The following is a 144,179-nucleotide window of genomic DNA, read 5'->3' on the forward strand; positions in this document are numbered from 1 at the left end:
ATCAACTGGAAGTGAGTTGGATCTTCTTTATGTTGAAGATTTCCACTTCCATCAGAATACATCCTCATACAGCATTGTTGTTGAAGTGTACAGTGATCTTCTGGTTCTGCTCATTTCACTCAGCATCAGTTGATTTAAGTCTCTCCAGGCCTCTCTATATTCCTCCTGCTGGTCATTTCTTACCGAGCAATAATATTCCATAACCTTCATATACCACAATTTACCCAACCATTCTCCAACTGATGGACATCCATTCATCCTCCAGTTTCTAGCTACAACAAAAAGAGCTGCCACAAACATTTTGGCACATATATGTCTCTTTCCGCTCTTTAGTATTTCTTTGGGATATAATCCCAGTAGTAGCGCTGCTGGGTCAAAGGGTATGCACAGTTTGATAACTTTTTGGGCATAATTCCAGATTGCTCTCCAGAATGGCTGGATTCTTTCACAACTCCACCAGCAATGTATTAGTGTCCCAGTTTCCCCACATCCCCTCCAACATTTGTCATTATTTGTTCCTGTCATCTTAGCCAATCTGACAGGTGTGTAGTGGTATCTCAGAGTGGTCTTAATTTGCATTTCTCTGATCAGTAGTGATTTGGAACACTCTTTCATGTGAGTGGATATAGTTTCAATTTCTTCCTCTGAGAATTGTCTGTTCATATCCTTTGACCATTTATCAATTGGAGAATGGTTCGGTTTCTTATAAATTTGGGTCAGTTCTCTATATATTTTGGAAATGAGACCTTTGTCAGAACCTTTGTTTTTAAAAATATTTTCCCAATTTGTTACTTCCCTTCTAATCTTGTTTGCATTAGTATTATTTGTACAGAAACTTTTTAGTTTGATGTAATCAAAATCTTCTATTTTGTGATCAATAATGATCTCTAGTTCTCCTCTGGTCATAAATTCCTTCCTCCTCCACAAGTCTGAGAGGTAGATTATCCTCTGTTCCTCTAATCTATTTATTATCTCCCTCTTTATGCCTAAATCATGGACCCATTTTGATCTTATCTTGGTATATGGTGTTAAGTGTGGATCCATATCTAATTTCTGCCATACTAATTTCCAGTTTTCCCAACAGTTTCTTCCGAATAATGAATTGTTATCCCTAATGTTGGAATCTTTGGGTTTGTCAAAGATTAGATTGCTATAGATGTACCCTTTTTTGTCCTTTGTATCTAATCTGTTCCACTGATCTACCGGTCTATTTCTTAGCCAATACCAAATGGTTTTGGTGACTGCTGCTATATAATATAGCTTTAGATCAGGTACACTTAGACCACCTTCCTCTGAGTTTTTTTTCATTAGTTCCCTTGCAATTCTTGACCTTTTATTCTTCCATATGAATTTTGTTGTTATTTTTTCTAGGTCATTAAAATAGTTTCTTGGGAGTCTGATTGGTATAGCACTAAATAAATAGATTAGTTTGGGGAGTATTGTCATCTTTATTATATTCGCTCGGCCTATCCAAGAGCACTGAATGTCTTTCCAATTATTTAAATCTGATTTTATTTTTGTGGCAAGTGTTTTGTAATTTTTCTCATATAATTCCTGACTTTTCTTTGGTAGATGGATTCCCAAATATTTTATACTCTCAACATTTGTTTGGAATGGAATTTCTCTTTGTATCTCTTGCTGTTGCATTTTGTTAGTGATATATAAAAATGCCGAGGATTTATGTGGATTTATTTTGTATCCTGCCACTTTGCTGAAATTTTGAATTATTTCTAGTAGTTTTTTAGCAGAGTCTTTGGGGTTCTCTAAGTATACCATCATGTCATCTGCAAAAAGTGATAGTTTGATTTCCTCATTTCCTACTCTAATTCCTTGAATCTCTTTCTCGGCTCTTATTGCCGAGGCTAGCGTTTCTAGTACTATATTGAATAGTAATGGTGATAGTGGGCAACCTTGTTTCACTCCTGATCTTACTGGGAAAGGTTGCAGTTTATTTCTATTGCATATTATGCTTACTGACGGTCTTAAATATATACTCCTGATTATTCTAAGGAATAATCCATTTATTCCTATACTCTCAAGAGTTTTTAGTAGGAATGGATGTTGGATTTTGTCAAATGCTTTTTCTGCATCTATTGAGATGATCATATGGTTCTTATTAATTTGATTATTAATATGGTCAATTATATTAATAGTTTTCCTAATATTAAGCCAGCCCTGCATTCCTGGAATAAATCCTACTTGATCATAGTGTATTATCTTGGAGATGATTTTCTGAAGTCTTTTTGCTAATATCTTATTTAAGATTTTAGCATCAATATTCATTAAGGAGATTGGTCTATAATTTTCTTTCTCAGTTTTCGATCTACCAGGTTTAGGTATCAGTACCATGTCTGTGTCATAAAAGGAGTTTGGTAGGACTCCTTCATCCCCTATTTTTTCAAATAATTTATATAACATTGGGGCTAATTGTTCTTTAAATGTTTGGTAGAATTCACATGTGAATCCATCTGGCCCTGGGGATTTTTTCCTGGGGAGTTGATTAATAGCTTGTTCTATTTCTTTTTCTGAAATGGGACTATTTAAGCAATTTATCTCCTCCTCTGTTAATCTAGGGAGCCTATATTTTTGGAGAAAGTCATCCATTTCACTTAAGTTATCAAATTTATTGGCATAAAGTTGGGCAAAGTAACTCCTTATTATTTCTCTAATTTCCTCTTCATTGGTGGAAAGATCCCCCTTTTCATTTGTAAGACTATCAATTTGATTTTCCTCTTTCTTTTTTTTGATCAAATTTACCAAAGGTTTATCTATTTTATTGGCTTTTTCATAAAACCAACTCTTGGTTTTATTTATTAATTCAATAGTTTTTTTACTTTCAATTTTATTGATTTCTCCTTTTAATTTTTGTATTTCGAGTTTAATTTTTGGTTGGGGGTTTATAATTTGGTCTTTTTCTAGACTTTTAAGTTGTAAGCCCAATTCGTTAATCTTCTCTTTCTCAATTTTCTTCAAATAAGCCTCTAAAGATATAAAATTTCCCCTTATTACTGCTTTAGCTGCATCCCAAAGATTTTGATATGATGTCTCATCATTATCATTATCTTGGGTGAAATTGTTGATTGTTTCTATAATTTGCTCTTTCACCCAGTCATTCTTTAAGATGAGATTATTCAGTTTCCAATTACTTTTTGGTCTATTTACCCCTAACTTTTTACTGAATGTAGCTTTTATTGCATTGTGATCTGAGAAGAAGGCATTTATTATTTCTGCCTTCCTACATTTAATTTTGAGATCTTTATGTCCTAATTCAAGTGTTTTTTTTTTAATAGGAATGGGTGTTGGATTTTATCATATGCTTTTTCTGCATCTATTGAGATGATCATATGGTTTTTGTTAATTTGGTTATTGATATAGTTAATTATGCTAATAGTTTTCCTAATATTGAACCAGCCCTGCAGTCCTGGTATAAATCCTACTTGGTTATGTTGTATGATCCTGGGGATATGATAAAGATGTGTTATACATAAAAGACTCTTACCAGTTAAAACCCAATGAAATAATTAAACAGGCTCTATATTATATGTTACTCAGTTTTATCTAGGAATATCAACAATGATGCCTTATGAGTAATCTTTATAAAATGCTCAGTTTCCCCAACATGGAGTCCCCTGTTTCCCTTGAGGGTTGAGGGTAGCCTTCTTTGACTGTTGAATGTGAATCTTTACTCCTCATTACATAGCCAATCCCTGCCGCCAAGGACCTTACAACCTTACATTCTTTTGGGGGAAGTTAATCTGAGGAGAGGAAGGGGCAAAGTCCTGAGAATTCCTGTTCAAATTTAAAACATATACTCTTTGCTGTCTTTGTGAGTTTCAATTTTCTAATTTAAGTTTCTTTTTTTTTCTAGTTTAATTTTTATAACTCTGTGGAAGCCAAATAAATCCCCATCCATTTCTTACAATTGGATGTTTATGTTTTTAAAACTGTTGAGACTGAGCTGTTCATTCTCTTTCCATTTTCTCTCTTATCAACTTTGTACATGAGGTAAAAATTCTAGTTTATTCACAATGAAGAAGCCATTGAAGTAAATTGGGAGAACTTAATTTTAGACTATTAGAAAGTAATAGAATGGGTAAGCATAATTTTAGATTATTAGAATAATGGAATTGTGGTTGAAGAGATGTCTTTGAGTCTTCGCATCTGATTTCTTCAAATCACATGGGAGGTGTTTATCACAAGTCATAAAGGTTGTCATTAATTATGTGGAATAGCCTACAATCTGAACCAAATATGAATAAGGAAAGTAGAATCACAGATGATTAAGGAGTGTGTTTCAGAGTTGGAGGATTTTTTAAGGTTTCAGGGGACAAGAGGAGCAAGGACAGGGCCTGAGTAGGAAGAAGAGCCAGGGAGGAACTGAGGAAGAGTTAGGGAGGAGCCAGGAGGCACCAAGAAGGAGCCAGATATAGTGTACCTGACTTACCTGGCTCTAGACTTGTTTAAAGATATGCTAATCATATGTTTTGCTAATCAAAACAGTGTCAGAATTTGGCCTATCTCTGTGTAACAATAAGACTGGATGTGTAGAGTAAGGTTCTGACTATGGAGGCTCAATAAACTGATAAAAGTTTGGATTCCACATTATCATGAACTGAATCCATTAGAGCAGAAGGATATTCCTTTTTTTGCTCTTACTTTCTTTTTTCCTGGCTCAGAGAAATGGGTCTTGAAGTATTTGTTTATTTTCTGTGCTGTTTGTCCTCCTCAGGTTCAGATCTTCAATTTGATCCCCTAAGGATTTAGGAATTTGAATTATGTTGAACATGGAGCCAGGATTGCAGGTGAGATGGCGAAGCAGCCAGTTTGACATGGAAGCTCTGAAAAGCCAGGTGCCTAGGACTTGAACTCAGTGAAAATGGGATTGGACTCAGAACTAGGATTGTGCTAGATAGAAACTGAGGCAAGTTATGAACCAAAACATCCATTTCCCCTCCCCAGAAACTTAGGTGTTACAAAAAGAGAGAGGATTTATGCCTCCCATGTATTGGGGAATTAAGTTTATAGATAAATTTGTATGGTTACATTGTGTCATGATCAACTAGGACAAATTTAGCTTCACTCAGACATATAGTTATCAAAGACAGTTCTTAAAGACTTGTGATTGAAAATACTATTCACATCCAAAGAAAGAACTATGGAGTCTGAATGAAAATTGAAGTATACTGTTTTCATTAATTTTTTTTCTTATGTTTTTTGCCTTTTGTTCTGATTCTTCTTTCACAACTTTATTCTGCCACCTTGGCTCCCAGAAGTCTATATCTCTTTAAAGATTTTTTAAATGTTATGGATGTAAATAAGACAAGATGCCTATCATCTTACCTGTTTGCTTTGAGCAGTATACTCTGGGAACTTCACCAAGTTGCTTTTTTGGTCTTTCATTTGTGATTTTTGACCTAACCTTCAGATCAAACTAAGGACTGAAGAAATTTGATAGCTTAAGTGGAGAGAGGAACTTGAAAAGTACGGTCACTCAAAGAAATAAAATCATCCTTGCAGCAGTGATGAATCAATGTCACCCCTACAAAATCACAGATCCTATTGAATTCACCCCAAGGCTCTAAAAGAACACAGAACATTATCTCAAGGCTATCCCAGACAAATAGGAAAAAATGAAGGTAAGAATCATCATTATTTCAAGAACCCTAATTGATGGAGGGTTTAGAGGTTCTGAGATGGCATTCTCATGCAGAAAAAAAGTTGTAAATGATAAAGTATTATAACCAGTTGAAGGAATTTAAGAGTTCATAAAATGGAAATGGAACACATGTGGATGATAGCAAAACATGAAGAGTATTTTTGATGGGTTCTTTCTTGGATCATGGTGTTGTTGAGAAAAGCTGTCATCCACAGTTGATCATCACACAATGTTGCTAATACTTTGTATGTTTTTTTTTTGTTTGTTTGTTTGTTTGGTCCATTCATTTACTTTGCACCAGTCTGTACAAGTCTTTCCAAAAAAGCAAAATGATAAATGCTGGAGAAGGTTTAGGAAAATTGGGACACCAATTCCAAACTCTTATGATAGCACCACCATTGAATGACCTTATCTCCTTTGAGATTTTTTTTAATCAATATTTATTGCCCAATCAATATTCTGGTGGCTACTATCTACCGACCTCCAGGATATTTTCCTTATATCCTCAAGAACCTTAGTGTTTGGTTAACAGTTTTATTCTCTCCACCCCACCCAGCTCTTGCCACTATATTTAGGAACTTCACCATACATATTGAAACTCTGATATATTCTAACTTCCTGATTCCTTAATTTACCCATTTATACAAACTCAACCACATAGTTTGGAATCATTAAGGGTCATTCTGATTCCTCTTTTCTTGCCACCAGTATAGTCATGGCATCATATACCTGCAACTCCTATTGAAAGTCTAACTGGTAAAACCCTCAATTAAGTACCAAATTAGACATTCTGAAAATTAAAGGAGAGATTAATAAAAATGTAATAAAATCAATGAACTGATAAATAAAACTAGGAATTGGTTTTATTTTATTTTTTTATTGTAAAGATTAATTTTATTTTATTTTATTATTTTTTTATTTTTTTATACATTTTTCCAAATTATCCCCTCCCTCCTTCCACTCCCTCCCCCCGATGGCAGGTAATCCCATACATTTTACATGTGTTACAATATAACCTACATACAATATATGAGTATAAATACCATTTTCTTGTTGCACATTAATTATTAGCTTCCGAAGGTATAAGTAACCTGGGTAGATAGACAGTAGTGCTAACAATTTACATTCGCTTCCCAGTGTTCCTTCTCTGGGTGTAGTTATTTCTGTCTATCATTGATCAACTGGAAGTGAGTTGGATCTTCTTTATGTTGAAGATTTTCACTTCCATCAGAATACATCCTCATACAGTATTGTTGTTGAAGTGTACATCTTCTTGTTCTGCTCATTTCACTCAGTATCAGTTGATGTAAGTCTCTCCAAGCCTCTCTCTATTCCTCCTGATGGTCATTTCTTACAGAGCAATAATAATCCATAACCTTCATATACCATAATTTACCCAACCATTCTCCAATTGATGGACATCCATTCAACTTCCAGTTTCTAGCTACAACAAAAAGAGCTGCCACAAACATTTTGGCACATACAGGTCCCTTTCCGCTCTTTAGTATTTCTTTGGGATATAAGCCCAATAACAGCAATGCTGGGTCAAAGGGTATGCACAGTTTGACAACTTTTTGGGCATAGTTCCAAATTGCTTTCCAGAATGGCTGGATTCTTTCACAACTCCACCAGCAATAGATCAGTGTCCCAGTTTTCCCACATCCCCTCCAACATTCATCATTATTTGTTCCTATCATCTTAGCCAATCTGACAGGTGTGTAGTGGTATCTCAGAGTTGTCTTAATTTGCATTTCTCTGATCAGTAGTGATTTAGAACACTCTTTCATATGAGTGGAAATAGTTTCAATTTCATCATCTGAGAACTGTCTGTTCATATCCCTTGACCATTTATCAATTGGAAAATGGTTTGGTTTCCTATAAATCAGGGTCAGTTCTCTATATATTTTGGAAATGAGACCTTTGTAAGAACCTTTCCTTTTAAAAATATTTTCCCAATTTGTTACTTCCCTTCTAATCTTGTTTGCATTAGTATTGTTTGTACAGAAACTTTTTAGTTTGATGTAATCAAAATCTTCTATTTTGTAATCAATAATGATCTCTAATTCTCCTCTGGTCATAAATTCCTTCCTCCTCCACAGGTCTGAGAAGTAGACTATTCTCTGTTCCTCTAATCTATTTATGATCTCATTCTTTATGCCTAAATCATGGACCCATTTTGATCTTATCTTGGTATATGGTGTTAAGTGTGGGTCCATATCTAATTTCTGCCATACTAATTTCCAGTTTTCCCAACAGTTTCTTCCGAATAATGAATTGTTATCCCTAATGTTGGTATCTTTGGGTTTGTCAAAGATTAGGTTGCTATAGATGTACCCTTTTTTGTCCTTTGTATCTAATCTGTTCCACTGATCTACCGGTCTATTTCTTAGCCAATACCAAATGGTTTTGGTGACTGCTGCTATATAATATAGCTTTAGATCAGGTACACTTAGACCACCTTCCTCTGACTTTTTTTTCATTAGTTCCCTTGCAATTCTCGACCTTTTATTCTTCCATATGAATTTTGTTGTTATTTTTTCTAGGTCATTAAAATAGTTTCTTGGGAGTCTGATTGGTATAGCACTAAATAAATAGATTAGTTTGGGGAGTATTGTCATCTTTATTATATTCGCTCATCTATAATAGTTGACTCAGGTCAGCTAGGTTCATTTGTTTTCAGTTTACCTGAAAAATATTTGTAGGTTTCAGTGAATTACAAAATCAATATACATCAATTGATTCAGATTTCAAGTGCAGAAAAAGTTTAAGTGTTAAGGAATCATTTGCAGAGGTTTCCCTCGGTTTAATTTATATCATATCTAGTGAATTACATTTCAGCTATGAAATCATTATTTGAGAGGAACAGAGATGCTTTTGATGTCTTGAAGAGTGTTCTGACAAGGGAAAACAGATCTGGAAGGGTTTTGAGTACATGTCATATTAGGGTCTTTTGAAAGACCTGGAGATGTTTATTTTGGGAGAAGAGGATTTAGGGAAACAGACAATGGTCAATTATTTGAAAAATATATCATGTAGGAGAGATTTAAATTTAAATTTTATTCTATCTATCATTATCTATCTATCTTAACTATCTATCTATCTATCTATCATCTATCTTTTCCAGATTGCTTTTTCACAGCAAGTGTAGAAATTACAAAGAAGCAACTTTAGATTTGATATAAAGAGGGAAAAGAGACAATTGCAATGATTAGAGCTGCCCCAAAGTGGGGCAGGAGGTAGAATTTCTTCCTATACAATGTCATAAAACATAGATGGTTAATTATTTATTTGGTATAATGGTGAGTTGTATTCAGACATATGTTGGACTGGATGATTTCTTAGTTTCTTTGTAAATCTGGAATTTTGTGATTTACTGACCTCAATTCAATTCCTTCATCTGGCACTTGATAACTGTGTGACCGAGGCCAACTCCATTTATCTCCGTGAGTTTTAGTTTCTTCACTTGTACATTAAAACAGTGATATTTGCAGTACTTCTTTCATAGGAATGTAGTAAGTACATTGATTTATAAATATTAAAGTATTTCAGAAATATTTTATAATAATAATCCTGAGTTACTCCACATATACATATCTGTTTCAGATACTGAACAAGTCTCTTAAATTGCAAAAGAAGTGCTAATCTGAAGTGGCTGAGAGTATTTTCTTACTAGCAGCATGCTGTATCACAGGTTCAGTCACTGTACTTAAATTCAGTCAATCAAGAAACATTTAATATGTTTCAGAAAGGTTTATATAAAATGGCTAATTTCATGTTTTAAGTGAGAGAGAGATTTTAAGCAGAGGTGAGCTCCAGGTGTCTAGAGAACTGACTAAGGTAGATCAATTAATTTCCAGATGGTAACACTATAGAATGATAGTTGTGAGGGATCTCAGAAGTCAAATCTAGTCTAGCCCAATCATTTTATAAATGAGGAAACTGAGAGTTCAAGGAAGGTATCTTGTTCAAAGTCACATAGGTAGTAGGAGATAGGAATCAGAATCAAGAGTCCTTTTTATTCCAGACCCTTTGATCTTTCTATTATAATACATCATCTCAAATAGTGATTGCTCAGCGAAACATTAATATATACTCTATGTTGCATTATTTCCTATACTGGTGTCACTTAGCACAATATTCTGTACATTGTAAACGTTAAAAACTTTCGTTGGGTGAACAAATGATTTTAAATATTAGAAAAAGATGGTTTCAGATGAGAACTTGACTCTATTTTCTCATTGATTATTTTGTTAAATCAAATTGGTATGGGATAGGCAGACTATTGAGTTAGTCTATCAGAACTCACATTCCTGTAGTAGCACTTCAGGTATATCGCTAACTGGGTTTCAAATTGAAAAAACTAGAATGTATTTCAGAAGTGGAATCACATTTTTCAATGATCATAGATTATTGCTTGATACAAACATCTTTGGTATCAATATTCTCTCAGTGATGTTATATGGCTGCAAATCACAGAATTTTACAACTTCAGAAGAAGTGAAGTTTCACATGAATGATTTAAAAGGCAAGGGTCATATTACATGCAATAACATAGCAAAAATGGTTTTTATTACTGGAAAAGACGTCTGTTTGGATAGCAGTGAGGGTGAAAGATAATAAGTGGACAATCCAAATATCACATTAATGTCCATAAAATATGAAAAGATCAAAGGAATAAACTTCTTCCACTTTGGATAGCTGTTTTTCAGGAGGTTTATAGAAGGCCATGATCAAGATCTGTACAAGACAAATGTGGATTTCCAACTCTATCATTGACAGAACAACCCACATTAATGAAATAATAAATGTATGAAAAATAATGTTACTTTAAGATGTTCTTCTGACACTAAAACAAGTAAAATTCCCTGTTTCCTGAAAAAAAAAAACCCTACATATTTAACTATTATTAGGCAAAGATTGTTTTATTTTTGTCTTTAGATCTGTAGGAGTGAACACAGTGTTAATTTGACAGATTAATAGAAAATGCTTCATAAAATTACACTATTATCTTTTGCAGCATTTAGATATTTTGCTTCTCTTTTTTGTGGCCTGAATGAAAGCTTTATTCAGTGCCTGGCCACTTCAAAACAAAACAAAACAAAACAAAACTACTTCACATCCAAATTTTGGAGTTCTCAAGGATAAATAACTGATCAGTTAGTTTTTTCACTGTTTGTGGTACCTGTTCCTTTTTAGGACATGGACATACATATCAGGCAGTTCCTTAAGAGCAATTTCTCTTTGTAATACTTTGAGAGTTATTTAACTGACATTCTGATAGTTTCCATGTATTGAGAAACAACTATTTTCTTCTTTTGCACTAAAAAAAGGCTTCATTTATAGCTCTTGCACAGAGCTGAATTTTCTGAACAGTCAAAAGGTAATTTTGCAAATACTAAAGGTTCTCTATAACATTACAATTTTAATTTGTTACTCTCAAGTGGCCTTTTTATTGCACTTGCAATCATGCTAATATGAACATTTTCCCCTCACAACATTCTTGGATATTAGAAAATCTGTATATTAAATTAGCCTAAATAGCCAATCTTTAAAAATTTAATAGACATAAGGCAAATACAGCACTCTGCACCCTTAATCAGATAGTGCTGTGAAATTTACACATATTTTTTCAACTTACATTTTTTTTATTATGTCATATTATTAGCCAGCCACCCTTCCCTTGGTTTTGCAAAGCCATTTTACCAGAAAGAACTATTAACTGTTCACAGTTAATGTCAGGAGAAACCAAAAATTAACTGAGACTACTCCATAAGTAATTATTATAATGCATGCTTCAACCTTTTCCTGTAAAAGTAAAGTTCAAGGAAGCAATATCAGATGTCTTAAATCTTTGAAAATGTCCAATTAACAAGTTCTGATATTTCTTTCTTCAAAAATTATTTCAGATTTGTCTTTATCCATTCTATTCTTCCTATTTCCACCCTTCCTCATACAATCATCAACTCATTTCTGGGTTATTGAAATATATTCTTACCCAGTTCCTTGTGTCTAATCTTGCTCTAACCTTCATCCCACAAGTCATTCTGCTCTTCATTACCACAATCCTTACCTATTATATCAGTCCTTTGCTTGAAAAGTCATTTTTGTCTCCCCAGTTAGACTGTGTAGAGAGAAGGCATTTCTTATATTTCTTTTGCTATGGCTTAAAACAGTTATAATATTCAGAACATAGTAAGTGCTCAATTATTAGGTGACAATTGATTACCCAATAGGATATTGAGAATGTCCACACAGGGAGACAATCCTAATACAGTCTCCCAGCCAAATATAACCCCTTTTATAGAGAACTGTGGCATTTGTTGTTTTCAACAACAATTGCTTAATGGTGATCTTTTGGTATTTTAGCTACTGTCGCCTTCTCCCAAACCTACAGTGGATTCTTTGTTTAAGGTTGATAACTGTAGGATAAATGAATACCTAGAAACTGTTTAGGCATCTGACATTTTGTGTTATAACATATTTTCAAGAATCTCATAGTCAAGTGCAAACAATGAGGATGTTGGTATGGATATTATGAAAGAGTGGGAAAGAGGAAAAGGAAAAAGGAATAATTTATTAAGATATATTTAGGAGTCTGACCATAGGAAGTCTGAAAAGCTGTTCTAATAGATTCACTAGGAAGCACTACTAATACAGATCCAAATACTAATACAGCATTTTCAATGGTCAATTAAAAATTAGTCCTGGCAAAATAATTGTACATTTTTTTTTCAAGGAATAATGGAAAAAATAAGATTCCTTTGATTTGTAGTGATAAAGGATTTCTCTTCTCTTGATTTTGAAGACTTTGAACAAGATATTAATTTCTCATTTTCACTTTCTTCTCAGTCAAATGAAAGGTTGGACACAATGGCTAAATTAAAAAAAAAATTAGAACAAAGATAAGGAGTATGGAGCCAGAGGACTGGGTTCAATTTTGGCTTCTCATAGTAATTTCCTGTGTCATAATGTGTAGATTACTTCACTTCTTTGGGCCTTAGTTCTCTGACTGGTAAAATGAGAGCACTGGAATAGATGACTTTTAAGATTTTTTCAGTTCTAAACTTATTATCCTGTAAGAAAATGATTTTTAGATTTCTTCCAGCACTAAGTCCTATGATGCTAAGTGGAAGATAGTATTTTAAGAAACAATAATGTGTAATTCTCATGCTTGTCCTGCAGTTCAGTTTTGGATATCAAAGGCAGTTTTATTATATGTTATTATATATACAGTGTTTATTCATTCAGGTGTCCTGCTCAGTTTTCTAAATTTTCTGAACTTTTTTTTTTTTTAAACATCAGTGTTCAATAGTAGATATACATTAAATGGAATTTTTTTTAAAAGAATAATACATTCATGTTGTTTTTGCATTCTTTTCATGCTTCAGTGTGGGTAATAACCAAAGATACCAGGGACATGGAGGTAACAGAAATTTATATATCAAAATTTATGTAGCTAAAAAAATTCTGGTTAAACAGGCCACATGGTCATCTAATGCAGAAATTACATTAATGAAAGACAAAAAAGGAAGGGATTCAAGCAGATGTTTCAATATATAGCGACTGTATGACCTTAAACATAGTCACTCTAATTCCTGTATCTTCAGTTTCCTCAACTGAAAAATAAAGAGGTTAGGCTCACAGATTACTAGAATTTTTTGCACCTTTCAATATTTTTGTCATGGATTAATTTCAGAGTGAAAGACCTTATAGGGTAAAAATATGAAGATATTGGTTTAGGTTTGTGTTGGTTTTTGTTTCTAACCCTGAGTGTTGTTATATCCCATAGTAAACGAAAATAATTTTCCAGTCTCTCCTACAGTCTCACTCTGGGAGCAAATTAAATTGAAGTAAAACCTCTTCTCAGGGTAGTATGAGGAGCAGTGATCCTTCCCAACAAATTCCTGTAGTTAGTGGATTTCAGAAAAGGCAAGAGTGACTCACATATAAAGGAAAACTGTTTTTGATGCATCTTTTCCTTCTCAGAAGAAAACATTGAAATAAGCTCTCAAGTCTAATAGCTATGCCTTTTTGCCCTAAAGTTGCCTCCTTTCCTTTCAAAATCCATCAATGTGAAGGAAGAGCAAGCTATCCTTTTGAAAAGAGAGGTTATATTAAGTAAATGTCATGCATGACTAACAAAATTCTCTCATTCAGGAGAAAATTCTGATTTAAATTTCAAATCAGTAGTGATCTATATCCAAAACACTTTTTAAATGAGAAAGAAAAATCAACTCTCCATTGCCATGGAGGTAATTTGTGATATAAAATGGACAATGGAGCTAATCTTTCATATGACCTTGATTACCATTTAAAAAAATTTGTACCAAGGCCTTAAAAAAGAAAAAAAAATGGACTGCACATAAGTAATGTTTACTTCATTTTGATAATATTGAAGCAAAATTTTTTCAATTAAATTATTTTCATTATATTACATCTATAAAAGCATCATGTGAAACATGACCAAGACAATGAGTTGTTTTCTGTAGAATAAAGATTAAAGGGTATGCAACATGATAACAAAGGAGTCTAAACTAATTTCACTTCAATTTAAGTATTCTCTCTTTCTGTAGATGACGTGTGCAAGGACATGACTACATGACTTGCTGGTTTCTCTTCTCAGCATCCATTTTTATCTCTAACTCTAGCCAAGATATTTGCATAATGCAACTCCTCTGAGAAAAAATGCTTAGTTGGTTTTGTGAGTTTACTGGGTAGTCCTTCCTTAGAGCAAAGTGGATCATGACCAAATGATGTCTTCCCTTTCTGTGACATTTTTGTTACTGTCCTTTTATCTTAATATGCTAGAAGTCCTCTTCTAATTGCTTCAACTTTCATAGAAACACTAGAATGATCATTTTTAAAAATGGCTATTTTTATACATGACTAGTCTATCCTTTTTCCATTTCTATATATTTATAAAGGTATTTAAATAATTAATAGAAAAAGAAAAATGGCATATGCACGTCAAAACATAAAAGAGGATTAAAAATATAAAGAAATATATTTCCATTTTAAGAAAGCCTATATAATAAGTGCTATACATTGTGATCTGAGTTGTCCATCTTTGCTTTCTTTTAGGTTTTTTATTCTATGCTACAATTAAGCATGGATATACACATACATGCATAGATATCTTTAATTACATACACATAGAGTATCTATTATATATGGATGTATGTGTATATATATATATATAAAATGCATATTTATACATATTCACACTTTCTTTGCTTCCTTGTAGGTTTTCTTTCTTTCTTTCTTTTTTTTTTTTTTTGCTGTGTATTTTTTGCTTTATTCTTATTTCTCCTTTGTTCTTCTCCCTCCAAAGACTATAATTAAGGCAGATATATTTACACACACACATTAACATATACACTTACATATACAATACATAGGCATAAACATCTATTATTATATAGTTATATACATGCATTCATATATATTTACATAAAGTCATACTATGTTTGTTCTTTTTCTCCGAAGGTATATAACCTTTTCCTTCTTAAGTCTAAATCTTTCCAAGTTTTTCTGGATATACCAACTCAACATTTCCTATATCACAGAAATATTCCAACTTTATACTGTCTAGTTATTTTATCTACTCTAAACAAAATTGATTACTATGAATGACATATAATGTAGTTTCTCTGTTTTTGTCTTTTGATTAAATCTATTTTAGCCTTAACTTTGTCTGAAATAATGATTTTGTCCTACTCTTTTTTATTTATTCCTAATCTTTATTATTATGTTTGCGTGTATCTCTTGTTTCCTATTTATCCTGACTCCTCTACTTTACTTCTACTCATTACTTTGCCTTCTTAATACTTAATTTTCCTATCCCCCATGAATCCTTCCCTCTCACCCTTATCCCATTACTGTTTATTTACATACCTTTCTATATCCCCCTTTATCTTATTCCCTCATTGTCTTATTTCTTGATAAATTTAGAAGACATTCATTATTCTTTAAATGTATATGTTGTTCTTTTTTCCTGATCTGATGTGAGTAAAGTTCCCTCTAAAAATCCTTCCTTTGGAGAAGGAAATGGCCAATCTCTAGCTGTATGACCCTGGATGGGTCATTTTACCCTGTCTCAGTTTCTTCATCTGTAAAATGAGCTGGAGAAGGAAATGGCCAACCACTGGTTGTATGACCTTGGGCAGGTCATTTTATTCTGTTTGCCTCTGTTTTCTCAACTGTAAAAAGAACTGGAGAAAGAAATGGTCAACCACTCCAGTATCTCCATCAAGAAAATCTTGCTTGGGGTCAATTCCAATAGACTTGTGATAGAGAGAGCCATCTGCAACCAGAGAGAGCACTGTGGGGATTGAGTGTGGATCACAAAATAATGTTCTCACCTTTTTTGTTGTTGCTTGCTCGCTTTTTGTTTTCTTTTTCATTTTTTTTTCTTTTGATCTGATTTTTCTTATGCAGCACAGTAATTGGGGAAATATGTGTAGAAGAATTGTACATGTTTGACATATATTGGATTATTTGTCATCTAGGGGAGGGGTAGGGAAAGAGATGAAGAAAAATTTGGAACACAAGGTTTTGCGAGGGTGAATGTTGAAATCTATGTATATATTTTGAAAATAAAAAGCTAAAAAAAGTCCTTCCTTTATCCTTTCACCACCAATCCTTCCAAATATGTATGTTTTGAGTTACATTCCTAATGAAAATACAGTTCCAGAACTTCAGCCTTCTTCACTCATGTAATTACTCTGTGTTCCCTACATGATTTTGCTTTTAAGAATCACATCATACTCATCTCTATTCCAATCTTAATTTTGGATTATTCAATTACAAATGATAATCTTAGACTTATGGTTTACATTTCTACATATATCACATAAATTGTCCTTTTTAAACAAAATCTTGCAAGTCTGGCAATTCACTGAATATCTATTGTTTTTAAATTCAGGATTATGCCTAACTTTGCTAGATATACTATTTTTGGCCACAACTCCACTTCTATTGCTCTTCAATACCTAGTGTTCCAAGACCTGAGATCTTTTAATGTACCTGCTGCTAGGTCTTGTGTGATTTTAATTGTGACTCCACATACTTGAATGTGTTAGTTTTTTCTTGTTGCTCATAATATTTTCTTCCTGACCTGGGGGTTTCAGAATTTGGCTATAATGTTTCTTTAGGTTTTACTCTTAATATCTCTTTCAGGTGGTGATAAGTGGATTTTTTTTTTCTATTTCTACTTTTCCCCTTTTGTTCTAACACTTTAGGACAATTTTCTTTAATTATTTCCTGTATTATTGTATGAAGATTCTTTTCTTCTTAAATTGTAGCTTTCAGGTAATCCTATTATTCTAATCTTTTCTTTTCCTATTTTATTCTTTGGATAATTTTTTTTTTATGAGATTTGTCATACTCTCTTCCATTTTTAAATTTTTTACATTATATTATTTCTTGGTCACATGACTTTGCTGACTTCCCTTTGCCCAATTCTAGTTCTTAGGGAGTCATTTTCTTCCTTAAGATTCTAGATCTCTTTTTCTAGTTGATTTTATTTTCATAATCTTATTTTTTTCTTGAGTTGTTCTTATTTTTTAAATTTCCCAATCTTTCATTTGATTTTTAAACTCTTTTCTGAGTTCTATGAATTCGCTGAGCTAGATGACCATTTTATATTACTTTCTGAGATAGGAAGGGCTTATTTTATTTTAGAATCCTCCTTGGAAGATAAATCCCAGTCTTCTCTATTCCTATACTAGCTTACCAAGGTTAAGTTCTTTATCCTTTGCCTACTCATTTTTTTTAAGTTGTAGCAGCTTCTTAGTGTAATCAGCCCTAGTCTGTGGTGTGAGGGATAGTGCTTCTGACTTCAGGTTCTCTTTCAGTTCTCCCCTCTTCTCTGGAGCTGAAACTAAGTGTTTTATTCTCTGTAAGTACTCCAGATTCTTCCCCCCACTACTTCTGCACTCACCAGCTGTATGCTGTTTTTTTTTTTTTTCTTGTTCAGGGTAACATCTGGATAGTATAGCAGGAACTAGTGTTCTTTATCAGCTAGGGTCCCCCCAATCTTCCCCAATTCTGATATCAGATTCTCTACACTGTCCGGGAAGTGAAAATTTTTATAGCTAGAGCTGGTGCTACCTCCCAAGTTCCAGGGTTCACAGTTTGTTGTTTCAGTGGAATTGTTTACAGGTCACATAGGCCAAACCTCTGTCCTGGTATCTATCTTTGGATATTTTCTGATTGTCATTGTTCTGCCCCAACTTTTCTTTTTGTTTTCTGTTTTTTTTTTTTGTTTTTTTGTTTTGTTTTGTTTTGTTTTTTTTTTTTTTGTTTTGTTTTTACTGCTCTAAAATCACTATGGAGTGTTATTTTCTCTTGTTTGTGGAGGAGATCTGGAGAGCTTGGAATTTTCAGATCTACTCTGCCATTTTCCTAGAATACTAGAATCCTTAAATGGTTTCTAAAAAGCTGCTTCTTAAGCATTTGTTGGCTACAAACTACTTACTTAGACTATATGCATTTTTTAATGATGTGATTTGACACGTGGAAAAGAACTTAACCTTAGAATCAGAAGGCAACATCAGGAAAGGTACATGGAATTAAGAAAAAAACATCAAGCCTGCAGTCCCAGATCCTGGGAAGGTTGAGAGTGGTTGATTGCTTGAGTTTGAGAGATTTGAACTGCAGTAGGACTAAAGCAGGTCATATATCTGCCCTAAGTCTGACACTAATATGGTGAACTCCCAGGCTATCCTTGCTATCCCTCCTGGTTGTCAAAGAAATTGGTTAAGGATGGGAACAGAATGGGTAAAAGCTTTCATTCTGATCAGCAGTGGGATTAATGCTTGAAAGAGGACAATGAACTTCCAGCCTGGGCAACACAAACAGACCCCAATTCAAAACTAAAATAAAATAGCACAAATTAGAAGCATATTTGGGCTTGATGTCAGAAAAATCTTGCTAACAATACAACTAATTCAAAATGTATTTGACTGCCTCAGGAGAGACTGGATTGTCTCTCATTAGGGGACTTCAGGAAGTGGCTGGATGAACACATAAAATCCATTATATTAAGTAATCTTTTTGAGGTATACTTTATCAAGATGACCCTTTTGATGTAAAATTTTTTTGAATTTGTTTTTCAAGCAATTATGAAATCTTTGTGCTTTTCCCTACAAGAAAATCAGAATAAGAAATGCCTTCCTTTAAAGGTCTTATGGTTCTTTTGATTCATTCTGGAATTTCTCATTGTTATTCAATCATTTCTTTGTCCATGGAATTAATTTTTTCCTTATGTAATTTTGGGTCAGTTTCCATCATGGAATAATTCTCATTCATTATCCACTGGTTTCTATTTTACTTATTTTTACTTTTAGTTCAAATAAACTTTTATTAAACAGATTATTATTTATTAAGCACTTATTAATAATATAATCATTATTATATCATTAAAAGCACTTATTAAACAGGTTGCTATGCTAAGTGCTGAGAATGCAAATGAGAAAAAGAGACATCCCTGCCCTCAAGAAGCTTACAATCTAATGTAGAAGTTGTTGTTGTTCAATCATTCAATCATGTCTGATTCTTTCTGATTCCATGACCCATAGACATACCAGTCCCTTCTATCCTCTACTTCTCCGAAAATCTGTCCAATCTCATGTTACTGCCAGCATCTGTCCATTTCATTTCCTGCCATCCCTTTCTCCTCCTGCCTTCAATCTTTCCCAGCATCAGGGTCCATTCTAATGAATCCTATCTTCTCATTATGTAAAGTGTTTAAGTTTTAGCTTCAGTATTTTTCTTTCCAATGACACAAAACAGAAAAGGAAGTTGTAAATGATATGAAGGATGACTCAGTATAGGGACATGTTGTTCCATAGTGTGATAGTCAAGCAGAACTTCTGATCTCATTGTTTTCCAGTTTGCAGGTTTCTTAAAGTTTTCACCATTAGAAGTCTTGTCTTCTTGCCTTTCCCTTGTATCCTTAATATTGTATTACTTTTTTGCTTCCTCATTCCTCAACTCCTCTCCAAAGTTTTCCAAAATTGGCCATCGTTAGATTTCTCATGTTGGAGACTGTGATTGCCTGATCAGTGATCTCCTGAAAGAGACTACTAGACACAACTGAGTTTCCAGTCTCCTTTCCCTTAGGCAGTATATATTTTTTCCTACCCAGAAGCTTTGGGCTTCATGAGTTTTCTACCATTTTCTCCCAACCTCTCCTCTTAAACTTCCTCATCATCCTTCTTTTTCTCCTTTTCTTTTTGTGTCAGGGCAGAATAATTATGTGCCACCATTTAAGGTATAAGGATGGTTTAGATGGTGTCATTATTATGGAAGCAATTAGCAATTTATGGAACCAATTTAGATGGTGTCCTTATTATGCAGCAATCACTGCGTAAGATTCAGAAGCACAAATCCATGAGATTGATTATACTTTCCACTGTTGGTGCTGAGTGGACTTGCTATGGGGATAACTGAATGTGAGCTTGAAATATTTAAGTTCTACTTTATTTGATGAAGATTTCTTTGTACATCTTTTTATCTTAGTTTATGGAACATTAATTAATTCATTTATTGAATAAGATTTTTTATTGAATTGTAGAAGAAAATGGCAAACCACTACAGAATCTTTATCAAGAAAACCCCATGGACAGTATGATCCATGAGGTCACACAGAGTCAGACATGACTGAATGACTGAACAATAGTATTTTTGTGAATACCTTCTTTTTAAATTTTTATAATTATAACATTTTTTGACAGTACATATGCATAGGTATTTTTTTTACAACATTATCCCTTGTATTCCCTTCTGTTCTGGATTTTCCCCTTCTTCCCTCCACTCCCTCCCCTAGATGGCAGGCATTCCCATACATATTAAATATCTTATATCCTAAGTACAATATATATATATATGTGAAGAACTGAATTTTGTTGTTGTTGTTGTTGCAAAGGAAGAATTGTATTTAGAAGGTAAAAATAATCTGGTAAGGAAAACAAACAAAAAAAAACCAATGCTCACAGTTTACACTCATTTCCCAGTGTTCCTTTTCTGAATGTAGCTGATTCTGTCCATCATTGATCAATTAGAATTGGATTAGCTCTTCTCTATGTTGAAGATAGCCACTTCCATCAGAATACATCCTCATACAGTATTGTTGTTGAAGTGTATGATGATCCCCTAGTTCTGCTCATTTCACTCAGCATCAGTTGATGTAAGTCTCTCCAAGCCTCTCTGTATTCCTCCTGTTGGTCATTTCTTACAGAAGAATAATATTCCATAACATTCATATACTATAATTTACCCAACCATTCTCCAATTGATGGACATCCATTAATTTTTCAGTTTCTGGACACTACAAAAAGGGCTGCCACAAACATTTTGGCACATACAGGTCCCTTTCCCTTCTTTAGTATTTCCTTGGGATATAAGCCCCGTAGTAGCACTGCTGGGTCAAAGGGTATGCACATTTTGATAACTTTTTGGGCATAATTCCAGATTGCTCTACAGAATGGTTGGATTCTTTCACAACTCCACCAACAATGCATCAGTGTCCCAGTTTTCCCACAGCCCCTCCAACATTCATCGTTATTTTTTCCTGTCATCTTAGTCAATCTGACAGGTGTGTAGTGGTATCTCAGAGTTGTCTTAATTTGCATTTCTCTGGTCAATAGTGATTTGGAACACTTTCATATGAGTGGAAATAGTTTTAATTTCATCATTTGAAAATTGTCTATTCATATCCTTTAACCATTTATCAATTGGAGAATGGCTTGATTTCTTATAAATTAGAGTCAATTCTCTGTATATTTTGGAGATGAGGCCTTTATCAGAACCTTTAACTGTAAAAATGTTTTCCCAATTTGTTACTTCCCTTCTAATCTTGTTTGCATTAGTTTTGTTTGTGCAGAAACTTTTTAATTTGGTATAATCAAAATTCTCTATTTTGTGATCAATAATGGTCTCTAGTTCTCCTTTGGGCACAAATTATTTTCTCTTCCACAAGTCTGAGAGGTAAACTATCCTATGTTCCTCTAATTTATTTATGATTTCGTTCTTTATGCCTAAATCTTGGACCCATTTTGATCTTATCTTAATATGTGGTGTTAAATGTGGGTCCATGCCTAGTTTCTTCCATACTAATTTCCAGTTTTCCCAGCAGTTTTTGTCAAATAATGAATTCTTATCCCAAAAGTTGGATCTTTGGGTTTGTCAAACACTAGATAGCTAGATTGCTATTTTTATTCACTATCTTGCCCTGAGAACTTAACCTATTCCACTGATCAAGTAGTCTATTTCTTAGCCAATACCAAATGATTTTGGTGAATGTTGCTTTATAATATAATTCTAGATCAGGTACAGCTAGACCACCTTCATTTAATTTTTTTTTTATTACTTCCCTTGAAATTCTCGACCTTTTGTTGTTCCATATGAATTCTGTCATTATTTTTTTCTATGTCATTAAAATAGTTTCTTGGGAGTCTGGTATAGCACTAAATAAATAAATTAGTTTAGGGAGTATTGTCATCTTAATTATATTTGCTTGGCCTATCCAAGAGCACTCAATGTCTTTCCAATTATTTAAATCTGACTTTATTTTGTGGCAAGTGTTTTGTAATTTTGCTCATATAATTCCTGACTCTCCTTTGGTCGATATACTCCCAAATATTTTATACTATCGACCATTATTTTGCATGGATTTTCTCTTTGTATCTCTTGCTGTTGGATTGTGTTGGTAATGTATAAAAATGCTGAGGATTTATGTGTATTTATTTTGTATCCTTCAACTTTGCTAAAGTTCTGAATTATTTCTAATAGCTTTTTAGCAGAGTCTTTGGGGTTCTCTAAGTATACCATCATGTCATCTGCAAAGTGATAGTTTGATTTCCTCATTTCCTACTCTAATTCCTTGAATCTCTTTCTCGGCTCTTATAGCTGAGGCTAGAGTTTCTAGTACTATATTGAATAGTAACGGTGATAGTGGGCAACCTTGTGTGAATACCTTCTTTGTGCAATATATATGGTTATAACTTATTAGGACTTGCCAAGCCTTGTACTCCAATTGCACATTTATTAAGAACCAAGGTTTACTTTCATACCTTGGCAAAGCACATAAGTAGAACTTTAGCGGACCTTTGGCTTAAAATCATATAGAAACACACACACACACACACACACACACACACACACACACACACACACACACACAAACACAATTGTTAACCAGCACTGTAATAGGATATAAAGGGCTAATTTGGAATTGTAGAGTACTACATATTCTAAGGACTAACATCTTGCATGGATCAATGGATGTGGGTTTTGTGGAAAGAAAACCTATGACTTGCAATTTAAATTCCAAGTTAGTGAAACTTTTTATTTTCTTTTTTTCCTCATCTACAGCTAACATTGGGGGAAAGATTAATTGGCTTTTAGAGAAAATAAATCTTTAAGGAGTAAGAAAGCTTCTGATTCTGAAACATTTCCCACAGAAATTATAATATAAAGAAAATACATAATTACCACACTGGATTTGTAACTGATCATTTCCTAATCTTAGGAGACTTTATGTTGTATCACAGGACAGAGACTTCCTAATTAATAAATCTCCCATTGACCTCTGGAGTCCAACATTTTTTTTGATTGGTCTTGCCCAACATCTGAGTTAAAGGAAGATAAAATATGGGTGAATAATGGGGCTAATTATCAATACTTACTGAGTAGAATGAATAACCTGTTCATAAGTTCAGGTAAATTTATACGCCAATAAAACTTATGAAATATTCTAAATTTTCTTATTTATATTTAGTTGTATGTCCCAAGGATTTGTGCTTGGCCCTGTGCAGCCTGACATTTTCACTAATTACTTTGATAATGACAGCTAAGCAGACTGAATTAAGTATGAGAAATTTAGTGTCCTGTGGTAGTAGATAGTAATCCTACTCTCTCTGATTAAGCAGACCACAGCTGGATCATTATTTTCAGTTGTAGGCACCATATTTCAGGAATTATATTAAAAATAACATTGAAAACAGAGAGTGTCCAGAGCCACCAAAGGATGGCAGGATTTTATATGAGGATTTATGTATATGAGGGTTTAAACTTTTTTGTTTGGCCCAAAGGACAGAACTATGACTAAAATGAGCTGAATTAGCAAAGAGGCTAATTTACAATTTAGTAAATACATCTGTTTTACTAAGGACATACTAAGAATACATAATTATACATATAAATGGGTGAAAGGTAACCTTCAGAGCACCTCCCAGATTCTTCATTTAAGGGAGAGGCTCTGGACATCATTTCCCCTCAAGCTATAAGACTTCATTAAGTTCCCCCTCCCCCATACTCAGGTGCTCCCTCTTCCTTTCCCTCTCCCTTTCCCTTCCTATCTCTTCTCTCCCCATTCTTTTCAGTTCCTTTTCCTGTCTTGTTTTCCTTTATTAGAGCTTCTTGAGGCTTGGAACAATCTTTTATCCTTTTTTGTCTCCCCAGAAAGATTCCTGGCATATAGTAAGCATTTAAAAATGGTTACAGGCTGATTGAAGCTTTTATATATTATAATTAAAGAAAGAATCAAGGCCAAATTTTAAATGAAAGAACAATTAGCACATGAAAATGGGAAGTGTCCAGAGTCACCAAATGGATGAAAGCCTTTAAATAATACTTAAATAATTGTTATTAACTCTCCTGTGAAGACTAATCATTTAGGTTCAAATTTTGATTAAATTATATGCAGATGAATATATTGACTGAATAGAGCCACTTCTGTAAAAATTGATATTTACTAGAATGTTGGATAGTTACAACAAAGAGCCCTTTAAATTATATTGATGATACCTGACATTATGATTCTAGTAAATAGAAAAGTGTGCCCAGAATCAGCATGACCTGGATTTGAGTCTCATTTCGACCATATACATGCCATGTGTCTCTTGATCACTTGCTTTTCTGCCCTAAGCAACACTAAGTCCAAGTTTCAGAGCATATGGCTATGATCTGTGTCCTTGGTTGATAGAGCAAATTCTTCATCTAGAGCTTCCCATATGTAGATTAAATCACAGATGGGACTTGATGTAGATTACTTTCCTGATACTTTGATATTAGAACAATTTGAAACATTCATAAGCCATACAGTTAGCAAATGATTGGCTTAGCCATAGCAGGATAGCCAGTAAGAATAGATACTGAAGACACCCTGAGTTGGTTTAGCCAAGAAGATTCTTGCTTGAGTCAGCCCTCTAGCCAAGTATTAGAGTCCTCACAGAACCCATTATGGCTATTTTGAATTCATGTGATGAGTAAGTGATATCAACCTTCTGAGCCCTTGGTCTCTTGGACTAAATGAACCTTAAGGGGTGTGTCAGTATAAATTTATTTCCCCCAATTTCATATAAAACAATTTTGTACAATTGTTTTCAAAACTTTGAGTTCTAGATTCTCTCTTTCCTCCTCCCTATTACTAAGGTATATTGCAAAAGAAAACATAGATACTCCCCCAAAAAACCCTCAATAAAAATAAAGTTAAATAAAAGAGTATGCTTCAATCTATGTTTAGGCATAATAAGTTCTTACTTTGGATATAGATAATATTTTCACCATGAATCCTTCAGAGTAGTCTTGGATCATTGTATTGCTGAGAACAGCAAAGTCATCCACAGTTGATCATTCCAGAACATTGTTATTACTTTGTACACAGTATATTTCATTTTGCTTGAATTCATAGAAGACTTTCCAGGTTTTTCTGGGAGTATCTTGTTCATCATTTATGCAGTACTTCTTTTTTTTTAAATAATTATTTTTTATTAAAGCTTTTTTTTTTATTTTTCAAAACATATCCATAGACATTAACCCTTGCAAAACCTTATGTTACAGTTTTCCCCCTTTCTCCCACCCTCCTCCCCTAGATAGCAAGTAGACCAGTATATGTTAAACATGGTAGAAATATGTTAAATCTAACATATGCATACATATTTATACAATTATCTTGTTGTACAAGAAAAATTAGATCAAACTAGAAAAGAAAATGATGAAGAAAATAAAATGCAAGCAAACAACAACAAAAAGAGTGAAAATGCTATGTTGTGAACCACAGTCAATTCCCACAGTCCTCTCTCTGGGTGTAGATGGACCATTTAATCACAAGATCATTGGAACTGGTTGGAATTATCACATTGTTGAAGACAGTCACATCTATTAGAATTGATCATCATATAATCTTGCTGTTGTTGTACAATGATCTCTTGGTTCTGCTCACTTCACTCAGCATCAGTTCATGTAAATCTCTCTAGGCCTTTCTGAAATCATCCTGCTGATCATTTCTTATAGAACAATAATATTTCATAGCATTCATATACTATAACTTATTCAACCATTCTCCAACTTATGGGGATCCACTCAGTTTGAAGTACTTCTGAAAGTGTACAAAGGAACTATATCTATGTCTATAGACATAGATGTGCGTATGCATATGGATGTGTATATATTTATAAAATCATATTTGACATATTTCAATATGCTATTAGATTTGATAATAGAAATGTAAACAAATTTCCAGTGAATTGGGTATTCTGTTCACTCTTATCCCACTTTAGTTCTTTGCCTCAAAGAAAAGAAGGGTGTGTGTGTGTGTGTGTGTGTGTGCGTGTGTGTGTGTGTATTCCAAGTCTCATTGGTGTGGGATTCTCTCCTCAATGAAGATCAATGCCTGTGGCATCAGGAGTGGGACAGAGATGGCATCTACTTTTGCGGTTGAGAGTCTCTTCAGGATCTCTCAAGTCTCTCAAATCAATTTGGTTGCTTGTCTTTCAGCTTCAAGGGAAATGATTAGGGTCAACCTCACTTCTGGTTATTGAAAGAACCATCATGTTACTGTACCAAATTTGCTATATAAGAGAGATCAGGGAACTTCCTTTTCCCTTCAAGGACTCTCTCTCTCTCTCTCTCTCTCTCTCTCTCTCTCTCTCTCTCTCTCTCTCTCTCTCTCTCTCTCTCTCTCTCTCTCTGTCTATTTGTCTTTCTCTGTTTCTGTCTTTCCATCTGCATGTGGGAGACAACTTTGCTAATATTCATAAATGTGTCTGCATGTGGGAGACAACTTTGCTAATATTCATAAATGTGTCTATGTATGAATATGTACACATGTATACATGCCAGGTCAAAATATTTTCTTTTATGTAATTCAACCAAATTAAATTTATATTTTTTTCCTAGAGAAGTAAGTAAATGTGTATCTTTTATGACTTATAAATCTTTGTGAGATAGCTCATTATAATGGTTTTCATCAAGGATAAAAGTAGAATAGAGAATAAAAGAAAATGGTTTCAAGGCCCCTCATAGGGATAGGCAAGGCAGAAATTTAACAGTGTGCAATGAAAATCTTCAATATTAAAAAGCATATAATTGTCATTCTGGTGGTCACTGCTGTTAATCAAGGATGGTGATAAAAATATAATTTTGTATCTTGGAATTTTGTTACAAGTGAGATTGGATAAAGTCCTCAGCTGAGAGTTAGGAAACTGGATTTGATTCCTGGATTTATATGACATTCAGTAAATATTTAATCTTCTTGTCCTTCAGTTACACTATCTGGAAAATGAGGACTAGTAGTATCTTGCTAGAAAGTTGTGAGAATATGAATCAGTTAATGTCTTTCAAAGTCTGAGGCTCTTTAGAAAAAGGTATTATAGAAATGCAAGGAAGTATTATTTAGCACAAATTGTTTTAAAAGGATGGAAAACCAAACAAAGTGCTCTAACATTCTACTTGATTATATTATAGAGGTGCCAGTGTTACCATAAGTGCTCTTCTTACTCTGCTTAGGAATCTAAATTCTGTACAAGAATCAGAAACAAATAAGAAGAAAAGCAGTTTATGGTTTTCAGGAAGCAATTTCATGATATTCGGGTATGTGACTTTAAAATGAAATAGGGCTTTAGCGTTTTCACTATACTTTGCAGAAGAAGAATTAAAGTCATTAGATAAGTCTAGGATACATGACATCATTATAGACTTTGCAATCTATTCTGAAGCAAGATCTTTACAATGCTTTTTCATAATTTTTCTATTTCATTTTTATACTCATTTGTATTAGCTTAGACTCTTAGGTAATGATATATAGAATCTACCAACTATGCCCACTCCCTACTACATACATACATAAATGGCTTTTTACTTGGGGTTGTCAGGAGAGGACATTTTTTGAATTTCAATAAATGGTCATTATCCAGGTGCTGATAGGAGTCAAAAGAACAAATAAGAGATTGTTTCTCTTTTTTTTTTTTCCTGAGGCTGGGGTTAAGTGACTTGCCCAGAGTCACACAGCTAGGAAGAATTAAGTGTCTGAGACCAGATTTGAACTCGGATCCTCCCGAATTCAAAGTTGGTGCTCTACCCACTGCACCACCTAGCTGCCCCCAGAGATTGTTTCTATCCTCAAAGACCTGGGGGATGAAGTATGTACTACTGAAATTTGCATGTATAATTATGCAGAAATAAGATGGAAGGAATTTCAGAAATTAACTCATTCATATATTTAATACAACTGTTATGTGTCCCTGCCTTATCCCTCTCTTGTCTCTTCTTCAAATTAGTCACATGTTATAGTAGATAGAGTGCTGGGCTCAGAGTTAGGAGGGTCTAAAATCAAATCTAGCCTCAATCACTAGTTGTGTGTGGTCATTCCATCTGTTTGTTTCAGTTTCCTTATTTACAAAATGGGGATAATCTTAGCATCTACTTCCTTCAAGAATATTGTGAAGACCAAAAGAAATAATAGTTGTAAAGTACTTAGCATAGTGCCTGTCACATGGCAAACATTATATGAATATTTGCAATTATTATGACAATTTAAAATTATTTCCTTGTTTTGTATGCTCTCCCTTGAATATATTCCGCCTTTTTAAATATCCTTTACAAAATAATTGCTTTTTAGAACATATCAGATATGATTTGATCAGAACTGATTGATACTATATCTATCCTTGATTTGTATATACTATATTCCTTTAAGGCAGCCTAAAATCATAATAATAGTGTCTTTGGGCTGTCCCATAGCTTTTCCTACATATGCAGACATAAAATGTATATCTATGTATTTCATAATCTATACACACATATACATACTTAATATGCATACTTATATATGTATTTCTGCACACAGAAACATATACAGATACAAACATAGACACATGCATACACACATACACACACACACACAAGCTCTCAGATGAAAAAAATGTTTCCCCACTGAGAAGGGAAGAAAAACAAAACCCTTATTAAAAATATAAAGATACTACCAATGCAAATTTGTGCATTAGTCCTGTTTCTTTAATTTTTTATTATAGCTTTTTATATATAAAATATATGCATGGGTAATTTTTCAACATTGACCCTTGCAAAAACTTCTATTTCAACTTTTCTGTTTCAACTCCTTCCCTCTACCCCCTCCCCTAGATGGCTAGTTCCATACATGTTAAATACTATATACACACACACAAACACACATATTTATACAGTTATCTTGCTGCACAAGAAAGATTGGATTTAGAAAGAAGGTAAAAATAACCTGAAAAGAAAAAACAAAAAGGCAAGCAAACAATAACAGAAAGAGTGGAAATTCTATGTTTTGGTCCATACTCATTTCTCAGTGTTCTTTCTCTGGGTGTAGATGGTTCTGTTCATTACAGATCAATTGGAACTGATTTGGATCCTCTCATGATTGAAGAGAGCCATGTCCATCAGAACTGATCATCATATAATTTGTTGCTAAAATGTATATTGACTTCCTGGTTCTGCTCATTTCTCTTAGCATCAGTTCATGTAAGTCTCACCAAGACTTACAAGAAGTATTTATCCTGCTAATAATTTCTTACAAAACAATAATATTCCATAACATTCATATATCACAATATATTATGCCATTATCCAATTGGTGGGCATCCATTCAATTTCCAGTTTCTAGTCACTACAAAAGGACTGCCACAAACATTCTTGCACATAGAGGTCCCTTTCCCTCCTTTAAGATCTTTGTGGGATATAAGCCCAGTAATAACATTTCTGGATCAAAGGGTGCACAGTTTGATAAATTTTTGAATATAGTTCCAAATTGCTTTCCAGAATGGTTGGATCTGTTCATAGTTCCACCATCAATGCATAAGTGTCCCAGTTTTCCCCACATCCCCTCCCACATTCTTCATTATCTTTTCCTGTCATTTTAGCCAATCTGACAGGTATGTAGTGGTATCTCAGAGTTGTCTTAATTTGCATTTCTCTGATCAATAATGATTTGGTACACCTTTTCATAAGACTAGAAATAGTTTTAATTTCATCATCTGAAAATTTTCTGTTCATATTCTTTGATCATTCATCAATTGGAGAATGGCTTGATTTCTTATAAATTAGATTCAATTCTCTATATATTTTGGAAATGAGACCTTTATCAGAACCTTTAGCTGTAAAAATGTTTTCTCAATTTATTGCTTCCCTTTTAATCTTGTCCACATTAATTTTGTTTGTACAAAAGCTTTTTAACTTGATATAATCAAAATTTTCTATTTTGTGATCAATATTGATCTCTAGTTCTCCTTTGGTCACAAATTCCTTCCTCCTCCACAAATCTGAGAGGTAGACCATCCTCTGTTCCTCTAATTTATTTATGATCTCCTTCTTTATGCCTATATCATGAACCCATTTTGATCTTATCTTGGTGTACGGTGTTAAGTGTGGGTCAATGCCTAGTTTCTGCCATACTAATTTCCAATTTTCCCATCAGTTTTTGTCAAATAATGAATTTTCATCACAAAAGCTGAGATCTTTGAGTTTGTTAAACATTAGATTGCTATAGTTATTGACAATTTCATCTTGTAAACCTAATCTGTTCCACTGATCAACTAGTCTGTTTCTTAGCCAATACAAAATGGTTTTGGTGACCATTGCTTTGTTTTAGATCAGGTACAGCTAAGCCACCTTCATTTAATTTTTTTTTTTTTTAATTTTACATTAGTGCCCTTGAAATTCTTGACCTTTTAGTTTTCCAGATGAATTTTGTTGTTATTTTTTCTAGGTCATTGAAATAGTTTTTTGGGGGGAGTTTGATTGTTAAAGTACTAAATAAATAAATTAGTTTAGGTAGTATTGTCATCTTTATTATATTCACTGGATCTATCCAAGAGCACTTGATATTTTTCCAGTTGTTTGGATCTGATTTTATTTGTATGGAAAGTGTTTTGTGGTTTTGCTATTATAGTTCCTGGCTTTCCTTTGGCAGATAGATTCACAAATATTTTATATTATTGACAGTTATTTTAAATGGAATTTTTCTTTGTATCTCTTGCTGTTGGATTTTGTTTGTGATATATAAAAATGCTGATTTATGTGGATTTATTTTGTATCCTGCAACTTTGCTAAAGTTGTGAATTATTTCTAATAGCTTTTTAGTAGAATCTCTGAGGTTCTCTAAGTATACCATCATATCATCAGCAAAAAGTGATAGTTTGGTTTCCTCATTACCTACTCTAATTCCTTTAATCTCTTTCCAATCTCTTATTGCCGAGGCTAGCGTTTCTAATACAATATTGAATAGTAATGGTGATAGTGGGCAACCTTGTTTCACTCCTGGCAGTGAGGTATTTCCAAGCTGCCTCTACAGACAACAGGAAGTGGCAGTGAAGGGGCAGTGAGACAGCACCCATCGGGTGCATTGGGATTAGCAGTTGTGCTGAAATCAGTGGCAGCAGAAAGGCAGTATCTGTGCTGGGAACAGCGAATGAAACTGTCCTTGGATCACACTAAGTCACTCTGGGTGCTGGGTGGCTCTGGCCAGTTCCCAAGACACTGTAGCTTTTTGTGTGATAGTCATTCTACCCCCTGTGTTTATAGCTTTTCTGCTGATCTACTGGCTTGCTGCCAGAGCAGAGTAGCTCACACTGTGGTAGAGTTCTCACCACAGATTTTCTGCCAGTTGAGATCACACTCTGCCCCCCTCCAGTCTGCTCAGTGTGAGCGATTTCCCATGCTCTCACTGTCTATCTGCCTGAATCTGCGCCAGGCCTAGCCCCATTCTGTCCTCACATGTAAGTAAAACAAACCTTTTCTGGCGAATTTTGAGATTATCTTCATTTGGTAATGGGTTGTGCTCCCAATGTTCTTGGGTTTAATTTCATTAAAATAGCTTGAGGGTAAAGGAGAGTTTAGGAAGACATGGGAGTCCTTTCTATCATCTTGGCTCTGCCCCCCTGCATTAGTCATGTTAAAAAAAAATCCAAAAGCCCCCTCCCTCCCAAAACAAACAAACAAACAAAAAAAACAAAACAAACAAACAAAAAAACAAAGCCAGGGCTTCATTCTGAGTCCATCATCTCTCAATTAGGAAGTAGACAACATGCTAACATTTAAAAAAAATTATGTAATCAAAATTGCACATTTGACTTCAATTATGCCTATCTGTTATTTGCCAATGATGTCTTCCTCTAACCATAGACCTGACAGGTGATTTCTTCATTACTCCTTATTTACCTCTTCATTCAACTTACAAATATTTATTAAGTACCTACTATGTATTAGATATTGTTTTAATTGCTATGAATAGAAAAAAAATGATAAAATATAGTCCTCCTTTTCTAGACGTTTAAATAATAATTGGAGACATAAATGCTAACTAAGCACAAAAAAACTATACAAACTATTTTTTGGAAATAATCAACAGAGAGAAGACAGTAGAATTAGTCAGAATTGGGACAGGCTTCCTGAAAAGTAGGATTTAAGCAGAGCATGCAGAAAGTCAGGAAATTTAAAAGGTAGAGATAAAAAGAGAGAATATTTCAGGCATAGCAGGGGTACACAGCCAATGAAAATGTCATGTACCGAGAGATAGAATGATTTGTTCCAGGAACAGCAAAGGAGGACAGTGTTAACTGGATTACAAAGTGTATGTATTTGCCAGTGGCAGTATTGCTGGAATGGAGGACTTGTAGCATATAAGGAGAAGAGAATTTTGAAATGGAGAAATTTAAGAAGAACTTTGAAATATGTAGAAGGTAAAATCATAGGCCTTGCAAATTACTGGACATTGAGGTGAGGGGGGGATGCTGTGTGAGATAATGTGATGTCACAGATGAGGGCTAGATTGTAAGGTTGGATAGCTGATAGAATGGTGATACCTCCATGGTAATAAATAAGTCAAGAATAGGGGAAAATTTAGGGGGAAGCACAATTAATTTAGTTTAAGACATGTTCAGTTTGGAATTGAAAACGTGAGACTGAAGGTAAGAAAATCCTAAGAGAGCAAATAGTGTATGGGAACCTTCAGAGAATTGTATATTAAGTAGGAGAAAGAAGCTGGCTATGTTAAAGATGGTAGAGAGGTCAAGAAGAATGAAGATTAAGAAAAGGACATTATATTTGGCTACTAAGATGTTGTTAGTAAATTTGAAGAGATCATTTTTATAGAATCATGAAATAAGAAGCCATACTATAGAGAAGTAAGAAGAGAGTGACAGGAAAGGAAGAGGAGATACCAATTGTACATAACCTCCTCAGGAAGATTAGCTTCAAAAGGAAGGAGAGATATGGAACAATAGCTAGAGATGGATCAAGTAAGGTTTTTGTTTTTTGTTTGTTTGTTTGTTTGTTTTTTAGAAGATGAGGGAGACTTGTTCATATTTGGAGACAGCTGAAATCTAGCTAGGAGACAGGAAGAGTTTGAAAATAAGTGAGAGAGTAGGGATGATACAGAATATAGGATGGGATCACTTGTGTATATTGAAGGATTTACCATTGCAAGAATAAGAACCACCTCATTTCATGAGACAGGTGAAGTGTCATAAGTTGTTTTGAAATGAAGGGGAGAGAAGAGAGAACTTTCAGTGAATGGCCTCAATTTTTAAACAAAATCTGAGACAACTTTCTCAGCTAAGAGGTTAAGAGGACAGGGAGAATTGTGAAGTTTGAAAAGCAATGAAAAAGTTGGGAAAAAGTTACAGTAGTGAATTGGCTAGTGAGTTAATTAGGAAGGGGCAAAAGCATGGCCTTGTCACAGGGAGGTCTCAATTGAGACTATGTAGTTTAATTTCATAGTAGACCAATCAACACAATTTTGTAATGTTCTCTAACTTTTATTGAACAGAATATATGTAGGAGTTAAGGTACAAAATGGTGGGATTGATCCTAATCTGAGGCTTGACAAGGTTATGATATTAGTGATATAATAACGAGGAGATGGGCGTACTTCAGTGAATCACCAAGGGGTCAAGATTAGGAAGAAAGGAGAATATAATCAATGCAGAAGTAATAGCCAGAGAAAGAGCTGAGGAGTCAAAAAATTCTAAGAAGGATTTGAAGTTGCAGGGCAGAGAAAGAGGTAGAATGACAGCAAATTTTGTCCACTTAAGGAAATTTCTGACTTCATGAATATAGTTGCAGCATATTTGTGTATGATGGAAAGATCAAAATAGGACTCTGTGTGTGTGTGTGTGTGTGTGTGTGTGTGTGTGTGTGTGTGTGTGTATGTGTGTTTACACTTGTGCTGGCATAGCTGAGCTAGGGTTGAAAAAGTAGGTAAAGTGGAAGTAGTAAATAAATTGAGAAAATGTCAGACTAGAGTATTTAAGGGAGTATCAATATATATGTTAAAGTCCTCTAGTATAAATATAAATATTGAGGAAGATAGAAAGAATATTAGCTTGGAACTGAAATCATTGAAAAAGGAAGGAAAGTATCATTAATATTAGTAGAGAGAAGCTATCAGAATTTTGATTGGATGATATCGATTGAGTAAACTTTGAAGAGAAGTTATTAAGTAATGGGACCAGAGGGAGAATGTAGAAATGGCAACAAGGAACAAGGAATAGTATATAACTCTTCTATCTGACCAGTGAACCCAGGGGCATGTGTGAAATATGTAGCCAGTGCTTGCAAGGGAGGTTGTGATCATGGTGAATTGACTCAGAATCAGAGGATGGAAGGAATTGGAAAGTTAAAAAAAAAAAAAAAAGATGAAAGCAATTTTGTTGCCTATTGAGGAAGCATTCTAGAGAGCACAGGTTGATAGCTTTTGGGTAGAACATTGAGATAAGGTTGGATTGAGGAAAATGAGAATAAGGGATCAGGCAATGGGCGTTGGGATAGATTACAGATTTTGAATGGTTGTTGGGGGGGGAGGTTCATAAACCTTAAGATGGAAAGGGTACAACTCGGGGAGTTGTTAAACTTTGAGGAATGAATTAGATTTTGGCTTCAGGTAGAGACCTCTGCAAGGCAGGGAGGTGGGTGGGGTGGTATTAGCCAAAGGGATGTTGTTAGTCTTTTCACCAAGATGGAAGATTCTGTTTCTCTCTTTCATCCTCCTTTTCCCTTCTGTCTTTCTCTCCTCCCCTGCCTTATGTCTCTCTCTGTCTCTATTTCAATCTCTATTTTTCTTTAAAGAGTCTGGTGCTTGATTAAATAAGCCTCTCCTCTTCCTGAGGTAGGTTGGAGACCTGAACTTGTAGTCTAATATAATTATCAGATCTTTATAGAGGGGGAGGTGTCAGGGGGAGTGAGTTTGTTCTTATTCCTATTACTCTGTCATCTCTGCTCTATACCACCATCTCAATCCAATGATTCCTCTTCTTCTCCTTTATAATGATTTTGGCAAGGCAATTGGGGTTAAATGATTTGCTCAGGGTCACACAGCTAGTAAGTGTCATGGCTGGATTTGAATTTAGGTCCTCCTGACTTCAGAACTGATGCTCTGTCCATTGGGGCATTATTTAGCTGCTCCTGTTTAATGATTCTTAAAACACTTCTCTTTGACATGTATTACGGATCAGCCATTTTATTTTATTTACATCCTATAACTTACATTTTCTTCTACACTTATTTTTATCTTTTGATTCTGTTCTAAATTTTCTTGCCATCTCATAGTATTAATAATATCTATTAGATTTCTTTTAGTTTTTAGTGAATCGGTTTCTTAGGTAAGATTTTCTCCTTAGTCTTCTAAGCTATTTATTCTCCTTCCAATACTTTGCTCATTAACTTTTATTTCATTTGTTAAAACTCTTGCTTCATTTCTTGAGAGTATTGAGGCAGTACTTATGGAAAATTATTTTTCCCTTGAGTCATTGCTTGCTGTTATTGCAGAGTTACTCTTTTTTGGGAGGAATCTCTAGATCTGCAGTAATTTTTCATACATGTTGGTATTTTCCTTGCCTTATTCATTTCTTTATATTTACTTCCTGAATTAAGACTTTGTGTCAGGTTAGGTTTCATTCTGCCAAAGTTCTACTCTACCACCTCAGTGTGAGTAAAAACGATCCTTGATTCATGAAAAGTAAGTCATGGAAGGAGAACTCTAACAAATGCTACAACTCGATAGCATTTGTTAGCATTAATCATCAAAAGCTTATAAATCAGGCCCTGTGTTAGATGTTGGAATACAAAGATAAAAATGAAATAGTCCCTAACTTCAAGGAGTTTAATTTTTATTGGAGACAAAACTAGAGAAACTTCGAATTCAAACCTGGTACTATACCATGTAACCTTGCTAACCTGGGACAAGTTGGCCTCATGGAAATGGATTTTTCCAAAACTCTAATTCTCAAAACATACTGCCTTAACTAAGTGCTATTGTTTTGTGTCAGTGGAGTGATTACCAACAACCCTCCCCCAAATTATTAAACCTTGCTATACTGAAGAAAAAGTTGCATGGGTCCATTAGAATAAAGGTTCCATAGACATTGAAACTTACCCCAAAGCAAACTGCCTTCCTGTCAGGTAAAACTAAATTGGGTTTTTCCACACATGCTCATTTTTCATCTGAATAAATGATAGTTTGAATTGTGTCAGAGTTCAGGATGCTGGATTTTTTTCAGATATCTTGTTTTGGATGTACTAAAGTAAAGCCCATCTGTCTAAGTCTCAGGTGCCATATATTATTTATTTAGAGCTCCCCAAAGGTTGGTGTACATTTCAGGCTCTTCAGTGGCGCAGAGTATAGGGATTTGCTGAGCTGATTATATGTGAGTCTTCCCCTGAGGAAATATTTGCTTTTCCCTGTTTAGAGCAAAAAGACCCTGCAGCACAATTTGTTTCCACCAAGGGAATAATTTGTTTATTTCATGACTATGCTTATTTGGGAACATTCCTTTTGCTAGGATTTGTGCTGGAAAGTTAGCACATGATATATTACAAGCATGAGTAAGCTAACGAACAGAGACAGCCCAACAAATAAGTAAACTTTTAAAGAGACTAGCCACTGTTCAGATTCAGTACTCTAAAATACCACAACTGACTAACAGAGGAAGCTTTGACAAACTCCTTGAAGCAGTGGATTCTGAAGTAGCATAAAAAACCCCAGAAAGACTGTGATGATTCTAAATAGAAAAAAGAAAACTCTGGAGGTCATCAAAGCAAATATTAGAGTCCATTCTGCGCTTACTATACTTTCCTAATAAATGTTTGAAGGATACTAATTATTCTATCTAGAGAAGAAAAATCATTCTTTAGCGTATAGAAGAGACATTTCTTAAATTACAATCGGGCCACCACTTTTAATTATCAAAGATCAATCAATAATTGATAATAGAAATAAAAATAATCATTAATTAAATACCAAATATGTGTCCGAGATGTATTAAGTGGTAATTGTTGGTGATACAAAATCAAAAGTATAATAATTCCTGTCCTCAAGGAGCTTATATTCTATAGTGAGAATACATGCACACATATATACATATATTGTGGGAAGGCACTAATAGCTAGCAGAATTGTAGAAGTGCCTCATGAAGATGATTGCATTCTGAGTGTTAAAAGAAACAAGGAATTTTAAGAGACAAAAATGAGGAAGAACACCATTCCAGGTGTGAAAAAGAGCTAGTAAATTATAGAGAAAGAAGTGATGGAGGATCAGATTGTACAAACCCACTACTACTGCTAGAAGATTATGTGGGTGCAGAAGAATAATGCCAAAGAAGAATGGAAAGGAAGAGTTAAAAACAAGAGTTGAAGAACTTTAAATGCTGAACAGAATAGCTTATATTTGTTGCTGGAAATAGACAACCATAGAAATGGACACATTAATGAGAATGCCATGATCAGAACTGCTTTAGAAAAATCACTTTGAAGGCTGTGTGAAGGATGGATTAGAGATGGGATGAGGAAGAAAGATGGATTACAGTAGGAAGAAGGTGCAAATAAGGAGACTAATGAGAGGCTAATATAATAGTATTCTATTAGTGACTTGTGATAAGGATCCAAATTAGGGCAGATTGCAAAAGGATGATGTAGAATTGTTTTAATACATACAAACCAAATTCACAGGCAAAATAACAAATTAAACAAAAAAATCTGAGTTCACACTATGCTTCACATTACTTATTAAAATATGCATTTATTTATATATTTTAAAATATATGTATACATGTTAAACATATTTAAGCAATTTTCTTAGCTTTGAATACTCACAAAACTATTCTGTAGATACTAAAACATTTTGCAAAATTGAGCAGAGTAGGAACATCGATATAGAGGATATATTTTGTTTCTCTAAGTAACCCAGAAAAGAGTTTGAATATTCATCAGTATTGTGACTAAACCTAAAATTGATGCTTCTAAGTTTCATTTGTTTTCTCTCCTAATAACCAAACTCTGATGGAGGTGCTAATGAGCAAAAAGAATGAGTTAGATAACTAGAAAAGAAGCAGAAGAGAAAAATGCTTATTTCTGTATCCATCTTGGGGGATTTAGAGTTAATTATAGCAATCCAATCCAAGTTCAGTTTCATGCTTTCATACACATGAATAGGAAGCCCAGTATAGACTCTCTCAAAGGCCACTTTGAAAAGTGGCAAGCTTGATATAACTGGAAATAGAAGGGAGTATCTGATAACTTTATTAGGCCCTATAACTGAATAACTAGTGGCTCCTCCTTCTTAGGAACAGTTGAATTTGTCAAGATCCTGGGGCCATTCTGACTGAAAAGGATTTGGATGATAATTTTGGGGGGGCGCAAAATATACATTTTAAAATATGGTCAGAATATTTTCTTGTAATGCCTATAAACACTCCAGACAATCAGATAATTCTGGCTCAGTTCATATGCACCAATAGCAGAATGGAATTAAATTCACCATTTTTCTTTTTTTGTTAAATACATCCTAGCTTCCATTAGAATCAATTAATAAATATTGATTAAACACTATTTTCTTTGTTCCAAGTACTGTAGTCCTAGGTTCTAGTGATGTAGGTACAAAAGTGAGAAAATATCTGTCTTCAAGCAACTTAGATTTTAATAGAAGGGATTAATCAATATGGAGAAAGGTGGTCACAGATTGGAGTTTTGACCCATGACTAAGCTTTTTAAAATTTTTGTATGTGTGTGTGTGTGTGTGTGTGTGTGTGTGTGTGTGTGTGTGTGTGTGGTGTGTCATGGGGCATGGAACAGACTGGTGAAGACTCTGAATCTCTTCTCAGAATGAGATTTTTTTTCTTGCTTCTTGCTTTTTAATTACTTCTGTTTTACCTACAAGGTTAAGCCTGAACTCCTTAGCTTTACATTTGAGATCTTTTACAATGTGATCCTATTGTAATTTTACCGTCTTATCATCCACTAGTCCCTACCTCAGTCAGTTTCTTCTACTTACTATTCCATTTTATCTTAAATAAGTATTCCTGTTTTTATTTCGAATAAGTGTTTACTCACACTATTCTTTTTCTTTCTTTTTTAAAATTTTATATACTTTTTCTTTTTTTGTTTAGGATTTTCTGACTTTTTTTTTTTGTATTTTTTATTATAGCTATTTATCAACAGAACATATGCATAGGCATTTTTTCAACATTGACCCTTGACTTTTCTTCCAACTTTTCCCTTCCTTCCCTCCACCCCCTTCCCTAGATGGCAGGCAGTCTCATACATGTGAAACTTGTTAAAATATATCTTAAATACAATATATGTGTACATATTTATATAGTTCTCTTGTTGCACAAGAAAAATTGAATTTAGTAAGGGAAAAATAACTTGGGAAGGAAAACAAAAATGCAAGTAGTCCAAATTCATTTCCCAGTGTTCTTTCTCTAGGTGTAGCTGGTTCTGTTCATCACTGATCAATTGGAAATCCATCAGAATTGATCCTCATATAGTATTGTTGCTGAAGTGTCTAATGATCTGGTTCTGCTCATTTCACTTAACATCAGTTCATGTAAGTCTCTCCAAGCCTCTCTGTATTCATCCTGTTGGTCATTTCTTACAGAACAATAATTGCATGACATTCATATATCACAATTTGCCTAGCCATTCTCCAATTGATGGGCATCCATTCAATTTCCAGTTTCTAGACACTATGAAAAGGGCTGCCACAAACATTTTTGCACATGTGAGTCCCTTTACCTTCTTTAATATCTCTTTGGGATATAAACCCAGTAGTAACACTGGGATCAAAGGCTATGCACAGTTTGATAACTTTTTGAGCATAGTTCCAAATTGCTCTCCAGAATGGTTGGATCCATTCACAACAATAGATTTTCTTTGCCTCTCTGTGAGATGTAGTACCTACACTTTTCCCTTTTTTCTAGTACCATTTCCTTTTCATCTCTAGAACCTTTTTTATTTTATAACAGTAAACCCCAATTATACATGTATTCTTTATGTATACTCATAACAGAAGTATAGTTCTCAAGATTTCTTTTTACCTTTTTATGTTTCTCTTGAGTCCTATATTTGGAGGTCAAACTTTTTGTTTAGTTCTGGTTTTTTCATCAGAAATAGATAGACTTCACCTATTTCATTGAATGTCCATCTTCTTCCATGGAAAAAATGTTCATTTTGGCTGGGTAAGTAATTCTTTGTAGCATACCAAGTTCTTTAGCATTTCAGAATATCAGGTCCCTGGCTCTTCAATTCTTTAGTGTGGATGCTGCTAGATCCTGAGTAATCCTTATTGTGGCTCCTCTGTATTTGAACTGTTTTTTTTTTTTTTCTAGCTGCTTATAGTATTTTTTGTTTTGTCTGATAGTTCTGGAACTTAGCCATAATATTTCTTGGAGTTTTGATTTTGAGTAGGTGATTGATGAATTCTTCCAATCTATTTTATCCTCTATATTCTTTATCCTTTATCCTTCTATAAGATCTGGGTAGTTCTCTTTGATGATTTCCTGAAAAGTATTGTCTAGGCTCTTTTTATTTTTTCATCATGATTTTCAGGAAGTCCAATAATCCTCAGATTATCTCTCCTAGATCTATTTTCCAGGTCTGTTGTTTTTCCAAATAGGTATTTAACATTTTTTCTATTTTTTCATACTTTTTTTGTTTTGCTTGACTGATTTTTGGTGTCTCCTTGAGTCGTTCATTTTCATTTATTCAATTCTGATTTTCAATGAATTATTTTCTTCATTTACTTTTTTATTTCTTTTATTTTTCCAATTCCATTTTAAAATGAGTTGTTTTGTTCTATGATTTTTTTCCCATTTATCCAATTTTATTTTTAAAGAGAGCTATTTTCTTTTTCCAATTCACTAATTCTGTTTTTCAGGGAGTTGATTTTTTGTTCACTCTATCTTTAAATGAGTGGGGTGACTTATCCAGTTCCTCTTGCAAAGCTTCCCTTTTCTTTCCCCATTTTTATTCTAGCTCTCCTGTAAGAGGCTTTTAAATTTCTTCTATGAGAGTCTTGTGTGGTGGGGAGCAGATCATATCCCCCTTTTGGGTTTCATCTAGAGACAATCTTCTTTTAGTCTCCTTAAGGTTTGATGTATGCCCTCTATCAGTATAGAAATTATCTATAGTTAGAACTGCTTTACTTTTGACAAAAAAACAAAAATAACAACAACAACAACAACAAAAAGAATGGCAGTCTGCTTTTAGGGCAGTGTGATGTCACCAAGCTTCCTCTACAGACAACAGGAAGTAGCAGTGAAGCAGCAGTGAGATAGCAGCTGCTGAGCACTATGATCTCCTTGAGATTGTGTTGAGGCACTCCTGGTTCTGGATGGGTGTGGCCAGGTCCAGAGAGATTCTATTGTTTTCGGGTTTTAGTCTTTACTCCCTGTGTTTATAGCTTCTCTGCTGATGTACTGGCTTGCTGCCAGGGCAAAGTAGCTCATACTGTAAGTTCTCCCCGAAAATTTTCCTTGGGCTGAGACCACACCCAGCCTCCCTCTGGTCTATTCAGCATGGCTGCCTTTCGTGCTCTCATTACCAACTTGCCTGATGCTGCATCTGGCCTAACCATCCTGGCCTATGAGCAAAAATGGACCTTTTCTGGCGAATTTTGAGAATATCTTCTGTTGGTAATATGTTGTATTCCCAATATTTGTGGGTTTTGAAAGTCAAGCACAAATTCTGAGGCCGTTTCATAAAAGAAGTAGTCTGAGGGTAAGGAAGAGCTTAGATAGATGCTTGTGTCCTCCCCACCATCTTGGCTCCACCCATCACATTGATATTTTTAAATGCATAAAATTACATGGCATTATGAAAGAAGCTAATTGTACTTGCATACTATTATCAAAATGTTAAAAATTAAACATGGTCATAGCTACAAAATTATGGCTCCTTGGTGGACAGTCATTGGTTCTAAAGAGCATAATTTGTCACATTAATTTCAGTAACAGTTGTGGTATTGATTTGTTTATTGTTCTGAGAGTTTCCAGATTTTGTGTGTATGTGGATTGGAGTGAAGTTCCTAACTGATGATAAGGACAAATGGCAGGATGGCAAATAGGGGAGCTCCTTAGTGTCCTGTGCATGATTAAATAGGGCATGAAACATGGTCTCCTTGAAGGCAAGGATATCCTTGCAGCCTTAATTCTTTGGACAATTCTTTAACATATTGGGTATTTATTAATTATTTGTTCAATTGAATTGAATTGAATTACTCTATACAAGGTACTAGATGTAGCTATTCAGCATTTCCTTTCCTCCATTGCATTAGAAGGACTATTGGTAATAATCCTTGGCTTCTCCTCAGATATGGCTTTAAATGATTAGACTCATACAGCATTATGTTCACATTTGCAATCTCTAAGTGATGATTTTTCCCCCTTGATCTACTAATGCTTTGTCATTTTAATGTCTCACTATTTGCTGTCTTATGCTGATCTCTGAATATTTCAAGTATGTGACTCGTCTTCCTAACCAGACATTAGATTCCTTGAAGATAAGAGCTGTGACTAATTGGATTCTTTTTTTTTTTTTTTTTTTTGTCTGCACAGTACTATAGTTAGCATCATAGGAGACAGAAAGCAGTGCCAGATTATTCAATAAACACACTAAGAAAGTGGCAATTCAATTCAACTTGATTCAATTAATTCAGAAAATATTTCATCAAGTGCCTACTATATCTGAAGTATATCTGGGAATATATAAAAATTACTATGCAAGCCTCAGCTTCAATACAGATATGGGTTATAAAACATACAAAGATAATTAAAATATTTTATAATCAAAGTAATTACTTTAGAGAGGTACAAGATTACTTTCAGCATTCTGAAGGAGGTCCCCATTCTAAAGGTAGCTTCCCTAGGAGCTGCCAAAACATGTTAGAGGCAAAGAGCTGAGATTGGAGACATACTCTCCCCAACTAGAATTTATCTTGTTCCAGAAGTAGAGTTCTGTCTTCAATTCATTACATTACAATGGAATACACTCTCAGTTTGAACTGCAGAGGAAAGATATCTAACCCCTGAGGGTGATAGGAAGAATATACACAACCCATAATACTAAGAAGATCAAATACCAGGGAGAAATTAATAGAATTGTGCACATAGGTATGTCTTATTTCCCCATCTGACATGAGACAAGCCTGGAACTGATAAATATTAAAATATAAATTTAAAATGGCAAAGAAATTTTATTCAAATAATAAAATAAATCTATTTCCCTATTTAAATGTTAAAAATAATATTTCCCCACTGTACTAGCATTTTGAAAAGACAGTATGAGCCATGAGGGAAGCCTTTGTATTTTCACTGCTTAGGGCTCCTGAGGGTCCTGTTTGAAACCTGGTTCAAAATCACCTTTCAGTAAATACTTCATGATTAGTTAGTTTATTGGAATGTGTCACGATGACAAGAGAAGTAAGCTTGTTGAACTCTATAAACTCAAAAGCTTTTTTCTGCTATTATTTCATGGAAGCTTCTGCCTTTTTGAATTATATTTGACTTTGTCAAGGTTTTGTTGTTAATGATGTTGTTGTCATTTTGCTATGGCCACTGATTCCCAAGTTTCCATCTAACTTATAAAATTACCAAGGAGAAAATAAAGAGAATTCCTCTGAAGTGTTCCACTATGACACATGCACTATCCTCAAAGCATTATTGACTTTAACATTTTAGAAGGTCTTTTTAAAATATTTATTTGGTCTTTAAGGATTTTTCTTTGTTAACAAGGAAAATGCAGAAAATAATTCACAGTTCTGAGAGTCCTGTGAAAGAAGAAAATGCACCAGAATAATTATCACAATGAACTCACACTTCACCTTCTCAATATATTGAAGTGATTAATTAAATTTCAACATGCTAATGAAGGATACCAGTGCATTATCTCCATTTTGCAAAATAAGAAAATGCAAAGGTGAGTGACTTGTTCAAGGTCACATAACCAGTCACTGTCCAGAAATTCAAAGTCTCATCATCCCAAAAAATATTGAGATAATTTTTTAAAAAGAGAATTTCTTTTACTAAGAAAAAAATAAACAAAAGACACTCATATCATATTGTTAGATTTATAGTTATCACTTATACAAATTGAAAATAGAAGAAACACATGATTTTAATAAATGATAAAGATAGAAAGGAGGGAAATAAACATTAAGTGAATGTTCTGCACTATGCACTGGGATTAATGCTTTAGAATTATCTCATTTGATTCTCACAACTATCCTGGGCTTTAGGTGCTATTATTATCCCCATTTTACAGAGTGAGACTTCAACTCTGTTGAGTAACCTGTGTAACTTAACAAAATTTGAACGCAGATCTTTTTTAATCCAATGTCATTTAGTTGTCTTTAATATTAACTAGAATTTATATAGCGATTTAAAGCTTTTAAGGTATCTTCTTAATGCTATCTCATTTTATTTTCACAATGATAGATGCTCTTATTATCCTTATTTTACATATCAGAAAATTGAGGTAGATAGAAGTTCATACAACTAGTACATGTCTAAGATTGTATTAAACTCAGGTATTCTTGATTTCATGTCCAACATTTCATCCACTAGCTATGTAAAAATTCAATATCTTTCTTTTCTTCTTTTTTGAGATACTTAGCCATCTCTAATTGCAATGCTCATGATAACCATTTGAAAAAAGATCAGCTTAAGAATAATTGTAAATTTTTTTTTTTGCCACCATCCATTGGAAAGGATGAGGAGGTAGAAAATTTTTAGAGAGAATCTGAAAAGACCCTTCAAATGGAATTAAATTGTGTGGATGTCTGTCAGTAGGAGAATTGTTGAATAAACTATGATATATGAATTTAATGAAATATTACTGTTCTTTAAGAAATGATGAGCAGACTGATTTCAGAAAAACCTGGAAAGACTTGCATGAACTGATGCTAAGTTTCTGAGCAGAATCAAGAGAAATATTGTAGACAGCAAGAAAATTATGCATTTATCAACTGTGATGGACTTGATTCTTTTCAACAGTGAGATGATTCAAAGAAATTTTAATAAACTTGTGATGGAAAGTGCCATCCACATCCAGAGACTGAATATGCACCAAAGCATAGTATTTTCACTTTTTTGTTGTTTTTTTTGTTGTTTGTTTGTTTGTTTTTTTCTTTCTCTTTTAAAAAAAAATTCTCTTTTGATCTGATTTTTTTCACAGCAGGATGAATATGAAGATATGTTCAGAAGAATTGCACATGTTTAACCTATATCAGATTGCTTGTTGTCTTGGGGAGGGAGGAGGAAAGGGAGAAAAATTTGGGGCACAAGACTTGCAAAGGTTGAATGTTGAAAACTATTGTCACATGCATTGGAAAAATAAAATACTATTTTAAAAACCTAGCTATTTAGTTCTATAGAAGAATAAGATTCAAGAAAAATATGTGGATAACCATAATAATTAACATTTATATGGTACTTAGTATATACCAGGAACTGTATTCAGCACTTTACCATTATTATTTCATTTGATCCTCACAATCCTAAAGAGGACTTGCTAGTTTTATATTCATTTTACAGTTGAGGAAACTGAAGCAAGCAGCAGTTAAATAACTTACCTAGAGTTACAGAGCTATTCAGTGTCTGAAGCCATATTTAAACTCAAACCTTCCTGATTCTGGTCCCAATGCTCTATCCACTGAGCCATCAACCATCTTTATCTTTGAGTACTTTCATGTTTCAAAAGTCTTCTCATGCAAAAGAGGAATTAGACTTGGCCTGCTTGATTATAGAATATAGAAGTAGGAGCAATGTGTGAATATAGCAAAAAGACACATTTAGTTTTAAAAAAAATCAAAGCTTTTCTAAAGGGAGACATTGCATTGGGAGGTGGTGGGTTTTTATCATTGTGTGATTCTTTACTAAACAGTGGTTATAGTATCAATTAATTTATAAATTTTATGCAGGAAGATGGTGGAAAATTTTGACCAATTTTGTTTAATAGAACAGAAAGAAGTAAAGGAAAAATGAATTTGCAGAAAACTTGTCATAAGACTCACATAATGTAAATTGTCTCAAGTGCATTTTAGGTTGAAACTAGAAAAGGATATTGAACACTCAGAAATGGAAAATATCTGTCAGATTTTTATATTGTTTTCCAATATCAATGACACTGGAACCACCTCACTTAGATGACAACATCACAGTGCTTGATATATAATATGAAGAAATAGAAATGTCCTATAAGAAAATGAATGTGTGAATAAGACTAAATCCATATGGAACAATTCTATACCAAAGGGGAAAGTTTCAAGGACATTTGAATTATTTGAAAGAAGGGGTTAGGAAATACTGGAAGCTTGCATAAAAAACTCTTGGAATTTATTATTAGGAAAAAATTAATAATCACAAAACTCATACAAATACTTTTCCAAATATAAAATTAAAGAAATGAGAACAATACAAATGCATGAATAGAACTTTTGATTAACATGTGAGAAGGAATACAGGCTTTTCCAATCTATATTATCATTAAAACTATCTTTCAAAACTGAAAGATAGAGAATTAAGAAAATCATTGTGAACATTATTTATTGATTAAAAAAAAATATATATATATATACATATATATTTAGTACTTGATTCAACAGAGCAAAATCCTATTTTAAATGCGTCCTTTCCCAAAGTGGGTCTCACATGTATCAGTCAAAATCATACAAAATTAATTCAAAGACACAATAGTGATAACTTTGATGAAGAACTTTGTGAGTAATAAATTCATCTCAAACAAGGCATAAATGAGATTTGTTTGCTATCTTTATGGAGTAAAAAATATTAGAGGACGAAGTTATAGATGGCGTGGTCCTTCAGATATACTTATTAATGTTGATATTATGCTGAATCCACCAAACTAAAGAACTCTGTGACTTCTTTGTCTGCAACTCTAATTTATTTAGCCTGCCTATTTAAGAAAAAACCATGTGGATAAAGAGCAAGAGAATCAACTAGATTGATTTTGGAAATTGTCTGGATTTGCTTACAACATTCCCAAGCTATTCCCTTGAACACAAGCCCATTGAGTGGACCCTTTGAGGAGGATTTATATAGATATAGACAGCTTTTTTTTTATGTAGATATAGACACAGTACAAGAAAACAGGAATAGATTGAAATGTAGGTCAATGAAAATGCTACTCATATCAATAAATCATAAATTAATGAAACTATCAAAAGATATTTCCATATATATTTAACAAATCTTCATTGCCTTTTAATTTATTAAACTTACAAAGAGCTGAGTTTAAGATAAGAACTATTATTTTTTCCCTTATTTTTACACACACACACACACACACACACACACACACACACACATATATATATATATATATATATATTTTTTTTTTTTGATGAGGCAATTGGGGTTAACTAACTCGCACAGAGTCATACACCTATGAATGTCTGAGGCCAGATTTAAACTCAGGTCCTTCTGATTTAAGGACTGGTGCTCTATCCATTGGGCCATCTAGCTACTCCCTCTTCTTTTTTTATGCTTCTCTCTCCAGTATTTCAGATAAATGCCTCATTTCTAAAATATATAGAGAATTGACTCACATTTATAAGAACATAAGCCATTCCCCAATTGATAAGTGGTAAAAAATGAACAGATAATTTTCATATGAAGAAATTAAAGCTATTTCTAATCATATAAAATGTTCTAAATCAGTATTTTTCAGAGAAATGCAAATTAAGACAACTCTAAGGTACTATTTCATTCCTCTCAAATTGGCTAAGATGACAGGTAAAGATAAATGATAAATGTTGGAGAGGATGTGGGAAAACTGGGACACTAATGAATTCTTGATGGAGTTGTGAAATGATCCATCCATTTTGCAGAGCAATTTGGAACTTTACCCAAAGGACTATAAAATTGTATATATCCTTTGATCCAGCAGTGTCTGTACTGGGTCTGTATCTTAAAGAAATCATAAAAGAGGGGAAAGGACCCATATGTACAAAAATGTTTATAGCAGCCCTTTTTGTAGTGGCAAAGTATTAGAAACTGAGTGGATGCCTATCAGTTAGGGACTGGCTGAATAAGTTAATCCATGTATAAATGTAATGGAATATTATTGCTCTATAAGACATAATGAACAGGCTGATTTCAGAAAAGCCTGAAAAGACTTACATAAACTAATGCTGAGTGAAATGAGCATAATCGGAACATTGTCCACAGTAACAAGATTATGTAATGATCAACTATGGTGGACTTGGCTCTTTCCAACAATGAAAGGCAATACCATTTGCCTCCAGAGAGAGAAGTATAGAGAATGAATATGGATCAAAGAATAATAGTATTTTCATTTTTTTGTTGTTTTCTTGTTTCTTTTGTTTTCTTTCTTGTGTTTTCCCTCTTTTGATCTGATTTTTCTTGCATAGCATGAGGGATATGTAAATATGTCTAGAAGAATTGTCCATGTTTAACTTATTATCAGATTGCTTGCTGTCCTGAGGAGGGAGGAGAAAAGAGAGGTGAAAAATTTGGGACATAAAGTTTTGTAAAGGTGAATGTTAAAAACCATCTTTTCATGTATTTGGAAAAAATACAATTTTAAAATGCTTCCTTTGAGTTTAAGAGTTCTAGGAAAATAACATTTGGTAAATTTGATTTTTTTAAAAAATAATTAGTCTATGGAGACAAACTATCATGGACTCATCAGGAAAGTTATTGATGTATGCTACAACTCAAAGGAGGAGGACAAATTTAGAACTAGAAGGCATGAGTTGGACTTGGTGGCAACTGGAATCTTGTGATTTTTTGTGAGTAAATTAGTTTATTAGGTTTTTCAACACAAAAATATGTTTTTTCCCTATTTTCCAAAATGAATTTTGATCAAAGCTTATAACTCAAATTTTGAAACATTTCTTGGCTTTTTCCCATCAAGCATTTCTATTGTTAGTTAACATAATTATACAGAACATTAAGAATGGATTAGGATATTCTCCAAAAGGTCCACGTTTCTTTGGTTGTAGACAAATGCATGATTATGAAGCTTTTGAAATATGTACCATACTTTAGCAGCCATCTCTTAGAAAAACATATAATTACAAGTATTTTTATTTTACAATATGCTCCTGGCTGAGACCTTTTTTTAGTATTTCAAGTAAAAAATAGGTCACTAAAATATTTAGGAAATTAATTCTTTGAAATGTAGAACATGTATCATAAAAACCAGGGAGAATTTTTTGTTTAATTTCATGGGTATAGACATGTGAGAGCTGAAAGTATATTTATTCTGTATTTCAGATTTTTCCAAAGATAAAATTTATGAAATTTGTTTAAAATTTTTTGCTATAAAGAAATTCTCTTTTTATTTATATTTTATTGTTTTTAAAATAGTTTAATCTAAAAATCTTAAGTAAATTCCCCCCAATTTTTTTTCCTGAGGCAATTGGGGTTAAATGACTTGACCAGTGTCACACAGCTAGGAAATGTTAAGTGTCTAAGGACAGATTTGGACTCAGATCCTCTTGACTTCAGGGCTGGTGCTGTATCCACTGCACCACCTAGCTCCCCCCAATTTTTTTTAAGACAAACAGCCTCCTATCTTGATTTTCAGCAACCTATATTTAAGGGATGAATTAATAACTATATCAAATATAAAGATTGGAGTCCAGTAAAATGATGGCCAATTCAAACCTTCTTGGGAAATTATTATCCCATGGATGTAAGTGGCAAGTGGGTAGGGGCCTGTGGTATAACTGGCATGCTTATAAGGGGAAAAGGAGAAATATATTCATTCCAGTTAAGGCACATCCTAACCACAACCAAGAAAAACTATCTGTTATGGCAGCAGAACTTTTCTGAAGTCTTGCTTGGGTATCTTAAGAATTTTGCTCATAGAGTTTAATACTATATATATATGCATATATATGTATACATATATATATGTATATATGTGTGTGAGTGTGTGTGTATATATATATATATATAATATCACATATATATGCCATATCTTATTAATGTATCATAATATGTGATAATTATTGCATTATATATAGTAGCACTATTATAGTGCTACAGCCAATCACACCATCATTATCTGAAACCTCTTGGTCAGTGCAATCTTCTAACAATTTTCTAAGTAATCTGTATAATGATATAGAAGTAAAGTATTTCAAACATTCTTGACTTGAATGCCATATACAATGATGTATGCCCAAAGACATGTTGGTACTGTGCAATGACTTGAATGAAAACAATTATGAAATGTGTATAAAACTGGGAGAAAATAAGATAATTGACACACTGGATAAGAGAATCAAGATTTAAGATGATATTAATAGGGTAAACCAATGGGCTAGATCTAATTGAATTGAAATTAATAAGAATAACTATATTTTTACACCAGGTTCAAAAATTCACTTTAGACTGTAAATTGGGGATGATGTCATTGAGTTGTAATTCAGGTAAAAAGAAGATCTGGAGCATTTTAAGATCAAAATTAGTCACTAGTGTGTTATGGTAGTCACAAAAGCTAATTCAAACCACTGCCTCATTATAGTTATATTAACTTACTCTAGTGACTCTCAAAGTGACCAATAATAGTGAGGAATATCTAATATATAAAAAGTTCATAAGATAATTATTTTGGTAGTGGATATTTTACCAGGTCTTCATAATCTCTCTACTTCAATCCATCTTTCATATATCTATCAAAGTGATTCCTGGGATGTAGGGTATGTTCAGGGAACACTAATACCTCTGGAATGAAGGCTGCCAAGTCTTTTTCAGTTCTGTTTTATATCTCTAAATGCTTACATGAATAAAACATTATTAATTAAATTAAAAGAATCTTGACCACTAAAAGCTACTATGGGTGAAAGGAAAGATTAAGACACTAATTCAGAAGAGGCCAAGATGCCTACATGCAAAACCTCAAAGGTTGATTTGAATTGGTATCAAGCCTCACAAAAAATCTTCTTACAAGTGTGCAAAAAAGAATTTTAATAGTCAAATAAGAAAGATAGGAGAAAATAGAAAAGAGAATGAGAAGAAAGGAGAGGTGATAGAAGGCAAGCAGATTAAGGGAGGCACTGGTCAGAAACAAAACACTGATGAGAGGGATACAATGAAAAGAGAGAAAAAAGTACAAAAAAAAGGAAAAAAATGGATAGAGGGGAATGCACAATTAGTAATTTATAAGCATGAATTAAATGGAAATGGGTAGCAGAATGAATTAAAAACAGAATTCTAAAATATGTTGCTTATAAGTAACATATGAAGCAGAAAGAAACACACAGAATAATGGTAAATGGCTGGAGTAGAATATATCATGTTTCAGCTGACATTAAAAAGCAGGGACAGTAATCTTGATTTCAGACAAAACAAAAGCAAAAAAGAATCTAATTAAAAGGAAGGAAGGAAGCCACATTTTGTTAAAAGGTACCATAGTTAATGAAGTATTATCAATATTAAACATATTTAACAAGTCACATAGCATCAAAATTCTTAGAGAACTGGTTAAGTGAGTTTCAGGAAAAAATAGATAGCAAGACTGTACTGGGGGGACTTCAACCTTCCCCTCTTGGAATTAGATAGATCTAATCACAAAATAAACAAGAATTTAAGGAGGTGTACAGAATTTTAGAAAAGTTAGATATGAAAAACCTTTGGAGATAACTGATGGGAATAGAATGGGGTGTACCTTTTTCTCAGAAGGACATAGTACTTAGACAAAAAAAAAAATTGACCATGTATTAAGACATAAAACCTCACAGTCAAATACAGAAAGGCAGAAGTATTAAATGCATTCTTTTCAGATAATTATGTAATAAAAATTACATGCAGTTAGGGGCCACAGAGAGATGAACTAATGAATTGCAAATTAAACAATATAATCCTTGATAATGAGTAGGCCAAACAACAAATAAGAAGCAATTATTTCATCCAAGAGAATAACAATAATGAGTCAACATACTAAAATTTATGGGATGAAGCCAAAGAAGTTCTTAGGAAAAATTTTATATCTCTAAATGCTTGCAGGAATAAAATAGAGGATGAGAGATCAATGAATTGTTAATGCAACTAAAAAAAAATCTAGAGAAAGAACATTGAAAATCCCCAATTAAATTCCAAATTAGAAATTCTAAAAATCAAATGAGAGATTAATAAAATTGAAAGTAAGAAAATTAAACACTCATTTTATGAAAAAATCCAATAGAATAGGTTAATTTGATTAGGTTTAGTTAATTTGATTAAAATAAAGAAAATCAAATTACCAATATCAAAAATGAAAATGATGAATTCACCACCAAAAAAAAAATTAAAACAATAATTAGGAGCTACCAATTGTGTACCAAAAAAATCTGACAATCTAAGTAAAATGAATAGATATTTACAAAAATATAAAGATTAAAAGTGAAAATAAAATACTTACCTCCATTTTACAAAAAGAGAAAATGAGGAAACCATTAATGAACAACACAAAAATAAATTATCCAGATTCAGATGGATTTACAAGTGAATCATACCAAATATTTAAAGAACAATTTATTCTAATACTATATACACTATCTGAAAAAAATAAGTGGAGTCCTGCCAACTATTTTTATTACATAAATATGATGCTGATACCTAAATGAGGAAGGGCCAAAGCAGAGAAAGAAAGTTATAGACCAATCTCCCTAATGAATATTGATGTAAAATTTTAAATAAAATAATATCAAAGATGACACAACAACTTATCACCAGGATAATACATTATGATCAGGTGGGATTTATACCAGAAATGGAGGACTGGTTCAATATTAGAAGAATCATAAGTATAATAAACCATTTTTATAACAAAATTTCAGTAATTACATGATTATCTCAATAGATGCAGAAAAAGCCTTTAATAAAATACAGCACCAGTTCCTAATAAAAACATTAGATAGCATAGAAAAAAATCAAGTTTTTCTTAAAATGAGAAGCAATATCTATCTAAAACCATCAGCAAGCATTATATGGGATGAACTAGATTTTCTCTATAACATCATAGGTAAGGCAAAGATATCCATTATCATCACTATTATCCAACAGAGTACTAGAAATGTTAACAGTAATAAGACAAGGAAAAGAAATTGAAGGAATTAGAGTCAGCAATGAAGAATAGGCGTTTTGAACTCTTCTGAATTAAAGTTTGATCTTCCCTGTCACCCATATTAGCTTTCAGGGGTCAAGATTCTTTTTGTTTCTTGCTCCTGGATTACAGGCAGCACTGTCCCAAGCTTTTTTTATATTTGGGAACACATATGCCTGCCTCTTGCTGATGATATTATTATATACTAAATTATGAAATAATTAACAGTTACAGGATGTAAAATAAACCCATACAAATCATCAACATTTCTATATTTTACTAACAAAGCTCAGAAGCAAAAGATAGAGAAATTCCATTTAAAATAACTGTAGACAAAATAATTTATTTGGGAGCCTATCTGCTGAGACAAACACAGGAACTATATAAACACAGTTACAAAACATTTTCATACAAATAAAATCAGATTAAACAACTTGAATAAATATCAATTGCTCATGGGTAAGCTAAGGTAATATAATAAAATGATAATTCTACTTAAATTAACTTACTTATTCAGTGTTATACCAGTCAAAATACCAAAAGTATTTTATAGAGTTAGGAAAAAATAATAACAAAATTCAGGACAAAAGGTCAAGAACATCAAGGGAAATAATAAAAATGCAAATCGGCTATTTTGGCTATCAAATTGACTAATTTGGCTAAATTTTGGAGAGAATGTGGGAAAATTGGAACTCTAATACATTATTGGTGTAGTTATGAATTGGTTCAACTATTTTGAAGAGCAATCTGGAACAATGCTCAAAGGATTTTAAAACTATGTAAACCCTTTAATTCAGCAATACCATTACTAGGTTTGTAAACCAAAGAAATCATTTAAAAGAGAGAAAAGGACTCACAAAATGTTTATAGCAGTTCTTTTGGGGCTGATAAGGAATTGGAAATTAAGGGGATAACCATTAATTAGGAAATGTTTGATGAACAAAATGTGGTATATGAATGTAACTTAATACTATTCTGTAAGAAATGTTTTGTGTTTTGTAGGTGGATTTCAGAAAAACCTGGAAAGACTGGTATGAACTGATGATGAGTGATGTGAGCAGAACATTGTACACAGGAGAACATTGTATACAGTAATAGAAACATTGTGCAATGATCAACTTTAATAGACTTTTCTCTTCTCAGCAATACAATGATCTAAACAATTCCAATAGACTCATGATGGAAAATACTATCCATACCTACAGAAATAACTATTAAGTCTGAAAGCAGATTAAAGCATACTATTTTCACATTTTTAAAAATTTCTTATGGTTATGCCTTTTGTGCTTCTTTCATATGACTAATGTGGAAATATATTTAATATGCGGGTACATGTATAACTGATATCAGATGTTCTTGCTGTCCTGGGGAAGAGGTAAGGGAAGAACAAAGAAAAAGTAAATATTGAAAATTATATTCAAATGTAATTTGGAAAAAAAATATTGTTAAGTGCAGGAAAAAAAAAAGAACTTTAAAATTGATTGAATGGCATGGGAGATACTGGTATGAGATCTCTCTGTCTGGCATACCATCCTCAGAGAAGGTGCTGTGCTATATGAACAAAACAGCACTCAAGAAACTCAAATGAAATGTGAGTTGCACAAAATTAGAGAATCTATCCCAAATATTCATATGGTTTATTTGTGCCTGATTTGGTACAGCACTTTCCCAGTTAATTTGCACTTCTCCCTTAAACATGATATTCCCTTATAAAATTCCCCCTATTTTTTTCCTATATAGCACATCTTTACATTTAATTTTATTTAAATAAAGCTTATTCTGCAGTAAGGCTTAGTACATTCAGTGAGTTTTAGCTGGAGGTAAAAACTCAACAGTCAAGTTATGAACATATTTGAAAGTGCAGGCTTAAAATAAAGAGTTGAAAAGCCTTTAATTAGATCAGCATTAATGGATACTCCTGCAATACTAAGGTTCTATCTGCTGGATAATTCTTGAGAGCCTTGCTGACTACACATCTGATTCAGTAAATGAAACTTGAACTTGCCCTGAAGAATCCCTTCAGATATTAAAAATTATTTAGCTTTTTCTGTCTTTCTGATTTTGATATAATTTTCCTAGAATGACAAGAATATCCTAGATATAATAAAATGTGTGAAAATAGTTTGCTTGCAAGTGAATTTTTTTCTGTGTATTAATTCATTCCATTTCTTCTGTGATATCACCATCATGCCTAACTAGATTTTATGAGCAGGTTCACTGGAGTGAGAATCAAGCCAATGAATCGTTTAATATGAACTAATGAAAACCAGATATAAAAGGTTTTAGTAACTGTTTGGAGCTTTATTGTCAAGCCAATACAAATTTTGAGCTCTACTTAGTAAAGCTAAGGGCTTCAATGCAGGAACTGAAATCACTTTGTGATAATTGCTTTAATTAAATAGTCATACAAACAACTCCATCCTAAGCAAGACAGCTGAAACCAAAAGAGGGCAATGTTTCTATAAGGCTTTCAAAAGGCTAATTCAAATTTTAATGTTGATAGTTCCAAATCAATGAACTAACAGGGCTCACATCTTATTAAAATTCACTACACTCAAAGATGCATCCTAGAAAAAAAGCCCTAATCATTTGCATCACCACCCCAGTTTCCACATCCTTTGATGAGGATGGTAGTAGTTGGAGGAGGGAGAATTATTCTCTATTGTTTACAGGATTTTATACCCAAAAGAGAATGAAGACGAAAAGATGTCAATGTAAAAAATATTTATAGAAGCTCTTTTTATAATGAAAAAGGACTGGAAACTGCAGGTGATTACTTATCAATTTGGAGAATGGATAAACACAATGCTTCTCTTCTTTCCTTTTTTTGTATCTTCTCCAGTTTTCCTTTTTTCCCTTTTTTCTTTCCTTTTCCCTCCCTTCCTTCCTTCATTCTTTCCTTCCTTCCTTCCTTCTTTCCATCCTTCCTTTCCTCCTTCCTCCCTCACTCCCTTTCTTCCCTTCCTTCCTTCCTCCTTCACTTGTTCTTTGCTTCCTTCCTTCCTTCCTACATTCCTTTCTCCCTTCCTTTCTTCCTTCCTTTCTCCCTCCCTCCTTTATTCCCTCCCTCTTTGCTTTGCTTTCTTCCTTTCTTCCTCTTCACCTCCCTCCTTTCTTCTTTTCTCCCTTACTCCCTCTCCCCTCCCCAATCCCTTCCTGTCTCCCTCCCTTTCCTTCCTTCCTCCATCCCTTCTTCCTTCCTTTCTTCATCCCTCCCTTCCATCCTCCCTTCCTTCATTCTTTCCTTTCTTCCTTCATTTCTTTCTCCCTTCCTCCTTTTCCCTTTTTTCTCCCTCCCTTGTTCCCTCTCGCTCTCTCCCTTCCTTTCTTCTTTTCTTTGTAGGAAAAAGGCAAATTGTATATGAATGGTGAATAAAAGAGAGAGAATAATCATTTATTTAGTGTTTACAGTGTTCCAGTGCTTAAATTCTTTTCAACATTATCACATTCTATCTTTATAAAGACCATTGGAGGTAGCTACTAGTTTTATACTTATTTTACAATTGAGGAAACTGGGCAATTACAGGCAAGGAGGGAACTTTTTTTTTAAAGCAATTTAATCCATTTTCTTTTGTCCTAAATGTCCTTCATAAAAACTGCTGAGAAAAAACAAATAAAAAGATCAAAAATACTTTTCCCCCAGTCCCATCAAAAAATAAAAATATAAAAAGACTGCCAATATTTAAAGGAAAATGGATTTTTATGTGGGCCATAGCATTATAACCTTAAATTAATTTATAGACAAAACAGTTATCTCTTACACCTATCACCTGTCTCTTCAAAAAAGTTTACATGAAATGACCATCCAGTGAAACTAATACATTTCTACCTTGAATTGTCATCAAAATTGCTTATCCAAATAAACCTCTGGATGATATGATATGTTATCCTGGAATATCCTCAGAAATTTCTGCAAAAAATCAATAACAACAGAATAAATTCTCCAAGTTTTTTTCAAGTAGCAGGAGCAAAGAAAATAGGGTCGAGGGGTGGAGCCAAGAAGGTGGAGAAGACACATACTTCATTCTAAGCTCCTATTCTACCCTCACTATTAATTACCAAATTCAGCCTCAGAAATAGTGCTTGACTGGTAAAATCCACGAATACTGGGAGTACAACAAATTACCAACTCAAGATTATCTGGAAAATCACCAGAACAGGTTTGTCCTGATCAGTGGGAAGAGGCCAGTGCAGGGAGGGAGATAGAACACAGAGGCTAGCACACTGAGCAGACTGGGAAGGGGCAGTATCCCCAGGTGGAGATTTTTTTTTTTTTTTGCAGGGACGATGCTAGCACAGGTTGGCTGTTCTGTTTTGGTTGCAAAACTGTAGATCAGTAGAGAAGTTACAAAAAGGCCAAAGGTAGAGTGTACTCCAAAAAACTCCCAAATCTAACTGGATCTGGCTACTCCCACCCAGAACCTGAAGTGAGTGATCAGCACAGACCACAGCACAGCCATGCAGCCACATTCTGCAGATTTTGGTTTTTGCCCAAGAAAGTCATACTTCTGATCACCAGAGGGGCTGACACAAATCTGCACAGAAGGAGGGGCCTGCCCAGGGCAACAGAACTTCAGCAGCAGCTGCACTTCCCAGTACACTTCCAGTGAGGAGCTCTTTGCAAAGCACTTCCACAGCTCCAAAGCTCTTAGTAGCCCGTTTGCAGGATAGCTACTGCCCATATATGTATCCCTGCTCTGCTGAGGAAGCTGGTAACCCCTTTGCACTGAAGGCAAACCCTAAGGGCTTTTTAAAAAATGAGTAAGAAAGCCAAGCAAAAGCTAACCATTGAGAGCTTCTATACAGGAAAGAAAGCAGGTTTTCAACCCTGAGGAGACTAATAGCAGACAGTCTCCAGACAAAACCGAAAGGGTATGTAACCTGGCCACCAGCACACAAGGCTCTCCTAGAAGAAATTATAAAATATGTTAAAAGAGAGCTAGAAGAAAAATGGGGAAAGGAAAGAGAAGCTATGCAAGAGAGTACAGAAAAGACATATAACTCACTTAAAGAAAAATTTGATAAAGTGAAAAAAGAAAACAACTTCCTGAAATTTGAACTCCTAGGGAAACAAAATTTGTGAATTGGAAAAGATAAAGAACTCCCAGGAAAGTAGGATTTGTGAATTAGAAAATGAAAATAATTCAGTAAAAAAAATAGTGAAATGGAAAAAGATTCCATAGAGCAAAACAACTCATTTAAAAGTTAATTGGGCAAATATAAAAATAATTTTAAAAAGCTAATGAAGAAAATTAACTCACTAAAAATCAGAACTGAACAAATAGAAATAAATGATTCATTGAGACATCAAGAATCAGTCAAGCAAAACCAAAAAAAAAAAAAAAAAAAAAAAAAGAAAGAAAGAAAGAAAGAAAGAAAAAAAGAAAAAAATAGAAAAAAAAAAGTCAAATATCTACTTGGAAAAAAACAACAGACCTGGAAAATAGATATAGGAAAGATAATCTGAGAATTGTTGAACTTTCTGAAAATTATGATGAAAAAAAAGAGCTTAGATACTATTTTACAGGGAATCATCAAAGAGAATTGCCCAGATGTATAGAATCAGAAAGTAAAATAGGCATTGAAAGAAGTCATTGAGCACCTTCTGAAAGAGACCCTAAAATAAAAACTCCAAGGAATATTGTGGCTAAATTCCAGAAATATCAGACTAAAGAAAAAATATTACAAGCATCCAGAAAAAAAAAATTTTTTTCAAATACCTAGGAGGCACAATAAGGATCACTCAGGATCTAGCTGCTTCCACATTAAAGGATCAAAGAGCTTGTAATCTGATATTCCAAAAGGCAAAAGAACTTGGAATGCAGCCAGGAAAAAATTACCCAGCTAAGCTGAGCATTTTCTTCCAGGGAAAAAGATGGACATTCAACGAAACCTGTGAATTCCAATTGCTTCTAATGAAAAAAAACAGAGCTAAACAATAAATTTAACCTCCAACTATAGGACCCCAAGAGAAGCAGAAAAAGGTAAAAAGAACTCTTGAGAACTGTATTTATGTTATGGGCTTACATAAAGAATGCATGCATAATTTGATTTTACTGATATAATATAAAAAAGGAAAGTAGAAATGGAAAGGAGATAGTATCAGAAAAAAGGAAAAGGGAAGATAATAAGAGGGAAATTACATCCCACAAAGAGGCAAAGGAAACCAATCAGATCTGAGGGAATTTAGAGAGAGGGAGGAACATTGTGTGAATCTTAATCTCATCAGATTTGGCTTAAAGAGAAAATAATTGACATATTTGGTTTACAAAAAAACTTGTCTTACCTCATTTAAAAGGGGGAGAGGAAAAGGGAAAAGGAAAAGATTAATAATGGAAACGTATAAGAAAGAGAAAGGCAATCAAAGGGGGTGGGAGGGAATCTAAAGAGGGAGAGCTGCATGAGGCAAGTGTGCCCAAATATTTAATACTGGGGAGAGGAGGAACGGGGGAAAGAAAAAGAAAAGTCAAATCTGGGTATAATAAGATGGCAGGAAATACAGAATTAGTAATTTTCACCAAAATGTGAATGGGATGAACTCTCCCATAAAGCAGAGGTGTGTAGCAGACTGGATCAAAAGCCAAAACCCTACAATATGTTGTTTACATGAAACACATTTAAATCAGGGAGATGCATACAGAGTAAAGGTAAAAGGCTCAAGCAGAATCAATAATGCTTCAGGTGAAGTTTAAAAAAAAACAGGGGTAGTCATCCTTATTTCAGATCAAGCAAAAGAAAAAATGATCTAATTAAAAGAAATAAGGAAGGAAACTATATCTTGCGAAAGGATAGCATAGACAATGAAGAAATATCAATATGAAACATATATTCACCAAGTGGTATAGCATCTAACATCCTAAAGGAGACATTAAGAGAGTTGCAAGAAGAAATAGACAGCAAAACTATAATATTGGGAGATCTCAACCTTGCACTTTCAGAATTAGACAAATAAAACCAAAAAACAAATAAGAAAGAATTTAAAGAGGTAAATAGAATATTAGAAAACTCAGGTATGGTAGATCTTTGGAGAAAACTGAATAGAGACAGAAAGGAGTATACTTTCTTCTCAGCAGTTCATGGAACCTATACAAAAATTGACCATATATTAGGACATAACGATCTCAAAATTAAATGCAGGAAGGCAGAAATAGTAAATGTATTCTTTTCAGATCATAATGCAATAAAACTACATTCAACAAAAAGCTAGGGGCAAATAGACCAAAAAGTAACTGGAAATTAAATAATCTCATCGTAAAGAATGACTGAATGAAACAGCACATCATAGACATAATTAATACTTTCAAATCAAGAAAATGATAACAATGAGACATAATACCAAAATTTGTGGGATGTAGCCAAAGTGGTAATAAGGGGAATTTTTATATCTTTAGAAGCGTACTTGAATAAAATAAAGAAAGAAAAGATCAATAAATTGGCTTGCAATTTAAAAAGCTAGAAAAAGACCAAATAAAAAAAAATCAAATACTAAACTTGAAATTCTAAAATTAAAAGAATAACAGAGGAGGAAGTAAATTGCTTAAATAGTCCCATTTTAGAAAAAGCAATAGAACAAGCTATTATTTAACTCCCTAAGAAAAAATCCACAGGACCAGTTGGATTTACATGTGAATTCTACCAAATATTTAAAAAACAACTAACTCCAATGCAATATAAAATATTTTAAAAATTGTGAATGAAGGACTCCTACCAATTTTTTTTTTATGACACAGACATGGTACTGATACCTAAACCAGGTAGGTTGACAACAGAGAAAGAAAATTATAGACCAATCTTCCTAATGGATATTGATGCTAAAATCTTAAATAAAATATCAGCAAAAAAGACTACAGAAAATCATCCCCAGGATAATACACCATGATCAAGTAAGATTTATATCAGGAATGCAGTGTTGGTTCAATATTAGGAAAACTGTTAGCATAATTGACTATATAAATAACCAAATTAACAAAAAACATATGATCATCCCAATAGATGCAGAAAAAGTATTTGATAAAATCCAACATCCATTCCTATTAAAAACACTTGAAAGTATAGGAATAAATGGACTTTTCCTTAAAATAATCAGTAGCATCTATTTAAAACTATCAGTAAGCATCATATGTAATGGGATTAAATTGGAACCATTCCCAATAAGATCAGGAGTGAAACAAGGTTGCCCACTATCACCATTACTATTACATATTGTATTATAAATTTTAGTTTTGTCAATAAGAGTTGAGAAAGATATTAAAGGAATTAGAGTAGGTAATGAGGAAACCAAATTATCACTCTTTGCTGATGATATGATGATATACTTAGAGAATCCCAGAAATTCTACTAATAAACTATTAGAAATAATCCACAACTTTAGCAAAGTTGCAGGATACAAAATAAACCCACATAAGTCATCAGCATTCTTATATACCACTAACAAAATCCAACAGTGAGTTACAAAGATAAATTACATTTAAAGTAACTCCTAATAGTATAAAAATATTGGGAATCTATCTGCCAAGGGAAAGTCAGGAAATATATGAGCAAAATTACAAAACATTTTCCACACAAATAAAGTCAGATATAACCAAATGGAAAAATATTAAGTACTCTTGGATAGAGTGAGCAAATATAATAAAGATGACAATATTACCTAAACTAATCTATTTATTTAGTGCTATATCAATTAGACCCCCAAAAAACTATTTTAATGACCTAGAAAAAATAACAAGATTAATTTGGAAGAAAAAAATGTCAAAACTTTTAAGGGAAATGATGAAAAAATATCAAATGAAGGTGGCCTAGCTGTATCAGATCTAAAAGTATATTATAAAGCAATGGTCAAAATCATTTTGGTTAATGAGTATAGCTGGTTCAGTTCATTACTGCTCTATTGGAACTGATTGGATTTGGTTCATCTCATTGTTGGAGAGGGCCACATCCATCAGAATTGATCATCATACAGTATTATTATTGAAGTGTATAATAATCTCCTGGTCCTGCTCATTTCACTTCAGCATCAGTTCATGTAAGTCTCTCCAGGCCTTTCTGAAATCATCCTGTTGGTCATTTCTTACAGAACAATAATATTCCATAATATTGATATACGATGATTTATTCAGCCAATCTCCAATTGATGGGCATCCACGTAGTTTCCAGTTTCTGGCCATCACAAAGAAGGCTGCCACAGTTTCTGTCATATTAATTTCCAATTTTCCCAGCAATTTTTGTCAAACATTGAGTTCTTATACCAAAGGCTGGAGTCCTTGGGTTTGTCAAACACTAGGTTGTTAGAATTAATTATTTTGTCCTTTGGACCTAACCTATTCCACTGATCAACTAGTCTTTTTTAGCCAATACCAAATGGTTTTGGTAACTGCTGCTTTATAATATAATTTTAGATCTGGTACAGCTAGGCCACCTTCATTTGATTTTTTTTTTTCATTAATTCTCTTGAAATTCTTGACCATTTGTTTTTCCATATGAACTTTGTTGTTATTTTTTCTAGGTCATTAAAATAGTTTTTTTGGGAGGCTGATTGGTATAGCGGTAAATAAATAGATTAGTTTAGGTAGTATTGTCATCCTGATTATATTTGCTCTCCCTATCCAAGAGCATTTAATATTTTTCCAATTGGTCAGATCAGACTTAATTTGTGTGGAAAGTGTTTTGTAGTTTGGCTCATATAGTTTCTGATTTTCCTTTGGCAGATAGATTCCTAAATATTTTATACTATCAGTAGTTACTTTAATTGGAATTTCTCTCTATAACTCTAACTGTTGGACTTTGTTGGTGACATATAAGAATGCTGATGATTTATGTGGATTTATTTTGTATCCTACAACTTTGTTAATGATGTGGATTATTTCTAATAGCTTTTTAGTTAAATCTTTGGGGTTCTTTATGTATACCATCATATCATCCACAAAGAGTGATAATTTGGATTCCTCATTACCTACTCTAATTCCTTTAATCTCTTTCTCCACTCTTATTGACAAAGCTAGCATTTCTAATAAAATATTAATTAGTAATGGTGATAATGGACAACCTTGTTTTACCCCTGATCTTAATGGGAATGGTTGCAATCTTTCTTCCATTACATATGATGCTTATTGATGGTTTTAAATAGAAGCTACTGATTATCTTAAGGAAAAGTCCATTTATTCCAATACTCTCAAATGTTTTTAATAGGAATGGATGTTGGATTTTATCAAATAGTTTTTCTGCATCTATTAAGATGATATGATTTTTGTTAATTTGATTATTAATATGGCCAATTATACTGATAGTTTTCCTAATATTGAACCAGCCCTGCATTCCTGGTATAAATCCTACTTGATTATGATGTATTATCCTGGGGATATCTTATTTAAGATTTTAGCATCAATATTCATTAGGGAGATTGGTCTATAGTTTTCTTTCTCCATTTTCAACCTACCTGGTTTAGGTATCAGTACCATGTCTGTGTCATAAAAGGAGTTTGGTAGGACTCCTTCATTCCCTATTTTTTCAAATAGTTTATATAACATGGGAGCTAATTTTTCTTTGAATGTTTGGTAGAATTCACCTGTGAATCCATCTGGTTCTGGAGATTTTTTCTTAGGGAGTTTTTTTTTTTCTTTTTTTTCTGAAATGGGACTATTTAAGCAATTTACTTCCTCCTCTGTTAATCTGGAAGGCCTATATTTTTGGAGGTAGTCCTCCATTTCACTTAGGTTATCAAATTTATTGGCATAAAGTTGGGCAAAGTAACTCCTTATTATTTCTCTAATTTCCTCCTAATTGGTGGACAGTTTCCCCTTTTCATTTTTAAGACTAACAATTTGATTTTCCTCTCTCCTTTTTCTAATCAGATTTATCAAAGGTTATCTATTTTATTGATTTTTCATAAGATCAACTCTTAGTTTTATTTATTAGTTCAATAGTATTTTTACTTTCAATATTATTAATTTCTCCTTTTAATTTTAGAATTTCAAGTTTTGTATTTGATTGGGGGTTTTTAAGTTGTTTTTTACTAGCTTTTTAAGTTGCAGGCCCAATTCATTGATCTTCTCTTTATTTTCTTCAAGTAAGCCTCCAAAGATATAAAATTCCCACTTATCGCCACTTTAGCTTCATTCCACAGATTTTGGTATGATGTCTCATCATTGTCATTATCTTGGGTGAAATTATTAATTGTTTCTGTAATTTGCTGTTTCACCCAGTCATTCTTTAAGATGATATTATTCAGTTTCCAATTACTTTTTGGTCTATTTACCCCTAACTTCTAATTGAATGTTGCTTTTATTGCATTGTGATCTGAGAAGAAGGCATTTATTATTTCTGCCTTCCTGCATTTAATTTTGAGATCTTTTTTTTAAATTTTAATTTAATTTTATAATTATAACTTTTTTTGATAGTACATATGCATGGGTAATTTTTTACAACATTATCCCTTGCACTTACTTCTATTCAGATTTTTTTCCCTTCCTCCCCCAACCCCCTCCCCCAGATGGCAAGCAGTCTTATATATGTTAAATATATTACAGTATATTCTAGATACAATATATGTGTGTAGAACCGAATTTTTTGTTGCACAGGAAGAATTGGATTCAGAAGGTAAAAATAACAGTTTACATTCATTTCCCAGTGTTCCTTTTCTGGATGTAGCTGGTTCTGTCCATCATTAATCAATTGGAATTGGATTAGCTCTTCTCTATGTTGAAGATATCCACTTCCATCAGCATACATCCTCGTACAGTATTATTGTTGAAGTGTATAATGATCTTCTGGTTCTGCTCATTTCACTTAGCATCAGTTGATGTAAGTCTCTCCAAGCTTCTCTGTATTTTTCCTGTTGGTCATTTCTTACAGAACAATAATATTCCGTAACATTCATATACCATAATTTACCCATCCATTCTCCAATTGATAGAGATGCATTCATCTTCCAGCTTCTAGCCACTATGAAAAGGGCTGCCACAAAAATTTTGGCACATACAGGTCCCTTTCCCTTCTTTAGTAGTTCCTTGGGGTATAAGCCCAGTAGTAGCATGGCTGGGTCAAAGGGTATGCACATTTTGATAACTTTTTGGGCATAATTCCAGATTGCTCTCTAGAATGGTTGGATTCTTTCACAACTCCACCAACAATGCATCAGTGTCCCAGTTTTCCCACAGCCCCTCCAACATTCATCGTTAATTGTTCCTCTCATCTTAGCCAATCTGACAGGTGTGTAATGATACCTCAGAGTTGTCTTAATTTGCATTTCTCTGATCAATAGTGATTTGGAACACTCTTTCATATGAGTGGAAATGGTTTTAATTTCATCATCTGAAAATTGTCTGTTCATATCCTTTGACCATTTATCAATTGGAGAATGGCTTGATTTCTTATAAATTAAAGTCAATTCTCTGTATATTTTGGAGATGAGGCCTTTATCAGAACCTTTACCTGTAAAAATGTTTTCCCAATTTGTTACTTCCCTTCTAATCTTGTTTGCATTAGTTTTGTTTGTGCAGAAACTTTTTAATTTGGTGTAATCAAAATGTTCTATTTTGTGATCAATAATGGTCTCTAGTTCTCCCGTGGACACAAACTCCTTACTTTCCACAAGTCTGAGAGGTAAACCATCCCATGTTCCTCCAATTTATTTATGATTTCGTTCTTTATGCCTAAATCTTGGACCCATATTGATCTAAAGATTTGATCTAAGATTTTTTTAATCTTAGTATGTGGTGTTAAATGTGGGTCCATGCCTAGTTTCTGCCATACTAATTTCCAGTTTTCCCAGTAGTTTTTGTCAAATAATGAATTCTTATCCCAAAATTTGGGATCTTTGGGTTTGTCAAAGATTAGATTGCTATTTTTATTCACTATCTTGCCCTGTGAACCTAACCTATGCTACTGATCAACTAGTCTATTTCTTAGACATTACCAAATGGATTTGGTGACTGTTGCTTTATAATATAGCTTTAAATCAGGTACACTTAGACCACCTTCCTCTGACTTTTTTTTCATTAGTTCCTTTGCAATTCTCGACCTTTTATTCTTCCATATGAATTTTGTTGTTATTTTTTCTAGGTCATTAAAATAGTTTCTTGGGAGTCTGATTGGTATAGCACTAAATAAATAGATTAGTTTGGGGAATATTGTCATCTTTATTATATTCGCTCGGCCTATCCAAGAACACTGAATGTCTTTCCAATTATTTAAATCTGACTTTATTTTTGTGGCAAGTGTTTTATAATTTTGCTCATATAATTCCTGACTCTCCTTTGGTCGATATATTCCCAAATATTTTATACTATCGACTGTTATTTTGAATGGAATTTCTCTTTGTATCTCTTGCTGTTGGATTGTGTTGGTAATGTATAAAAATCCTGAGGATTTATGTGGATTTATTTTGTATCCCGCGACTTTGCTAAAATTCTGAATTATTTCTACTAGCTTTATAGCAGAGTCTTTGGGGTTCTCTAAGTATACCATCATGTCATCTGCAAAAAGTGACAATTTGATTTCTTCATTTCCTACTCTAATTCCTTGAATCTCTTTCTCGGCTCTTATTGCCGAGGCTAGAGTTTCTAGTACTATATTGAATAGTAATGGTGATAGTGGGCAACCTTGTTTCACTCCTGATCTTACAGGGAAAGGTTCTAGTTTATCACCATTACATATGATGTTTACTGAAGGTTTTAAATATATGCTCCTTATTATTTTAAGGAATAGTCCATTTATTCCTATACTCTCAAGCATTTTTAGTAGGAATGGATGTTGGATTTTATCAAATGCTTTTTCTGCATCTATTGAGATGATCATATGGTTTTTATTAATTTGATTATTAATATGGTCAATTATACTAATAGTTTTCCTAATATTAAACCAGTCCTGCATTCCTGATATAAATCCCACTTGGTCATAATGTATTATCCTGGGGATGATTTTCTGAAGTCTATTTGCTAATATCTTATTTAAGATTTTAGCATCAATATTCATTAAGGAAATTGGTCTATAGTTTTCTTTCTCAGTTTTCGATCTACCTGGTTTAGGTATCAGTACCATGTCTGTGTCATAGAAGGAATTTGGTAGGACTCCTTCAATCCCTATTTTTTCAAATAGTTTACATTAGGGCTAATTGTTCTTTAAATGTTTGGTAGAATTCACCTGTAAATCCATCTAGTCCTGGGGACTTTTTCTTAGGAAGTTGGTTAATAGCTTGGTCTATTTCTTTTTCTGAGATGGGACTATTTAGACTACTTACTTCTTCCTCTGTTAATCTGGGCAAGCTATATTTTTGAAGGTATTCTTCCATTTCATTTAAGTTATCGAATTTATCGGCATAAAGTTGAGCAAAGTAGCTCCTAACTATTGTTCTAATTTCCTCTTCATTAGTGGTGAGTTCACCCTTTTCATTTTCAAGACTATCAATTTGCTTTTTCTCTTTCCTTTTTTTAATCAGGTTTACAAAGGGTTTGTCTATTTTGTTGGTTTTTTCATAAAACCAACTCTTAGTTTTATTAATTAATTCAATAGTTTTTTTACTTTCAATTTTATTAATCTCACCTTTTATTTTTTGAATTTCAAGTTTTGTGTTTGTCTGGGGGTTTTTAATTTGTTCCTTTTCTAGCAATTTTAGTTGTAAGCCCAATTCGCTGGCCCTCTCTTTCTCTATTTTATGCAAGTAGGCCTGTAGAGATATAAAACTTCCCCTTATTACTGCTTTGGCTGTATCTCACACATTTTGGTATGATGTCTCATTATTGTCATTTTCTTGGGTGAAGTTATTAATTATGTCTATGATTTGCTCTTTTACCCAATCATTCTTTAGTATAAGATTACTTAGTTTCCAATTATTTTTTGGTCTATTTTCCCCTGGCTTTTTATTAAATGTAATTTTGATTGCATTATGGTCTGAAAAGGATGCATTTACTATTTCTGCCTTACTGCATTTGATTTTGAGGTTTTTATGCCCTAGTATATGATCAATTTTTGTGTAGATTCTATAAACTGCTGAGAAGAAAGTATATTCCTTTCTGTCTCCATTTAGCTTTCGCCAAAGATCTATCATATCAAACTTTTCTAGTATTCTATTTACCTCTTTGACTTCTTTCTTATTTATTTTGTGGTTTGATTTATCTAATTCTGAGAGTGCAAGGTTGAGATCTCCCACTATTATAGTTTTGCTATCTATTTCCTCTTGCAGCTCTCTTAATTTCTCTTTTAAAAATTTAGATGCTGCACCACTTGGTGCATATATGTTTAATATTGATACTGCTTCATTATTGATGCTGCCCTTTAGCAGGATATAATGCCCTTCCTTATCTCTTTTAATTAGATCAATTTTTGTTTTTGCTTGATCTGAGATGAGGATGGCTACTCCTTCTTTTTTGGTTTTGCTTGAAGCATAATAGATTCTGCTCCACCCTTTTACTTTTAGTTTGAATGTCTCACCCTGTTTCAGGTGTGTTTCCTGTAAACAACATATAGTAGGATTCTGACTTTTAATCCAGTCTGCTAACTGCTTCCTCTTTAAGAGGCAGTTTGCCCCATTCACATTTATGGTTAGAAGGACTAATTCTATATTGCTTGCCATCCTATTAATCCCTGCTTATGCTTTTCCCCTTTCCTTCCCTTTTACCCCCCTATCTAGTATTAAACTGGTGAACACCACTTGCTTTTCACAGCCCTCCCTTTTTAGGATCCCTCCCCCACCTTAAAGATCCTCCCCTTATTTTATCCCTTTTCCTCGAAATTTCTGTATTCCCTTCCCCTTAGCTTACTCCTTCCCTTTCACTTTTCAATGAAGTGGAAGAAGTTTCACCATAAATCGAATATGTCTATTGATACACGCTATGTTCATCTCCCTCCTTTCTTTCTCTCAGATATAATAGGTTACCTTTGCCTCTTCATGAGATGTAGTACCACCACTTTACACTTTTTTATGATATAATCTCCTTTCCACCTCTAGTTTCTAAGACAAATTGTACATATGTTCTTTACATATTTTTTTGACAGAAGTATAGTTCTCAAGATTTCTTTTTACCTTTTTAGAAATCTCTTGAGTTCTGTATTTGAAGAGCAAACCTTTTATGTAGGTCTGGTTTTTTCATCAAAAATAGATGGAATTCATTTATTTCGTTAAATGTCCATCTTCTTCCCTGGAAAACAATGCTCATTCTTGCTGGGTAAGTTATTCTTGGCTGCATACCAAGTTCCTTAGCCTTTCGGAATATCATGTTCCAGGCCCTGCGTTCTTTTAATGTGGACACTGCTAGATCCTGGGTTATCCTTATTGTGGATCCTCCATATCTGAATTGCTTTTTTCTAGCAGCTTCCAATATCTTTTCCTTTGTCTGATGGTTCTTGAACTTGGCCACTATATTTCTTGGCGTTTTGATTTTAGGGTCCCTTTCAGTAGGTGATCGATGAATTTTTTCAATGTCTATTTTACCCTCTGTTTCCAGAATGTCTGGGCAGTTCTCTTAGATAATTTCCTCGAAAATGGTGTCCAAGCTCTTTTTTTCCTCCCATTTTTCAGGGAGTCTGATTATTCTCAAATTGTCTCTCCTGGACCTGTTTTCCAGGTCTGTTGTCTTTCTGGTAAGGTATTTGACATTCTTTTCAATTGTTTCATTTCTCTGGTTTTGCTTGACTACCTCTTGGTTTCTCCTTGAGTCATTCATTTCTACTTGTTCCAGTCTAATTTTCAATGATGTATTTTCTTCACTCACTTTTTTTTATATCTCTTTGTAATTGTCCAATTGAGTTTTTATCTTCTATGGAATTTTTTCCATTTTATCCATTTTATTTTTTAGAGAGCTGATTTCTTTTTCCAGCTCACTAATCCTGTTTTCCTTGGAGTTGTTTACCTTTTCTAGCTCACTAATCTTGTTTCTCAATGATTTGATTTCTTTATCCACTCTGTCTTTGAATGCATGGGATGACTTCTCCAGGCTCTCTTGCCAAGCTTCCCTTTCCTTTTCCCATTTCTCTTCCAGCTCTCTTGTGAGAGCCTTTTTGATTTCCTCTATGAGGTTCTTTTGTATTGAGGAGCAGCTTATATCCCTCCCAGGGGATACATCTGGGGACAGTCTGTTCCTAGTCTCCTCAGCATTTGAAGTCTGCTCCCTCTCCACACAGAAGCTGTCAATGGTTAGAGCCCTTTTGAATTTTTTGTTCATTTTGTCAGAGTAGGAATCAAAGAAAACAAACTGACAAGAGAAACAATTGGTATGTTTTGAGGGGGATGGGGCTGGATGGTATTAATGGGCTTCTTCTACAGACTGGGGGTAGGGCAGCAGAGAGCCACTAACAGAACAGCAATGACTGTACTGAGTCTGCGCTCTGAGGCTCAAGAACGCACCGAGTCAGTCCAGATGGGGGTTGGGGGTGGCCGGGCTCTGAGAGACGCTGGCTTTCTGGGGTTTTAATCTTCACCTCTGGTGTTTACACCCTCTCCTGCTGCTCCTGGCTTGCTGCCAAGACAGAGCATCCACACTGGGGCAAAAGCCTTTTCGCAGAATTGGCAGAGATCGTACCCCCCCTTCCCCCCCCCCCCCCCCCCCCCCCGTCTGAGTTGTGTGAGCTGCCTGTCTCGCTCTAGCTTGCCTGCCCTCAGTCTGCGCCCAGTCTGATTGACCCTCCCCGGAGCAAACACAGACCTATTCTGGCGACTTTCAAGGATGTCTTCTCTTGGTGATAATTTGTGGATTTCTTTCTGGGTCGAGCATTAAGTTAGAGGCTTGTCATGAAGTAAGTTCTGAGCGAAAATGAGGAGCTCAAGCAGCTGTCTGCCTCCACGCCGCCATCTTGGCCGGAAGTCAGGTTTTGCAATTGTTGTGCTGAAAAATTACCCATGCATATATCTTTTAAATTAAAAGCTGTAATAAAAAAAATAAAAAAAAAAAAAAAAAAAAAAAAAAAAAAAGAGAGAGAGAGAGCGAGAGAGAGAAAATAGGGTTATTCTCTTCGACTTTGACAGTTTTGTATAACCAATTCCATGCATGTCATTTTTTTTCTCCTTTTAATTCCACCTGGTTGCTCTTCTAATTTTCATTTCATTCTAAGAATTCAAAGCTACATTACTTTTAAAGGAAAATTACTTTTCAGTCTGCTTTCATTTTTTCTGGACACATTGATAATTGTTGTCTTTCTTAAACACATCCTTTGGACTTTCTTCAATGGCACTATAGCTGAGGTTATTCAGTAGAGGTATTCAAATCTCCTCCTGATCTCTTTCTTTAACTTTTATTTTTCTCTGCAGAAAAAAATTTTTTTGATAAAATCCAACATCCATTCCTACTAAAATACTTGAGAGTATAGGAATAAATGGACTATTCCTTAAAATAATAAGGAGCATATATTTAAAACCATCAGCAATGGGGACAAACTGGAACCTTTCCCAGTAAGATCAGGAGTGAAACAAGGTTGCCCACTATCACCATTACTATTCAATATAGTACTAGAAACGCTAGCCTCGGCAATAAGAACCGAGAAAGAGATTCAAGGAATTAGAGTAGGTAATGGGGAAATTAAAGTATCACTCTTTGCAGATGATATGATGATATACTTAGAGAACCCCAAAGACTCTGCTAAAAAGTTATGAGAAATAATTCAGAACTGTAGCAAAGTTGCAGGATACAAAATAAATCCACATAAATCCTCAGCATTTTTATACATTACCAACACAATCCAACAGCAAGAAAAACAAAGAGAAATTCCATTCAAAATAACTGTCGATAGTATAAAATATTTGGGAATCTATCTACCAAAGGAAAGTCAGGAATTATATGAGCGAAATTATAAAACACTTGCCACAAAAATAAAGTCAGATTTAAATAACTGGAAAGACATTAAGTGCTCTTGGATAGGGAAAGTAAATATAATCAAGATGACAATACTCCCTAAACTAATCTATTTATTTAGTGCTATACCAATCAGACTCCCAAGAAACTATTTTAATGACCTAGAAAAAATAAACACAAAAAATCATATGGAAGAATAAAAGGTTGAGAATTTCAAGGGAATAATGAAAAAAAATCAAATGAAGGTGGCCTAGCTTTACCTGATCTAGAACTATATTATAAAGCAGCAGTCACCAAAACCATTTGGTATTGGCTAAGAAACAGACTAGTTTATCAGTGGAATAGGTTAAGTTCACAGGACAAGATAATGAATAAAAATAGCAATCTAGTGTTTGAGAAACCCAAAGATCCCAACTTTTGGGATAAGAATTCATTATTTCACAAAAACTGCTGGGGAAACTGGAAATTAGTATGGCACAAACGAGGCATGGACCCACACTTAACACCACATACTAAGATAAGATCAAAATGGGTCCATGATTTAAGCATAAAGAACGAGATCATAAATAAGTTAGAGGAACAGAGGATAGTCTACCTCTCAGACTTGTGGAGGAGGAAGGAATTTGTGACCAAAGGAGAACTAGAGATCATTATTGATCACAAAATAGAAAATTTTGATTACATCAAATTAAGAAGCTTTTGTACAAACAAAACTAATGTAAACAAAATTAGAAGGGAAGTAACAAATTGGGAAAATATTTTTACAGTTAAAGGTTCTGATAAAGGTCTCATTTCTAAAATATATAGAGAACTGACCCTAATTTATAAGAAATCAAACCATTCTCCAATTGATAAATGGTCAAAGGATATGAACAGAAAATTCTCAGATGAAGAAATTGAAATTATATCCACTCATATGAAAGAGTGTTCCAAATCACTACTGAGAGAAATGCAAATTAAGACAACTCTGAGATACCACTACACACCTGTCAGATTGTCTAAGATGACAGGAACAAATAATGATGAATGTTGGAGGGGATGTGGGAAAACTGGGACACTGATGCATTGTTGGTGGAGTTCTAAAAGAATCCAATCATTCTGGAGAGCAATCTGGAATTATGCCCAAAAAGTTATCAAACTGTGCATACCCTTTGACCCAGCAGTGCTACTACTGGGCTTATATCCCAAGGAAATACTAAAGAAGGCAGAGGGACCTGTATGTGCCAAAATGTTTGTGGCAGCCCTTTTTGTAGTGGCTAGAAACTGGAAAATGAATGAATGCCCATCAATTGGAGAATGGTTGGGTAAATTATAGTATATGAATGTCATGGAATATTATTGTTCTGTAAGAAATGACCAACAGGATGAATACAGAGAGACTTGGAAAGACTTATATCAACTGATGCTGAGTGAAATGAGTAGAATTAGGAGATCATTATACACTTCAACAACAATAGTATATGAAGATGATGGAAGTGGATATCTTAAACATAGAGAAGAGCTAATCCAATTCCAATTGATCAATGATGGACAGAATCAGCTACACCCAAAGAAGAAACACTGGGAAATGAGTGTAAACTGTTAGCATTTTTTTGTTTTTCTCCCCAGTTATTTTTACCTTCTGAATCCAATTCTTCCTTTGCAACAACAACAAAACAAAAATTGATTTTGCACATATATATTGTACCTAGGATATACTGTAACATATTTAATATGTATGGGAATGCCTGCTATCTAGGGGAGGGGGTGGAAAGAAGGAGGGGAAAAATTCAGAACAGAAGGGAGTACAAGGGATAATGTTGTAAAAAATTACCTATGCATATGTACTGTCAAAAATATTATAATTATAAAATTAATAAAAAGATGAAAACAAACCCTTGATCTTTCTCTTCTGTGCAGTTCAGAATAATAATAATAGCTCATCTTTCAAGTTCCTAACCTTATTTTTCTTCTGAAGCCTTGTTCACACCTTCTATCTTATATTCAATATAGAGAAATTCTTTGGGTATCCCATCCTTGGTGCAGACTTTGTAACTTCCAGAACTTCTTCAAATGAATTTTTTTAGTTCTTCCTTAGAAATTTTTCATTTATTTTATTTCTTATTAATATAAATCCATTTTTGAACAATTTGATGAGGCCAATTCATGATGAAGTATTCTTGCCACTCAGTTTTCTATCTTTCTGATTTTTCCCTTTTTAAAAAAATTATATATTTCTGCATCAAGAGCATTTGAGCTCCTGAGTTCCAGAGCTTTTGACAGGTTTTCAGAAGATTCAAATACTACACAACCAAACTTCCTGGCAGCACCAATTCAGAAATCTATAAATATTGGGATTTTTTCTACTAAGTCCTTTTTTGATTTAGAAAAGCTTTTTTTAGGTTTCTGTTGAAGAAAATAACTATTATCACAAAGTAGAGATATTTCATTTTCCAACGTTTGTTTCTTAGTTTCATTTCATTTAGCCCATTTCATTTTTCTTCTTTCTAAGTACCTTTTTCTTGACAGCATTTCCTGTATTCCATTCTTATCTTCATCCTCCTCCTCCTGTTTCTCAGACTCTGATTCTTCAAGGGCAATTTTCACAGGCTCCTTCTTTCCTTAATATGATGTTTGTTATCCATAATAATAATTATCCATCTTCTGACATTCATAGAGTCTTCTTTGGCTGGAGTTATCCTGATTTTCATTATTTTGGATGGCTCAAATTCTTCATCCTCATCTTCATAATGTTTCTAATATTTCAATATCACAATGTAACTTTAACAAGATCCTTCTTTCTTTAAGTAAATCTATTATCCAAAGGTTTCTTTTCAGATTCACTTTCTAACATCTTTAGTCTTCTTTGATTAGAGTTACTCTTCTTTTCACTTGATCACTCAGATTCTTCACCTTTGTTATCTTCTTCATTATTCTCTTAAGATTCACTGTCCTCTTTTCTGGAATTCTGTTTTCCTTTTTTGAGGAAAAGAGACTAATGAGTTAGGTGTAGTGACTCCTACTTTAGCTGAATGGTCTACTTTCTTATCTAATGTGACAAGAACTTTTATTGGAGTAATCTCTTATGAGACAAAATATTATATATGCTATCGCATGTCATTTGAGTCAGTTATTTTTCTTAATTTTTTTTTATTGTAAAGGACCAAATGGTCCTTTAAAAATAAAAGTAATTTTAATAAACTGAACTCATACTAAGAAGAGTTTGAGTAAAAGAGTAGAAAATTATTTTTCTTCTCACAGAAGAACACAAAAAAGAGAACACAAAGAATATTATAAAGTTTTTGAAATTCTTTAATAATGTAAACACATACACACATCATTTTATGCATAAATAAAAACATCTACATGTTTAAATAAAAATTCCAGTAACTTTTTTTAAGCAATAGCTTTAATACCTCATTAAATTCAGTGCTTATTTTGGATTTAAAAATTAAATCTCTTTAGAGGTAATTTATTAATGTTTTCATTTTTAAAAAGTCCAGTGAATTAGCTTATTCTTGCCCACAAAGTTAGTAAGTAATAAATCAGGATTTGTTTGCAGGAATCTTCTCATTTCAAATCTAGTGTTTTTTCTTGCTATACACCATTGTTGTATAGATAGTTAGGTAGTGCAATGTATATAGAACACTAGACTTGACATTAGGAAAACAACAACTTTGTGACTCTGAGAAAGTCACAACTTCTATCCATCCCCCAGTTTTCCAATTTGCAAAATGGTGATAATAATAGCACCTACCTCAAAGGAGTGTTACTAGGTAGAAATGAGATAGTATTTGTAAAGTACTTGTAAATCTTAAAGTCAAGCATACATGCAAGCTCTTATTATTTGTTTTTGGTCTTTCCAACCCTCATTGAAATGATTTTGTACTTACTTTGGAAATATTGTCTTTAATTACCTTCATACATGTTTTTCCTCAAGAATGATTTTGTTTTTTGTGTGCTAGAATCTTCTGGTCCAGTGACTAGAACATAAAATGGCACATATATAATGAATACATGCAGATTTGAATTTAGTTTGATGATAATTATGTAGGATGGCAACATTAAGGGTATCTTCTAGTTTTCTGTTTTAATTTCAGAGCAATCTAGTTTCTGAGTTTAATTTTTCTTTTACACAGAAATTCTCACCATTTATCTAATAAAAAGACAATAGCCAGATAATCCAATTATCATTATTTATAATTACCATGTATAGTTTTTATAGCAATAAGTATTGTTTATAATTATCTTATTATTTATAAAAAAAAAGATAAATAAAAATGAAATAAAAAATAAATTACTACCTCCTTTATCCTAAAGTAGAAAATGACCATTATGACTGATTATTGGAATGAAAACCAATCCAAGTTAAATGAACCCCCAGCTCAAACTTTATTACAGAAAGTCCACAGCTCATTGTTATTAGAAGCAACATGGTAGTATAGTAGTGGTATCAAAAGTAAATAGATATTTGAGTTTATAATGTACACAAGGATCCCAGAGAGCCACATACTGACTTCAAAAAGCATGTATTAACATCATCTATGTTCTATTGTCTTTTTAATTTATTCTGTTAAAACATTTCTCAATTTCATTTTAATCTGGTTCAGGTAACATTGAAAAATTTTCTTCCCACAGATTAATACTTCCAGTAGTGATTAGTATGTTGGGCTTGGAGTCAAGCAACCAGAGTTCAAATCCTGCCTCTAACACTTATTACTTGTGTAATCTGTAAACTTCCATTTTCTCATCTATAAAATGGGAATAATTCCATTTCCCCATGGGATTGTTTTGAGATCAAATGAGATAAACAAAATACTTCAAACCTTAAAGGGTTAAAAATTGATTATTTTAATTATTACTATAACTAGTCTTTCATTTTAGAGGTATTCACTGGGTGCCCTGAAATATGTGTGTGCACATGTATGTGCATGCAGGTGTATATTTAATCACCCTTTGTGGTTATTGACAGGAAAGATAAAAACAGTGAGGATGTTCCCTGCTACTTCCTTGTCCTTCCCTCCAGACTTCCATTATTATTAAAGCAGGAAGCCCAAGATAGTGAGGTAGGCTCTTTAAATTTCTCTTCAAAAAAAAAAAAAAAATGCCCTTTTTTTGTGCTAATCTGTACAATTCACATGCATGGTTACTGAGATTAAACCATGAAATGATATTTATGTCCTCAAAAAGTTACTCTAAAAGTTGTCTGAGGAGTCAGATTTGAGACTGAGTCAAATGAAAATAAGGATTATGAAGAGAATGAGTTTTTGAATCTATTCTGATAAAGACAGCAATACAGATTTTCCCAGATGAGTAATTTCAACTCATATTTGCTTTACATCCTCAACTATAAATCTCTGAATGGCAATGAAAAAAAAAAAAACAATCTATGCATCTCATTTTGCATTATTGTATTATTATTTCTCCCTTTCAGAGAAGCAAGGAGAGCCTCTGGGAACTGGGAAACATTTGGAAAATAAAAAATGGGGGAAAGAAATCATGAGTAGAAATCATTCATAGTGATCAACAATACCCTCTTTACATCATGTTTGATTGAATGCATAGAATCTGGGTTCCATGAAATTACAACAGCATGAAAGTCCCAAATGATCCAAAATAAAAAATAAAAAAAAAAGCATACACAGGAAGAGGCATTTTCTTCAATTGTGTCTGTGGTTCAAAGCTTCTCTGAAATTTGGGGGGTTGTCTTTCATATATAAATATATCCAATCCTAAAATATCATAGTTATTTCCACCTATATATAAGATAAATTTCTTGCTAATTGGGACAGATTAATTGAAGCACTTAATCCTGTGGTCCAGAGTCCATATATGTTATAATCTAATAAAATGTACTTCTGTTTCTCTCAAGTAAATGTAACACTCCCACAGAGAACCGAACTTAGATTTTTATGGCCCTTAGGCCTTCTTTGATATAACTTATTCTTTCAAAATTGCCTTCTAGGGTCTCTGAACAATATTCTATATTGCATATACAGTATTCTGAGGTAGCACTGTTTTTTAAACCAACCTCAGTCCAAGTTCATTTAGCATGATCCAAAACACCAGGGATTTTGCAAATCAGCACAGATCTCCAAAAATGGTGACAGTCTATGTTAAGGGACTATGGAAAGACAGGTGATCTCCAATATTACTAGTGGAGTGGTGAGTTATTTCTGCTCTTCTGAATTTCATTTTGTAATTATTCAAGGAAAGTGACTGAAAGCCAATTCTCTTTGACCTAGTCCTTCTGCTTATACACCAAGGAGATCAAAGACAGAAACAGGTCATATATTTTCCTACCATGAATCTTTGTAGTATCAAAGAATTAGAAATAAATTGAGTGATAACCAAATGGGGAACAGATAAAAATACTGTGTCATATAAATATAATTGAATAATATTATGTGGCAAGCAATCAAGTTTATGAAGAATTTATAGAAATATGAGAGATTGTTTGAGTAAAATAAGTAAGCAAAAAGAATGATATGCATAATGGCTATGACAAATGAAAAAAGTTTAAATCTGAGCATTTGAGACACTTGCAATGGTTCTAGAGAAAAGATAATGTATTATACACTGATCTTCATGCAGAAGAGAGGTATGAGATTGCAAGTGCAAAATTTCATACCCATCTATCTATATCTATATCTATATTTGTGTGCACATATATGTGTATATACACATTTATAGATATATTTATGTGCATGTATACATACATACACATGTGTGCATGTGTGCATCAGAGAGAGAGAACACATATTGATAATGCATAAGCATTCAATGATTCTCATTGGAAAAAGTCATCCTAGGGGGAAAATGGCTTCTCTAAATTACATCTTCCCTGCCAAGTAATAGTCCTTTGATATCCTACAGATTTTCTCCACTCTTTTTGTCACAGTAGTAAGATTTGTAGCCTTTCTTTTTTGACTGGGGTATGGGTTGGATTGATCATCTGCTAAAGGCAGGTTTGTGTTTGCTGTGTTTTTTTCCTGTTGCTGTATCTTAATGCTACTTAATTTCAGTTCTGAATATTTGATTTTAACAGAATTAGCATGAAGTAAGCAGGCCTTCTTCCCCAAAGGTGAAAAAAAAAAGATTTCATGTTAGTAGCTCAACTGTCTATTATGTCTCTTGAGGAATACATTTCAGCCCAGGGATCTCAATTGATAATAGCTGAGGAAATATCACTTCAGCTCCAAGTTACTGTAAGCACCATTTGGTTGGCTATACAAGTGCTCTCTGGAGAAAAATTTGCTATTTTACCTGTACTCAGTACTTAGTGTTTTAAAAAGATATATGATGCATACAGTCTATATTAATTGAAGGTGATGATTAGAATGCACTCAAGCTCTCTCCATATGGCAGTTTTTTAAGTTTGTCTTTAAAAAATGCTTTATTGCATTATTTAATCATCGGTATTATACAAAAAAAATGGTCTTACAGGGGAAAACCCATTAAATCATTTAGTACCTCCTACATTCTATTGAGGAAGTAAAATCCCTTACCACATGCTGTATGCCTGCCATATGTTCCAAAGCATTACTCAAAATTGGCACTGTCAGATCTATTTCAAAATGGATCTCTTTTAAAAATATTTTAATTTTATTTATTTATTTGTTTTTATGTCACTTTTATTTATATCTTATTTATATAATGACATATTACAACAAATATTTGATAAGAAAGGGTGGGAGAAAAGCAGCTGAAGAAAACTAATCCATTTCCTCAACTGTATCAGAAAACATTAGTAATATTCCAAATCCATAGTCCACAACATCTGGAAAAAAGAGTAGGAGATGTTCCAAATAGATACTTAGTTTTTTTTTAGACAGAATTTTTTTTTCCATTTTAAACCTTTCAAGTTATCTCCATGAAACCACCATTATGCTTCGAGAACTTTCTTGTCAGAAAGTGAAACAATTAAGTAAAATTAACAATGCACCATGTGAAAATGTATGCAACATTCCATACCTGTGGCCTCATCAATGTTTCAAATTATCTTATATTTTAATACACATAAATCTAGTTTTCTTTCCTTTATCAAACTTCCTTTCCTAACTCTCCTACTGAGAAATAAAGAGAGAAAAGAGAAATAAATTCCTTATACAGATATACATAGTCAAGCAAAATAAATTCCTTTATTGACTGTGTTAAAAAAATGTGTACCCTAAATCCCTTTTTTCTCATTCAGGAAGTGGATAGTATGTTTCATTATTTTTCCTCTTGAATCATTGATGTTGTTTTGTGTTATTGTATTGATTATGTGGGTCTTTAATTTTTCAAAATTATTTGTCCTTACAGTATTGATTTACTGCATTATTTCTTGTTCTGGTTCTGTTTGTTTCATTCTTCATCAGTTCATAAAAGTCTACAAAAATGTTCATTTTTGTAATATTTATGTAATATATTATTTTTCTGTTTCTACTTACTTTACTCTGCATCAGTTTTTTCAGCAGAAAAAAAAGTAAAATGAAAAATGTTTAAAGGAATGTGGGAAAATAGACATTTTAATACATTGTTGATGGACCTGTGAATGGCTACAACCACTTTAGAAAATAATTTAGAATTATGTAAAAAACAGAACATATCTTTTGATCTAGCTATACCACGGTTGGATGTGTACAGAAAAAAAAAGAAATAGAAAAAATGGGCCAATGAAAACACAAATTAAAATATCATACCTTTTTTGCAAAAAAAAAAAATGACAAACAAAATTGTCTTTATAAAATTATAACTGTAAAGCTAAAAGTATCTTTCAGTGTCAAGCTGGAATTCAAACTGTAAGTCCTGACAAACCTCTCCTTAATGGCCAGAACTCAATTAAAATGTAATTGAGAAATATTTTAAAAAATAAACAAAAATAGAATTCAGCATAAATAATATTTATTTGTAGTTTTCTAAGTCAATATGATTCAGCAAGGATCTCTTCCTATTTGAATTTGAAACTAAAGAAAATAAGAGCTTTAGTGATTTGTTCAGGGTTGTAAATTACTGAGTGTCAGAGACAGATCTTTTTAATGGCAAGTCCAGTAATATATCCACAACCATTTGCTGATCATTGGAAGCTATCTTGATAATGTTTACTCAAAGCTCACTTGAAGTACATTTAATCAACTCATTTGAACATATACTTGCAAGTTTTGTCTATGCAAATTAAATATATTATTATTTATTTTTTGTTCTCCTCTTCCTCCTTCTTGTTCTATTTTTTCCACTTTAACTATCAAAGTTCTGTACTATACACTCTTCTATTTTTTTTCTCTGTACAACCTCTCTTAGCAGCTTCATCACTTTCCATGGTTTTAATTATAATCATATATAGCTGATTCCTACAACTATATATTAAGCCAAGTCAAATCAACAAGCATTTATTAAGAAGCTAGTATCCTACTAAGCCAGGTATTTTATTAAGTGCCAGGATACAAAGAAAGAGAAAAACTTTAGTTTTTGTCCTTGAGGAGTTCAGAATTTAATGAAAAAAACATGCAACCAATTATACATTAAAAAAAAAAGATAGGAAAAGGAGTATTCTCAGAGGGAAAGCACTAACTATGATTAAGTGGGATGGAAAGTAGATTTTGAGCTGATACTTGAAGGAAGTCATGGAGGCCAGGAGGCAAAGAACATTCAGGGAAATATTCCAGGTAGGAGAAAAAAAAAACATTAAAAATGCCCTGAATTAGGAGATTGAATATCATTACTGAAGAACAAGAAGGAGATCAATGTCATTGGATCTTCCAATATGTAAACGGAATGAGACTTAAGAAAACAGAGAAGATGAGAAATAATCAGATTATAAAGGATTTTAAAAGTCAGAGAGAAGATTTTATATTTGATTCTGGAAGCCATGGGAGTTTATTGATTTGAGTGGTGTGGTGGCATGTTAAGATTGTATTTTAAAAAGATCATTTTGATAATTGATTGGAGGGACTTGAGATAGAAAGACTAACCATATATACATTATTGTAATAGTTTAAGTATAAATTGATGACAGCTAATGATGAGAATGAGGGCAGAAAGATGCTGAGAAAGTAAAATTGACAAAACTTGGCAAATGATTGGATGTAGATAATAAGTACGGGAGGCATAAATGTCATAGATTTTATATTTGTATAGTACACACTACATTGACACAAATAAGTAAAACACTGTTTTAAAACAGTCAATATGGGAATAGAACTTGACAGGTTAGAGCATTGGATCAAACAAATTTCATAACATGAAATCCAATATGGATAAATGCAAATTTTGGTTAAAAATCAGCTTTACAAATACAAGATGCTCGAAATATACTTACATTATACCTTGTGTTAAAAAGATTTAGGGGTTCTAATGGGTTGCAATTGCAATGTAAATCAGTAGAGTTGATGTGGTAGCCACAAAATTTCATGGTATCTTAAGCCTCATTAACAGAAACAGAGTTTTTGAGAATAAGGAGTGGGTGATCTTATACTATTTTTATCTTGATCACATTTGGAGTATTGAATTTAATTTCCGGTGCAATATTTTTGGAAAGACATTGACAAGCTAGAGTTCCGAAGTGGAACCAGGCTATTGAAAGAAATTGAGTCCATGTCATATGAGGGTAGAATGGAGGATTGTTTAGCTTAGAGAAGAAAAATCTCAAGTCAGGGAATCAAGATAGTGATAATTGTCTGAATATTTGATAAGGCATTCATGTAATTTGGCCTTAGAGAGTAAAACTAGTCATGCTGTCTGGAAATTACAAAGAGATGAATTACTGTTTAAATCAAGAAAAATTTCTAAATTAGAAGGACCCATAAATATAATAGGCTATCTCAAAGTGATGGATTTTCCTTAATTAAAGGTTTTCAAGCAGATACTGGATAATTAGCTATTTTATATATAGCTATATAATATATATATATATATATACATATAAAATGTATATGTAATATATAATATAAATAAGTATAATAATAATAATAATAAGTACTTATTTATATTATATTATAATGGAAAAAAGTTCTGAAAACTCTTTGAATTTGAATTGTTTCTAAAAGACTGCAATGATGAGGGAAATTAATGAGTTTAAATTTATTTCTTATTTTGATACTTTAAACCAGTGGTATCAAATTGAAATACAAATGAGAGCTACAAAAATGTACTTAAGGATCTCTATGGAACACATATTGACTTAGAAAACTATATACTAACATTACTTAAGTTTTATTGTGTTTTTACTTATTTGGTTAAATATTTTCAAAATCATATTTTAATCTAATTCAGGCTACTTTTGGAAGTGTTGTGGCAGATTGTTTGACATTTCACTTCAAACAATAAGTCATTTCATCACTATAAGTGCTCCATACTTTTTTTTTTTTAACAGAGAAAAAAATATCCCTATAACTTAATAAGTGAGATGCTTTGGCCAAGATAATTCAATGTCTACTGGCCAGTTTTGTTGATGAGCCTCTTTGAATTTAGCTAGGCTGTTGGGCACCATTTTAGGAGCAACTGCTTCCATGAAAGAGGTAACAGAAGTTAACAGGAGCTGTCACAGCTTCAGCTAATTCAGATAATAGCCAAGCCAAGACTAGCCATATTAACTCAAGCTAAAAATAGACCAGCAATTTATCCAGTTTACTAAATGTGACAGATTGTAAGGGCTGTTTGATATAATTTAGATATTATCTTTTACTTGCTTGCTTAGCAGATAGTTTTGACAATCCTCAATTTGTCCTTGAGCAGCAGATTATCCTTAGCCTATAGGATTCCATTGCTCACTTTTGTTGACTGTCTTACCATGACATACTTCTTTGTTATGATGCTTTTCAGCTATTGTGCTTGATATTCTAGTAACTGATCCACCCAAACACTTCAGCAACCTACCTCTCCAATTTGCCTATTCCGTATTCACTCTCTCCCACACCAATCTTCTTTGTCCTTTGCACTACACATCTGATGTGGTTGTTTGGATATAGTCAGGACAAAGGAAATAAAACAGGCCAATATCCAAATATTACATGAGCCTGTACACGTCTTTTCTAAGTTTGATCAATTCTGTTGGAACAGTCTTCAAGTGCCCAGGTTCACTTAAAAATCAAGACAATACATTTTAGTAGGATTTCATGGATAAATGTAGAAATAAAGGCAGGAAATTAAATTTACTTCTTTTAGAATTATTATTTTGGGGATAAATTAAATTTTCTGTTGTAACTTCAAAAAACTCAAATGTATAAGCACAAGATGACTAAGATTTCGCTTAATATTATTACATATGAAAAGACCTAGGTTTCTCAGTTGACTTTAACTCCTTGAGTCAAGAATATGACTCCTGAATATTTTATTTTAAAAAGGACTTTGGCAAACTGGAGGGAAAGCTAAGGAGGGCACACTGTATAGTAAAAGGACTTAGAAGTATGTCATATGGTTGAATGAAATGATATATTTAAAATGGCAAAACTAAGTAAGAATGAATTGCAAATATTTGATGCCTTTTTAATGTGAAACATAATTTCAGGGAGCTGAATTAAAATTAAGTGACTGAAGTTACAAAAATGTTATTGTTTTTACTACATGAAAGAACTTTCTAATAATTAAAGTTGTTCAAAACCAAAATTAGGCTGCCTGATGGACAAATGAGTTCCTTAGAACTCGAAGTATATAATTTTTATTCAATAATGTTAAAGAAAGCATTTCAGTATTGACTAGATAATTGGACTAGATGACCTATTAAGTCCTTTCTAACTTGATGAATCTCTAATTTATTTCAGAAGAATGTAAATTCTGGTAGAAAGATCTATTTGATTTATTAATTTGGATCTTTAGCAGCTATCATACACTATAGATGCTTCTAAATCTTTATTACATTGATTTTAATTCTAGATTAAGGATACAGTTTTTTATTATGTTATATATCTATTTTTTGTTCAAGAATTTTGCTGAAAATGAAACAAAAAACTACGTATGAATACATGTAATATATTTATTCATATATATCTATTTGTAATATGTATGCAAAAGTATATATGTATACTTTTTTAGTGATTAATGAAAAATCAGAGGACTTGGATTTAATTCTCAGCTTTGCAATTTATAAACTTTGCAACTTTGGAGAAGTCATTTAATGTTTCTTATAACTCAATTTCTTCACTTGTGACTTGGAGATACTAGCACTTACCATTTCTTTACATGACTGAAGAAAAACAATCTTTTAAAAGTTTTAAAATGCAATACAATTTAGTTATTGGATTGATTTAAATGGCAAGGTGCTTAAGGACAGAGACATATGTATATCCCATTTATTGTAGAGCTAGCCATTTTAGTCTTGTTAATTGATTTGAATTCACTTTTTCAAATAGCTTTTAAAAAGCAAACTGCCTTTCAGTACATTAAAATACAATTAACTATCCAACTATTTTTTAGAAATTTAGCATAATCCACTAAATATTCATTTCATGGCAGATTTTGATTGCAATTAAATAACAGTAGTCCCTAAGCATTTGTCCTGCAGCTTTGACCATTGGTGATATTTGGCTCTGAGAATGATGCTCAGATTGTGCTATAGTAAAAACCAGATGGTCTAGCACTATCATAGATGGGGACTGTTAAGTGCTGATTAAACCTATTTTGCCATCTTTTCATGGGGTTTGTTTTTGTTTAGACTATCAACAACTCTTTAAGGTAATGAGACAGGCAGCTGGAATGATTTATAAACAAATTCCATCTTCTATTTTATTTTTCCCTAGGTAATGCTGATTCTGGAATCTTAGAATAGATTTTAGGAAAGGACAAATCGCTGACTATTGTTCACAATATTCTAGGTGTTTCTGAACTCTAATCATTGGATTCATGTGTTCTGAATAGAAATTAAGTCATCCTTAGATGTAACTTGATTTGATTTCTAGCTCTAGTTTTCTCATTCACACCACAAGACATTGAACCATGTACTTTATATCCCAGACTTCACCAATTTTTTTTTTTTTTTAATATGAACAGTATTGCACTTTCTTATCTAGAACATCATTCCTTTTCACGGTTTACTGTCTATGATTAACTCTCTGATTGTATAATAATTATACCAAAAGGATAGCACAGAGCACTTATTCAGATAATAATGTCCCTAAAGTGATTAAAGGACTTAAACATTGTGTGAGCAAATATATGTTTGCCTGATGACACTATCAGAATGAAAACTAGAATATTTAGACAGTCATCTGGAAGTTTCCAAATATCATGATGTATGGCATCAAATGAAACATCTGGACAATTGACTAAAATTTCCTATTTTCTTCCAGATGTTTGGCATCATTCAGACACAGATAATAGCAAGACTGATTAACTAATGCTAACAGGATAAAAAATCCACAATGTTTTAATTTACATTACCATAAGGTAAATAAAAATAAACATATACAAAGGGGAATTTGCATTATTTCATGCTTCACAATTGAATAGTTCTTTCCTAGATTGTACAAATGAAAAAGAAATATAATTACTCTAACTCTATTCTAAGAATAGAGTTACAGATGGTCTAAATGAAAATGTATGGAGGTGGATAAATCTGACTTGTTGGATCAGTCCTATAAATAAATTTCCCTGTGTTTTGTTATGCAGGTTTTGGGGCACTATGTTTTCAGATTTATTTCTTGATATAAACTATATTGCTAGTGTTTATGTATTCAAGAGCCATTCAACAGATAAAGTATCAAAATAGTAAAGAAATGCACACAATACCTAATTCTCACTGGCAAAATTCAAAAGTTAAAAAAAAAAAGGAAATATGTAGGAGAATCATCCACATAAGAAATCTTAGTAGGAAAATTTATAACCTGCATAATAGTCTATGCCCTGTGCATCTAGATAAATCCTTAACTCTTAAATTAGACACTCTGTTTTTGACATTTATCTGTTGTTTAGATGGCTTATGCCTTTTTTTTCCTTTCTTTCGTCCCTCTCTTCTCTCCCGGTTTTTCATAATTTTCATAAAGTCTTCATAATCCCTCCTGTTCTTCTGACATAGTTATTAATATAATTATTCAGAATAGAACCAAAGATCTCTATTCTCTGAATGTCTCTGTCATCATTTCAAAGTATTGCTCTACATATTCTCTGAGTTGTTTCTTTCTTTTCTTTCTTTCTTTCTTCCTTTCTTTCTTTCTGTTTTTGTTTCTTTCTTCCTTTCTTTCTTTCTGTCTTTCTTTCTGTCTTTCTTTCTTTCTTCCTTCTTTCTTCCTATCTTTCTTCCTTTCTTTCTTTCTGTCTTTCTTTCTGTCTTTCTTTCTTTCTTCCTTCTTTCTTCCTTCTTTCTTCCTATCTTTCTTCCTTTCTTTCTTCCTATCTTTCTTCCTTCCTTTCTTTCTTTCTTTCTTTCTTTCTTTCTTTCTTTCTTTCTTTCTTTCTTTCTTTCTTTCTTTCTTTCTTTCTTTCTTTCTTTCTTTCTTTCTTTCTTTCTTTCTTTCTTTCTTTCTTTCTTTCTTCCTTCCTTCCTTCCTTCCTTCCTTCCTTTCTTTCTTTCTTTCTTTCTTTCTTTCTTTCTTTCTTTCTTTCTTTCTTTCTTTCTTTCTTTCTTTCTTTCTTTCTTTCTTTCTTTCTTTCTTTCTTTCTTTCTTTCTTTCTTTCTTTCTTTCTTTCTTTCTTTCTTTCTTTCCTTCTTTCTTTCAGTTGAGACAATTGGGATTAAGTGATTTGCCTAGGGTGACAGCTAGGAAGTGTTAAGTGTCTCAGGTCAGATTTTAACTCAAGTCCTCCTGACTTCGGGCTGGTGCTCTATCCAATGCACCACCTAGTTGGCTCTGAGTTTCTTCTAAACAAAAGTAGTAACTATTCTCTATATTCAGCATTTTATCTTTGGGTACTATAAAACCTCTTCTTGGGCCTGAAAATTACTCCCTCTCCCTGCCACTGAAAACTCTATTAAATTTTTCAAAATTTAGGTGAAGGGAAGTGCCATATAGAAGATAATCTGATGGTAAGGGCAGTCATGGAGCATCATTACAATGGAAGAGGGGATGAGTCAGCTCAATCCCCTAGAGAGATGCTGGCATAATCTCCATGAGAGTTGGGAGATGGACAATGCAATGCTGGGACTCTGGGAAAGGGTAGTTTGTGGGCAATTGTGTAAAGGACCAGTGGAGAATTCAGAGGTGAAGTGATATAAGGGGATAATAGTTACATTGAGTGAAAAATGCAAAATACTTTGCTCTATAAGGAAATATGCATTTCTAGATGTCAATACTGAGACAAAGTTTAAATTACCCATAACTAACTATGGCTGCAATCTTTAGATTCCTAACATTCCTTTAAGAAACAATTTACATGCAACCTTTTCTTCAAAGCTTCTTTTTGCTCCCTAAAATCGTAATGTGATCTTACTCAAGCTGCCATTTTTTTTTTCACTTGGTTACGCATGTTTCATCTTTCCAGTTTGCCAAGTCTCCAAGTACAATGTCAGCTCTTTGACTACAGGTACTATCTGCTTTTTTTTTTTTTTTTTTTTTTTTGTCTTTCTAGGACTAGGCACACCACTTTTCATTATTCATTATTATATTTTAAATTTACATATTTTACATGTACATTGTTTTACCTTTAATAAACATTTAGTGAAGTGAATTAAATTGATTTTAAGTCCCTAGTTTTGCAGACTGCTTATGTGACCTTGGGCAAGACAGAACTTCTGTCTGAGCCTCAGCTTTTTAATCCATAAAATGGAAATAATGCTTTTACTCCAGCTTTCTTGGGAGGTTATTGGGAAGAATACACAAACTCCACAAACTTAAAAAATATAAACTGTCCTATGAAAAAGCAACGTAATTTCCCATAAAATCTTTATGTTTAGCTCTAAGAACAATTTGATTAATGATTTTTTTTTAAATCACCCTCTAAACTGATGGAAGTTAATTAGGATTTTGATGAAAAGTTTTAGTCACCAAACTGACCAATGTTATCTATTCTGAATTCTGAATCCGAAAGGAATATTGTGCTCAGCTCTGAGAGTTACAGTTAAGATACAGTTTAATGGTGAAGAGCAAGAATAGTAATTCTTAGCTTTTTCATGTCAAGGTATGCATTAGTGACCCTGGGTACCTTATCTTCTCCCACGTACCCTTTCAACCTTAGTTTCCTTATCTTTAAAATACAGATAGTTTCAGTGCCATATCATCAAACTCCCTAAAATTATCTTACAGATCTAAAAATAATAATAACAAAGTTCATATGAAAGAACAAAAGCTCAAAAATTTCAAGGAAATTAATGGAAAAATGCAAATGAAGGTGGGGTAGCTGTGCCAGATCTGAAACTATATTACAAAGATGCAATCATCCAAACCATTTGGTACTGGCTAAGTAGTCAATCAGTGGAATAGGTTAGGTTCACAAGACAAAATACAAATAGACAATGACTATAGTAATCTAGTGTTTGACAAACCCCTAAACTCCAGCTTTTGTGATAAAAACTCACTATTTGACAAAAACTGCTGGGAAAATGGGTAACTAGTATGTCAGAAACTAGGCATTCACCCACACCTAACATTGTATACTGAGATAAGGTCAAGATTGGTTCAGGATTCAGACATAAAGAGTGATATTATGAGCAAATTAGAAGAACAAAGAACAGTTTGCCTCTCACATCTATGGAGAAGAAAGGATTGTGGCCAAAGAAGAACTGAAATTCATTATTGAACAAAACAGATCATTTTGCTTTTATTAAGTTAAAAAAGTTTTTGTATAAACAAAACTAATGCAGACAAGATTAGAAGGGAAGCAATAAACTAGAAAAACATTTTTACATTCAAGATTATTAATTACTTGAAATTTTTATCATGGACTTTTCCATTTAACATAAAAGTCACAAAACACATATAAATGTTATTTGTTTTTTTTATTATTGTTGTTCTTGTTAATTTCTTGGAGCCTCTGGATCCTTTCTCATAACAGTCTTTTTTAAAAGTATAAATTACATATTATTACAAAGAATTTGTAATAACATATACATGTATTCTAATAAAATTACACTGAAATACTCAGTAGAAGTTGTAGAGAGATAGATTAGAACTTTTTAAAAATTAGTGATTATCAGGAAGTAATATGCAGCTTTTGTGAAGTAGTGACTCTTCTGGTCATTGTAGATCTAAACACAGAAAATGATCACTTGTAAAGAGAAGTCAATTAATCATAATTATATATAGGTGTTGATAAATGACTTCTGAAATTTTGTTATTGAGACATTTTACTCATGTCTAATTCTTCATGATCTAATTTGGAATTTTCTTGGCAAAGATACTAGCATAATTGTTATATCCCTCTCTAGCTCATTTTACAGGCAAGAAAATAAAGTAAAAGGGTTAAATAACTTGCCCAAGGTCACAGTTAGTAAATGTTTAGGCCAGATTTGATCTCCGAAAGATGAATCTTCCAGATTTCAGGTCCAGCCCTCTCTCAACTTAAGATGCAACTTTGTTACTTGACTTCTAAGATAATTTCTAACTGTAAGAATGTATCTAAATATGTACACCAATACTTTTTCTTTTTATAGCATTGTATCTTTATAGATCATATTTATGTACATGTTTTCTTCTTCCTAAGCCATGAAAGCAAATAATCAAATGTTTAATCCATTTACTTACTTTTTCCAAAGTTCTTTTTTTGTTTCTGAACTGAAAAATCAATCACATTACCAACAGAGATGTCTGTTAGTGAAATAATTTAGTTCTTGTTGGGGAGATAAATAATTAAATAATGATATGGCTGTTGCTTGCCATTAGCAAAGAACGACAGTACCAACAACATAATATTGGAATTGAAAGAGGGAAGAGAAAATCTTGGACCATGCTTTTATCATATTGCTTTTCTTCCCACCTCCTACATCCCCAGTTGTTCAAGGATGTTCAAGGCCATTATGTTGATAAATTAGAAGAATAACTTGATTCTAGCCACTGCTTAGTTATTCTTTAGACCAAACAATTAGTTATTCAACAAACATTTATGCTTAAGCACTGTGAAACACTGGAAATACAAAAACAATAGTTCTTGCCTTCTTAATGCTTCCATTCTAATAATGGAAGTAACATATAGAAATCAGAACATAGAGGATAAAAATATAATTGATAAAAGGTAACATGGGTAGGTCTGACACTAGTAGGGGGATAAGGGTTGTAATGCAGGAAAAGCCTCACAAAAGAAATGTCATTTGATCTGAGTTTTAAAAGAAGATTTTTAGAGTTGGAGGTAAACATTTCAAGCATCAGAGTCAAGAAAAAAATCACAAAAATGGGAAATGGAGTGTCCTGTTTCAATAATAATTAGTAAAATGATATCATTACAATGTAAAGCATATGGAAGGTAATAGCATGTAAGAAAAACTGTTAAGACAGGAAGAATACAGATTGTATAAAACTTTAAATGTCAAATGTTTTTAAATCATTTTCAGTTGTGTCCTGACTCTTCACAAATCTTTTCTAGAGTCTTCTAGACAGAGATACTGGAGTAGTTTGACATTTACTTTTCCAGCTTATTTTACAGATGAAGAAGCTGAGGCAAACAGGGTTAAGTGAATTGCCCAGGGTCACATAGACTTAGAGTCTGTGACTGACTGCTTTTCAACTCTGGTCCTTCTGACTCTAGACTAATGCTCAACTCACAATGCCACCTAGTGACCCATTAAATACGAAATGACTATATCTGATCCTGGAGATAATTGGGAGCTATTGCAGTTTATTGAATGGAGTAGAAATGTTGTTAGACCTATATATAAAGAAAATCATTTTGGTGGCTGCATGAAGGTAGATTGGTAGGGGAGGGGAGAGAGGATTGAGTAAAGAAGACCAATAAGAATGCTAATAATATTTCAGTTGAGAAATAATGGGAGTTTGAAATAGGGTGATATTAATTTTAGTGGCAAAAAGGAGATATAATTGAGAGAGCTTGTAGGGAATAAAGTCAAAAGACTTGACGAATGATTGGGTATATGGGGTAAGAGAGAGAAAGTCAAAGAAGTTGAAAATGATGTAGATAGTGAACCTGAATGACTGGAAGAATGTTCATGTCCTAGATAACAATGGATAAATTCAGAGAGGAAGATTTGAAGTATAATGTCTCACAATGTATCAAAGATATCTCACGGATATAAGAAAAGACAATCTCTATTGAATACTGTGGAGCTTAAGGAGGGAGATGTATCTCTGTTCACTCAGCGAACATCAGGCGTTATGCCTTTTTTTAAATATGTTGACTGGCAGATCTTTCAGTATAACAGAGGCACCAACATCTTCAAGAATTGAGAAATCAATGTGATTGTGACCAGAAGTAATAAATAAAACTTCTTGAGTTTGGTCTTTGACCTCAATTTGTATCTTTTCTGCTCATTTGACTGTTCCCCAGGGCAAAGTCTATTCTTTTCTGACTCTGGATAAAACTAGCACCCTTTGGACTGCACTTGGAACATTTTTCCTTCTAATAAGCCAAGATGAAGTGTATGCTCTTGTGATATCTATTTATCTGACATCCTGTCTATTTTTGTTATAACTTGTCAATAAAGTCTATGTATAATCTTTTCAGTATGAGAAGCAATTCAATGACAAATTCTTTATAGGAATAATGTTATGCTTTATAATTTTAGGATTATCATTAATGATTCTATTTTTACTATATGGAAGTCATTATTGATAGATTTGCATGCTTTTGAGTTAATGATTCCATTAATGGACCATGTGCTTGGTAGTTTAAATTGAGTTAGATTAATATGTTCATTATTGAACTAAGAATTCCTACAATCCATATTTTAAGAGCCTCATTTAATACTTGTCTCTAGAATAAAGATGTGTTGTTATTTGGAGACTTAGTTTTTCTGGGTACCAAGGTCAAGGCCCAAAGATACGTGTACTTACATTTCCTATTATAAGGTTTTAGGGTAAACCTAAGTAATCTAGGCCAATTCCATAATTTTATAGATAAGGAAATTGAGGCTCAGAGAATTTGTGAATCATTCAAGGCCACACAGGTATTAAATAGCATAGCAGATATACAAAATAAACTTCTATGTTTCTGGCTCTTTCCACTAAAACTTATGGCAATTACTCCTCAGCAGATTTGGGGATGCAGTAAGCTCAATAACTAGTAGACCATGCCTGTTGTTTTTCCTATGCTCTTGTTAATAAGAGTTTATCTGGCAAATCTAATACTACAAACCAACTAAGCTATATATTAAAATTCTGAAATATAGACTTAAATTTGTTTCTTATGAAATAATGGCCACATTATTAGCAAAAGCAAAACATCTAAACTGCATCAAAAATACAGAAAAACTCATCTAGAAAGCAGAGGAACAGAGGAATAAATAGATCATTTGGAATGGCACAACATATCATCCAAAACATTATCATAATTTTGGACTGCATTAATTGAAGAGTAATTTCTTGAAATAAAAAAGATTTCTTCTGCATTCTCTTTATCTTGGATTTCATCTGAAATGTTATATTCAGTTCTGAGAGTCAAGTTTTAACAATGACCGGAGGAAGAAAATTAAGATAGTGAAGAACCTTGAGTACTAGTAACATAAGGAGAGGTTGTAGGAGCTGGGAAAGTTTAACCTGGAATAGATAAGGCTCAAATTTTCAAGTTTATATTGAGGGGGAGGGATTAGGGAAATTGCTTGGCCCTGGAGGTGAAAGCTGTAAAGAGGTAATTTAGGCTCAGTGTCAGGAAAAGCTTCCTAACAAAGCTGTTCAAGAGTGGATTGTGTTGTTCCTAGTCAAGCAAGTTATCTTCAGTGAGACAATCTCATCTTCTTTCAGTTACTGACTAGACGAAATGATTGAGGCGCTCATAACATTTATACTTTGCTACTCTAGATTCCATGTTGGGCTAAAATGAAGCGCTTGCAAGTCATTGAATTGTCAATAAAAAAGAAATTTACCTCCAAAACACAGAATACACAAGAAGGAGTGGCACTTAATTACTTGACAAATGGTGTCTTTGTCTTCATGTGGAAATATATGAGTATGGTCGTTATTCACTTTTTATTTCTTTTGAGCATTTGCCCTTTCAATACAAGACATGAAAGGTTTAGAGGTCTTTGAGGCCTATCTTTCCATTTCCCATTTGTTCAATTGAACCTTAATCTTCTATTGGTCCTATTTCCTTCCTCTGCTCTAACTTAAGCTTCATTTTGCTGTTGCTCTTTGATGCTATTGAGAATGTTCTCCAAGATCCATTACCTCAGGGAAGTTGAAGAGCTCAAATGAATTATGATTGAAAAGTACTTTGTAAGCCTGAAAATGCTATTTTGTTCAGTTGTTTCAGTCACATACAACTCTCCAGGAGCCCATTTGGGGGTTTTCTTGGAAAAGACACCAAAGTGTTTTGCCATTTTCTTCTCTAGCTCATTTTACAGATGAGGAATTGAGGTTAACAGGATTAAGTGACTTTTTCCAGGGTCACACAGTTAGTGAGTATCTGAGGCCAGATGTGAACTGCTAATTCCAGGGTCAGCATTCTATTCATTTTGCCATCTAGATGTCAGAAAATGCTATAGAAATACCAGTTATTTTATTTGCCTACAGTCACTAGGCTTGACTTCATTCCCAAAGCTTTTGAATAGCAGTGGAAAACTATGGGCCTGGAATCTGGAAAGTTTGAATTCAAATACAAATTTAGATATTAGCTGTGGGACTCTGGACAAATAATTTTATCTCTATTTGTTTCGGTTTCCTCAACTGTAAAATGAGGATAACAGCAGCAGTACCTCCTGGAATTTTTGTGAGGATCAAATGAAATTATATTTATAAAGAGATTAATACAGTATACAAAGTTAATGATACATAAATTGTCACTTCCTCTTTCCCTAACTATACACTCTGAGTTCAAACAATTTTTATGGAGTAATATAAGGATTGTATATTAATAGATGACACCCCCTCCCAAAAAATGATGCAATACACTTTGAAGTTTAATCCGTATTAACACTTTCTTAACTCTAGACAATCAGCAACAACAATAAACCAAGCTCTAATTGATAAGAATTATTGTTTTCTGTGTCAAGGTTCTCACTGAAAATTTTATAATGGACTTTCACCTTTAGAATTAGCTCCAGGATGGCCTGTAACTCTTACATTCTTTAAAACTTGACGTGAAATCCATTCTTTTCATAAAGTACATCCTGATTGACTTGTTTTAGCTGCCCCTTTCTACACTTAGCAGAGTTCCTTGTTCTGTTTTAGTTGGCTACAGTGATCAAGAAGTCATCAGGGGAACAAACTACAAAAGAGCTACATTAATTGCTTCTCTTTAATTCACCAGGGGAAAATTTCACTCAGGAATTATTTCGACAAAAAACCCAGTGCTAGAAGAGTCTCTTCTCAATTCTATTATTTCAAATGAACAGTGAGGAGAAACTGAGGACTCACATAAATCTAACTCACAGCCTCAATTTCCCTATTATGGTACCAAACTGAAACCAAAGCTAGTTGGAGAGCTGGAAATAGCTGCAGACACATTCAGTCCCTTTTCCTGCTCCCTATATCTTATTTTACAGATGAAAAAACCCAACTCAGTGAAGTTAAGTGACTTGTTTAATGTCATGTAGGCAACAAGGCAGCAGAGACATAAATTGAACCGAAGCCTTCTGTGTCTAGGGCCAGTACTTTTCTCACCATACACTGATACTTCAGAGATATTAATTAAAAAGTATGTCTCATTTAAAAAAAAAATCATCTAGCCCATTTCCTTGCCAGTGAAGAAATATTCCCTATAGTCTATTTTCTAATCCTTCATTCACTTTACTTATTAATGATTTAACTACATTAATAAAATGCTTTGAGCATTTCCCTAGAGAAACTCTTCCCCAGTGTAATAGATAATGATGCTAGGAAGTATTTCCCGATTCCCACCTAAAGCTTTCTTTGCTCAATTTCATGCTCTTGCTTCTGAAAGTCAGGCCTTAGTTTTGCTTCCTTGAAATATTTATTCTTGATGATTGTGGCCTTCATACATATCCAGATGGTAATTAGAATAACATTTTATCTCAATCATAATTTAGAGAGCTACACATACCTTTTAATTTTTTTCTCTTAAAATTAGGCCCCTAGTCCCTTAATCATGCTTTGAAATTTATGGGGGTGGGGGAAGTACTTCCATTAACACAAAGCATTTTTCTCCAAAGAACTCATTCTTATTGCTCTTTTAAAATAAGCTTCAGTTTTTTTTTTTTTTTTTTTTTTTTTTTTTTTTAATCTTTGAAGTCCTAAAGTGAATAGAGCTGTATGCATTAGCAATGTTATCTCCACACTGGTGGATGGTGAGGGCAAAACCTTGTCCTCCATCATGTTGCTTTACTAGCTCTTTGTTTTCCCCAATCAGTGATAATTTGGTTCAAGGCCATCACTTGTATATGTTCTCTTTGCAACATTGTCCTTCCAGAAGAATGACAGCTTTCCAGTGTTGTCTTCATCTCACAAAACACTGCTCTATTGGATATTACTTTTGAAGTTATTTTAGTGAATATAATTTCATTATTTCTTGTTCATATTTACATTGCCAAGGAAGTGGAGTTACTCAGAATAAGGGTAATTCCTGGGGTGAAATCTAGGATCTTAGTTTGGTCTTGCCATTTGTTTGTGCTATGACCTTTTGGGCATACTTTATTCTATGAGCTTCAGTTTTCTACACAATTAGACTCTTGAAATTGGTCTTGTGCACCTCACAGTCATCCATTTGACCATAAAAAATGCTGTACACATATATAATAGAATTTTTAATGTGGTACAATAAAAAAAGTATACTGGCTTTGTAGTCAGGAGAATATTTGATTTATATTTCCACCTCTCATACTGTTATCTATTTGGTCTTTGATAAGTCTCAACATTCCTGGATGGATTTTCTCATTGAAAAAGTGAGAGACGGGGCAGAGCCAAGATGGTGGAGAAGCTAGATGGAACTTTTTAAGCTCTCTAATTCCCTTTCTACCAAGTATTTAATTCAGCCTCAAAAGCAGCGCTTGAAAGCTTAAACCACATCCCACAAAGAGGCAAAGAAAACCTATCATATCTGAGGGAAGTTAGAGAGGGGGAGAAACATTGTGTGAACCTTACTCCCATCAGAAATGGCTCAAAGAGAAAATAATTAACATACTAGCTTTACAGAAAATTCTTTCTCACCTCATTAAAAAGAAGGAAAGGAAAAGGGAAAAGGAACAGAGCAATAAGGAAAGGGAATAAGAAAGGGAAAGGGATTTAAAGGGAGGAGAGAGGGATATTAAAGAGGGAGGGCTGTGTGATGCAAGCCGGGCTCATAAGTTTAATACTGGGGAAGGGGTTTGGTGGGGGTAAGGGAAAAAAAGCATAATCAGGGGATATTATGATGGCAGGAAATATAGAATTAGTAATTTTAACTGTAAATGTGAATAGGATGAACTCTCCCATTAAGTGGAGGCAGATAGCAGACTGGATCAAAAGTCAGAACCCTACAATATGTTGTTTACAGGAAACACACTTAAAGCAGGATGACACATACAGAATAAAGGTAAAAGCCTGGAGCAGAATCTATTATGCTTTAAGTGAAGTAAAAAAAGCAGGGGTAGCCATCCTTATCTCAGATCAAGCAAAAGCAAAAATTGATCTAATCAAAAGAGATAAGGAAAGAAACTCTATCTTGCTAAAGGGTAGCATAGTCAAAGAAGCCATATCAATACTAAACATATATGCACCAACTAGTATAGCATCTAACTTCCTAAAGGAGAAGTTAAGAGAGTTGCAAAAAGAAATAGACAGCAAAACTATAATAGTGAGAGAGCTCAACCTTACACTCTCAGAATTAGATAAATCAAACCACAAAACAAATAAGAAAGAAATTGAAGAGGTAAATCAAATATTAGGAAAATTAGGTATGATAGATCTTTGGAGAAAATTGAATGGTGACAGAAAGGAGTATACTTTCTTCTCAGCAATTCGTGGAACCTATACAAAAATTTACCATATATTAGGGCATAAAGCTCTCAAAATTAAATACAGGAAGGCAGAAAGAATAAAGGCTTTCTTTTCTGATCACAATGCAATAAAAACTACATTCACCAAAAAGTTAGGGGTAAACAGATCAAAAAGTAATTGGAAACTAAATAATCTCACCTTAAAGAATGATTGGGTGAATATTGATGCTAAAATCTTAAATAAGATATTAGCAAAAAGACTCCAGAAAATCATCCCCAGGATAATACAACATGATCTATTCTTCATTCTCTCCATTTTTAATACATGATATTTTGTTAACACAGGGATAAGAAACAAATCTCTTCTCAGAACTTTAATTACTTTAAGAGCTATATAGAAAAGTTAAAAGAATAAAAGGTCTTTGAATGATTTTGTTCTGTATTAAAAAAAAAATTAAGATTAAATACAAAATAGAAAAAATAGGAAAAGAAAAGCCAAACCAAAACTAAACTGTGTGCACAGTAGAATATAAAGACAGATCAAAATATGTAACAAAAAGTGTTTATCACATATATAATGATATATAATATATATAAACATAGAAATAATAGAAGACATTGCATTCAGATCTAGCTTTTCTTTGTTTCCTTGTAGTTTTCTTTTGTTCTATCCTTTAAACTGTTTTTTTTTTTCTTTTTTTTCTTAAGGAAGAAAATGACTTTTTGAAAATTAGAATTGGGAATGGGGAAGACAGTCAATTTTTTTTTCTGTTATCCTTTCCTCTTCCCTTCTTCCCCCTTCCCACTTTTTTACATATAAATACATTTATGTATACATTTATAGATTTATATGTAAATATATATTATATATGTATCACACAGACATTCATACATATCTACCTCCATACACATCACATATATATGTACATATATACATATAAATCTAAAATGATATTAATATGGCTGACATATAATATAAATTTTTCTCTTGATTGAATTTGTTAATTTAGATTTTGTCTGAGATCAGTGATTAATACCCCTACTTTTTTTCCTAAATAATTTTATTGCTTATTATTGTTATTATGTTTGTATTTATCTCTTCTTTCTTTCCCTGATAACTATTCTACTTTACTTTTGCCCATTAACTTGCCTTGCTATTATTTAATCTAACCCTTCTGTAAGGATTTCTTCTTTATCTTCTCCTCATCCCACTCCCACATTGTCCTTTTCTTCCTTCTGTATCCTTTTTCAATTAATTGTCATAATTTATTCTACTTCTATCCCACATCCTGCCATATGCTATTCTTCCCTTCTCCTTATTTCTTTGTAGATTTTGGAGAGTGTTATACCCTTCTGGATGTATATGCACACACACACATACACACACACACACACACACACACACACACACACACACACACATATATATATATATATATATATATATATATATATATATATATATATATATATATATATATATATATATATATATATATATATATATATATATATATATATATATATATATATATATATATACACATATGTATGTATGTATTACTCCCTCTTTAACTCATTCCTGATGTAAGTAGAATTTCAGAACTGTCACTTTATCTTCTACCCCTTATAATTCTTCTCTGTTGCTTCTTGCTCTCACACCTCATCTGTTTAGCATAATTACTGTGTTTACCTTTTCCCACATGATTTTGCTTTTGGAAGTCATATCATACTCAGATCTACCCCAATCTTTTTTTTCTTTTGACTACCCAATTATAGACAATCTTATGCAAATGGCTTACATTTCCATGCATAAAACATAAACAGTTTATCCTTATCAAGTCCCTTGAAATTAGTCTTTGATATTGGCTCTTATATATTAAAACTTTTTATTACAGTTTTTGATTTACAAAACGTATGCATGGGTAATTTTTTAACAGTGACCCTTGCAAAACCTTCTGTCCAAATTTTCCCCTCCTTCCCCCTATCCCTTCCCCTAGATGGCAGATATTCCAATACATGTTAAGGTATATGTTAAATGCAATAATATATTAAATTTTCTAGTGATTTCAGATTTGAGACAAAGTCCTGAAAATTTGACAGGTCATTGAATGTCTATTTTTCCCCATACAATGTTATACTTACTTTTATATAATATTTTTAGCCATAAGCCTAATACTTTTGATTGTCGATATGTAATATGCTAGGATCTCTCAGTCTTTTGTTGTTGTTAGTGATGTCTTGTGCAATTTTAATTTTAGCTCTAGCATATCTGAATTTTTTGTTGTTGTTGCAACTTATAAAATATTATTTAAAAAAAATAATAATGATATTAATGACTATATGATCACTGCTAGTTCTGGGGTAAGAGGGGTGGTGCCTCTAGCTTCATTTCAGTTCATTCCTCTGGCTTGGAACCCCAAACCAGCCAGCAGCTTCTCTGCTCTACTACTTTTGCAATCACTGGGCAGGTACTGGTTCCTTCTCACCCAGAGGTATGTCTCAAGAGCACAGCTGAGCTGGGCCTGGCATTCCTTATCAGCAGAGGTTCCCTCAATATTCTTGGACTCCCCCATACTGTCCCAAAGGTGAAAGCTCCTGTGGTTGAGATTGAGGCTATCTCGGAACCCAGCTAACCCCAAGACCTCACAATTACTGTTTCAACAGAGCTAATCTAGAGGCTTAACTCCAGCCAAACCTCCATCCTAGGGTCTTTATTCAGGTCTTCTTCAATCATGCCAGGAACATTCCTTTTCTGGTCAAGTCTTATTTGTTTTTACCAATATATTTTCATCCTGATGTAAAAATTTTGATTTCTTTGTGGAGGAATTCTTGAGAGCTTGGAATTTTCTGACCTATTCCACCATCTACCCAGAATCAGGGAAAAATACAGGGGAGGAAAGCAGGAACAGAAGAGAAATATAAATTATATAATTAAGTGCACATGATGAAGAGCATATACCCATGAAGGAAGAGGTAAGGTAATGAGTATATCATGAATCTTACTTTCATTTGAATTAGATAAAAGAAGATTGAATAAAATTACCTATCCCCAAACATACTCACAAGCAATCATACAGAGGTTTCAGTATAGAAATATATAAAAATCAAATGAAGAACAGGAAATATCAGAGACCTTTGGAGAGTTAGGAAAGGTTCTAAAAGAAAGGACAGGATATATAAAGCAAAGCAATCTCAAATATTGAAGGAGTAATGTGAAAACAGGAAGAGGAAGTAAAAAAGTAAAAGCCTGGAATCATGGGAAAGTAAAGGCAAATAGAGGCGTTGCAACAGATTGGAAAGAGACTGCTTCACATATGATACCATTATTGTCATGGGAACTTCTCTTCTACCACTTTTTTCTTATGTAAAGAGGGAAATGACCATAAATAGAGTTTAAAAGTATAGAAAAATATCTATGTAACTACAAAGTTAACAATCCTTAACAATTTTGACACAAAAAGATTCAGGTAAACAAAATGAGGATCTGGAGAAGTTTTTTGAATTGATTCAAAGAAGTAAGGGGAGTAGCTATAAATAAGGCTACAGTAAATACAAATAAGGCAAAAGAGATAAATAAATTCTATTATGATCAAAGGTAACATAGATAAGGAATCAATATGAATACTTAATACATATGTACTTAATAAAATAACATCTACAAACATAAAGAGAAATGTAATTGAATTGGAAGGAAAATAGATATCATAAGTACAATAGTGAGAAAACTTAAAATTTCATTAGAAAAACAATAAGATAAGATACTGTGAGTGATGTAGAAGACCCTTATCCAAAATGACTACTCAGAGATCACTCAGTAGAAAGCAGAAAGGTTGTTTATTAATGAATTCTCATGAGAATGAGCAATTCCACTGCGAAGAGGAAAAAAGAGAAAGCTTGCCGTAGAAGGGCTAAAGAAGTAGTAAAGATATACAGTTTTTTATAGTTTTCTGTCACAAAGGATTACATCATAGGTTGAGGAGCATTAAGAAATAGATACCAAAAGCAGATTAGAACAGAACATTTTCAGTTTTCCCTGATTCCGAGAGGAATTATCCATCAGCCTTCAAACTTCAGATTACTGAGCTGATGGCATTTAATAATCTAAATATTGATAACATTCAACAAGGATAAATGTCATCATCTCTGGTTAAGTAAATGTATCTGAAGTTTAAGTAAATATTGTCTAGCACACACCATATTTATGTGGGTCACAGAGACATAGAAATAATAATGAAAAAAGATAAAATACAGAAAAAGAATCCATACATTCCTGTAAATTCTTCACCTTATCTCTCTATTCCATACAATGCAACATATGAAATTAAATCAAATAGATTGTTATTAATATACTCAATAAAATAATATGATTATATCAAAGATACCAAAAAGACTTTTGGCAAATCCAACATGAATTTCAAATATAATATTCTAATAATCAGAGAAATAGAACTTTTCTTAAATAGCATCAAAACTACAAGAATAATCTTTACAAATAATACTGAAAAAAATTATAGATTTTTTCCCATCTAATCAAAGATGGCTATTATCACAAATATTACTTAACTTAGGACTAGAAATGATGTAAAAAAAGGAAATTAAAGTAATAATCAAAGGCAAGGAGAGAACATAAGTCTTTTTTTTAAGATAGTATGATAGCATATTTAATGAACTAAAGAAAGAAAACAAAAATAATTGTAGCACAATATTTTTCATCACATCTATTATTTGTTCATCCATTACCCAGATGATGGAAACCCGCTTTGTTTTCAATTCTTTGATAAAAAATAAAAAAAAGTGCTGGCATAAATATCTACTTCAAAGATATAGTAACAAAAATACAAACATACTCCACAACATATGAGGAATAATCCCCATATTCCATACCACTTTAGTGTTGGGAAGAAGTAGTAGCTTAATTCATTTTCTATATAATCTGAAACTCAGTATCAAATCCACTTCTCTCTACCTTTAGCTTGAGTTCCAGTCACAGGGGCTTTTCAATTTTTTGCAGTTAGGTTAGCTGGCTGTAACATCCCACCTGAAACCCTGGCTTCAAGATCATTATTACTTGAAATTAGTAATATTATCCAACTAAAAATGAGAGGAACAACAAAAACAGAATATAAGCAGAAACACTAAAAAATTATGGAACCTAAAAAGAGAAGGAAGACCCTTTTTTTTCCATTATCAGTACAACTCATACTGACCATAAAGAGAGGTAATCTTCTTTGACCCTCTTCAAAGAAGGTAAAAGCTAGACTGTCTATGTGATAATTCTAAAGATAAAAACCTATTACAACAACATAGCCAATCAAAGGGAACGACCCTCACTCACATGTTAGAGGAATGCAAATTGTTGTCTTTCCAGAAGCATGGTTCCTTCATGTTAGGTCACTTAGATATATGCAGGAAAGTGTCCATTACATAGTGATTTAAAACATAGATCTTTCTAAACTGTTCATCTCACTTTTACATTTAATGACAGCTGCTGGCACCTGAGGTCAATAAAATCAATTGTGTGCAAATTCTAGGACAGAAGTATACAAAATTCTATGTAGTTCTTTCTCAAACAGCAAACTGAAATAGCAAATATTTCTGGTAATAATATGTGAAGTCAGTTGCATTTCAGTCCAAAAATCCATTGTATGGTTCCAACTTCTATTATTCTAACAGTAGTAAAGTATCCCCTAGGAAATTAATCTTGAGTCCCTAAAGGTTACTTTCTTATTTTTTCTCGTGTTATTTCTCATAGTTCTTTATAATGCCTTTGCCTTTGTCACCAATCATCCAAGTAAAACTGAAATAAAATTGTGGCAAACTCTCTGGTACAGTAATCTGTATGTCACCTACATATCAATGGGACTATGATTCATTTCTCCAAGTGTCATACCAAAGCCTTTATCCCAGTAGGAGTCAAACTTTTGTTTGCATATGAATTGTGTACAGAGCTTCTATATCCATATGTCTTCCTTGGTTGAGAATGCAAACTAAATTCATAGTTGTCTAGTACAGATACCCCTATTTGGCAGTCAACCCTCAAGGTGAAACTAACCAAAATATAGGTAAGGATATTGTAGTCTATTTGTATTAAAATGTGACTCTTTATACAGTCTTTGAACTTTTAGAGGCAACATAACAGAATAGACCTGAAGTGCTACACCTATAGACAAGAACACTTATGTTCAAATTTTGCTTCAGACAATACTAGATAGCTATGTTAGTCTGGACAAGTCACTTCACCTCTTTCTGCTTAAGTTTTTCTCAACTATAAAATGGGAATAATAAAAAACACCTAACTTTTGAGGTTACTATGAGCCTCAAATGAGATCAAATTTTTAAAGCCTGGAGTACAACTGACATTTTAAAAAATATGTATTCCCCTCCTACCTCCTCAGTGACAAGTAAGAACTACAAATTATGTATGAGATGAGGAAATTTCAGTGTTCATGTATTTTTTCTTTTAGACATTATATGAGCAAATATAAGGACAAGTCTTCAGGATAATGTCCACAAAGGACTTATTTGAATTTTTCCCAGGCTGGTGATGGTGCGCCCAAGTGTTTAAAAAACTCATCTTTATTTTTTTCTCTCAACAATCTTTAGAAACTCGTCTTTTTTGTTTAATTTTGGTTTTCCTCTATCATATCAATGATTGGAAAGATTTGGTGCTGGGAGCAGTTAGGTGGCGCAGTGGACAGAGCACCAGCCCTGAATTCAGGAGGACCCGAGTTCAAATCTGGTCTCAGACACTTAACACTTCCTAGCTGTGTGACCCTGGGCAAGTCAGTTAACCCCAGCCTCAGGGGGAAAAAAAAAAGATTTTGTGCTAATAGCAAAGTTGTTCTTAAATTTCTTGTAGTAGATGATCTTAAAAGTCACAAAGAAGTAAAATAACTCTGCTTTATGCAGCTCATAATATCTTCCTGTTCATGTGAAAAACTGAACTGAATTTCTCACTATTCCCATTGAGAAGCAGGCTGTGGCTTTGAGTTTTCACTGCTGGTTCTAGGAAAACTTATGTGAGCCCAAGTTTTCAGACTGTCAGATAGAGAGAGGAAGGTGAGAGAGAGAGAGAGTAAAGAGAGGGAAAAGAAGCGAGAGAAGGAGAAAAGAAGAAAGGGGGAGAGGGAGAGAATAAAGAAAGGAGAGAATTAGGAAGAGAAATAAGAAGGGAGAGAGGGAAGAAGAGAGGGAGGAAGAGTAGGAAGGAGAAAAAGAATGAGGAAAGGAGGGAAGTGAGGAGAGAGGGAAAGACAGATGAAGGGAGAAAAACAGGGAGGGAAAAGAGGGATGAAGGAAAGAGGAAGGAAGGAAGGAGAGAGGAAGAGACAGACAGAGCCAGAGAGCCAGAGGAATAGAGAGACAGAGACAGAGACAGACAGACAGACAGAAAACAGACAGAGACAGAATCAGAGAAAAAGAGGCAAAGCATTGGGATGTATGTATATATTGTAAATGTATGAAAGAAAAAATAAATGAAAAAATAAATCAAAATAAAGTATCAAAAGTATGCTTCCATTTGTATTCAAATATCAGTTTTTTCTCTGGTTGCATAGCATTTTTTTATCATAAATCCTTCAGAGATGTCTTAAATCATTGTATTTCTCAGAATAGCTAATTTGTTCACAGCTGATCATCTTCCAATATTGCAATTACTTTCTACATAGTACATTTCACTTTGAATCCACTCATGTAACTCTTTTAAGATTTTTTCTGAGAGCATCCTGCTCATCATTTCTTATATAGCATAAGAACTTATAATATATAATATTATAATCATATACCACAATTTGTTCAGCTATTCTCCAATTGATGGGTTTTTCCCTCAATTCTTTGCCCCGCAGAAAAGGGCTTCTAAAATATTTTTGTATAGAGAACATTTTTCCCTTTTTATTTTCTATGTACCTTTTTTATATACAAACCTAGTAATGGTATTGGTCAAAGTGTTGCATGTTTTTATATTCCTTTGGGCACAGTGCCAAACTGCTCTCCAGTGTGGTTTAATCAGTTTACAACTCCATCAACAATTCATTTATGTATCATATTTTCCCACATTCTTGATATCATTTGCCATTTTCCTTTTATGTCCTTTAGCCAATCTAATAGATACAAGATAGTACCTCAGAATTGTTTTAATTTACATTTCGTTAATCAATAGTGAGTTAGATTATTTTTTCATGTAAATATAAAATAGCTTTGATTATTTCATCTGAAAACTGTGCATTTACTTTCATCACTTAGTAATTAGGGATTAGCTCTTTTTTATAATTTGATTTAGTAGTCTGTATGTTTGAGAAATAAGGTCTTTATCAAAGAAACTTCTTTCAATATTTTTTCATAGTTAATTCATATTCATAGTTCATAATTGTATTTCCTTCTATTTTAAAAAAAATTTCCCTCACTTATTCTATTTTCTCTCTCCTTTCATCCTGTCCCTCTTCAAAAGTGTTTTGCTTCTGACTACCCCTTTCTCCAATATGCCCTCCCTTGTATCATCCCTTCCCCTTTTTCTTATCCTTTTCCCATTCTAGTTTTCTGTAGGATAAGATATCTTTGTTTCTAATTGAAGCTATATATTATTCCTGCCTTGAGCCAATTCTGATGAGGATAAGGGTTCACTCATTTGCCTTCCCATTTCCCCTGCAAATCCGCAAAAGCTCTTTTTTCTTTTAAGTGAGATAATTTTTTTTCCATTCTACCTCTCCCTTTCTCTTTCTCCTACCATTTTAACCTCTTATTCTTATTTTTTTAGATATAATCACTTCATATTCAACTTACATCTGTGCCTTCTGCATATACATATACACATGTATATTTCTTTTAACTGCCTTAATAATGAGAAAATTCTTTTTTTAAAAAAAATTATACCTTTTTATTGACAGAACATATGCAGAGGTAATTTTTTATAACATTTTCCCTTGCACTCACTTCTGTTCCAACTTTTCCCTTCCATCCCTTCACCTCCTCCCCTAGATGGCAAGCACTCTTATAAATAAATGTTAAACATGTTAACATATATCCTAGATATAATATATGTGTGCAAATCGATACAGTTCTCTTGTTGCACAAGAAGAATTGGATTCAAAATGTAAAAATAACTTGGAAAGAAAAACAAAAATGCAAGTAGTCCACAATCATTTCCCAGTATTCCTTCTCTAGGTGTAGCTGATTCTGTCCATCATTCATCAATTGAAACTGAATTAGATCTTCTCTTTGTTGAAGATATTCAATGCTATCAGAATATATTGTTGTTGAAGTGTATAATGATCTCCTGGTTCTGCTTATTTCACTAAGCATCAGTTCATGTAAATCTCTCCAAGCCTCTCTGTATTCATCCTGCTGGTCATTTCTTACAGAACAATAATATTCCATAACATTCATATACTACAATTTACCCAACCATTCATTCTCCAATTGATGGGCATCCATTCATTTTCCAGTTTCTAGCCACTACAAAAAGGGCTGCCATAAACATTTTTGCACATGTTGGTCCCTTTCCCTTCTTTAGTATCTCTTTGGGATATAAGCCCAGTATTAACACTGCTGAATCAAAGGGTTTGCACAGTTTGAGAACTTTTTGAATATAGTTCCAAATTGCTCTCCAGAATGGTTGGATTCAGTCGCAACTACACCAAGTGTCCCAGTTTTCCTGCATCTCCTCCAACATTCATCATTATCTTTTCCTATCATCTTAGCCAATATGACAGGTGTGTAATGGTATCTCAGAGTTGTCTTAATTTGCATTTCTCTGATCAGTACTGATTTGGAACACCCTTTCATATGAGTAGAAATACTTTCAATTTCATTATATAAAATTGTCTGTTCATATCCTTTGATCATTTATCAATTGGAGAATGGCTTGATTTCTTATAAATTAGAGTCAATTCTCTATATATTTTGGAAATGAGTCCTTTATCAGAATCTTTAACTGTAAAAATGTTTTCCTAGTTTACTGCTTCCCTTCTAATTTTGTTGGCATTAGTTTTGTTTGTACAAAGGCTTTTCAATTTGATATATTCAAACTTTTCTATTTTGTGATCACTAATGATTTCTAGTTCTTCTTTGGTCACAAATTTCTTCCTCCTCCACAAGTCTGAGAAGTAAACTATCCTATGTTCCTCTAATTTATTTATAATCTTGTTCTTTATGCCTAAATCATGGACCCATTTTGATCTTATCTTGGTATGTGGTGTTAAGTGTGGGTGCATGCTTAGTTTCTGACATACTAATTTCCAGTTTTCCCAGCAGCTTTTATCAAATAGTAAATTCTTATCCCCAAAGTTTGGATCTTCAGGTTTGTCAAAGACTAGATTGCTATAGTTATTGACTATTTTGTGCTGTGAACCTAACCTATTCCACTGATCAACTAATCTATTTCTTAGCCAATACCAAATGATTTATAATATAGTTTTATATCAGGTGCAGCAAAGCCTCCTTCATTTGATTTTTTTTTTTCATTACTTCCCTTGAAATTCTTGACCTTCTGTTCTTCCATATGAATTTTGTTGTTATTTTTTCTAAATCATTAAAATAGCTTCTTGGGAGATTGATTAGTATAGCACTAAATAAATGAATTAGTTTAGGTAGTATTGTCATCTTTATTATATTCCCTCAGCTTATCCAAGAGCACTTAATATTTTTTTCAATTATCTAAATATGACTTTATTTGTGTGGAAAGCATTTTGTAATTTTGCTCATATAATTCCTGACTTTCCTTTGGTAGATAGATTCTGAATTATTTTATGCTATCGACAGTTATTTTGAATGGAATTTCTCTTTTTATCTCTTGCTGTTGAATTTTGTTAGTGATGTATAAAAATGCTGAGAATTTATGTGGATTAATTTTGAATCCTGCAATTTTGCTAAAGTTGTGAATTATTTCTAATGGTTTTTAATAGAATCTCTGGGGCATCTGCAAAGAATGATAATTTGGTTTCCTCATTACCTACTCTAATTCCTTTAATCTCTTTCTCAACTCTTATTGCCAAAGCTGGCATTTCTAATACAATATTGAATAGTAATGGTGATAGTGGGCAACTTTGTTTCACTCCTGATCTTATTGGGAATGGTTCCAGTTTATTCCCATTACATATAATGCTTACTGATGTTTTAAAATAGATGCTCCTGACTATTTTAAGGAAAAGTCCATTTATTCCTATACTCTCAAGTGTTTTTATGCTTATTTTGCTTGTTATAGTTGAAATCTAATTTTCTACTCACCTCTAATCCATTTCATTAAGGATACTTGAAAGTCATCTATTTCAATGAATGTCCCATTCCCCATCCCAAAATGTTTATGCTCATTTTTACTGGATTGGTGATTCTTGGTTGTAATTCTTGCTCCATTGCCCTCTGGAATCTCATATCCCAGGCCCTGTAGTCCTTTAATGTAGAAGCTGCTAAACTTTGTTTTATATTTCTGGATGCTTGCCATATTTTGTCCTTGATTTAGGAGCTCTGGAATGTGATTATAGTATTCCTGGGAATCTTTTAGGAAGTGATCAGTGATTTCTTTTAATTTCTATTTTGTTTTCTGATTCCAGATTCAAGGCAGTTTTCTTTGATAATTTCTTGAAAGATAATGTCTAGACTCTTTTTTTAATCATGGCTTTCAGTACTTGAATCATTTAAAAATTCTCTCTTCTGGATCTATTTTCCAGGTTATTTTTCCAATGAAAAATTTCATGTTGTCTTCTTTTTTTCTTTTCTTTTGGTTTTGTTTTATTGTTGTCATTTTTCCATAAAGTCATCAATTTCCATTTGCTCAATTCTAATGTTTAAGGAATTATTTTCCTCAGTCAGCTTTTAAATACCTCCTTTCCTATTTGGCCAAGTTTCCTTTTTAAAGCATTCTTCTCCTTGTTAGTTTTTTGTATTTCCTTTTGTTTTACTCTCATTTTTTTCCAAAAAATTTCCTCTGTTTCTCTCACTTTATTTTCAAAATTCCTTTTGAGCTCTTCCATGATCTGAAACCAATTCTTGTTTTTTTTTTTTTTTTTTTTTTTTTTTTTTTTTTGAAGGCTTTGGATGGAGGAGCTTTCACTTTGTTATTTTCCTTTAAGTGGTATTTTGATCTTCTTTGTCACTCTGGTATCTTTCCATGGTTCAAATATTTTTCTCTTTGCTCATTTTTCCAACCCATTAACTCTTTGTTGAAGTAGGGCTCTATTTCCAGGGTGGAGGATACATTGTCCCAAGCATCAGAGTTTTGTGCAGCTGTTTTCACAGACACTTCCAGGGGCCTGTAAGTTTTCAGTTCTTCAAAGGTGATGTGGTGTAAGGAATGGTGTTTTTTGTTACTCTCTGACCTGTGCTTTGGTCTGTGAATGATCACAAGTACACTTCTCTGTGTTGGAATTGTGGTGAAGGTCTCTGAATTTGTTTGACATTAAGATTATTTCTTATTTAAATATCTGATAGAATTATTTTTTTATATTTGGTCACCTTTTGTCCTTTGGATATTCATTTATAACTCCTATAAATGATTTTTCCAAGAAATTGTTGTTTAGATTATCTATTTTGTTAATCTGGGTCTTATAAATTTTTGCAAATGCTCATTCTTTTAATTTTGTTATCAGTAATTTGTTCCCTTCCCAATTCATTTATTTACTTATATGCCATTTTGAACAGGATAAATTGTAGAGGTCACTGAAGAGAAAGGGAGATCATTTAGAAGGCATCATAATACTCTAGTCAAGAGATGATATTTTAATTAAATTGTCTTTCATTCTTGAAGGACAATATCAGGAAGGTAAAGTGAATTGGATTTAAGTGAGGGAGGCTGTGCAAAATTACCAGTCTTACTTTCTTCTCAGGAATCATTCAGAAATGGCAGGATATGGATTTGGATAACTAGAGATGGTCCTAGATACAGTAGAAGATCCTATACTTTTTAAGTGAAGGTCTTTTACTGGTTTCACTTTTAGACAATGTCCAATCAGTCATTAAGACTAAATAAGAAATGAGGCAAAGAATGGTCTTGTTTACCTAGTCAAAAAATAATATCAGTCTAGGAGGGGAAGACCCTCAGGGTTTTTGGCCACATAGAAACAATTGCCATTTAATTCAGGACCCAAACAATAACCAAGTGGGGCATAGCCTGGAACATATTGTTGGCCAATATGAGATCCCTCCACAGTCTAACTTCAACTTGCCTTCCCAGTGTCATTTTATATTGCTCTTCTTCTAGTCTTAGAAGACACTTAGGTGATGTGGTGGATAGAGAATAGATTAGAATACATTAGAAGACCTAAGTTCGATTCCTGCTGTTCAATTTATTGTTTGAACCTGGTCAAGACTGTTAAACTTTGTATCTTGTTTTCATCATTTGTAAATTGTGGATGATAAAAGTAGCATTTATTTCAAAGGGTTCTTGTAAGATTCATTTTTAAAAATAATACATATCCACCCCACCTCACCCTTCTGTCTTTCTTCCCCTTTCTATTTACAAACCTTAATATTATTCTTTGTCCCAGTAAATACATGCCATTTCATCTCTAAAATCCATGATTTTATACTCTATGCCTAGAATGCACTCTCTCTTCAATTCTCTTTCCTGGCATCCTCAGCTTTTGTCAAAGTATAGTTAAGTTGTTCATCTAAATCTTTCTTGAAACCATTCTTTACTCCTATACTTGTTAGTTCTCATGCCTCTTGAAATTATTTTGTATATAGCTTCTATTTATTTATATCTATCTATCTATCTATCTATCTATCTATCTATCTATCTATCTATCTACCTATCTATCTATACCATATATTTCAGGTAGAATGTGAACTGCAGGAAGAGATGCTTTCCTTTTGATTACTGCTTTTTTTTTATCAATATATACATAATGCTTAACACAGTTGGAACTTGTTTGGTGAATTTGATTGAATTAGTTTCATGAGCCTCCTTTTAAATTTGCTCAGTTTCTGATTCTTTTACATAAAATGTGTATAACATCAACAATATTTAGCTAATATTTTGTGAGAATTAAATGAGTTATATGGAAATCATTTAAAAAAACACAAAACACAATCTTACTAGAAATTATCATTATTCTATTGAGTTTGGCCAATTAGAAGAATGATTTGTACATGTAGATTATATCAAAACATTTCACAAAATATCTCTCATTATCTTTATGACTTGCAGTAACTAAGAGCATTTCAGGTGATTTAATGAATGGACCTAGGAAAGAGTGGTTATTAATTACTTAAGGTAATTGCCTAAAGTGCTTTGAGTGGTAAAAAACAAACAGACAAAAAAATCAACAAAACTCTGGTTTTTGAGTCACTAATTTCAAAACCTGTGTTTTCTGCTTGCCACCTGGGAGATTGCAGGAAAATAATTTCACCTCTCTGGGCCTTATCTTTAAAGTTAGAGGCTTGGAATAAATGACCTCCAACATGCCTTCTCACTGTAAATTCATGTTTTATTATTTTATTTAGAACATGATATGGTGTTTAGTTGGCAGAAAACTTGAAATGAGAAAACTCAGATCTAATCAATTTGAAAAATATTAAATATTCTTGGATAGGGCGAGCAACTATAATAAAGGTGACAACACTACCTAAACTAATCTATTTATTTGGCGCTATAACAATCAGGCTCCCAAGAAATTATGGTAATGACCTAGAAAAATAACAACAAAGGTCATATGGAAAAAGAAAAGGTCAAGAATTTCAAGAGAACTAATGAGAAAAAATCAAATGAAGGTGGCCTATCTGTACCAGATCTAAAATTATATTATAAAGCAGCAGTTACCAAAACCATTTGGAATTGGCTAAGAAATAGACCAGTTGATCAGTGGAATAGGTTAGGTTCAAAGGACAAAATATTCAATAACTTTAATAATCTAGTGTTTGACAAACCCAAAGACCCCAACCTGTGTGATAAGAATTCACTGTTTGACAAAAACTGCTCGGAAAATTGGAAATTAGTATGGCAGAAATTAGGCATGGACCGATACTTAATACAGTATACCAAGATAAGTTCAAAATGGCTTCATGACCTAGGCATAAAGAATGAGATTATAAATAAATTAGAACATAGGATAATTTATCTCTCAGATCTGTGGAGGAGGAAGGAATTTATAATCAAAGAAGAACTAGAGATCATTATTGATCACAAAATAGAAATCTTTGATTATGTCAAATTGAAAAGTTTTTATACAAACAAAATTAATGCAGACAAGATTAGAAGGGAAGCAATAAACTGGGAAACATTTTTACAGTCAAAGGTTCTGATAAAGACTCATTTCCAAAGTATATAGAGAATTGACTCTAATTTATAAGAAATCAAGGCATTCTCCAATTGATAAATAGTCAAAGGATATGAACAGACAATTCTCAAATGAAGAAATTGAAACTGTTTCTAGCCATATGAAAAAATGCACCAAGTCATTATTAATCAGAGAAATGCAAATTAAGACAACTCTAAGATACCACTACATACCTGTCAGATTGGCTAGAATGACAGGGAAAGATAATGCAGAATGTTGGAGGGTATGTAGGAAAACTGGGACACTGATACATTGTTGGTGGAATTGTGAATACATCCAGCCATTCTGGAGAGCAATTTAGAATTATGCTCAAAAAGTTGATCCAGCAGTGTTACTACTGGGCTTATATACCAAAGAGATCTTAAAGAAGGGAAAGAGACCCATATGTGCAAGAATATTTGTGGCAACCATTTTTGTAGTGGCAAGAAATTGAAAATTGAAGGGATGCCCACTAATTGCAGAATGGCTGAATAAATTGTGATATATGAATGTTACTATTGTTTTGTAATAAATGATCAACAGCATGATTTCAGAAAGGCCTGGAGAGACATGAACTGATGCTGAGTGAAATGAGCAGGACCAGGAGATCATTGTATACTTCAACAACAATACTATATGATGATCAATTCTGATGGACGTGGCCCTCTTCAACAATGAGATGAAACAAATCAGTTCCAATAGAGCAGTAATGAATTGAACTGGCTACACCCAGCGAAAAAACTCTGGGAAATGAATATGAACCACTACATAGAATTCCCAATCCCTCTATTTTTGTCAGCCTGCATTTTTTATTTCTTTCACAGGTTAATTGTACACTATTTCAAAGTCTAATTCTTCTTGTGCAGCAAAATAACTGTATGGACATGTATACATATATTGTATTTAACATATACTTTAACATATTTAACATGTATTGGTCTACATCTTGGGGAGAAGGTGGGGAGGAGGGGGAAAATTGGAACAAAAGATTTTACAACTGTCAATGCTGAAAAATTACCCATGCATATATCTTGTAAATAAAAAGCTATAATAAAAAAAGAAATGATTCGACACTTTTTTTTCATGACAGTCCCATAGTCCTAGTTTTCCCTAATTTGTGTTAAGAAAAGCATCATTTTCAGACTAAGCATGTTGATCATTCAAATGTTATATTTAGCTGGGGAATTCTGGAGGAGAATTCAATGGATGGTGAGGAAATTGGAGACCATACTATCTGAGAGTCAAATGAATGATTTGGACCATACATCCTGGGCAAAAGAAAATTTGAGTGTGTCACTATAGCTGTCATCAAGGATTTGAGAATCTGTCATATGGAGAAAGAACTAACTAGAATTCATTACATTCAAGTAGTCTTCCTAATAATTAAAACTATTTCAATGTGGAAAGCACACTCTCGAAAAAGAGCACATTCTTTGTCAGTGGAGACCTTTAGAAAATGTTGAATTATTTTGTGAAGATATAATAGTGAGGATTGATTTGTTTTGTTTGACACCAAAGGGCCAGAATAGAAATATTATCAAGAAAGATGTAGGGTTGTTCTCAGGAATGCATTTCTGAGAACAAGAATTATTATAAAGTAGAATGTGCTGCCTTGGATTCCTTTTCAATAGAGGACTTCAACAGAGACTTGATCTCTTGTGGAATAGTGAGGATTCCTTTTCAATTATATGATCTCTGAAGTTCCAACTCCAATTATGTAATTCCTGTGTTATTTATATTCAGGCACAGATTGTACTAAATGGCTTTTGAATCTTTCCCAACTCTGAAGTTTTGTGGTATCAAAGTAAATTTGATCATCCACCTTAACACTCTCTTGGGCCAAATTCCCTTTCATTAAGAAGACAACTGATACCATCTTACAAAGATGATAAGAATCAGCATGATCAGTTCTAGAATATATTGTTTCTGATAATAAGAAAATAAAAACAATAGCAACAAGTATTCTGCATTGTTTGTAGTGTAATTTGTGATACTAGATATAAAAATAATGGGAATCAATGTTTCTATGGCACAACAAACAAACAACAATAATTGCTACAAAGCTATGTTCACTAGATAAAAGGACAAAACAGATTTCTTTTGTGTATTAGTCAAAAAGGTTATCAAATCCTAAAGCATTAAATAAGCTAAAACCTTCTTGAGACAGTTAAAATGACCAGTGAAGATCTGCTCTTTATTAAACATTAATCTTTGGTTACTTCTGAATAGACCAGTGAGTTCATAGTCTGGCTATGACTCATGCTATCATGTAATTAAACCTTGATCCTGGAGGAAAGCCATTTTCAATGCACTGAGGCTGGCACTAATACAGCTTAGTATAATTTGAAAATTGGCAGTTCACAGAATATTAAATTAAAAAGTGCTACTTGGACTTTGTAGGCCATTGTCTGTCTTGCTGCAGCAAAATTTTGTAGCCTGAGAAAATGGCTGTCCTGAAAACAATGGAAAAGAAGATAATATCAAGAGGCAATATTAATATTTTGTATACGTGATGAACACATTAATTTTTGCACATGATTTCTCATACCTCAGCATTTAGATCTGATGAAATTCTGAAGAGTATGCAAATTATATAGAGACTTTAAAAACAACCTTTTTATTTGTGCTCATGAATCCATAAACATTTTATTCCAGGTGAGAGTATGACAAGTGATTCTGAATATTATAATCAAGAAACATTTTATTCATGATCATAAATGAATTTCATATTTTTCAATGTTTAGAGATCTAGCAAACTCTAGCGGTGACTTTACAACTCCAAGCATAGCAGAGATCAAGCAATTAATCTGTGTTTAAGTCAGGTAAAAAGTCAAGGAAGTTATGTAGTCCTTAAAGTATAATTAAATCTGAATCATGAAGATTAAAGAGTAGTAATTAATTAACTAGTTATTTTAATTGTTTTGTATTTTACACTTGATGGTCTAGACTCTAGAATAAACAAATTACTGGGCTAGAGGTTACAATCTGGAAGGGATCTTAGAAGTCAATTAATTCTACTCTCTTATTTTATGGCTAAGGAAACTGAAGATCAAAGAAATTAATTGATTTATTTAAAGTCATACAGGCAATCATTGCCAAACACAGAATTTGAAATCAGGTCCTTTCATTTCAAATGAATCACTTTTTACAAATTGCTCCCCCATTTCTATATTATTAGCTGATTCATAGATTTTCATATCACTTCTACGACTCTGTGGAAACACTATCATTACCATTTAGAATTCATTAACATCATACTTATGACATAATATTACTCATACTCCCTCATATCATATACTTACTTCATTATATATGAAAAATGGACAAGCAAAATTTGTTTAGAATTCCTTTAAAACAACTTTCATCTTAGTTCTTTCCCTCTGGGTTATCTTCTTTTTACTCTGTATATATATATTATTTTTACATAATTGTAGTTTGTTTTGCCCAGATGGGGCTCCTTGAAAGCAGGGTTGATTTTACCCCCTTCCCCTTTCTTTATCTCCATGGTTAGCTTAGTACATGACAGGCTTCTTGATTTGATGACTATATATACAAATCTCAAATGAAGAGTTTTTTCTCTTGTCTTTCTATGTAATTATAACTGCCTACCATTGGTACCATCAGCTACTGCCAAATCCAACTGAATTTCTGCTAATTCAAATTTTCCAAGAGCAATCATGCCAAAAGGAGAATAAACAGACATTTGATATTTCTTCAATTGAGAGATTCCTTTCATTAGCAATGATGACTCAATAGTAATAGTGCATAATTCCCAAACTGTGCAATGTTGATCTAATGGAATTGATAGTAACTAAAGCAAGCTCAATTTCAATTCACGATCACACCCAAACTTTTGCCCAGAATCTTTGGACGAGAAGAAAATAGGAATGTCATTTTCACTGAAAAAAAATCCTTTTTTTCTTATCCAGAAGATATGGTCCCACAACTTACAATCAATCTATCAACAAGCATTTATTAAGCACCAGTTATCATGTGCTAAGCACTGTGCTAGGCAAAGAGAGAGAAGTGCAAGCAAAGAAACAAGTAAAGAAAACTTCCTCCCAAGAAGCTTAAATTCCAATAGTAGAGGCAAGAAGGACAAAGCAAGCATATGCAAAATGATTACAAGAAGAACAAATGTCTTAAGTATACTGTAGTTTGGTAGGGAAGACACTAACATTTGGGGGGAATCAGAAACCATTTCAGGTAGAATATGAAATTCTGTCTTCAACTGGAAGAATGAGAGGGATTGTAAACCGGGGGAATGGATAACAAAAGGCAGGAAGAAAAAAGAAGTAAGATAATTATTGAAGAATAGAGATAAAGCCAATTTGGCTGGAACACATAGTTAGGAGGAGGAATATGCTATAATGAAGCTAGAATGACAGATTGGATCTAAGTTGTAAAAATTTAAGATTTAAAATGAATAGCATCCATTCTAAGGCAGTTAGAAACCATAGTTAATCAATAAGTGAGTGGCATGGCCAAATCTGTACTTAAGAAAAACCACTCTGGCAAGTATTCAGACTTTCATCATGGAGGGAAGAGAATTTTGAGACTTAAGAAGTGGTTGAAATGATCTATGTGAGTGAGTTAGTAAATATTTATTAAGCACCCTAATATATATTAGGCATCTGCTGCCTGGGAAATAAAGAAAAGCTTGATACTCTCTTACCATCAAGGAAATCACAATCTAAAGAAGAAAGACAGCACATAAAAAGATGGAAAAACTGTGAAGGGACAAGGTTACTTGGTATGGGTGACAGGTGATAGTGATGAGGTATGATTATGATGATTCTTTATAACCAGGATGGGCAATGATCTGAGGGATTGTGAGTTACAGGATTGATTACATCTTACAGAATGATGATATAGGTAGAACTGTCACTTACAAGTAGCATAGGAGTGTCCTTGAATTACAAAGAATTTTTGGATATCACATAGTCCAAGATATTAGCCAAATTGGAAATGATGAGGTGAATTATTTGGGTATACTCTAAGTGAAAACTTTGGGAGAAGCTCTCCAGTGTTTATCCTCTACTCTTTCCAGAGGGAGGGAGGGGCTCCAGGGTCAGGAAGTTTATGGAAATTATGATGTTCAGGAGAGCAATCAGGATGAGGAAATAATTGAGAGACTATTGAAAGACTGAACTTGACAAACTCAGGAATTATATAAACACAACTGCAAAACACTTTTCACATGAATAAAGTCAGATTAAAAAAATTGGAAAAAATATCAATTGTTCATAGATAGTCTGGGCCAATATAGTAAAAATAACAATTCTATCTAAATTAATTTCCTTTTTTGGCACCATACAAATCAAAGTACTAAAAATTACTTTATAAAGCTAGGAAAAATATAACAAGATTCATGAGGAAGAACAATAGGTGAAGAATATCAAGGGAAGTAATGGGAGGAGAGTGCAAAGAAAGAGGGCCTATCTGTACCAGATCTAAAATTATATTATAAAACATGAATAATTAAAATGAATTATTACTAAGAAATAGAATAGTGAATCAGTAGAATAGGTTAGTTACTCAAAGTGAATGATTTTAATAATCTATTATTTAATTAGTCCAGAAACTCCAGCTTCAGGGATTACAATTTATACTTTGACAAAAACTGCTGGAAAAATTGGAAAATAGTATGGTAGAAATCAGGCATTGATCAACATTCACAGCATGTATCAAGAATAAGTCAAAGTGGGTACATGATTTAGAAATAAAGGGTGATTCTAAAAGCAAGGAAAGACATCAACTAATAGTTTACCTGTCAGAGTTATAGAGAAGGGATAAATTTATCATCAAATAGAAGATGAGAACATTATAAAATGCAAAATGGATGATTTTGATTACAAACAAGCAAGTAACAAGCAACGAAGATTAAAAGAAAAATAGAAACATGGGAAATATTTTTTACAGACAATGTTTCTGATAAAGACCTCATTGCTAAAATATATAGAGAGAACAAAGTCAAATTGATAAGAATACAAGTCATTCCCCAATTAATAAATGCTCAAAGGATATGAAAAAGGAGTTTTCAGAAGAAGAAATCAAAGCTAACCTTATGGATATGAAAAAAATATTCTAAATTGTGATTGTTTAGAGAAATGAGGTGCTATCTCAAATCTGTCAGATTGGCTTATATTACAGAAAAGAAAAAGTGTAAATGTTGGAGAGGATGTGGTTAAATTGGAACTCTAAGGTATTGTTGGTGGAGTTATGAACTGATCCAACCATTTTGGAGTGCAATTTGGAAATATGCCAGCATTCTAAAAGCAAAACCACTACTAACTCTATATCCCAGTGGGTAGAGCCAAGATGACGGAGAAGATACATGCAAATTTGTAAGCTCCCTTCTTCCCTCATTACCAATTAGTTAAATCAGCCTCAAAAATAATGCTGGACTGATAGAAACCATAAGGACAACTTACCAGCTGAAGAGAATCTGGAGTTTCACCAGAAAAGGTCAGTTCCAAGGGGAGGAAGAAAAAAGGCCAGCATAGACAGTTGGGTACTAGCACACTGTGCCGATTGGGCAGGGGAGAACTCTAGGATCAGAGAAGCCACTGAGATAGAGGAATCTGACACAGACTGTTAGTTCTTCTCTGCTTATAAAACAGCAGTTCAGAAGAGAAATCAAGCCACTTTAAAATATAAAGCTAGATCCTAGAACCACCCCAATCCGGAAGTGGCCTAACAGATCTCGGCACGTCTGTGAAGCCGCCTTCTGCTGTCCAGGACTTCACTTTGGGGTAGTTAAGAGCCTGAACAGCGGGGACACAGCCAGAGGCAACATCTAATCCACATAGTGCAGGGCTTAGCCTGAGGCTGTGGAACTCTAGCAGCTACAGAATTCCCAGAGAAGCAGAACCTATGAAATAGGGACCGCGGTTTCCGGGTAGACACTTCCAGTTTGAGAGCAGGGGCTTTTCACAGTAGCTGCTGATATCCATGCTCCACAGGACTCATTGGCTGGGCTTTGTGTTGCTTTTACTGTTCAGTCTTAATCCTCAGGGCAGTCGCTAGGACACACAGTGGGGTCCTTCACTGGGCAACCCTCACAGCACAGCCCTGCTAATCATCTCTGAGGCATTTCCGGGGAGGGGGAGGAAAACTCTCTCCCAGAGCTCTCTCTTAGTTCAGGCACAGGAGCCACTGCATTCATCCAGTCTGGGAGGAAGCTGGCAAATAAATAAATAAATAAACTTCTTACCCCAAGGGCAGACCCCAACAGATTTTTAACAATGAGTAAAAAGCTGAAGAGAACAATTGATTCCTTCTATACAGAGAAAGAGCGGGTATCCAACCCCATAGAAGTTAACAGCAAAGAGCCAGCAGATAACAGCCTAAAGGGGAATGATACCTGCCTTCCATTGCATAACTCTCTCCTAGAAGAGACTATTAAAAAGTTAAGAGAGTTTGAAGAAAAATGGGGAAAGGAAAGAGAAGCTATGATAGAGAACAACAATGTCCAGAAATTTTAGTTGGAAAAAATAAAGAATTCACAGGAGATGCAAGGAAACAAAATTTGTGAATGAGAAAAAGATCAAAAAATCACAGGAAAATAGGATTTCTGAATTGGAAAAGATAAAAAAAATCTCGAGAAAGTAGGATTTCTGAATTGGAAAAGATAAAAAAGCCTCAAGAAAGTAGGATTTTTGAATTGGAAAAAGAAAATAACTCTCTAAAAAATTTAGCAAAATGGAAAAAAAATCAATAGAGCAAAATAATTCTTTTAAAAACTCAATTGGGCATATACAAAAATAACTTAAAAATGTGAATGATGAAAATAACTCATTAAAAATCAGGACAGAACAAATAGAAATGAATGATTCATTGAGAACCCAAGAACCAGTCAAACAAAACAAAACAAAACAAAATGAAAAGCTGGAGAATAACATCAAACACTTACTGGGAAAATCTATAGACCTGGAAAATATATCTAGGAGAGATAATCTGAGAATCATTGGACTTCCCGAAAACTATGATCAAAAAAAGAGCCTAGATTCTATTTTACAGGAAATCATCAAAGAGAACTGTCTAGAGATAATAGAAACAGAAGGGAAAATAGGCATTGAAAGAATGCATCAAATACCTTCCGAAAAAGACCCTAAAACAAGAACTTCGCATAACATTGTGGCTAAGCTGCAGAACTACCAAACAAAGGAAAAAAATATTACAAGCAGCTAGAAAAAAAAAACAATTCAAATATCAAGGGGTGACAATAAGGGTCACTCAAGATCTGGCTGCCTCCAAAAGATCTAAGGGCCTGGAACCTGATATTCCAAAAGGCAAAAGAACAAGGATTGCAACCAAGAATAAACTACCCAGCTAAGTTTAGCTTTTTCTTCCATGGAAGAAGATGAAACAGAGGAATTCCACTTGTTTCTAAGAAAAAAAAAACCAGACTTAAACAAAAAATTTGATCTACATCCACAAGACTGAAGAGAAGCAGAAAAAGGTACACAGAATTCTTGAGAACTGTATCTCTGTTGTATATACAGAAAGTGCGCATGGATAATTTGATTTTACTGATATGAAAAAAGGGGAGTAGTAAAGGGAAGGGGGTAGTATCAGAAAAAGGAGAAGGAGTGATAAAAAGAGGGAAACTACATCCCAGGAAGAGGCATAGAAAATCTACCACATCAGAGGGAATTTAGGGAGGGGGAGAAACATTGTGTGAAACTTACTCTCATCAGAGTAGGCTCAAAGAGTAAATAATTGACATGTTTGTTTTTCAGAGAATTCTCTCTAACCTCACTACAAGGAGGGAGAAGAAAAGGGAAAAGGGAAAGGGAAATAATGGAAGGGTACAAGAAAAGGGAAGGGACTTGGAAGGAGGGGGGAGGGATACTAAAAAGGGAGGGCGGCACGTCACAAGGGGGGTCTATAAATTAAATATTGGGGAAGGGGATCAAGGGGGTCAAGGGAAAAAAGCATAATCTGGGGATAATATGATGTCAGGAAATACAGAATTAGTAATTTTAACTGTAAATGTGAATGGGATGAACTCTCCCATCAAAAGGAGACGGATAGCAGACTGGATCAAAAGTCAGAATGCTACAATATATTGTTTACAGGAAACACATTTAAAGCAGGGAGATACATACGGAGTAAAGGTAAAAGTTGGAGCAGAATCTATTATGCTTCAGGTAAAGCCAAAAAAGCAGGGGTAGCTATCCTTATCTCAGATCAAGCAAAAGCAGAAGTAGATCTAGTTTAAAAAGATAAGGAAGGAAACTATATCCTCCTGAAAGGTAGCATAAATAATGAAGCCATATCAATACTAAACATATATGCACCAAGCGGTATAGCATCTAAGTTTCTAAAGGAAAAGTTAAGAGAGTTGCAAGAAGAAATAGACAGTAAAACTATAATAGTGGGAGATCTCAACCTTGCACTCTCAGATTTAGACAAATCAAATGACAAAACAAATAAGAAAGAAATTTTAAAAAGTAAATAGAACATTAGAAAAACTAGGTATGATAGACCTTTGGAGAAATCTGAATGGCAATAGAAAGGAATATACTTTCTTCTCAGCAGTTCATGGAACTTATACAAAAATTGACCATATATTAGGACATAAAGATCTCAAAATTAAATGCAGGAAGACAGAAATAATAAATGCCTTCTTCTCAGATCACAATGCAATAAAAGCAACATTCAATAAGAAGTCAGGGGTAAATAGACCAAAAAGTAATTGGAAACTGAATAATATCATCTTAAAGAATGACTGGGTGAAACAGTAAATTACAGAAACAATTAATAATTTCACCCAAGATAATGACAATGATGAGACATCATACCAAAATCTGTGGGATGCAGCTAAAGCGGTAATAAGGGGGGAATTTTATATTTTTAGAGGCTTATTTGAACAAAATAGAGAAAGAGAAGATTAATGAATTGGGCCTGCAACTTAAAAAGCTAGAAAAAGACCAAATTAAAAACCCCCAACCAAAAACTAAACTTGAAAAACTAAAATTAAAAGGAGAAATCAGTAATATTAAAAGTTAAAACAAACAAAAACAAACAAACAAAAAATTATTGAATTTATAAATAAAACCAAGAGTTGGTTTTATGAAAAAGCCAATAAAATAGATAACCCTTTGGTAAATCTGATCAGAAAAAGGAAAGAGGAAAATCAGATTGTTAGTCTTACAAATGAAAAGGGGATCTTTCTACCAATAAAGAGGAAATTAAAGAAATAATAAGGAGTTACTTTGCCCAGCTTTATGCCAATAAATTTGATAAATTAAGTGAAATGGATGACTACCTCCAAAAATATAGTATTCCCAGATTGACAGAGGAGGAGATAAGTCCCATTTTAGAAAAAGAAATAGAACAAGCTATTAATCAATTATCCAGGAAAAAAATTCCCAGGACCAGATGGATTTACATGTGATTCTACCAAACATTTAAAGAACAATTAGCCCCAATGTTATATAAACTATTTGAAAAAATAGGGGATGAAGGCGTCCTACCAAACTCCTTTTATGACACAGACATGGTACTGATACCTAAACCAGGTAGATCGAAAACTGAGAGAGAAAACTATAGACCAATTTACTTAATGAATATTGATGCTAAAATCTTAAATAAGATATTAGCAAAAAGACTTCAGAAAATCATCCCCAGGGTAATACAATGTGATCAAGTAGGATTTATTCCAGGAATGCAGGGCTGGTTTAATATTAGGAAAACTATTAGTATAATTGACCATATTAATAATCAAATTAATAAAAACCATATGATCATCTCAATAGATGCAGAAAAAGCATTTGATAAAATCCAACATCCATTCCTACTATACTCTTGAGAGTATAGGAATAAATGGATTATTCCTTAGAATAATCAGGAGCATATATTTAAGACCTTCAGTAAGCATAATATGCAATAGAAATAAACTGCAACCTTTCCCAGTAAGATCAGGAGTGAAACAAGGTTGCCCACTATCACCATTACTATTCAATATAGTACTAGAAACGCTAGCCTCGGCAATAAGAGCTGAGAAAGAGATTCAAGGAATTAGAGTAGGAAATGAGGAAATTAAACTATCACTTTTTGCAGATGACATGATGGTATACTTAGAGAACCCCAAAGACTCTGCTAAAAAGCTACTAGAAATAATTCAAAATTTCAGCAAAGTGGCAGGATACAAAATAAATCCACATAAATCCTCGGCATTTTTATATATCACTAACAAAATGCAACAGCAAGAGATACAAAGAGAAATTCCATTCCAAACAAATGTTGAGAGTATAAAGTATTTGGGAATCCATCTACCAAAGAAAAGTCAGGAATTATATGAGAAAAATTACAAAACACTTGCCACAAAAATAAAATCAGATTTAAATAATTGGAAAGACATTCAGTGCTCTTGGATAGGCCGAGCGAATATAATAAAGATGACAATACTCCCCAAACTAATCTATTTATTTAGTGCTATACCAATCAGACTCCCAAGAAACTATTTCAATGACCTAGAAAAAATAACAACAAAATTCATATGGAAGAATAAAAGGTCGAGAATTGCAAGGGAACTAATGAAAAAAAACTCAGAGGAAGGTAGTCTAAGTGTACCTGATCTAAAGCTATATTATATAGCAGCAGTCACCAAAACAATTTGGTATTGGCTAAGAAATAGACCTTTCGATCAGTGGAATAGATTAAATACAAAGGACAAAAAAGGGTACATCTATAGCAATCTAGTGTTTGACAAACTCAAAGATACCAACATTTGGGAAAAAAATTCATTATTTGAAAAAAAACTGTTGGGAAAACTGGAAATTAGCATGGCAGAAATTAGATATGGATCCACACTTAACACCATATACCAAGATAAGATCAAAATGGGTCCATGATTTAAGCATAAAGAACGAGATCATAAATAAATTAGAGGAATAGAGGATAGTCTACCTCTCAGACCTGTGGAGGAGGAAGGAATTTATGACCAGAGGAGAACTAGAGATCATTATCAATTACAAAATAGAAGATTTCGATTACATCAAACTAAAAAGTTTCTGTACAAACAATACTAATACAAACAAGATTAGAAGGGAAGTAACAAATTGGGAAAATATTTTTACAATTAAAGGTTTTGATAAAGGTCTCATTTCCAAAATATATAAAGAACTGACCCTAATTTATAAGAAATCAAACCATTCTCCAATTGATAAATGGTCAAAGGATATGAACAGACAATTCTCAGATGTGGAAATTGAAACTATCTCCACTCATATGAAAGAGTGTTCTAAATCACTATTGATCAGAGAAATGCAAATTAAGACAACTCTGAGATACCACTACACACCTGTCAGATTGGCTAAGATGACAGGAACAAATAATGATGAATGTTGGTGGGGATGTGGGAAAACTGGGACACTAATACATTGTTGATGGAGTTGTGAAAGAATTCGGCCATTCTGGAGAGCAATTTGGAACTATGCCCAAAAAATTTTCAAACTGTGCATACCCTTTGATCCAGCATTGCTGTTATTAGGATTATATCCCAAAGAAATACTAAAGAGGGGAAATGGACCTCTGTGTGCCAAAATGTTTGTGGCAGCCCTTTTTGTAGTGGCTAGAAACTGGAAGATGAATGCATGTCCATCAATTGGAGAATGATTGGGTAAATTATGGTATATGAAGGTTATGGAATATTATTGCTCTGTAAGAATGACCAGCAGGAGGAATACAGAGAGGCTTGGAGAGACTTACATCAACTGATGCTGAGTGAAATGAATAGAACCAGAAGATCGCTGTATACTTCAATGCTGTATGAAGATGTATTCTGATGGAAGTGGAAATCTTCAACATAAAGAAGAGCCAACTCACTTCCAGTTGATCAATGATGGACAGAAACAACTACACCCAGAGAAGGAACACTGGGAAGTGAATGTAAATTGTTAGCACTACTGTCTATCTACCCAGGTTACTTATACCTTCGGAATCTAATACTTAACGTGCAACAAGAAAATTGGATTTACACACATATATTGTATCTAGGTTATATTGTAACACATGTAAAATGTATGGGATTGCCTGTCATCTAGGGGAGGGAGTAGAGGGAGGAAGGGGAAAATTTGGAAAAATGAATACAAGGGATAATGTTATAAAAAAATTACTCATACATAAAAAAGTCTATATCCCACAGTGATAATAAAAAAGAGGAAAGGACTCTCTCTCTCTCTCTCTCTCTCTCTCTCTCTCTCTCTCTCTCTCTCTCTCTCTCTCTCTCTCTCTCTCTCTCTCACACACACACACACACACACACACATTTTGCTGAGGCAATTGGGGGTCACACAGCTAGGAAGTATTAATTGTCTGAGGTCAGATTTGAACTCAGGTCCTCCTGACTTCAGGGTCCATTGTGCCATATATCTGCCTCCATAAAGATATTTGATAGCTCTTTCTATACTGACAGAGAACTGGAAATCATAGGGATGCCCATCAATTGGGTAATGGCTAACCAAGTTGTGGCATATGAATTTAATTGAATACTATTATTTTATAAAAAATGATGAAATGGCAGATTTCATAATAACCCAGAAAGACTTACATGAATTTTTGCTGAGTGAAATGAACAGAACCAAATGAACATTTTACATAGTAACAGCAACATTGTGTGATAATTTCAGTTTTTTTTTTTTTAAAGCAACACAGTGATCCAATACAATTTCAAGACTCATGATGCACAAGGCCATCCACATACAGAGAAAGTACTGGAGTCTGAACACAGATTGAAGGATATTATTTTCACTTTTTTTATTTTTGTGATTTTATCCTTTTGTTCTGAATCTATATATGATTATTGATATATATCTATGTGTATGTGTGTATATATGGGCTTATGCACTTATATATTTTTGTGAATATGTGTGTGTTCATGGAAATTAAGGAGATGATGATGAATTGGTAAGTAGCTAAACAAATTGTGGTATGCAAATGTAATATTCTGTAAGAAATAGATGATTGCAAAAAGACAAACATAAAAAATTGGAGTAAAATAAAAATAACTAAGACAATTTATAAAACTAATATTACAAAATTGTTATAAACTGATAAAAAAATGCAACTGGAAAAATAATGTATGCAATAACAATATTATAAGGACAAACAAGTTTGAATGCTGGAAGAACCATGATCAACAAAATGAGCATTCATAATTACCCAGCATTTGAATAAGGCATGCTCCATCAATCCCTACTGAGTGAATTCAGAATGCAGAATGAGATGAATATTTTTAATAGACCAAAAATATTTTATATTTTTTCTTAACTGTATGTATTTGTTGGGTTGCTAGGTAGTCAGTGCATAAAATACTGGGCTTGGGATCAGAAGAACTGAGTTCAAATCTAATCTCAGACTTTTGTTAAGTGTCTAATCATAGGCAAGTCACTTAATCCTGCTTATCTCAGTTTCCTCTTCAGTAAAATGAGCTGGAGAAGCAAATGGCAAAGCACTCTAGTATCCTTGCCAAGGAAACCCCAAATGGGGTCCTGAAGAATTTAACACAACTGAAATGACTGAAGAACAATAACAATATATTTGCTACAAGGACTATTCGAGGGAGACCTGCAAGTGACAAAATGCTGGGGAGAAGGGAAAGGCAAAAGGGAAGAGAAAAATATAACTACAAGATAATAGGATATTAATACAGAGTTGGTAATTTTACCTATGAATGTGAATAGGATGAATTCTCCCATAAAATGGAAGCAGATAGATTGGATACAAAGTCAGAATCCTACCATTTGTGGTTTATAAGAAACTCATTTAAAGCAGAGTGATACATTTAGAGTAAAGATAAAAGACCTGAGCAAAATCTATTGTGCTTCAGTTGAGGTAAAAAAAAAAAAAAAAAAAAAAAAAAAAAAAAAAAAAAAATATATATATATATATATATATATATATATATTTCAAGGAGAGTAATTCTAATCTCAGATAAAATAAAAGCAAAAATAGATCTTTTTAAAGAGATAAGGAAGGAAAGTATATGCTACTTAAAAGTACCATAAATGATGAAGTAATATCAATACTAAACATATATGCATCAAGTAGTGCATCCAGATTCCTAAGAGACCTGCAAGAAGAATTAGAAAACAAAAGTATAGTAGTGCTTTCTGGAAACTAGATAAATCAAACCAAAAGCTAAATAAGGAAGACGTTAAGGAGGTAAATAGAATCCTAGAAAAGCTAGGGATGATAGACCTTTGGAGAAAATTGAATGAAGACAGAAAGGAATAAACCTTTTTTTTTTTTTTCAGCAGTACGTGGAACTTATACAAAAATGGACACATTTATTAAGGCATAAAACCCTCAAAATCAAATTCAGAAAGACAGAAATAGTGAATGCATTTTCTCAGATAGTGATGCAATGAAAATTACATGCAATAAAGACAAGGGAAAATAGACCAAAAAATAATTAGAAACGAAATAATCTAATCATTTTGCATGTTTGTGAAAACCATTTTTGTAGTGGCTAGGAAATGGAAGCTGAATGGATGCCCATCAATTGGAAAATGGATGAATAAATTGTAGTATATGAATGTTATGGAATATTTTGTTCTGTAAGACCTACAGGATGATTTCAGAGAGGCCTGGAGAGACTTACATAAACTGATGCTAAGTGAAATGAACAGAACCAGGAGATCATTATACATGGCAACAACAAGATTATCAATATAGGCTCTCTTCAAAAATGAGATGATTCAAACTAGTTCGAATTGTTAAGAAAAGAAGAGAATCAGCTACATCCAGAGAGAGAACTATGGGAACTGAATGTGGACCACAACATAGCATTTCCACTCTTTCTGTTATTGTTTGCTTGCATTTTTTGTTTTCCTTCTCAGGTTTTTTTCTTTCTTTCTAGATCTGATTTTTCTTGTGCAGCAAGATAATTATATAAATAGTATACGTATATTGGATTACCATATACTTTAACATATTTAGCATGTGTTGGACTACCCTCCATGTAGGGGAGGGGAAAGGGGGGAAGGACGGACAAAGTTGGAAAAGAAGGTTTTGCAAGGGTCAGTGTTGAAAAATTACCTTTGCATATGTTTTGTAAATAAAAAGCTATAATAATAATTAAAAATTGAGTGGGTGAAACAACAAATCATAGACACAATCAATAATTTCATCCAAGATAATGACAACAATGAGACAATATACTAAAATTTGTGGGATACATCCAAAATGGTTATGTGAAGAAGTTTTATATTTCTTGATGCTTACTTGTATAAAATAGAGAAAAAGAAGATCAATGAATTGTGCTTGCGACTAAAAAAGCAAGAAAAGGAACAAATTAACCCCCCAATTAAATACCAAATTTTAAATTCGGAAAATAAAAGGGGAGCTTAATAAAATTGAAAGTAAGAAAACCATTGAATTAACAAATAAAACTAAGAGTTTGTTTTATGAAAAAAACCCAAAATAGATAAATCTTTAGTTAATTTGATTAGAACAAGAAAAGAAGAAAAATCAAATTGTTACAATCAAAAATGAAAAGGTAAAACTCTCCACCAATGAAGAGAAAATTAGAGCAATAATTAGGAGCTATTTTCCCCGACTATATTTCAATAAATTTGATAATCTAAGTGAAATGAAGGAATACCTACCAAAATATAGATTGCCCAGTTTAACAGAAAAAATAAATTACTTAAATAGCCCTATTTTAGAAAAAGAAGTAGAACAAAAACTATGTATAATAGAACAACTCTTTAAGAAAAAAATTCTCCAGAGCTAGATGGATTTACATGTGAATTCTACCAAACATTTAAAGTGCAGTTGATTCCAATAGTATTTTATTCAAACTATTCAAAAAAATTAGGGAAAGAAGGAGTCCTATCAAATTTCTTTATAGATCTAGAAAAAATAATAACAGAGTTTATCTGAAGGAATAAAAGGTAAAGAATTTCAAGGGAATTAATGAAAAAAAATGCAAATCAAATTGCCTAGCTGTGCCAGGTCTAAAACTATTATTACAAAACATCAGTCATCAAAAACATTTGACACTGACTAATACATAGAGTAGTCGATTGGTGGAATATGCTATACTCACAGGACAGAATAATCAATAACTATAGTAATCCAGTATTTGGAACCCCCCAAACCCCAGATTTGGGGATAAAAACTCACTATTTGATAAAAACTGCTGGGAAAACTAGAAACCAGTATGGTATAAACTAGGCATTGACCCACACCTGACACTATATACCAAGATAAAGCCAAGATGCGTTCATGATCAGGCATAAAGAGGGATATTATAAGCAAATTAGAAGGATACTTTACTTCTCAGATTTGTGGAGAAGGAAGGAATTTGTAGCCAAAGAAGAATTAGAATTCATTATTGAACAAAAAATAGATAATTTTGATTTTATTCAGTTAAAAAGTTTTTGTATAAACAAAGTAATACAGACAAGATTAGAAGGGAAGCAATAAACTGGGAAAACATTTTTACGTTCAAGGTTCTGATAAAGGCCTCATTTCTAAAATATATAGAGAATTCAAGCCATTTTCCAATTGATAAATGGTCAAAAGATATGAACAATTTTCAGATGAAGAAATTGAAACCATTTCTAGTTATTTGAAAAGGGGATCTAAATCACTCTTGATCAGAGAAATGCAAAATAAAACAACTCTGAGATATTACTATATACCTCTCAAATTGGCTAAGATGATAGGAAAAAATAATGATAAATGTTTGAGAGGATGTGGGAAAACTGGGACACTAATATATTATTAGTGGAGTTGCAAACTGTTCCAACCATTCTAGAGAGCAGTTTGGAACTATGCTCAAAGGATTATCAAAATGTGAATACCTTTTGAACCAGCAGTGTTTCTATTGGGCTTGTATCCCAAAGAGATCTTAAAAGAAGGGAAAGGGACCCATATGTGAAAAAATGTTTGCGGCAGCCCTTATTGTAGTTAGAGAATGCTGAATAAGTTATATAAATGTTATGGAATATTATTGTTCTATAAGAAATGATCAGCAGAATGACTGCAAAAAGAAAGACTTGGAGAGACTTACATGAACTGATGTTAAGTGAAATGAGCAGAACCAGAAGATCATTGTACATGGCAATAAGATTTTACAATAATCAGTTCTGATGGATATGGCTCTTTTTCAAAAATGAGATGATCCAGGCCAGTTCCAATGATGTTGTGATAAAGACTCATCTACACCCAGAAAGAGGACTTGCAAACTGAGTATAGATCACAGCATAACATTTTCATTCTTTTGGTTTGCTTGCGTTTTATTTTCTTTCTCATTTGTTTTTCTTATGCAGCAAAATAATTGTATAAATAGGTAGGCATCTATTGGATTTAACACACACACACACACACACACACACACACACACACACACACACACACATATATGTTTAACATATATTGGATTATTTGCCATCTGGGGAGGGGGTGGGAGAAAGGGGGTGGAATTGGAACACAAGGTTTCATCCATGCATATGTTTTGAAAATTAATAAGCCTTAATAAAAATAAAATTATTATTTAAAATTATTGTAATCTTTGGTACTAATAGTATTAAAATAAATAAATTAATATCCCTAATATATTCTGTACTGGTCAGAGAACATTGGGACTTCTATGTTCAGTTTTGGGAAATTAATTCTAAAAGAGACATTAAGAATCTGTGGTAAATTCAGAAAACTAGGATGTTGAAGAATTTAGAAACAACTTATACAAGGAATTGAAAGAAATGAGAATTTACCCAGAAAAACAATTTAGCAGAGAGAAGAAATTCGATAATTCTTTTCTATTTTAATTTTTTGGGAGTTGTAATATGAAAAAGGAACTACATTTTTAAGAGGTCAGAAAGAGTAATAAGGAGAAATAACATGAAACATTTAAAGAATTAATTTCTATACCACAAAACTTTTTGAAAAAAAAAAGAGAGAAATAAGATATTTTATCAAATTCTTTCTGTAAGGCAAATATGGTTCTTCCCAGTCCAGGAAAAGATAATAAAAAAATAGCAAATCAGACACTTAATACTTCCTACTTATATGACCCTGGGCAAGTCACTTAACCCCAGCCTCAAAAAAAATAAAAATAAAAAATAAAAAATATCAAATCATATGCTAATAGTAATAATGAACATAGTTGCAAAAATTTAACAAAATATTAAGAGCTTATATGTACACATATATGATATATTATATATATATACATTATCTATATATAGTATGGTATATATACACTTATAACTGAATGTATATTTGCATTACAGAAATTCAGCTTTACATAAATAATTATAAAAAAATAGTCGAGGATAATATTGTCTTTCTTTCTCCAGATATATGAGGGAAAAAGTGAGATCTACTGTCCAAAAGTCACTGATAGTTTCATAAAAAAAGTCGTTTAGCCAACCATGAGTGAAAAAGGCTAGGTGCAGTGAGTGGTGAAGGAGCAACAAACTGCACACATATGTTAACTTTACAGTATAATGTAATGTAATACAACACAATGCAATACAATAAACTTTCATTTCATAACTCTGATTATTATATGGTACAGTATTTATTATGTCTTTATTTTAGTACATTTTATGACTTGCATAAAGATATTTTTGGTGTATGCTTTTGTTATTTATACAGGTTAAGTAAAGTAGGTAGTTAGAGGCAAATTTTCCATCATATAAAAATTGCTTTATGTGGAGGTCTGTGGAATGAAACACTTAAAAGTAAAGTGAAAACACTTTATACAAAGAGGACAATATATTAACTATGTTCATAATGAATTTGATGTGGAAAAATGAGTTTGATTTTAAGAAGACTGCCAAATTCAATAAATCATATTAACAAAATTATTTTTAAAATTATAAAAATAGAAACATACTTTGATAACATGTCTTTGTTAAAAATACTAAAAAATTACAAAAAACAAAGTAAGGAGACTTTTCTTTAATAGGGTTAAAAATATCTACTTGAAATTAAGACCAATTATTTTTTACAATGGAGAAACACTAGTCTTCCAAATAAGATCATAGTTAAAAACAAGTTTGTCATTTCCACTACTTTTTTCTTATAGGGATAGAAATGCTAGCCATAGCAAAATCCATTCATTCAATATTCAAGAATTTTTAAGTATCCACCGTGATCATAAAACTTCTTCAGGCACTGAGGATGCAAAGGCAAAAATCAATGGACTCAAGGAATTTTTAACTTCTTATTTTCTTTTGGAAGAAACCTATACACAGAAAGTAAATAAAAAATATGCAAAACCTAAAGAAAAAAAAAAAAAGAGCAACTGTGGAATAGGGTGTGTATTTGTTGGGTTGAGGATAAGAAGGTAGGAGGATTGAGATTAAAAAAAAAAAATCTCCTGTAGTAGTTTGAAAAATTGAACTTTGAGAAATACTCAAGATTTCTAAGAGGCTAAGATAAGGAAAGAAAGCATTCAGGACATTTGTTCAATTGCTTTTCACTTGTGTCCAACTTTTCTTGACTTTTTTTTGAGACTTTCTTGACAAAGATACTGGAGTGGTTTGCCATTTCCTTTTCTAGCTCATTTTACAAATGAAACAACTGAGCAAACAGGGATAATCTTGTTTAGGATCAAACGGCTAATAAGTACTTGAATTTGGACTTGAACTCAGGAAGATGAGACTTCCTGACTCCAGCTTGAACACCCTAGTCAATAAGCCATCTACCTATCCTATTCAGCACATAGAGATTCAAGAAAAGGCAGAGAAAAAGGCAATGAGATCCAGGGAGAAAAGTAAGGAAGTCAGTTTGGCTATAATCTAAAATTCATGAAGACAAATTTTATATAACAAGCCTAAGTGGATTGACTGAGGCTGCTGGGTGCATAGATCTCAAGTCAGAAAATAATGAATTCAAATCACATCTCATACACTGTCACCCTGTGTCACTTAACCCTGTTTGTCTCAGTTTCTCATTTGTAAAATGAGTTGGAGAAGGAAATGGAAGACTACTCTAATGTCTTTGTCAAGAAAAGTCTAAATGTAGAGCACCCCAAGTACTGAAGTCAAGAGGACCTGAATTCAAATCTGGTCTCAGACACTTAACACTTCCTAGCTGTGTGACCCTGGGCAAGTCACTTAACCCCAATTGCCTCAGCCAAAAAAAAAAAAAAAAAGTTCAAATAGAGTCACAAAGAGTTGTACACGATTAAAAATGATCAAACAACAAACAAGAAGAGATTGACTGAAGTCATATTATGAGAAACTTTAAATGGAAAGAGGAGTTTCTGATTTCTTTTAGATGTACACAGGAGCCATTATAAGCTTTCTGAGCAAGAGAAAGGCATGATCAGATTTGGGCTTTAGGAATAACAATTATGCAGCTCTGTGAAGGATGGATGTGTAAAAGAACAAACAAAAAGGTGATTTAAGAGGCTATATTGATAGTCCTGTCATCAGATTGAACTATAGTAGTGGTTCTGAGAGTGGAGAGACAGGAATAGATACAAAACTCTTTGAGATAGGTTGTACAAAACTTTGAAATTGATAGGGTGAGAGATAGTAAAGAACTAAGAAGTGAAAATGTTTAATATTCTTCAGAAAAATTTCATTAAGTGCCTTTAGGTCTTAGAAAATAGTTCATATTCTTTTTTCACAGAATTCCAGCACCTTTGCTATTAATTGTAAAATATATTCAAAATTCACAGAATATTTTCAGTTTTATTTTTCATGCAGTTTATCTTTGTGTTTGAGATTTATTTAGAAATAAATTTGATTTTGGGAAAATTCATCTTAGAAATGAAAGAATCTGTACTTGCTTAGGTGATCTTGATGACCTAATTTACTTATAAGAATGTTTTATTCACTTATATGCAAAATTCCTTTGAAGTACCTTACTTGAGATACTTCAAAGGCATCTCTCAGCTTTTGGCTTTGACCTTCAGGCTACAAAAGTCTGAATACACCAGGTTTTAGAAAGAAGAAACATGTCAAGCAAGAAACTACTGTGGGATAAAGGAAGCTAAGATGCCATATTAACAACCAGAAAAACTGCATGAAGTGTTTTGATGAGAAGCAGCCTTGTGTAGTGGATAGGATTCTGAATTTGGAGTCTGGAAGAACTGAATTTGAATTTTGCCTTAGATATCTACCAGTTTATTGACCCTAGGCAAATCAATCAATTCCTCTAGGCCTCAATTTCTTGACCTATAAAATGAGAGAATTAGGTAAATGAAATTCAAGGTCCCTTCCAACTGTCACTATTGTATCAGAGTAGACTGAGATTAAATAATATTTGGATTAAAATTATTTGTCTAATACATTGTTGGTGGAGTTGTAAACTAATCCAACCATTCTGGAGAACAAATTAGAATTATGCCCAAAAGGCTATCAAACTCTGCATACTCTTTGATCCAGCAGTGTTTTTACTGGATCTGTATCCCAAAGAGGTAATAGAAAAGGGAAAAGGACCCACATGTGCAAAAATGTTTGTGGCAGCCCTTTTTGTAGTGACAAAGCACTGGAAACTGAGTAAATGGCCATCAGTTGGGGAATGGATGAATAAGTTATGGTATATGAACATAATGGAATATTATTGTTCTATAAGAAACAATCAGCAGAATGATCTCAGAGAGGCCTGGAAGAGATTTACATGAACTGATGCTAAATGAAATGAGTAGAACCAAGAGAACAATGTACACAGCAATAAGATTATGTGATGAGCAACTGTAATGGACATAGAGCTCTTTTCAACAATGAGGTGATTCGGGCCAATTCCAATAGACTAATGATGGAGAGAGCCATCTGCACCTAGAGAGAGGACTGTGAGGAGTGAATGTATGTCACAACATAGTTTTTTTTTTTGTTTGTTTGTTTTGTTTTTTATCTTTTTTGTTTTTGTTTACCTGATTTTTGTTTTCTTTCTCATTCTTTTTCCTTTTTGATCTGAATTTTCTTTTGTAGCATGGTAAAAGTAGAAATATTATAAATATTATACATAGAATTATACTTGTTTAATAAATATTGGATTATTTACTGTCCAGGAGAGGGGGTGGGGGAAGAGAGAGAGAAACGTTTGAAACACAATGTTTTGCAAGGGTGAATGTTGAAAATTATCTTTGCATGTATTTTGAAAATAAAAACTAACATTTAAAAAATAAATAAAATTATTTGTCTGTATACCACGATCCCCAGTTACATAGAACAGAGATTTTTTAAAAAATCTTAGCATATCCAGAGACTTGAGAATGTTTTTCGCACTTAAGATGGTTAAGTTTGTTTAACTGAAATAAATAATAGTTACTTCAAAAAATGAGTCATTGAGTCACATACATTCTAATTGTCATACTAACATATTGAGTAATGACTACTGTAGAGAGTTCAACCAGATAATTGTTTAACATCCCATTCATATGTCTAAATTAATCAAATTAATGGAGTAATTATCAAAATTTCACTTTCCTTCTCACTATGTAGATTCCTAGGCTAATTTACTCCCTCAGGAAAATGAGATGCTCACCTTTTAAGGAGAATTGTCTCTTCTTGTTAACTTAGAGTCAAATGGCTCTTTAAACTTCCCTGAAATATAAACTTCACCCATTTTATTCCTTAACATATCTCTGCTAATATTTTGGCTCAAGTACCATAAAACATTTGAGATTTTATCTTTTTGTATTGAACTTTTCAGAGGAATAATGTGTTCTTAGTTATCCTGCCACTTGGGTCCAGACATTTTAAAAAATCAGTTACTTGTCTAATCACATTTAATTATGTTTGTTTGTATTTATTTTAATTCTGAATAACAAATATCACTGTTATACTACAATAATATTTGTCCTGATTACACAAAAACTGGTAGGTCATATCAAGTGGGGGGTGGGATGTTCATTGTATTTACAAGAAAAAAAACATTAACAACAACAGTAATAAAATATTTTTATATATCACTCTAGTATTTCTAAAGTGCTTTCATTCAGATATGTTATTGCATTTCATTCTCATAACGGTGAAGTAGGTAGCATTATTATCTCCATTTTAAATATGAGGAAACTGAATCTGTAAGTTACTTGACTTGTCTGTCATACATTTAATAAGTGTCTGGAACAGGATTTAAACCCAAGGCTTAGTTATTCCAAGTTTAGTAGTCTACCTATTATGGAATAAGACTTTTTATTTTGAAGAGAATAGCTAGTTAAAATATAAATTGGTACTGAGTTTACTCATGCATTTCTCCAACATTAAAAGCCTAAATGTAAATAAGTATATCTTAATTTATTCTCCAGTTGCTACTATTCCAAACCAAGTTTTAAAGTTTATTAGAAATAATGCTATATAAAAATACCATAGATAGTATTACAATTCCCAAAAGATGATTGAAAGGAAATTGAAAACTTCCAACCATATGTATATGATAAAATATGCATTATTTACATATATATATATATATATACATATACACATAACATACATATAAAGTTTCCAGCCTATCTAATTTTATGAACTCTATATTATAATGAATTATATGTATATCATAAGTATCCTTATGAAACTATGAAAAGCAAATCAGCTAATTTTGCATAATCATATATTTTCATATATGTCACCATATAGTCACCATACAATTTGGTTATATATTCATATATGCTGTATATAAGTATATATACAGCATATATGCTGTAGAGAATATAAGAATATACTGTGTTAGCTTTTGTACTTACAAAAATCATAACTTATAGCAAAATTTTTGTTATTAGAGATTGGACTTAAATTCAGTTATATTTTATCATGTCAAAGGAATTAGAGCTGAATCAAACAAATAAAAATAATAGTAACAAAAAGCGGTCAAACAAAAGAAAATCTTAGAAGGAAATCCATGTCCCCATGAAGGTAGGGGAAGAAACAAAGAGATACTGAAGGAAAAGACATCATTGAATAATTAAGAAAAAAAATTTTGAGTAGCAGAAGTAAAATACAATAAAGAGGCAACTCTGATGGGATAAAAAGTGGTTGGGATTCAGATTGAACTGGAGGATGGGTTGAGTAGGCAATTGTTTCAAGCAAAATAAAACAGTATGGTATGAATTATTTGTGACGAGTAATACTTTTAACATAATTTTATTCTATAAAATGAATGTGTACTCCTAATGATCAATAACCTAATTTAGGGATGGGACCTTCAGCAAATAAAACTAGCATTTGTGCATGTAGTTAGTTTTCTATTACTTAAATGCTGAATGTGGTGCCACTTACTTGCTCTTTTATTGTGTCTTAATTTTTTTGATTTTTTCTTTTTAAAGAATATATATATATATATTTTTTTTTAAAAGATGCAATTTTTTTGATTCTTATTCAACAACACACTTGTAACAACCATGGGCTTAGGGAAGTTTAAGATTTTAATAATAATCAAGCCTATGATGAGAGTGAATCGGTCAAGACCTCAACTGTTTTGGAGACATTTTCTACTCTTTGTTATAAATTATCGTTTGTTTTCTGCCTCTGTCTCTGTCTCTCTGTGTCTCTGTCTCTCTCTTTCTGCCTCTCATTTTTTAAACATCTATAAAAATTCTTGTTTCTGCCCTAATTTCCATTCCTTTTCCCCAATTCATTTTAATTTTTTATTTCCATTTTGAATTATTTTAGTATTTTTAACTTTTATGTCATTATGGAAAGGGTATTTTTGGTAGGTATTATTTTCTTGTCTATATCATTCTGGACTTTAAAATTAATATGTCTTATTATTTAGTATTTATTTATTGTGATATATCCTTTTCCACATTATTTGATATTTGTTTGTTTTTTTTTAATATATCATTCTCATTACTAGTTTATCTGAATTTAGATTAAGCTTATTCTCAACTTTACTTTCTTAATTTTTTTTTTAAATTTTGTTCCACTGCCATAAATGTACATCCAATCATATCCTATTCCATACCTCCTTCCTATTTCTTTATAGTTTTTGGAGGAAGATTTTGGTCTATATGAATTTAACTCATTCCCTAGTGAGTGGATTTTCAGAACTACCAGTCCTCCTTCCATCTCTAATGCCACTGTGTCTATTCTTCCTCTGCACCTCATTTATATAATGTAATTGCGGTTTTTTAAAAAATCTTTTCCTAAGTCATTTTGCTTTTTAGAGTCAGATCATACTCAGTTCTTCTTTCTTTTGAGCTACCTAATTACTGATGCCAATCTTAAACATATGGCAACATTTCTATGTAAAAATCATAAACAATTTGTCCAAAAATTAATTTAACCTTGAAATTAATCTCTGATATTGTCCCTTATATGTTAAATTTTCCATTAAAGTTGGTTTTGGTTGGAAGAAAGTCCTAAAAATTTCCAAGTTAATTAATTGTCCTTTTTTTCCATTTAAAATTATGGATAATTTCTCTGGATATGAAATTTTTGGCTACAGGCCTAGTTCTTTTGATTGCCAGTGTATTTGATTCCAGGACCTGCACTCTTTTATTGTGGCTGTTGCTAAGTCCTATACAATTCTAATTGTAGCTCCAGTTTGAACTTTTTTTTTCTTGTATCTTACAAAATTTTCTCTTTGATCTGGAGGTTTTGAAATTTGCCAATAGTTCCCTATGTTTCCTATGTGTTTTTATCAATGGAGGTGGTTATCAGTGAATTTTTCCCTACTTTCCCCTCATGTTCTATTATTCCAGGACAATTTTTTTCCCATTATTTCTTGCATTATTTTGTCAAGGTTCTTTTTCTGTCACAATTTTCAGGTAGTCCAATGTTCTGTTCTGTTCTGTTCTCTAAATCGTAATCGTTCTCTTGGAGGGCTTCTGGAGGCAGCCTTTGTTTCAGTTCAGTTCCAATAATCACCCAAGTGCAGCCAGGAATTAAAGTCCAGATCCTTTATGGTGTCCTTCAAAATCCTGAATCTTGGTTCCCTGAGAGCTCTTGTCCGAATGTTGAATGTCTTGCATGAAGGTTGAAGTGGGAATGAATCTGACTCTGCCTCCAAGAGTGTGGAATTGTGGGTTTCTGCCTTGTGAATCTCCTGGAAGTCCATGAGCAGGCTTTTTCTTTAGATTTGTGAATCTCCTGGACTTTCGAATCTCTCCACTGACTCTTGGCTCTCAATCTTCTCTCAGAAAGTGGGCTTGTTCTTTTATATGCTCTCCAAAGGTATGAAGTCTAATGTGTGAACCAATGATCAAATTCCTTTAAAGGCATGAACTAAGTACATAAGTACCTTGTAAGAATCCTAACAGTCCAATCAATCTTAGTCAACTTTTTTTTTTTTTTCTAATAAGATTCTTGTTTTTCTTGCATTTTTTTTTCTCAATCTCTCTCATTTGATTAAGTCTTTTTTGAATTGTATAAATTTTCTCTGGGCAGGGACTCATTTAATGTTATACTTTGGGGCACAAGAAGCTTTTTTTTTTTTTTTTTTTTTTTTTTACTTCATTGTTTCTTCTGAAGATGAGTGCAGGAGGCAGGAGAGCTACAGGAGTATGGTCAAAAATAGAGTATCTCATTTCCAATCCTCTCAGTCCTTAAATAGTTTATTACAATTACAATTATATCATTATAGCATACTGATTATGTGTTAACTAGAGAACCATTACATCACCATGCTAAGTACTAAGTATATGTATACTAGAGAACCATCATCTCATCAATTCCACTGAATTAACACCTTATTATAAGTATCCTTGTTTCAAGTATACTTCTCCAAAGTTCAGGCCCTGTATATTTGACAATAGAGCATGTTACTCATAATAAAATATGGGTTATTCCTAGTTAAATAGTAAGGACATAATTATTTTCTCAGAGTTTGTTAAGGAAAGTATCTTCAGGGAAATAGTAGCCAAAATATACTGAAGAAAGAAGAAATATTTGGAAAATGGATAGATGTAAGCTAATGTTGATCCATATAAAAGGATCATGCTGAAATTTTACTATAATGTCTTTAAAAGTCTATGAATAATGTAAATTTATCCTGAGAAATCTGATGAATTAACCCAAGCAATGCTTCTTTGCTTGATGAAATTGTACAGGACAAATGATCAGGTGTTTTTAATTCTTTGCCTAGAAATAGTAAAAATAGTATTCTCCTTAAAGATTAGAGTCAATTTCGTTTATGTGTATGTTTGTGCTAACAAATTATTTTTAATACCTACTATTTCCTTTGAGTCTCATAACAGCACTGTAATAAGATGAGGAAATTGAGTTCAAAGTTATTGAAGCAGCTACCTCAAGGTCACATTGCTGAGATGAGATAAGAACCTGGATCTCCCATGTTCTCAAGTATCACATTCAGTTATGACACTCTATCTCTTTCTTATATATATTATATCTTGGAAAGAAAAGTAAACAGTTTTTGGGAAAAAAAAACACAATCACACAAACCAATAATAGTTATAAACTATAACTATTTAAGCAACTTATGGAGTAGGGATATAAACACATATTTGTATATCTACCAAGAGATCTTTTAAATACATCCCACTTAGAAATTAGAACAGTATGAGAATCATAGTATTATAAATTTGGAACTGGAATAGACCTGAAAGATTGCATAGTCTAATCTCTTGATTTTATTGATATAGGAATTGTAATATTAATTCATCACTTTTTCAAAGTCAGATAAATAAAAAATAATTGAACTTGGATTTGAATACAGACTTAACTCAAAAATTTCCATTTCTCCTTTATGTATTGTCTTCTATGGTTACATAAACTTCTTGAGGACAAGGACTGCCTTGTTTATTTGTATTTGTATTGGGAGAAGTTAGTACTGTCCTTGGTATCTCATAAGCATATGAGGGCTGGATTTATCTAAAACAGATTGTGAAAATCTGATTATTAAATTTTTCAGTGTGAATATATATGTCAGAAATTTTAAAAACTACAAATCAGGACTTCATTTATTGTTTTCTAATTGTCTAGACTTAAGGAATTTATAGATAAAATGTAAATAATGCAAATTAAACTAAAAATTTGCTGTGTGTACAATTTTTAGGAAAGACAGTTGTTAAACATTTAACAATATTCCCTTACTCCTGAATGTTAAATATATTTTCTTCTCTTTCTTCTCTTATACTACATTCCTTTCTACCGCAATCCTTTTCTGCAATAGAAAGACATTCTTCCTTGATGGTAGGGAATAAAGGAGTTAGGGTAGATTGCTGCCAAGAAGAATCTTTGAGGGAAATAAATCTATCATATGCAGTACTCAAGATGGTGGTCTGGTTAATAACCATTCTACTAGTTAACAATATGGGAATTTGTGGGGTGGAGAGTGGTTCCATCATATCATCTATTGTTTTTTTCAGAAGGCTTCACTCTTGAAATGATGTCTCTTTTCTTTTTTTTTTTTTTTTTTTTTATTATTTATCAGACCTGTTAAATTCCCCACTAAGTGATCATGCCCCCCTTATCCTTTGTCTCTTTCTGTGCTTGTATCTATATTTTTGTTTGTCTCTGTCTGTCTCTCTGTGTCTCTCATTGGTTTACCTTTAGGACCTATAAAGATTTCCTTCAATTTGCACTGATATTCTCTGTAATTATTTCTACACATGAAAATGAAATTTGATTATTGCAAATAATGCAATTTTGAAAGATATACAAATTTGAAAGGACCTATATATTTTTGATTAATGAATAATAATACCAGTGAAGTGTTCAGATTGAAAAAAGCATCTTCTATGGGTTAGGAGAAATGCGGAGTTTAGCTATTTACTATTTCTGTAAGTCTATACCTCTTAGTTCCAATTGAAGGGTATTTGCAATAGCTCTAAAGTAATTTAAAAGAACAAATAATATTTTTGTTTGCTCTAAAAATTCATGTGCATCTATATATTTTGAAATATTCTTTCTGAAAGCTTTTGTCATAGAAAATTTTTGAGGAGACAACTTATAAATAATGGTTTATTCAACAAACAACTCTTTAAAGTATTTGGTTGTTTCCTGTTTCAGTTTTTAAATCAATCAATTTATCAACAAACAGTATGTGCCAGACACCTTAATTTGTAAAAAACAAAAAAACCAAAAAAACCCCCAAAAAAACGCAGATTTTGTTAAGGAAATGATGAAGAAAGGGGCACCTAGGTGGCACAGTGGATAGAGCATCAGCCTTGAATTCAGGAGGACCCGAGTTCAAATCTGGTCTCAGACACTTAACACTTCCTAGCTGTGTGACCCTGGACAAGTCACTTAACCCCAGCCTTAAAAAAAAAAAAAAAAAAAAAAAAGGAAAGGATGAAGAAGAATATCTTGTCTATAAAAATGAATAAATGATATATAATTTTAAAGAGGCTAAATGATGACTGCTGCTACTTATGTGAATCTATTTATCTAGAGGATACTCATTTAAATCTGCTGACTCTTTAGGTATAATGTTAAGGTTGAAAGAAAAAATGCCATTATTTTTTTTCACTAGCTTTCTCTTCTTATTTTAATTCAAATATTAATTATTTTATTAAGGTACATTTAAAAAATGTAGCTGAGTATATTCTGGAATAATTAATATTTTGAAATGTATCTTAATAACTATTCTTAGCTAACTAGAGTAGAATTTTTCTTTCTTTCTTTATCCTAAGGCAATTGGGGTTAAGTGACTTGCCCAGGGTCACACAGCTAGGAAGTGTTAAGGGTCTGAGACCAGATGTGAACTCGGGTCTTCCTGACTTCAGGGCTGATGCTCTATCCACTGCATCACTTAGCTGCCTGTAGAGTAGAATTTTTCAACTAGAAATGGAAGAGATTTTTTAAAAATTCCTAGTTTTCTTCTAAAAACAAATTCAATGACAACTTCTTTGTGAAACTTTTTCCAGATGTTATTAGCTGACTATATTACTCACTACACAAAATTATCTTGTACCTATTTTGTATTTTATAATAATTTATTTACATATTTCCCCCATGACAACATATAAAGAACTATTGTATTTTTAGATTTGTTTCCCTAGAACTTATCATTATTCCTGGCATTAGTTGGTACTTAATAAATGCTTATTGATTCAAATTAGTCCAATCTACTAATTATTTTACCTTATA

Source organism: Sminthopsis crassicaudata, chromosome 6 (genome assembly GCF_048593235.1).
Source record: "Sminthopsis crassicaudata isolate SCR6 chromosome 6, ASM4859323v1, whole genome shotgun sequence".
Classification (NCBI taxonomy): Eukaryota; Metazoa; Chordata; class Mammalia; order Dasyuromorphia; family Dasyuridae; genus Sminthopsis; species Sminthopsis crassicaudata.